Here is a 144,179-nt window from a genome sequence, read left to right on the forward strand (position 1 = left end):
CAACGATTTAGAATCAAATATGATATATAATCGCTGTATAGCCTTGGTTCGCAACTCAAATTAAATTAAACAAGAGCCATACTAAAATAAATACCAGACTTCCTTCCTTTAGTGATTTGCTTTCATTTTATTTATATTCTGTATATCTTTGTTGTCATGCCAACGGCGTGCCATAAATCTTATTATTTTAAACATTGGAATATCTATATTTTATAAACATTCACATTACATCTATTTTCTTTTTCTTCTTCTGCATATGTAAATCAGCAAGCTAGTATTAATATATAATGTAGCATGGTACCATACAAGGTACCGTTGTACTTGTACCGTTGTAATACCAACGTCTATTTCTGGAACTAAGAAACACTGTAATACTATAAATTATTATTTATAAGAATATGATGCGATAACTGTCCGGAGAAAGAAAATGAACCATTGTTAACCACTCCAAATTTCGATATGCATTCGAGGAAGGTAATGTTTTCCTGTGATGAGATTGAAAAGTACGTCGTATCATTAGTTTACGCCATCCCGTTAGGCATTCAACAATTGAAGCGCTTCGAGGATAAAGGTGCTATGTTACATTTTTCGAAATGTTGCATTCTGGCTGTTCATGCACGTGTTATATGCTACTCATGCTACCTAATACATTATTTGGTGAGTCATCGTCCTAGTGCAGATATTTAGAAACGATGAAGGTGGTATGTTAACGGACAAAGTTGTGAAAGTCAATTTTCCCATCATATTCAATTTGTTACATACCACCTTTATCCTCTGAGCGCTTCAATTATAATATATTGTTCTTAACACGACAGATTGAAGTTAAAAAAAAAAATACTAAATTTCCGAAATTACCGAATCCAAAGAGTGTCTTCTTTATGGGCATTTTGTCAACCAGACGTCTGGCTGCTAGAAATTGAAGTAATATTTCTCTGATTTACCTGCTTCATCCTTTATATTAATCTTACCTAGTATTGACAGATTGTCTCCTATTCCTGTCCCTACAAAATACCTTCATTGAAATAACATTTCGATAGAATGTTGCGTAGAAAACAGTGACAAATTACATGAATCTGTTCATCGTGGAGTCAAGTTCCGAGAGGATGGAAAGTGCAGGTGATGCACAGAGTAAGACACGCTGTGAAAGAAAACGGGTCATGTGACGGATAAGTCTTAAGTTAATTTTCTTTGTATCAATGTTGAGTTAGATGAGTTTCAATAATAATTATGATCAACTCAAGCTAAAAGTTAGGAAAATCAGTTAAATCTGAAAGTCATAGTTTGCAAAGAGGTCAAGCACAACTCAGTTTCATTTGATTTTGAGTTTAGCGTCCCTTTCAGCAGTGAGCCTATATGAGACGTGGACCTACAAATTGACGTAGGATATGAACCACTTGAGCTGCTGCTGCGAATCGAATTTGGGCCTTCCACGCCAAAGGCACGTACGCTAACCGCTTAGTCATGAGGGAGCTCAAGCACAACTTACTGTGAGGTTAAAAGTTAAAACATAAAGCGAGATCATGCTCAAACACATGCTTTGAAAGAAATGAAGCTTAAGCCATAATCAAAATAAAAAAAATAGATAAATTTACGTTCAAACTACTACTACTACTACTACTACTACTACTACTACTACTACTACTACTACTACTACTACTACTACTACTACTAATAATAATAATAATAATAATAATAATAATAATAATAATAATAATAATAATAATAACCCAACACAAGCTCAAAGTGAAAATAATTAGATGACATGCTCAATCCCATAAATTGAAAAGAAGTTAAGCTCAACCTGACAAAATGAGCTGGTTATACGCTCAAGTTCACAACTTTAAAAGAAACTAAGAAATACAAAGATTTGAATTCCGGTCCAAAGCCTAAGTTAAAACAAGTTTATTTTTTCGACTCTCGCCAGGACTGTGATTCAGTACCCAACTCTACAGTTACATAAATGTATTGTAATTTTCCGATTCCGCTATCGGAATTGAATTTGGAGAATTACTGTTTCCGGAAACTTTTAATTTGAAATTACATTTTAGCCAATACTTTAATAATTCTTTTATTGCCGGAGTTTCAATTTTTGAATCAAACTGTAGTATAATACCTCCTCCAGATAAACTCAGAGCTTCTTCTTTTCTTTCTTTCTTCTTCTTTTTGGTTCACAAGCGGGTGAGCAACCAAACACAAATTTGTTTATCTTTTCCTATTTGGTTGTATCGTCGTTTGCTAAAAAAATTATATATATATATATATATATATATATATATATATATATATATATATATATATATATATATATATATATATATATATATATATATATATAAAGGGTGGAGCAAGTATAAGTGGCCCGGACGAGTGGTTACGATTGAACGTGAATGTATGCGTGGAACTACACCACTTGTACGCACACCACCGGTTAATATCTTAGTGCAGGCTGTGTCTGTGAGTTGAGCAGCGCACGCGTGAAGATGGTACCAAATTTCACAAAATTAAATCCCCACGTTAAGCGGGTTTGCATATCCAGGCTCCTAACTATGAAAAATTTTACGCTCAGTCCAACCTCAATCATTTCACGAATTCAACCTGTTTTACGCATGTTATTAGGACATAATATCGATTGTGATTTATTCTAAAAATACTTTTATACATTGCAAGAGCTGTAACGTCCAAATATTTACTGAGAACTCATAGTCGTATAGGAATAAACAAAAGCGAGCATGAAACAGTAAACTGCTTTCACAAAAGGCAAAAGAACATGTGCAAAGGCATACAAAACGGTCGAGTGGTTTGGGTCGATACACTACTAATCACATGTTTGTGTGTTCGAACCTGGTAGCAAGTTGTTTCTTTTTTCAGTGTCTTCCTATTTTCATCCGGAGGCTGAAAATGTTTCTTTGAGTAACTCATTGAAAACTTCTTTCGTTTCAAATTCGATTAGAACGGAACATTATATGAATTGCGAATCTTAAATCCATAGCTAAAAAAAAAAAAAAGTATACTCACTACTCCATTATCGTCTAATTTGTAACGAAAAACTATTTATAAACAGTGGTGACTTCAGAAAATTATCCTCGGGGTGAATTTCAATATGCAGGTGGAGGGCAAACATTGGTAGTCCACATTGAGCACGATCGAATATATGGTCTTGAAGGCGGAAATTTCTTAGCTCGAGAGGAGTCTCAAATTCTCCCTCAGATCACGTCCTGAAAGCATCGTTGCTTAAAAGCTTTTCGTAACAAATATAATATTACACTTGTTTCTCGTTCTACATTTTGAATTGGTAAAATCATAACTTATAGAGGATTATAATAAAAGCATAAAAATTACAATACCAATCATGTATAAATTATCCTGTAAGTTACGAACTTTGGGTCAGATTAAAACTCAAATATTTGTTTTCGGATTGCACTTAGAAGTAAGTCCTCTCTATATAATCCTGATTGGAAAGCCATGTATAACTCTAATTAATTAATCAATATTTATACAAATATTTTTTTTATTTTACTATTTTTACTATTCAATATTATATACACTTCATTTCCAAAATCAAAATCTCGAAAATGTATATTGTACGAGTGCAGATTCACAAATAAATGCTTATTTATCATATATATTGGTCTCTATTCGAAATTCTATTTAATCGAATCCGACAAGAACACAGACAGAAACATCGAGAACAGGTGAAAAAAAAACAGAGAAAAAAGTTCTGTAGCCGGCGGAGATTCGAAGTTAGTTCGAATGGTGCTTTATAAGCCGAACGCCTTAGACCACTCGGCTATGGTAACAACTAGTGATTTTAGCAAAGGCTTCGAGTAGTAGTTCTTATTACAGTATAACATTTTCTATTGCCTAAAATTTAAACCTAATTTACTTTGATATAATATATGTATTAATTTGTTTCATGAACACGTTTTCGTTACTTTGATGAATGATGTATGTTGTTGATATAGATTCTATTACACGTTCTTTCGTAAATATTATAGAAAGTATCAGGGTTATTTATGATCTTTTATGGAAATTCACTGGCGCATGCGCAGTACACAGACAGTTTAATTGAAAGTCGAGGAAGGAAACGCTAACACACTGTTAGAATGTTTCATCGCTGTGAAGTATAAAGAAAAGCTAAAATGTATTTTACGCTTGTCATTGCGTAAAGAATCACCAGGTTTGATCAACTGGACTCATGAAAAATAATTAATATTGTCATTACTGCACAATATGAAGAATAAAAAACGTAAATTACACCACATTGTTCTCGAATTTGAACCTAGCTAAGGAAGGGACAATAAACAAAATGCGATTTATTCATTCGAATTGAGATAATTCAATGAAACTAGAAATTACACAATCAAAAGGAAAAACATCGTTAAAATGACAACAATACTTTTATCCGAGATGTGAAATAGTTATTAATTAAGTGAAATAAAAGTAATATTGGGCATGATATAGAGTAAGAAAAAAAGTAAATGTATTCTTAGAAACGTTCAAAGTAAATTCACAAATACTTTTTGAAGATATACTACTCTTCCTTAATGTTTTAACGAACTAATAAGTGAACAAGCAAAGGAAAAGAATGAAAAACGAAAGTATTGCTCTTGAAAAAATATAATAAATAAATGAAACTTAAATAAATGTTTACACAAAAAATGACACACTAGTACTTCGTGTAATCACCTCCAGAGTCAATAACTTCTTGAAGTCTGGAGGGTATACTAGATACAAGTCTCGAACAATACGATGGTGTGTCACGAAAATGTTGCCACAGTTCCATAACATGATTTTGAAGAAACGTTTGGTCTCTGTCTTCACGTCTTCCTTCCCATTCTTGCACCATGTAGGCCCACAGATGTTCAATTGGGTTCAAATCTGGTGATAGAGGGGGCCACTCAATACAAATTAACTCTGGATGTTCACTTAGCCACTCTCGTGTTTGCCGGGAAGTGTGAACAGCACTGTTGTCATGCATAAATATATATTCTTCCTGTTCGGGGAAGTTTCTTTCTAAGGACGGTAACAACGTATTTTCGAGGATATTAATGTAAACACTGCTGTACATTCTCTCAGGCACCGCAACCAAATCTCCAGGACCAGCAGCCGTCATGTATCCCCAAAAGTGTGCTGATATTCGCCCTGAACTAGAAGTTCTGATAATATTTTGTTCAGCATACCTGGTTCCGCGCGGTCTATACAATATAACTCTGCCTTGTTGGTTAGACTTGAAAACCTTCTCGTCGGTCCAGATGACTAAGTCCCAATATGACTGAGGTTGGGTTATGTTATTCTGTGCCCATTCCATTCGTCTGGCCTTATGAGTTTCAGTCAGGAGAGTCTTCCTAGCGGGTCTTGAACAGTGTAGACCAGCCCCCAATAAACTTCTTCTTATTGTTTCGTGAGAACAATTATATTCTCTGGCTTTGTCCAAGAGGATTGACGTGTGGCATAGAGGTCTGTTCATTACTTCTGTAACTAAAGCTTGATCTTGAGCTGCAGTTGTCACTTTTGGCCTTCCACTTCTTGACCGAGACCTGAACCATTCACCACCTTCTTCATGTCGCTGAACCCATTTCTTGTCACATCCCAGATCTCTAGCAATCTGAGGCACAGTTTGTCCCATTTTTGCTCGGTCTATGATTTCTCCTCTCAGAGCAACAGACAGTTCTCCACAACCTTTAGAGCGAGGCATTTTCAGAACCTGTTAGAAATTTGCGTTCTGGCGTGTATGACAAATGTCGGTAAAGTGCATCTTTCTGTGCATGCACCAGTCAATTTTCATGAAAGATCATAAATAATCCTGACAATTGTTGTAATATTTATGAACGAATACGTAATAGAACCTATATTAACAACATCATTCATCAAAGTAAAGAATAACGTAAACATAAAACAATTTCAACAGACTATTACATCAGGCCAAAATAGGCTTAAACTTCAGAAAATACAAAATAAATTTCATACTGTAACAAAAGATTGAACATGAAACACGCTTACTACGTTTTCAACTTGTCACATTAGCCGAGTGGACTAAGGCACTCGTCTAGAGATTCTGAAGCACCCTTCAAGAGTAGTTCGAATCCCACCCAGTGGTGGCGATTGAGCGTTAAAAGTGGGGGGGGGGGCAAGATATGATCTGAATATTTGTATATCAGTGTTAGTTTTTCTGGTTGTTTCTAACACTCTGTGTGACGAAAGGTTGTATAACTAATAGGATACTATCTTTTTCAGTTAAAATACCTTATATCGTGTTTCATATTTAATTAAGTAAATTGACAAGAGTAACGCACATTAGGTACTAACCCTTGATTCCTTGCTCATGAACATCATAAAATTCTGTCTGGAAAATTGTGTGATCAGATTATTTAATAACATATTTGCAAAACAAATAAATAGAAGTGATAATATTAATCATACTAATGAATAATGAGGCTTGTTTTGTAGAAGTTATATTGAAACTGGAGATTAATAAACAACTTACATTTTTAATTCCACACTTGCCATTAAATGTATGCCATTACTTTTAGAAAATGAAAGACAGTAAATACTACAAGCATATGCTACGACGCAATTGTAATACTAATTCCTTTGAACTGCAATTAAAACGCAATTCCTGTAGCTGTCTTAACTCCACGGCAAGACAAATAACCAATACCCACTTACGCAACGACAAATATTATATGGTACCATTTTTTTCTATAAACCAGTAATATATGCAAACACTTTACATTTCCAAATTAAACTATATACATTAACCATTTTAAATTATGGCTTTTTAAAGGTAAATTATTGAATTTCAGTCAATCAGCTATAGCATCATTCCTATTTATCCTAGGATCATGGTCAGTACCTCATTCTCTTCAGAATAGAACAACCTTTCAAACGGTTCCATTTACGTTTTCCTATCATGTCACTAAGGTGGGAAATTTTGAAGAAAATATGGATTTTTTCTGATTTTTCTCAAACTTTAATCCCCTCTGGACCCCCTATGTTAACGCACAGATCTCAAAATCAACTGGTCGATTCCCGGCGGGAGCTCATGTGGTTCGGATTCCACGTTAATCAGTAGGTCCACGTCTCATATAGCCTCGCTGCTGAACGGGACGTTAAAATCAATTCAACTCAACTCAAAATCAACTGGAAAATTCGAAGAGGTGTACTAAACATGTATAAAAAATTTCAAGCTTTTATCTTGAAAACTAAGTGCGGGAAAATGTTTACTAATGAGCTAAGAATATTCCCACAATGCCCCAGATGACCCAGATGTAATATAAAATTTTCCTGAGACATCCCTATTTATCCTAGGATCATTGTTCGTACATCATTCCCTTCAGAATAGAACATACTTTCAAACGGTACCACTCACATGTCTCCATCCTGTATCTGAGGTGGGAAAATAATGAAAAAATGGATTATTTGTTTAAAAGATATTCCTTCTTTGTACTTTTTGCCCCTCTGTACCCCTCTGTTTTAACGCAGAGATCTGAAACAAATCTGAAAAATACCAAAGGGTGTACTAAATGTGTGTGCAAAATTTCAATCTTCTAGGTGCAAAAGTAAGCTCTGCAAAAAGTAATAAAAAAAAAGTCATAACAAAAAATATTTTTAAGTTATGACGTCATCACACTACATCTCGACGCAGAAAAGCGTGAAAGGATATGTAACGTGTTCTACAATGCCTCCAGGATTGAGAAAAACAGAAGTAAAAGCTTTTTTGGTACTTTTTGAATCGAATAATGAAGATTCTAGCCTATCACAGAAAAATAGATGATATAATTTAAAAGTTAAGTGGTCACTTCAAAAAAGTGGGGGGGGCACCTGCCCCCTCTTGCCCCCCCTAATCGCCGCCCATGATCCCACCACAGTACAATTTGGTTTTACCTCTTTCTTGACGTTTCTGTTTGTGATCCTGGCGGATTCTATTAAATATAATTTCGTAATACGCTAAAATATACGTAATATTTGAAATTCTTAACCTCCCATTTTTACATTTTTCAAGCTCAGTTGAGAAGAAAGAGGGAAAATGAAAGTACAAAGATTTAAAATAATTACTTAGCATTTACTGTCATTGTAATTGTAGATATTTTATTTATGAAAATGTATAATGAACTAAAAATATATTTAGTAGGTCACATGTCTCCATTTTTCGATTCTAACTTGGAAGTTACAGTTTAGAGGGTGACATATCAAAGACCCAGGGGGTTGAGGGGGTTGTAACCCCTCCCATTGAAACTTTTATATTCTGCTGAAATAAAAAGTGTTTCAGTTTATAATCTTGGAAAAGCAACAATCACTGTGTGTGGAGGACGATTTATTTATACTACGATTTATCACTTCCAAATGTGTAGAAGATGTGGCTTGATATTGTGCATAATCATTCAAGAAATATAACAAAACGAAGGGACTTCGTAAACCCTTCACGCCACCCCAGGAGGAGGAAGTGCGTCCCGCCGTCCCCCGGTTGGGAACTACTGCTTGCGAGGGAAACATTCTAACAGTGTGTTAGCGTTGCCTTCCCTCGCCTTTCAATTAAACTGTCTGTGTACTGCGCATGCGCCAGTGAATTTCCATAAAAGATCATAAATAACCCTGATACTTTCTATAATATTTACGAAAGAACGTGTAATAGAATCTATATCAACAACATACATCATTCATCAAAGTAACGAAAACGTGTTCATGAAACAAATTAATAGATATATTATATCAAAGTAAATTAGGTTTAAATTTTAGGCAATAGAAAATGTTATACTGTAATAAGAACTACTACTCGAAGCCTTTGCTAAAATCACTAGTTGTTACCATAGCCGAGTGGTCTAAGGCGTTCGGCTTATAAAGCACCATTCGAACTAACTTCGAACCTCCGCCGGCTACAGAACTTTTTTCTCTGTTTTTTTTTTTCACCTGTTCTCGATGTTTCTGTCTGTGTTCTTGTCGGATTCGATTAAATAGAATTTCGAATAGAGACCAATATATATGATAAATAAGCATTTATTTGTGAATCTGCACTCGTACAATATACATTTTCGAGATTTTGATTTTGGAAATGAAGTGTATATAATATTGAATAGTAAAAATAGTAAAATAAAAAAAAATATTTGTATAAATATTGATTAATTAATTAGAGTTATACATGGCTTTCCAATCAGGATTATATAGAGAGGACTTACTTCTAAGTGCAATCCGAAAACAAATATTTGAGTTTTAATCTGACCCAAAGTTCGTAACTTACAGGATAATTTATACATGATTGGTATTGTAATTTTTATGCTTTTATTATAATCCTCTATAAGTTATGATTTTACCAATTCAAAATGTAGAACGAGAAACAAGTGTAATATTATATTTGTTACGAAAAGCTTTTAAGCAACGATGCTTTCAGGACGTGATCTGAGGGAGAATTTGAGACTCCTCTCGAGCTAAGAAATTTCCGCCTTCAAGATCATATATTCGATCGTGCTCAATGTGGACTACCAATGTTTGCCCTCCACCCGCACATTGAAATTCACCCCGAGGATAATTTTCTGAAGTCATCACTGTTTATAAATAATTTTTCGTTACAAATTAGACGATAATGGAGTAGTGAGTATACTTTTTTTTTTTTTAGCTATGGATTTAAGATTCGCAATTCATATAATGTTCCGTTCTAATCGAATTTGAAACAAAAGAAGGTTTTCAATGAGTTACTCAAAGAAATATTTTCAGCCTCCGGATGAAAATAGGAAGACAATTAAAAAAGAAACAACTTGCTACCGGGCTTGAACACACAAACATGTGATTGGCAGTATATCGGCCCAAACCACTCGACCGTTTTGTATGCCTTTGCACATCTTCTTTTGCCTTTTGTGAAAGCAGTTTACTGTTCCATACTCGCTTTTGTTTATTCCGATACGACTATGAGTTCTCAGTAAGTATTTGGACGTTACAGCTCTTGCAATGTATAAAAGTATTTTTAGAATAAATCACAATCGATATTATGTCCTAATAACATACGTAAAACAGGTTGAATTCGTGAAATGATTGAGGTTGGACTGAGCGTAAATTTTTTCATAGTTAGGAGCCTGGATATGCAAACCCGCTTCACGTGGGAATTTAATTTTGTGAAATTTGGTACTTACAGTGAAGCAGAGGGTGTTCACTGTGGAAAGTTACGTGAAAACAAATTCTTGGAAAGAGTGTGGTCACTTCTGTGCTCATGAATTTCATGGTGTCGAAGTGCCGGCAAGGAGTGCAATGCAACGATTAGTCAGAAAATAGCATCATATAGGATCTGTTTTGAACGAGGCAAAAAACATTCAGAAACGTGACCTGAAATTGTGGTCATTTTCATTCATGTGGTCACACAAAATATGAATGGTGGTCATTTTCAACAAACAATTTAGCGAACTAATTCCTTTCCTTTGCTGCGTTTCTTTGCATCCTTCAACTCTGTTCTCTGGGACACTTTTATTTGCCCCATCCTATATATATATATATATATATATATATATATATATATATATATATATATATATATATATATATATATATATATATATATATATATATATATATATATATATATAATTTACTGTTAATAAAATCTTCCCATGACTTCTTCATTATTTAATTTTTTAATTCTATATGTTGGTGGATTAGAAGGAATAATTTCATTAATAACAAATACTTCCGTTGACCAGTTGGGTACGGAGGTGCCCAAACATAACGTCAATAGCGTCATTAATTTTTTTTTTTTTTTTTTGGAGGGCGGGGATTTTTCACGGAAGAGGAAAAAGTTTATGGACTAGCTGTCACTTAATGAAGTTATAACTGAACCTTTACGAAAAATTAAAGTTTTTGTTTACTTTAAGATCCTTGACTCATTAACTTCCCAATTACTAGATGACTTTTCAAACCAGTCCTTGGCCTTAATGAGCCAAATGACTTTCTTTTCCCGTGATGGACTTAACAAACTGAAAGAAAGTCTCCGGTCAAATATAATACAAGAAAAGAATGACTTCTACCATTTTGATAGTGACGAAACAGTAGCTGAGCTAGAAAATTTTTCTTTCGTGTACAAGGCCTCACACCATAACATAGACATTTCTGATTTGTTACTCAAACCAAAAAACTCTAAGACTTCAAGACAAGAACAATAGTAGTAAATTAGACTCAGAAAATGCTCAAGAAGAAGCTTTAGATGGAGAATAAATTGATGATGAAGAGAAAGAAAGCATCGAAGTAACTGTCAAGCTCTGGATTAAACAAGGTTTTATTAAACTCTACAGGTATTTACAGCACCTCTTAGGATTTCCAAACTTAAATGGGCTCAACATAATTCTGCTTTTACTCTCTGTAACAGCCTGTTCAGCTAAGAGAATCATGAGTCGCATCAAAATTGTAAAAAATCGCCTCAGAATAAGCATGGGGGACTTTTGATTAAATAACACTAATTTTAAATAGCGAAACTGAAATTTTGAAAGAATTATCGTATGAGGATATTATTGATCAGCTTTCCTTAACCAGTAAACAAAGACAAAGATTGTTGTTAAAACGTTAGATTCATTAAGTTCATATTCACATTTACTTGTGTAACTTGATGTAATTTTTACACCTTACAATTTCTGGAATATGCCATTTTTTTCTGTATCTTTAAGCAAAATATGTCTTACTTTTTTATCATGTAGCCTTGCTTCTGGTTAAAAATTGTCAAAATAAATATAACAATAAACCTAAATAAAAGCTAATTTTAATATAAACATACGCGTAACGAAAGAACTACGTAAAATATTGATTATAAGTGAATATCGAAGTGTATAGGGAATTTTTGGGTCAGATAAAAAGTAAAATAAAAATAATTTTTAATTAAGTATACCAGAGAAAGAGGAATTGCTCTAATAAAAAAAAAATAAAAGTTTAAAATCAGTGGAAAAACAACAAAAATTCTTGTTGAGGATAGTCAAGCATCACAGAAAAGTCGTCACCAAGCGAACACAAGAAGAGATTGCATTAATCAAAGTTGATTAATATAACACATGTTTTGCCTATTGTACTATCTATTATTCATAGTGTCTAGTTTTAGTATTATTTTAAGTTTGTGATATTTAGTTTTAAAAATAAAAGTCATTAACACGGAAAAATCGTATTTTTGCCAACTGATCTAATGTGTAACCTCTAAGTATTATCCTATCTTCTTGAAGTTTGTTTTCTCTCTCTCTCTCTCTCTCTCTCTCTCTCTCTCTCTCTCTATATATATATATATATATATATATATATATATATATATATATATATATATATATATATATATAATTACATCACTGAGACTCAGGGCATAAGCAAAGTCTGCAAAAATTATATTTAATTTTTGCACTCTAAAGTATACAAAGATTAATTATCAATTTTCAGTCTTACGTTGAAATAAACTACATTTAAAGTTTGTGTGACTGCAATGTGAGTCCTGAGTCCCTATTTTTAATGATAGGAAGAGATATAAAATTAAATTTGAAGGGGATACTTTGTAATTTGGAGGGATTGGCACCCCTGGTTGGGTCTATGTCCTTTTTCAAAGAAATCTTTCGATTTGCTTATACGAATATAATCTGCAATTTTATACTTTAAATTAACGTTTATTCTTTCTTATACATTTTTATTATTATTATTATTTGTTCAGTTTTTAAATTAAGTATACATGCTTCATACCAATTGTTCTGTTTATGAATATTCTATGAATATTCATAAAAATATTGATGCGTTATTTTATATCTACACAGATAATTTCTTGTTGCTATGACACTTGATCGTCTTTTACAATGGACAAAGTGAGGCTTTAACATGTATAATTGGGACTTTATACCAAATGTTGGAATGGCGGACGTGAAAAAATATTAAAAACGTTCTCTTGGCACAAGAAGTCACTTACCGTTATGACTTGTTTAGCATGTCATATCATTGTAGTACTTAACCAACATGAACTTAAATATTTAAAATTATGACAATAACAAGACCATGGTTACAGTACGCGCTTTTGGCGCAGGAGATCCAGGTTCCATTCCTGGTGGGAACTCATGTGGTTTGGATACCACGTTAAGCTGTAGGTCCACGTCTCATATGGCCTCGCTGTTGAACTCACTGTCGCTGCACAGTACAAATATGTACAAGAAAGTAGAATTATAATAAACCATACTAAGTTCATTGGTTTCTAGCTTAAAGTCCATTTTCAATCCCGTAGCTATGAGATGTAGGGTACATCTCAATGTGACACCAAAAACAGCTCGCGCTGCGAATCAAAAAGGATCTGTTACACTCAAGGTGCGTTTGTTCTTCTACATCCAATAGAGACTTTCAGAGCTGAAGTAATGAATCACACTTGACTTCGTATTAGAAAGAATATTCACCTCTCAACAGAGTTTTCCCCCTAGAATTTACGTTATTAAACTCTTTGAGAAAGACAGAACTCCGATGTGTGCGTAAGAGAATCCTCTGCGGAATGAGGAAGAGATTCAAAAACAGGAAAACTGAAGTAGTATTTCTGGATTCTGAAAGTATGAAGATGAGGAAAATGTGTTTGGGTAATCTCTAACTAAATACGAATTAGGAAGTAAGGATATATAACTATGGTATAAACCATATTGGCTCGTGTGAGGCTTATGTCAAAGGGATATTCGAGCAAAATCACTGAGACATGTGATTCTATGATTTAGGGCAGTGATTGCCAAACCGTCGATAGCGAGCTAGTAGCAGCTCGCGGAGACATTTTCGGTAATCGCTTTAACGGTTCGGTTGGCTAACCTTGGTTCCTCCACTGAGCTGACGCTAACGACAGGGGGCGCTGACGACAAGAACTGCTTGTTTCCTGCGCAACTGCCATTGTCAGCCTCGTCTCACAGTTGATTGTATACGCGTGGAGGGTTTGGGTACAAAACCTCGCGGCCAGAACCTCGCGGCGACAACCTCGCGGACCAAAACCTCTCGGGACAAAATCTCGCCGGGCCAAAACCCCGCATGGCCAAAACCTCGCCGCCCAAGACGTCACGGGCCAAAATCTCGCGGGGCCAAAACCTCGCCTGGCCAAAACCTCGCGGGCCAAAATCTCGCCGGGCCAAAACCTCGCGCCCCAAAATATCGCCATACCCAAAATCTCGCCTGACCAAAATGTAAATGTTCCAACAGATGATAAGGATGACGGTATAAAAGACGCTGTTTCAGAAGAAGTATCACGGGTATTTGACCAAGTTCCGCGATACCATATGAAAATTCTGTTTCTGTATTAGAGGATTTCAATGTGAAGGTAGGGCGACAGGATGTTTTTAAACTGGTTATAGGGAAAGAAAGTCTGCATAAGGAAAGTAATGACAACTAACGAGGTTAGTTTCGTGAACTTTGGAACATCCAAAAACTTAAAATTTTAACAAAAATCTAATAATATTTATGAAAGTTTGAAATAATATATGAGTTTTTACGACGTCCTTTGATTATGTCCTATAGGTTAAAGGAGACGTAGATGACCATGATGAAGGAAATGATCGAATAAAGAAAGTGGGAGGAAATGGGAATAACCCGAGAAAGCCCACGCACACGATGTTTTGTATCTTATTATTATTATTATTATTATTATTATTATTATTATTATTATTATTATTATTATTATTATTATTTGTAATGTGGAATTGCATATTAAGAAACACATTGGGTAAATTTTAAAGAAAAGTTTCATTCGCGGCGAGGTTTTGGCCTGGCGAGATTTTGGGTGGCGAGGTTTTGGCCCGGCGAGATTTTGGGCGGCGAGGTTTTGGCCCGGCGAGATTTTGTCCGGCGAGGTTTTGGCCACGCGAGGTTTTGGCCGGGCGAGATTTTGTCCCGCGAGGTTTTGGGCGGCGAGGTTTTGGCCACGCGAGGTTTTGGCCCGGCGATATTTTGTCCCGCGAGGTTTTGGGCGGCGAGGTTTAGGCCACGCGAGGTTTTGGCCCGGCGAGATTTTGTCCCGCGAGGTTTTGGCCGGCGAGATTTTGGGCGGCGATGTTTCGGCCGCGCGATTTTTTCCGTATCCCCGCGTGGAGTTGTGAACGTTATGTTTTTCGTGTGTGTATTAGACATTTGCTAAACGTTATGTTTTTGTGTGTTTATTAGACATTTGCTAAACGTTATGTTTTTCGTGTGTATATTAGACATTTGCTAAACGTTATGTTTTTCGTGTGTATATTAGACATTTGCTAAACGTTATGTGTTTCGTGTGTTTATTAGATATTTGCTAAACGTTATGTTTTTCGTGTGTGTATTAGACATTTGCTAAACGTTATGTTTTTCGTGTGTGTATTAGACATTTGCTAACTTGGATAGTTCGATTTCATATTTATTAGAGATGTAAGTTTATAGGCAATAAACAAATGTAAGATTTTTCTTTAAAATGTTGGCAGTTCTTTTGGTTGGTAGCTCACAGTAGGATTTAAAAATGGTACAGTAGTTAAGAAACTTCATAACTTCGGCGACCACTGATTTTGGGAATGCCCGACTAAATAATGATAAGCAAATATTACAATCATTTTATTGGATTGTGTTCCAAACATGAAGGTAACTGAGATACACATTTGAATAGAATTATATAGTATTACAATATTTATTATTGAAAACAGATTAACAAACCATAACCTTGTACTTGATACATTTAAAGAAGTTAACAATATTGAAAACAGCCCAATAAACATTGAACTTAACTTCAAAATATGAAACTAATTTATAAATGCATCATTTGTTTCTTCTTTGCTTATTTTGAGATAAATTTGACTTCAGTATGTGAGTTAACATCTTCCCGTGCTTGAGTCATCTGCAATAATATTAGCGATTCAAAATATACTATGTGAACTTCAGATAATGGATGTGGTGTCCCATACGGGATGGATCTCTGAAACAAGTTAAGAATTACTTTCTGATGAAGATTCCACAGAAGGTTCCTTATCGGAGATGCCTCGGACGATGTCACCCAATGGCCAGCTGATTTGACAAGTGCTGAAACTAACAAACAATAATAGTAATATTATTATTATCATTAATAATAGTAATAAAATGTAACAGAGTAATGTGTAGGGTCTATATTAACACATAAAGGGCAGTCAAAAAGTTCCCGGTATTCTGTTGTAGTTCTTTTCTTTTTCTTTCTTTTTTTTTACCACAATATAAAGTTCACCACAGATGTTCAATTATGTTGAGATCTGGGGATTGGGCGGGCCAGGGGAGGTGTTGAACTTCATCCCCATGTTCCTCAAACCACGCTGCAACAACGCCAGCTGTGTGAATGGGTGCATTATCATCCTGGAAGATGGCGTCATTGTCCGGGAACAACATCCGGACCATAGGATGCAAGTAGTCTCCTAAAATTGCGACATAATCGTTGGCAGTGATTCGTCCGCTAAGTGTGACCACAGGACCCAACGAAAACCATGATATGGCGGCCCACAGCATCACCGAGCCGCCGCCATGTTTCACAGTTGGGCGGAGACACTGCAGATCATAAGCTTCTTTGGGCGTTCTCCACACATAAACATGGACCGTGGTTGGGAATAGGGTGAAGGATGACTCATCCGACCACATCACACGTTTCCAGTCCTCAACGGTCCAAGTTGCATGGTCGCGGCACCATTTGCGGCGTGCGAAAGCGTTATGGTCCCTGATGAGCGGTTTGGTCCGTGCAACACGACCCCGTAAGTTCATGTCATGTAATTCGCTGCGGACTGTGATTGTCGAAACAGGGTGGGGGAGGTGCTGATTGAGTTCCTCCGTCACTTGCTTCGCAGTGGCACGACGGTTCTGCGTGACAATGCGCTTTAATACCCGGCGTGACCTGTCACTTATGATTTTCTTCCACCCACTGTTCCGCTTCCCCGATGTGGTTTTCCCGTGTGTTCTGTAGGTCGTCATCACCTTCGACACTGTCTCACGCGACACACCTAACACAGTAGCCACTGCCGTCACACTCACTCCACATAACCGCGCACCAACAATTTGCCCTCTTTGAAAATCTGAGAGGTCTCCCATTTTACACTACCTCCGTCTGCTGCAGCCACTGGACACTGCTGTTCCACTGTGCCTGACGTAGTATGGAGACCGATCTAACACACCACCACCAGCGGTCCGGCGACACCACTTCCAACCCATACATCTGACGTGTTGCCAACTACATGTGTTTCCATTTTTCTGATCACCATCTGTACATACATACATACACTTGTTCCAAGACTCCTACCAGTAGTGGAAATATAATTTATGATAGTCCTCTTTCAGTACCTTCCGACGTTCAGGCGTCGCGTTGGTTTTGATCTCTTCTATGCTAGCGAAACGAAAAAGGCCCATTTTTAGCTTTGGGAAAAACCAAATATTCGATGGTGCCAAATTGTTTATAAGACTATCAAAGTCTCTGAAGTAGATTTTGCCCAATTTACACATGAATTTGATGTTTGCGCGTTGCTCGATCTGTGAAATCACGCCAACTGATCACTACACACTTCTACGTTCAGCTACACTTCTCGTATACTGCCTGTTATGACCTGTTCACACTTGTCAAATTCATAATTAGACAACCTAAGGACTGTAGTGTACAAGATTCATTGTGGTTGCATCATAAATACCAAAACTACAATAGCACTTCGGGAACTATTTGACTCCTACTCGTATATCTATAAAATTTTAATTTTACACTTAATGAAGAGACCCTTTACAAGTTTCTAGTTCTTTTCATGGTCTCTTAACATATAAGATTGTGGGGGAAGGGAGAGGTGTAAACAAATGTTTGATACAACTGAATACTTTTACTGTAGATCTCAGATTTTTGGAACATAATAAATAGCCCGTAGTCTGAAGGGGGAACAGCACTCATGTATCTAATTTCCTTATTAGTGAAACGTTCAAAGAAACAAGTATTTACAGCGCGTATTAATTTATTCCTCAAGTTGTACACATTTTGTTTATCTAAATGACTTTCCTGTTGTTTTTTTATTTGCTTTACCACGCTTATTTATTTTAGCTTGGGATATCCCAAAATGATACAGTAACATCTCCTGATTAATGTCTCTATCAAATAAACGGCATAACAAGATATGCTTATACTAAATTTATTTATTTACATATATTTCTGTGCTTTACCGGTATCTATGGCCTTAAGAGACTCCATCATGGTGAAATTAAAATACTGCTAATTTTGCAGTAATTATGTGATATCTTCAAATAGATTAAAAAGATAATCGAAAAGTGGAACAAGAGCTCTCTAAACATTATTATTTTACATGAGATACCGTTATCACGACTCACTTATCTGCTTTCGATTTCCAGCCATTTAGAAAATCGGCATTTATTTTCGCTTTAATAAATGGCTGCAGACAAAAGATACTAGGTGACTCGTGATAACGGTACCTCATGCAAAATAATATTATCTAGCGCGCTCTTGTTCCACATTTCGATTATCTTTTATGTATTTTAAGATATCACATAATTATTAAAAATTAGAGATATTTTAATTTCGCAGTGATTAGAAGTCCGTCACGTATGAGGAATGACGTTTCTTAGCGAGCACACTATTTGAGGAAAGGGTGAGGAAGAAAGGAGTGAGAAATTTAAAAAGCGTCCTGGAACCTGTATGTTAGGTACTATCCCGGCATTTGACTGGTGTGAATGAGGAACACCCTTGAAAATCTCAGTCAGAATGAAGCCTTGAAAAGCTATTAGTTTTCCGACCGAGTGTCTCCACTGGGAATCGAACCCGGGAATGCTCGCAACAAAGGCGTTTGCATTAACGACTAAGTTACACGGGACCACAGCCTACTAGGGTGGAGCAAAAAAATCAAATTTTCGAGTTTTGAATTCTAATAAAGCTCAAAAGTTGCGTATTTGCATGCTTATCAATGGGTAAATAACGAAAAAAATCACACTTTGGATCTTCAGTTCGTGAAAACGGCCTAATGTTTGAAAAAAGTTACCCCAAAAAAATACCAAAATTTACCTTTACACGAAATAATCAAATTTTTGAGTATCGAAATCTAATAGAGCTCAAAAGTTTCGTATTTGCGTGCTAATCATTGGAAAAAAACAACGAGAAAAATCACACTTTTTATTTTCAGTTCGCGCAAACGTCCTAAATTTTTAAAAATGACAAAAAAAAAAAAAAAAAAAAAAAAGAAAGGAAAAGAAAACACCAAAATTTACCTTTACGCAAGGAATATACATATTTTTTTTCATTTCTATAGCGTCTAAGTACTCTATTTTTGTTGTGAGGGAATGTTTGTTAATAATTCGTTAATGTGAGTGATTTCATACAATTTCATAATGATCTTGCAGCTCCTCGCCAATTTGTCAACTTTCTTTTTCTTTTTTTTTAAGAAATGGCCCGGAACTCACCAAGAGGAGGTAGCTGCAATTCGAGTTCTCCCTAGTAGTATGGGCTGCACTATAGGACACTTTTTGGCCCCTGGGTCCCTGCCTCAGGACCCATGGTCCCTGGCCGGGGTCAATGATCTAGGGGTACATAGGACCACCCCCTCTAAATTTTGGCAGGGGTACCATGGCCCACCCCCTAAATTTTGGCAGGGGTACATAGGACCACCCCCCTTAAATTTTGGAAATTGCCAAATCTAAAAATTTGGTATGGTAGGGTAGGACCATAGTATGTACCTCTATCAGTATTGGGGGTCTATGTTGTTCCCTTTCATGGGTAAAAAATTGCCAAAAAGTCAAATTTCGGGGGTTTTTGACCTAATTTATCCCCTTGGATGAGGTGTTATTACCCTATATGGTTATATGGGCGTATACAGGGGTCCATTCCCTTTCATAAGACATGGGTATATTAATGCACCCCTTGAAAAATTTGGGAGGGGTACCTTGGCCCACCCCTTAAATTTTGGAAATTGCCAAATCTAAAAATTTGGTATGGTAGCCTAGGACCACAGTATGTACCTCTATCAGTATTGGGGGTCAATGTCGTTCCCTTTCATGGGTAAAAAATTGCCAAAAATTCACATTTCGGAGGTTTTTGACCTAATTTATCCCCTTGGATGAGGTGTTATTACCCTATATAGTTATATGGGCGTATACAGGGGTCCATTACCTTTCATAAGACATGGGTATATTAATGCACCCATTGAAAAATTTGGGAGGGGTACCTTGGCCCACCCCTTAAATTTTGGAAATTGCCCAATTTAAACATTTGGTATAATAGTATAGAGCCCTAGTATGTATCACTATAAATTTGGGTGGTCCACCTTGTTCCCTTTCATGGGTACACAATTGCCAAATTTTAGTACAACCACGTGTTTGGTCTTTTGACCTAATTTATCACCTTGGATGAGGTCCTATTACCTTATATGTTTATATGAGCGTATACAGGAGTCTATTACCTTTCATAAGACATGGATATATTGGTGCACCCCCGGGAGGGGTACCTTGGCCCACCCCTTCAATTTTAGAAATTGCCCAATTTAAACATTTGGTATAATAGTATAGAGCCCTAGTATGTATCACTATAAATTTGGGTGGTCCACCTTGTTCCCTTTCATGGGTACACAATTGCCAAATTTTAGTACAACCACGTGTTTGGTCTTTTGACCTAATTTATCACCTTTGATGAGGTGTTATTATCCTATATCGTTATATGGGCGTATACAGGGGTTCATTACCTTTCATAAGATATGGGTATATTAATGCACCCCCAGGAGGGGTACCTTGGACCACCCTTTAATTTTGGAAATTGCCCAATTTAAACATTCGGTATAATAGTATAGGACCCTAATATATATTAATGTAATTTCGTTCCCTTTTAGGGGTACAAAATTGCCAAAATATAAATGTAAGCAATACGTTGTACCACGTGTTTCGTTTTTTTACCTAATCTATTCCATTGGACGAGGTCCTATTACCTTATACGTTATATGGTCACGTATGGGGATTCATTTCCTATCATAAGACATAGGTACATTTGTGCACCCGGGAGGGGTACTTTGACCCACCCCTTTAATTTTGGAAATTGTCCCTTTTATATGTTTGGTATTATAGTATAGGACCCTAATATAAATTACTATAAATTTTGGTGGTCCACCTCTTTCCCTTTCATGGGTACACAATTGCCAAATTTTAGTACAACCACGTGTTTGGTTTTGGCTCAATTTATCCCCTTGGATGAGGTCCTATTACCTTATATGGTTATATGGTCATGTATATATTGGTCTATTTCCTATTATAAGACATGGGTACATTGATGCACCCTTTAAATTTTTGGAAGGGGTACCATGGCCAACCCCTTAAATTTTGGAAATTTTCCAATTTGAGCATTCGGTATCATAGTACATGCCTCAACATGTATCATGATAAATTTGGGTGGTCCACCTCGTTCCCTTTTAGGGGTACAAAATTGCCAAAAATATAAACGTAAGCAATACGTTGTACCACGTGTTTGGTTTTTGGCCCAATTTCTCCCCTTTGATGAGGTCCTATTACCTTATATGGTTATATGGTCATGTATATATTGGTCCATTTCCTATTATAAGACATGGGTACATTGATGCACCCTAGGGGTATCTTGGCTCATCCACTCGGTTTTAGAAATTTTTTAATATAAGCATTTGGTATCATAGTACAGGACTTCAATATGTACCACTATAAATTTGGATGGTCCACATCGTTCCCTTTCATGGGTAAAGAACTACCAAAAAATCAAATTTCGGAGGTTATTGACACCTATTTAGCACGTTATATGGGTATGTACAGAGGTTTATTACCTTTATATGTTTATGTTCCCTTTTAAATTTGGGAATTATCAAAACAAAATTCGGTAAACGTTTTCTAGGACCCATTGGTGTTCCTCTTATGACCAAATATTCAAAATTTAAAGGTTATTGACCGGCTTTATTATTGAATAAGTACAGGATTTATTACTTTTTCATAAGACACAGGTGTATTTGTGTACCAATCTTAAATTTTGGGAGGAGGTACATTTCTTATTGTCATGTCAATAATTGGTAATTGGATAGTATCTCATTCATTGGGTAAATCATTGTCAAATATGAGTATGATCACGTGATCAGTTATTAACCTATGATGGGATTAGGAGTCCAGAACATTGGTACATTGAAACTTTGTAGGATAATTTGAGAATGCGTCATTGGTTTTGATTATTCCCGCCAAATATAAACGTAAGCAAGACGTTGTACCACGTGATTGTCCTTGATGAGGTAGTGTACAGGGATTCATTTCCTTTGTTGTGGTACTTCTTAAGTTTGAGTACACACACACTTCTAGAAAACAGTTGGTTCTACTCAGGTAAACAATTGACGGACATTATTGACCTTATTGAACATATAATGATATGATTAACTCTAAGACTTAGGTATATCAAGAGAAGTATTCTTTAAATTTGGGAATGGTGATAAACAGAATTTTAACATAAGGTGCGAAATTCGAAACAATACATTGAACTTTAGTCACAGCTCATAGTCTAAGATCATTGGTGGTGATTGATTTGAAATCTGATAGCTAACCTTATTGAATCTTATGACTCATAGACGAAAGGCAATACATGCTACAACAGTTTGAAATTTAATCATAAGGTGATGTAATCTGACACTAGCAAAGTTATTGTTAATGCAATTTGATTGGATGATCACTATCTTTCCTGCAATCTGATTGGTTGATCACTATCTTTCGTGCAATCTGATAGGTTGATGAGTTTTAAATCTTTTTCTGCATTCAGTTTTGTTTTAACATTTAAAAAGTTTTTGATTTTTTTTTGTTTGAAACTTTGGTTTGAAATTTTTCGTTTTAAAAATTTTTTGTTTGAAAATTTTCAAAATTTTGTTTGGGATTTTTTCGTTTGAAATTTTTGTTTGAAAATTTTTTTCGTTTGAAATTTTTTTTTGAAAATTTTTGTTCGAAAATTTTGTTTAAAATTTTTTGTTTGAAATTTTTCGTTTCCAAATTTTTTGTTTGAAATTTTTTGTTTCAAAATTTTGTTTGAAAATTTTTTCGCTTCAAAATTTTGTTTGAATTTTTTTCGTTTGAAATTTTTTGTTTGAATTTTTTTTCGTTTCAAAATTGTGTTTCAAAGATTTTTTGTTCTAAATTTTTGTTTCAAAGTTTGGTTTGACATTTTTAAAAGTTTGTGCACCCATTAGTAAAGAACCGGAACTGTTTAGAGCAAAAACCTTTGACAACATTGTGGTGCAATAGTACACGTCAGAACATGATAATGCAACGTCATCAGTTTTTCATCATATATAAGTATCGTTCGAGTTAGTATTCATGATAACATCATCATGGCTACTTGTCTGCAGTTTCTAAACACGCGTGATGTGATGAAATCATTTACCAAGATTACTGATTTACAACAGAATGTACCTTATAGAATCTTAGCTAGCCAAATGATCCCTACAAAGTTTGGATTAAGAATCGTAGTGAAGCTTGAAAATGATAAGAATATAATTTTACCAGCAACATATTTACTCATGGAAGCATCAAAACAAGAAGAACTGCTGCGTTTCTTAAATTCTGGATCTGTATCTTTATGTTACAAAGGATTCTTGGGTCGAAGTCATCAACTTGAATTTAGTACACAGCCAGATTCGTCAGCAATTGTGATGAAATCATGAATTCAAACGTCAGCACATTTCTTTCCAATGACGTCAGCCGTAGTTGTATGAATTTGGTTGGTCGGCATGACGTCAGCAACTGTGATGAAATCATGAATTCAAACGTCAGCACATTCCTTACCAATGACGTCAGCAATAACTATAAACCAGCAAATACAGTGTCATCCCACGAAATCATTTGAGCAAGTGCTTTTCAGGAGGAAAGATGTGTACTTCTAACGATAAAGAGTTCATCTTCGCAAGCTATTATCCAATAAATATATTTCAAACAAAACATGTGATGATTGGTATCAGTGCTAGAACATTTGAACCTGTGATTCGATTGGGCAAAGCAGAACAATTTGGTGTACAACTGACCTGTGAAGAATGGCAAATATTATGTTCACGAATCGACCAAATGAACGATTATTTTCATGGTGAGCTAAATATGACCATAGTCAAATCATTAGGCTCAAATCATGAAGTGGTGCTGCGTACAGTCCTCGAAGAGAAGATGGTGCTGTTACGTAAAAAGAGTACATTTCATGTCCCTCGCAATATGGTGTATCTAACACAAACGGAATGGAACAAATTCATCAGCGTATTTCAGTGTGTGAAACATGCAGTGGAAGTGTGCAACAAAACTAGTATATTCCTGAAAAAGTACTATTTTGAAAAATGTGTTATGCATATTGTACAAAATGTATCTAGATATTGTGATGGTTGTCAACATCGTTCGTGGGTGCATACCTGTATTGATAAACAGTTTATTTGTGATCAAATTGACATTGAGTTTCCACCAATTGATATTGCAATAGACCTTAAAAGACTTCAACTGGAATTAAAATTATATGCTAAAGACAAACTAGAGCAAGAAGTTCAAAATACATTGTAACGACAATATCCAGAACCACTATCTGGTATGGATGTATGTGGAGTGTAATAAAATGATCCATTTCAATGAATTGTGTTTTTTCATTTCAAGTACAACCCCAGGTTCTGACGTGTACTATTGCACCACAATGTTGTCAAAGGTTTTTGCTCTAAACAGTTCCGGTTCTTTACTAATGGGTGCACAAACTTTTAAAAATGTCAAACCAAACTTTGAAACAAAAATTTAGAACAAAAATCTTTGAAACAAAATTTTGAAACAAAAAAAAAATTCAAACAAAAAATTTCAAACGATAAAAATTCAAACAAAATTTTGAAGCGAAAAAAATTTCAAACAAAATTTTGAAACAAAAAATTTCAAACAAAAAATTTGGAAACGAAAAATTTCAAAAAAAAATTTTAAACAAAATTTTCGAACAAAAATTTTCAAACAAAAAATTTCAAACGAAAAAAAATTTTCAAACAAAAATTTCAAACGAAAAAATCCCAAACAAAATTTTGAAAATTTTCAAACAAAAAATTTTTAAAACGAAAAATTTCAAACCAAAGTTTCAAACAAAAAAAATCAAAAACTTTTTAAATGTTAAAACAAAACTAAATGCAGAAAAAGATTTAAAACTCATCAACCTATCAGATTGCACGAAAGATAGTGATCAACCAATCAGATTGCAGGAAAGATAGTGATCATCCAATCAAATTGCATTAACAATAACTTTGCTAGTGTCAGATTACATCACCTTATGATTAAATTTCAAACTGTTGTAGCATGTATTGCCTTTCGTCTATGAGTCATAAGATTCAATAAGGTTAGCTATCAGATTTCAAATCAATCACCACCAATGATCTTAGACTATGAGCTGTGACTAAAGTTCAATGTATTGTTTCGAATTTCGCACCTTATGTTAAAATTCTGTTTATCACCATTCCCAAATTTAAAGAATACTTCTCTTGATATACCTAAGTCTTAGAGTTAATCATATCATTATATGTTCAATAAGGTCAATAATGTCCGTCAATTGTTTACCTGAGTAGAACCAACTGTTTTCTAGAAGTGTGTGTGTACTCAAACTTAAGAAGTACCACAACAAAGGAAATGAATCCCTGTACACTACCTCATCAAGGACAATCACGTGGTACAACGTCTTGCTTACGTTTATATTTGGCGGGAATAATCAAAACCAATGACGCATTCTCAAATTATCCTACAAAGTTTCAATGTACCAATGTTCTGGACTCCTAATCCCATCATAGGTTAATAACTGATCACGTGATCATACTCATATTTGACAATGATTTACCCAATGAATGAGATACTATCCAATTACCAATTATTGATATGACAATAAGAAATGTACCTCCTCCCAAAATTTAAGATTGGTACACAAATACACCTGTGTCTTATGAAAAAGTAATAAATCCTGTACTTATTCAATAATAAAGCCGGTCAATAACCTTTAAATTTTGAATATTTGGTCATAAGAGGAACACCAATGGGTCCTAGAAAACGTTTACCGAATTTTGTTTTGATAATTCCCAAATTTAAAAGGGAACATAAACATATAAAGGTAATAAACCTCTGTACATACCCATATAACGTGCTAAATAGGTGTCAATAACCTCCGAAATTTGATTTTTTGGTAGTTCTTTACCCATGAAAGGGAACGATGTGGACCATCCAAATTTATAGTGGTACATATTGAAGTCCTGTACTATGATACCAAATGCTTATATTAAAAAATTTCTAAAACCGAGTGGATGAGCCAAGATACCCCTAGGGTGCATCAATGTACCCATGTCTTATAATAGGAAATGGACCAATATATACATGACCATATAACCATATAAGGTAATAGGACCTCATCAAAGGGGAGAAATTGGGCCAAAAACCAAACACGTGGTACAACGTATTGCTTACGTTTATATTTTTGGCAATTTTGTACCCCTAAAAGGGAACGAGGTGGACCACCCAAATTTATCATGATACATGTTGAGGCATGTACTATGATACCGAATGCTCAAATTGGAAAATTTCCAAAATTTAAGGGGTTGGCCATGGTACCCCTTCCAAAAATTTAAAGGGTGCATCAATGTACCCATGTCTTATAATAGGAAATAGACCAATATATACATGACCATATAACCATATAAGGTAATAGGACCTCATCCAAGGGGATAAATTGAGCCAAAACCAAACACGTGGTTGTACTAAAATTTGGCAATTGTGTACCCATGAAAGGGAAAGAGGTGGACCACCAAAATTTATAGTAATTTATATTAGGGTCCTATACTATAATACCAAACATATAAAAGGGACAATTTCCAAAATTAAAGGGGTGGGTCAAAGTACCCCTCCCGGGTGCACAAATGTACCTATGTCTTATGATAGGAAATGAATCCCCATACGTGACCATATAACGTATAAGGTAATAGGACCTCGTCCAATGGAATAGATTAGGTAAAAAAACGAAACACGTGGTACAACGTATTGCTTACATTTATATTTTGGCAATTTTGTACCCCTAAAAGGGAACGAAATTACATTAATATATATTAGGGTCCTATACTATTATACCGAATGTTTAAATTGGGCAATTTCCAAAATTAAAGGGTGGTCCAAGGTACCCCTCCTGGGGGTGCATTAATATACCCATATCTTATGAAAGGTAATGAACCCCTGTATACGCCCATATAACGATATAGGATAATAACACCTCATCAAAGGTGATAAATTAGGTCAAAAGACCAAACACGTGGTTGTACTAAAATTTGGCAATTGTGTACCCATGAAAGGGAACAAGGTGGACCACCCAAATTTATAGTGATACATACTAGGGCTCTATACTATTATACCAAATGTTTAAATTGGGCAATTTCTAAAATTGAAGGGGTGGGCCAAGGTACCCCTCCCGGGGGTGCACCAATATATCCATGTCTTATGAAAGGTAATAGACTCCTGTATACGCTCATATAAACATATAAGGTAATAGGACCTCATCCAAGGTGATAAATTAGGTCAAAAGACCAAACACGTGGTTGTACTAAAATTTGGCAATTGTGTACCCATGAAAGGGAACAAGGTGGACCACCCAAATTTATAGTGATACATACTAGGGCTCTATACTATTATACCAAATGTTTAAATTGGGCAATTTCCAAAATTTAAGGGGTGGGCCAAGGTACCCCTCCCAAATTTTTCAATGGGTGCATTAATATACCCATGTCTTATGAAAGGTAATGGACCCCTGTATACGCCCATATAACTATATAGGGTAATAACACCTCATCCAAGGGGATAAATTAGGTCAAAAACCTCCGAAATGTGAATTTTTGGCAATTTTTTACCCATGAAAGGGAACGACATTGACCCCCAATACTGATAGAGGTACATACTGTGGTCCTAGGCTACCATACCAAATTTTTAGATTTGGCAATTTCCAAAATTTAAGGGGTGGGCCAAGGTACCCCTCCCAAATTTTTCAAGGGGTGCATTAATATACCCATGTCTTATGAAAGGGAATGGACCCCTGTATACGCCCATATAACCATATAGGGTAATAACACCTCATCCAAGGGGATAAATTAGGTCAAAAACCCCCGAAATTTGACTTTTTGGCAATTTTTTACCCATGAAAGGGAACAACATAGACCCCCAATACTGATAGAGGTACATACTATGGTCCTACCCTACCATACCAAATTTTTAGATTTGGCAATTTCCAAAATTTAAGGGGGGTGGTCCTATGTACCCCTGCCAAAATTTAGGGGGTGGGCCATGGTACCCCTGCCAAAATTTAGAGGGGGTGGTCCTATGTACCCCTAGGTCATTGACCCCGGCCAGGGACCATGGGTCCTGAGGCAGGGACCCAGGGGCCAAAAAGTGTCCTATAGTGCAGCCCATACTACTTCCCTGCATCCTACTCAACTCTCCTACCAATTAGTGTGTTCTAAATTATTTTTATTTGGTCAAGGACGCTGTCTTAAATTCAGATTTGTGATCAAATTTTGGCATTGTGAATCTTGACAGCAAAGTTGCTCTAATGTAGCCATCTCTGTTTTGTTGTCCGTGCACTGTTTCTGCAGACTCTGTGATAAGTTTGACCCCTTTTAACTTCCTGAGTATGCCATATAAAATTTAAGAAGTCAAACTCATGACAGATTTGTCATGCATAAGTAATACGATAATTTCTGTTGTCAAGCTTTGATACGATGATTTCTGTTGTTGCATGGCAAATCTGTTCATGAGTTTGACTTCTTAAATTTTCCATGCCATAGTCAGGAAATCGAAAGGTGTCAAACGGTTGTTACGGAGTCTGCACGAAAATTGTGCGGACAAGAAAACAGAGATGGCTACATTAGAGCAACTTTGCTTCCAAGACTCACAATTCCACAATTTGAATTAAAAATCTGAATTTAAGACAACGTCCTTGACTAAATCAACATAATTTAGCACACCATAATTGGTAGGATGGTTGAGTAGGGTGTGGGTGAAATTCGAATTGCAGTCACCTCCTCGTAGTAAGTTCTGGGCCATTTCAAGGAGAAAAAACGTTGAGAAATGGGCGTAGAGCTGCAAAATCATTATGAAAATAAAATGTATAAAATTACTCACATTAACGAATTATTAACAAACATGACTTCACAGAACTACAATAAAGTAGTTAGACGCTATAGAAATGAAAAAAAAGTAATCTGTATTTTTCATGCGTAAAAGTAAATTTTGGTGTTTTCTGTCATTTTTCCAAAGGCGTTTGCTCGAACTGAAGATAAAAATTGTTATTAGTTTTGTTCTTTTCCTATTGATTAGCATGCAAATAAGTAACTTTTGAGCCCTTTTAGAATTCGATACTCAAAAATACTAAAGGTAAATTTTGGTGTCTTTTTGGTCATTTTTTTTTTCAAACTTTAGGCCGTTTGCACGAACTGAAGATCCAAATTGTGATTTTTCGTTATTTTTTCATAGATTAGCAAGCGAATACGCAACTCGATTAGAAGTCGATACTCGAAACTCTTGTTTTTTCGCTTCACCTTACTGCCTACATTAAAGAAGATGCAGTTAGATTACGTTTGTACAAGGGTGATTCAGAAAGTAATGCTTCCAAGCCAATAGTACTGCAAACATTCTGATCTGGCAATTATTAGTGCACTGATGTTTAAGCTATAGAACGTCACTTGTTTCACCTTTCTAATCTCTTCTTATTCCAGAGTAATGGAGCAATCCGTGGCATGCAGTGACGTCCGGTTGATACAGCGGGCTGTCATTAAATTTCTGACTGTAGGCATTCAGATATCTAAACCTGACATCTTAAAGCTACTATGGGCCAGATTAAGGATATAAGCTTGAGGATCACCTTAAAGACCAACGCTACAGTTACGACATGGATGTGGAAGAGCAGTTCGGCAATGGTATCACCAGCAGTCACCACAATTCTTCGCCGACTGTATGAAAAACCTTCTTTCGCGTTGGCTCAAGTGTGTTGCCCGTAATGGGGACTATGTTGAAAAATGATACCACCATTTGTAGCTGACGTTGCAAGCTTTCCAATGATACTTGTATCGGTGCTATATGTCAACAGAAATAAAGGTATCACTTTTGAGGAATTACTTTCTGAACCACTTCGTACTTTTAAAGTACGGTTACAAATATCCGAAAATTATAAGTAATAACAACAAAGAAAAGGGAGGAGAAAAAGATAGCAAATTAATTTTTATACATATTATACAACATTGTTCTGTAGCTTTATGACGAAGAATCTTAAGAGGTTGATAATCGTGGAATACATGAGTGTCTCATAAGTCTGGAGACATAAGGATATCATAGTGTTTCTTGTTTCATTGTAGATAACTATGGGTTTGAGCAAGGAGGAACGTATCCAAGTATTTTTTTCTTTCTTTCTTTTTGGTGGACGAAGTATGCACATGGTAGCTGGTGAATTCAAAGTTCATCGAAAAAAAATTAAGGCTCAGTCGACAATAGGCGACGAATGAATCGATAGAAGGATCAACAAATTGATCACTGTAGACGCTCATTTTCCCTACGTTCCTAGACTTATGCCGCATTCTGAATGGAAAATTTTGTATTTTACTGGATATCTTGTTTTAAGATCTTCCATAATGGCGCTTCACGAACGATATCTCTCGAAAGATGGCGATGCAATTCCAAAATGATAATGTTTCATTCACTTGTACGTAGCTGCACTCGAACATTATAATCAGATTCCTGAAATTTCAGCGTTCATAATAAGTGCCTATAATTACTCTGAGATTGTTCATTGAAACTATCCAATAACTTCTGAGATAAATAAACAAAACTTACGTATCTCTTGTACATGCCCTACCTATTATGTTTTCGATTAAAACTATACGGAATATTGATAAGTTTAGATTAATAAACATTGAGAGCAATTGTAAATAACCTGAATGCATGAATTCAAAACTGAATAGACCATACTTTTATGAGACAAATATTACGGTATTAATATTATAGGTCCATATATTCAATCTCTTAAGCAAGAAATAAGACCACTTATTTTAGTAACTCAATCTGAATGTGCTTCTTATATTTATTTTCATAATATATGAAATAATAAGTATGACAACAAAAACAACTACGAGGGGTCAATCAAAAAATTCCCGGAAATTCTGTTGTAGCTCTTGATTACCACAATATAATTACACCTTTACTTAATCAGCTTCAAAGTTGACATCTTCGGAACCCACACAGTTGTTCCACCTTTCCTGCGATTGGTGGAAACACAGACTAAAGGCCTCTTCTGGTATCTTTCGAAGTTCACTGATCGCGTTGGTTTTGATGTCTTCTGAGTTTGCGAAACGAAAAATACCCATTTTTGGCTTTAGGAAAAGCCAAACATCCGATGGTGCTAAACTGTTTTAAAGTCTATCAAAGTCTCTGAAGCAGAGTTTTCCCCAATTTGCACATGAACTTGATGTTTGCGTGTTGCTTGATCTGTTAAATTGCATCAACTGATCACCACACACTCTCCGTTCAGTTACATTACTCGTATATTGCCAAACTTGCCAAATTCATAATTAGGCAACCTAAGGACCGTAGTGAACAGGATTCATTGTGGTTGCATCACAAATGCCAAAACTACAATAGCACTTCGGGAACTTTTTGACTGCCCCTCGGGAATTTTTGACTGCCCCTCGGGAACTTTTTGACTGCCCCTGGTATTATATGGTAATTTAGGAAACGAGAAAACTTACCCGAGAATATCACTAACAAACTACCGTAAATCTAGTTGCTTTAATTTATTAATGCTTTCTTTACATTAACCACTATTACTCACTGAATCTGCCTCACTCTTAATTAAAAGATGATTTGAATCAGAACCACTCTAACCTTTCTTAAACCAGGTAAAATCCATATCCAAAGTATCCAACAATTCTGAAACAACTTCACCCCCATCTATTGTACAGTCTGTCTAGCTTTCGGATCAACCTTTAACTTAGTCATCTCTAACAACTCGGTGGTCTGTGATATCATAGTCTTGGCACGTCATCCTCATTAAACTACACGAACTGATATAAGAAGCAAACGAAGGAAGTTCACAGTGATTAAGACAGTGCTAACAATCAAGCATTGTTCTCGATAAACAGTTGATAATTCCGCAGGTTCATCACTCGTGGACCTTAGACTGCTTGCAAACTGCCAACACTTTTCTACGGCTTTACCGTGTCTTGATGTCTTTATTCATTGGCTCCTCCTTTTCTATGTCACAGCTTCGTGTGTGATAGAATCCTTTCCGATGTATCAATAGAGATGTCCAAACTTGCAAAGCCCAAAAAGTGAATAGCAAGGCCAATCTCGAATTTGAACGAACGATCTAAATCGTGGGCGTTGGAGAACATGAGCGACTGTGAGTCTAATCGAGAATAATAGATGGGAGATCAAGGGAACATCATCCTTATTTAACTAGCCCAGTCCGAGATCCAGACTAGCATGAGCCTTATTGAACTTAGTGAGCACGAGCATCATCAAAGATAGTGATCGGGACTTCGATCAAATTAGTGAAAAGAAAATCTAGGGAGCGAAGCTTTCATTTAAGATAGCTCTAGGAAGCGCACGCCTCACCTAACGTGGGCCTCATTATGTTTAGTGAGTGCGAGCTTCACTCAGTAAATAAGCTTGAGCCATGGCAAACTCAGATTGTAAAATTGACTATCTTCTAGTACCAATTGACAGCTATAAATTAATACAAAATCCTACGTCAGCTCCAGTATGCCGGTAATATAGGAGAAGCACGAGTACCAACAGAGCAGGAGAAGACCAATCAGTTCCATTCTGCTGATAAAACAAGAGAACGACGAGTATCGATAGACCAGGAGGAGACCAATCAGCTTCAGTCTGATTATAAAATAAGATAATGACGAGTTTCGATAGAGCAGGAGGAGACCAATCAGCTTCAGTCTGCTAATAAGATAAGAGAAGCACGAGAGTCAATAGAGCACAAGGAGACCAAGCAGATTTATTCTGCTGATAAGAGAAGCAGGAGTACTAATAGAGCAGGAGAAGACCAATCAGTTCCATTCTATTGAAAAGAGAAGGACGAGTGTCGATATAGCATGAGGAGTCCAATCAGCTTCAGACTGCTTATAAGATAATAGAAGGACGAGTATCGATAGAGCAAGAGGGGACCAATCACGCTCAGTCTACTTATAACATAAGAAAAGGACAAGTATCGATAGAGCAGCAAAAGACCAACCAGCTCTAGTCTGCTGATTACAGAAGCATGAGTATCAATAGACCAGGAGGAGAATAATTGGCTTCATTCTGATGATTAGATAAGAGAACGACAAGTATCGATAGAGCAGGACGAGACCAATCAGCTTCAGTCTGCTTATAAGATAAGGACGAGTATCAATAAGGCAGGACGAGACCAATCAGTTTCAGTCTGCTTATAAGAAAGAAGGACGAGTATCGATAGAGTAGGAGCACACCAATCAGCTTCAGTCTTCTGATAAGATAAGAGAAGCACGAGTGTCAATAGAGCAGGAAAAGATCAACCAGCTCTATTCTGCTGATAAAAGAACCACGAGTACCAATAGAGTAGGAAAAGGCCAATCAGTTCCATTCTGCTGATAAAACAAGAGAACGGCGAGTCTCGATAGAGCAGGAGAGGTCCAGCAGGTTCTATCTGCTTATAAGATGAGAGAAGGACGTGTACAAATAGAAAAGAAGGAGACGAAGCAGCTCTATTCTGCTAAGAAAAGCATTAGGGTCAATAGAGCAGGAGGAGACCAATTAGCTCTATTTTGCTCATAAGAGAAACAGGAGTACCAACAGAGCAAGAGAAGACCTATAAGTACATTCGGCTGGTAAAAGAAGGAAAAGTATCGTTAGAGCAGGAGGACAAAAACAGCTTCAGTCTGCTTAGATAAGATAAGACAAGGACGAGTATCGAAACTGCAGGAAGAGACCAATCATGTCAGTCTGCTTATAAGATAAAAGAAGAACAAGTATCGATAGATCAGGAGAAGATCAATCAGCTCTATTCTGCTGATAAGAGAATCGTAAGTGTTAATAGAGCATGAGAAGACCAACCAGTTCTATTTTTCTAAGAAGAGAAGGACGAGTATCAATAGAGCATTTGGATACAAATCAGTTCCATTCTGCAAATAAGATAAGAAAAGCACAAGTATCAACAGAAAAGGAGGAGACCAACCAGCTCTAATCTGCTGATAAGTTAAAAGAAGCACGAGTGCCGATAGAACAGAAGAGGACCAATCAGGTTGAGTCTGCTTATAAGATAAGAGAAAGACCAGTATCAATAGAGGAGAAGACCAATCACTTCTATTCTGCTAACCTAAGTGAAGCACAAGCAGGGAAGACCAATCAGCTCCATTTTGCTGATAAGAAAAGAAAGCGATGAGTGTCGATGGAAAAGAAGGAGATGAATCAGTTTCAATCTGCTTATAAGATAAGAGGACGGTGACTATTGATAGAGCAGGTTGAGACCAATCTCTTTCAGTCTTCTTATAACATAAGAGAAGGACGAGTATCGATAGAGCAGGAGGATACCAATCAGCTTCAGTCTGCTGATTAGATAAGAGAAGCACGAATATCAATAGATCAGCAGAAGATCAATCAGCTCTATTCTGCTGATAAGAGGAGCATGAGTGTTAATAGAGCAGGAGAAGACCAATCAGTTCTATTTTGCTGATAAGAGAAGCACAGTACAAATAGAGCAGGAGCAGACCAATCAGTTCAATTCTGCTGATATAATATAGAAACGACAAGTATCAATAGAGCAGTAGAGGACCAGCAGTTTCAGTCCTCTTATAAGAGAGGGACGAGTATCGATAGAGCAGGAAGACACCAATCAGCTTCAGTCTGCTGATTAGATGAGAGAAGCATGAATATCAATAGAGCAGCAGAAGATCAATCAGCTCTATTCTGCTGATAAGAGGAGCATGAGTGTTAATAGAGCAGGAGAAGACCAATCAGTTCTATTTTGCTGATAAGAGAAGCACAGTACAAATAGAGCAGGAGCAGACCAATCAGTTCAATTCTGCTGATATAATATAGAAACGACAAGTATCAATAGAGCAGTAGAGGACCAGCAGTTTCAGTCCTCTTATAAGAGAGGGACGAGTATCGATAGAGCAGGAAGACACCAATCAGCTTCAGTCTGCTGATTAGATGAGAGAAGCATGAATATCAATAGAGCAGCAGAAGATCAATCAGCTCTATTCTGCTGATAAGAGGAGCATGAGTGTTAATAGAGCAGGAGAAGATTAACGAGTTTTATTTTGCTGATAAGAGAAGCACAGTACAAATAGAGCAGGAGCAGACCAATCAGTTCAATTCTGCTGATATAATATAGAAACGACAAGTATCAATAGAGCAGTAGAGGACCAGCAGTTTCAGTCCTCTTATAAGAGAGGGACGAGTATCGATAGAGCAGGAAGACACCAATCAGCTTCAGTCTGCTGATTAGATGAGAGAAGCATGAATATCAATAGAGTAGCAGAAGATCAATCAGCTCTATTCTGCTGATAAGAGGAGCATGAGTGTTAATAGAGCAGGAGAAGACCAATCAGTTCTATTTTGCTGATAAGAGAAGCACAGTACAAATAGAGCAGGAGCAGACCAATCAGTTCAATTCTGCTGATATAATATAGAAACGACAAGTATCAATAGAGCAGTAGAGGACCAGCAGTTTCAGTCCTCTTATAAGAGAGGGACGAATATCGATAGAGCAGGAAGACACCAATCAGCTTCAGTCTGCTGATTAGATGAGAGAAGCACGAATATCAATAGAGCAGCAGAAGATCAATCAGCTCTATTCTGCTGATAAGAGGAGCATGAGTGTTAATAGAGCAGGAGAAGACCAATCAGTTCTATTTTGCTGATAAGAGAAGCACAGTACAAATAGAGCAGGAGCAGACCAATCAGTTTAATTCTGCTGATATAATATAGAAACGACAAGTATCAATAGAGCAGTAGAGAACCAGCAGTTTCAGTCCTCTTATAAGAGAGGGACGAGTATCGATAGAGCAGGAAGACACCAATCAGCTTCAGTCTGCTGATTAGATGAGAGAAGCATGAATATCAATAGAGTAGCAGAAGATCAATCAGTTCTATTTTGCTGATAAGAGAAGCACAGTACAAATAGAGCAGGAGCAGACCAATCAGTTCAATTCTGCTGATATAATATAGAAACGACAAGTATCAATAGAGCAGTAGAGAACCAGCAGTTTCAGTCCTCTTATAAGAGAGGGACGAATATCGATAGAGCAGGAAGACACCAATCAGCTTCAGTCTGCTGATTAGATGAGAGAAGCACGAATATCAATAGAGCAGCAGAAGATCAATCAGCTCTATTCTGCTGATAAGAGGAGCATGAGTGTTAATAGAGCAGGAGAAGACCAATCAGTTCTATTTTGCTGATAAGAGAAGCACAGTACAAATAGAGCAGGAGCAGACCAATCAGTTCAATTCTGCTGATATAATATAGAAACGACAAGTATCAATAGAGCAGTAGAGGACCAGCAGTTTCAGTCCTCTTATAAGAGAGGGACGAGTATCGATAGAGCAGGAAGACACCAATCAGCTTCAGTCTGCTGATTAGATGAGAGAAGCATGAATATCAATAGAGTAGCAGAAGATCAATCAGTTCTATTTTGCTGATAAGAGAAGCACAGTACAAATAGAGCAGGAGCAGACCAATCAGTTTAATTCTGCTGATATAATATAGAAACGACAAGTATCAATAGAGCAGTAGAGAACCAGCAGTTTCAGTCCTCTTATAAGAGAGGGACGAGTATCGATAGAGCAGGAAGACACCAATCAGCTTCAGTCTGCTGATTAGATGAGAGAAGCATGAATATCAATAGAGTAGCAGAAGATCAATCAGTTCTATTTTGCTGATAAGAGAAGCACAGTACAAATAGAGCAGGAGAAGACCAATCAGTTCTATTTTGCTGATAAGAGAAGCACAGTACAAATAGAGCAGGAGCAGACCAATCAGTTTAATTCTGCTGATATAATATAGAAACGACAAGTATCAATAGAGCAGTAGAGAACCAGCAGTTTCAGTCCTCTTATAAGAGAGGGACGAGTATCGATAGAGCAGGAAGACACCAATCAGCTTCAGTCTGCTGATTAGATGAGAGAAGCATGAATATCAATAGAGTAGCAGAAGATCAATCAGTTCTATTTTGCTGATAAGAGAAGCACAGTACAAATAGAGCAGGAGCAGACCAATCAGTTTAATTCTGCTGATATAATATAGAAACGACAAGTATCAATAGAGCAGTAGAGAACCAGCAGTTTCAGTCCTCTTATAAGAGAGGGACGAATATCGATAGAGCAGGAAGACACCAATCAGCTTCAGTCTGCTGATTAGATGAGAGAAGCACGAATATCAATAGAGCAGCAGAAGATCAATCAGCTCTATTCTGCTGATAAGAGGAGCATGAGTGTTAATAGAGCAGGAGAAGACCAATCAGTTCTATTTTGCTGATAAGAGAAGCACAGTACAAATAGAGCAGGAGCAGACCAATCAGTTCAATTCTGCTGATATAATATAGAAACGACAAGTATCAATAGAGCAGTAGAGGACCAGCAGTTTCAGTCCTCTTATAAGAGAGGGACGAGTATCGATAGAGCAGGAAGACACCAATCAGCTTCAGTCTGCTGATTAGATGAGAGAAGCATGAATATCAATAGAGCAGCAGAAGATCAATCAGCTCTATTCTGCTGATAAGAGGAGCATGAGTGTTAATAGAGCAGGAGAAGACCAATCAGTTCTATTTTGCTGATAAGAGAAGCACAGTACAAATAGAGCAGGAGCAGACCAATCAGTTCAATTCTGCTGATATAATATAGAAACGACAAGTATCAATAGAGCAGTAGAGGACCAGCAGTTTCAGTCCTCTTATAAGAGAGGGACGAGTATCGATAGAGCAGGAAGACACCAATCAGCTTCAGTCTGCTGATTAGATGAGAGAAGCATGAATATCAATAGAGTAGCAGAAGATCAATCAGCTCTATTCTGCTGATAAGAGGAGCATGAGTGTTAATAGAGCAGGAGAAGACCAATCAGTTCTATTTTGCTGATAAGAGAAGCACAGTACAAATAGAGCAGGAGCAGACCAATCAGTTCAATTCTGCTGATATAATATAGAAACGACAAGTATCAATAGAGCAGTAGAGGACCAGCAGTTTCAGTCCTCTTATAAGAGAGGGACGAATATCGATAGAGCAGGAAGACACCAATCAGCTTCAGTCTGCTGATTAGATGAGAGAAGCACGAATATCAATAGAGCAGCAGAAGATCAATCAGCTCTATTCTGCTGATAAGAGGAGCATGAGTGTTAATAGAGCAGGAGAAGACCAATCAGTTCTATTTTGCTGATAAGAGAAGCACAGTACAAATAGAGCAGGAGCAGACCAATCAGTTTAATTCTGCTGATATAATATAGAAACGACAAGTATCAATAGAGCAGTAGAGAACCAGCAGTTTCAGTCCTCTTATAAGAGAGGGACGAGTATCGATAGAGCAGGAAGACACCAATCAGCTTCAGTCTGCTGATTAGATGAGAGAAGCATGAATATCAATAGAGTAGCAGAAGATCAATCAGTTCTATTTTGCTGATAAGAGAAGCACAGTACAAATAGAGCAGGAGCAGACCAATCAGTTTAATTCTGCTGATATAATATAGAAACGACAAGTATCAATAGAGCAGTAGAGAACCAGCAGTTTCAGTCCTCTTATAAGAGAGGGACGAATATCGATAGAGCAGGAAGACACCAATCAGCTTCAGTCTGCTGATTAGATGAGAGAAGCACGAATATCAATAGAGCAGCAGAAGATCAATCAGCTCTATTCTGCTGATAAGAGGAGCATGAGTGTTAATAGAGCAGGAGAAGACCAATCAGTTCTATTTTGCTGATAAGAGAAGCACAGTACAAATAGAGCAGGAGCAGACCAATCAGTTCAATTCTGCTGATATAATATAGAAACGACAAGTATCAATAGAGCAGTAGAGAACCAGCAGTTTCAGTCCTCTTATAAGAGAGGGACGAGTATCGATAGAGCAGGAAGACACCAATCAGCTTCAGTCTGCTGATTAGATGAGAGAAGCATGAATATCAATAGAGTAGCAGAAGATCAATCAGCTCTATTCTGCTGATAAGAGGAGCATGAGTGTTAATAGAGCAGGAGAAGATTAACGAGTTTTATTTTGCTGATAAGAGAAGCACAGTACAAATAGAGCAGGAGCAGACCAATCAGTTCAATTCTGCTGATATAATATAGAAACGACAAGTATCAATAGAGCAGTAGAGGACCAGCAGTTTCAGTCCTCTTATAAGAGAGGGACGAGTATCGATAGAGCAGGAAGACACCAATCAGCTTCAGTCTGCTGATTAGATGAGAGAAGCATGAATATCAATAGAGTAGCAGAAGATCAATCAGTTCTATTTTGCTGATAAGAGAAGCACAGTACAAATAGAGCAGGAGCAGACCAATCAGTTCAATTCTGCTGATATAATATAGAAACGACAAGTATCAATAGAGCAGTAGAGAACCAGCAGTTTCAGTCCTCTTATAAGAGAGGGACGAGTATCGATAGAGCAGGAAGACACCAATCAGCTTCAGTCTGCTGATTAGATGAGAGAAGCATGAATATCAATAGAGTAGCAGAAGATCAATCAGTTCTATTTTGCTGATAAGAGAAGCACAGTACAAATAGAGCAGGAGAAGACCAATCAGTTCTATTTTGCTGATAAGAGAAGCACAGTACAAATAGAGCAGGAGCAGACCAATCAGTTTAATTCTGCTGATATAATATAGAAACGACAAGTATCAATAGAGCAGTAGAGAACCAGCAGTTTCAGTCCTCTTATAAGAGAGGGACGAGTATCGATAGAGCAGGAAGACACCAATCAGCTTCAGTCTGCTGATTAGATGAGAGAAGCATGAATATCAATAGAGTAGCAAAAGATCAATCAGCTCTATTCTGCTGATAAGAGGAGCATGAGTGTTAATAGAGCAGGAGAAGACTAACGAGTTTTATTTTCCTAATAAGAGAAGCACGAGTATCAAGAAAACATTAGAATGCAAATCAATTCCATTCGCAGATAAGATAAGAAAAGCATGAGTATCAATAGAGCAGGATGAGACTAACCAGCTCTATTCTGTTAATAAAATAGGCACGAGTATTAATAGAGGAAGAAGAGACTAACCAACTCTAATCTGCTGATAAGAAAAGCATGAGTATCAATAGAGCAGGATGAGACTAACCAGCTCTATTCTGTTAATAAAATAGGCACGAGTATTAATAGAGGAAGAAGAGACTAACCAACTCTAATCTGCTGATAAGAAAAGCATGAGTATCAATAGAGCAGGATGAGACTAACCAGCTCTATTCTGTTAATAAAATAGGCACGAGTATTAATAGAGGAAGAAGAGACTAACCAACTCTAATCTGCTGATAAGAAAAGCATGAGTATCAATAGAGCAGGATGAGACTAACCAGCTTTATTCTGTTAATAAAATAGGCACGAGTATTAATAGAGGAAGAAGAGACTAACCAACTCTAATCTGCTGATAAGAAAAGCATGAGTATCAATAGAGCAGGATGAGACTAACCAGCTTTATTCTGTTAATAAAATAGGCACGAGTATTAATAGAGGAAGAAGAGACTAACCAACTCTAATCTGCTGATAAGAAAAGCATGAGTATCAATAGAGCAGGATGAGACTAACCAGCTCTATTCTGTTAATAAAATAGGCACGAGTATTAATAGAGGAAGAAGAGACTAACCAACTCTAATCTGCTGATAAGAAAAGCATGAGTATCAATAGAGCAGGATGAGACTAACCAGCTCTATTCTGTTAATAAAATAGGCACGAGTATTAATAGAGGAAGAAGAGACTAACCAACTCTAATCTGCTGATAAGAAAAGCATGAGTATCAATAGAGCAGGATGAGACTAACCAGCTCTATTCTGTTAATAAAATAGGCACGAGTATTAATAGAGGAAGAAGAGACTAACCAACTCTAATCTGCTGATAAGAAAAGCATGAGTATCAATAGAGCAGGATGAGACTAACCAGCTTTATTCTGTTAATAAAATAGGCACGAGTATTAATAGAGGAAGAAGAGACTAACCAACTCTAATCTGCTGATAAGAAAAGCATGAGTATCAATAGAGCAGGATGAGACTAACCAGCTTTATTCTGTTAATAAAATAGGCACGAGTATTAATAGAGGAAGAAGAGACTAACCAACTCTAATCTGCTGATAAGAAAAGCATGAGTATCAATAGAGCAGGATGAGACTAACCAGCTCTATTCTGTTAATAAAATAGGCACGAGTATTAATAGAGGAAGAAGAGACTAACCAACTCTAATCTGCTGATAAGAAAAGCATGAGTATCAATAGAGCAGGATGAGACTAACCAGCTCTATTCTGTTAATAAAATAGGCACGAGTATTAATAGAGGAAGAAGAGACTAACCAACTCTAATCTGCTGATAAGAAAAGCATGAGTATCAATAGAGCAGGATGAGACTAACCAGCTTTATTCTGTTAATAAAATAGGCACGAGTATTAATAGAGGAAGAAGAGACTAACCAACTCTAATCTGCTGATAAGAAAAGTATGAGTATTAATAGAGCAGCAGAAGACAAATCACTTCTATTTCGCTAATAAGAGAAGCATGAGCATCAATAGAGCATTAGAATACAAATAAGTTACATTCTGCAGATAAGATAAGAAAAGCACGATTATCAATAGAGCAGGAGGAGATCAAGCAGCTCTATTCTACTGATAACAGAAGGACCAAGATCAATAGAGGAAGAAGAAACCAACCAGTTTCATTCTGCTGGTAAGACAAGAGAAGCACAAGTATGAATAGAGCAAGAGAAGACCAATCACTTCCATTCTGCTGTTAAGATAACAGGAGCACGGGTATCGATAGAGCGGGTGGATACTAATAAACTATATTCTGGTAATAAAATAAGAGAAGCAAGAGTATCAATAGAGCAGGAGGAGACCAACCATCACTATTCTGCTAATAAGAGAAGCACGAGTATCAGTGCAGAAGTTAAATCAGTGTCATTATGCTGATAATATAAGTGATGCACTATTATCAACGGAGCAGAAGGAGACCATTCAGCTTCAGTCTGCTTATAAGATAAGAGAAAAACGAGTTTCGATAGAGCAGGAGGGGACCAATCGGGTTCAGTCTTCTGATAAGATGAGAGAAGGACGAGTACCGAAAGAGCAGCAGAAGGCTAATCAGTTTCAGTCTGCTGATAAGATAAAAGATCCACAAGTGTCGATAGAGCATAAAGAGACCAATCAGTTTCATTCTGGTGATAAGAGAAGCACGAGTATCCGTAGAACAGGAGGAGACCAAGTAGTTCCATTATGCTGAGAAGAGAAGAGAAGCACGATATCGATAGAGCAGGAGGAGACCAATCAGCTTCAGTCTGCTTTTAAGATAAGGGAAGGACGAGTATTGATAGAGCAGGAGGAGACCAATCAGTTCCATTCTGACGATAAGACAAAAGAAGCACGAGTATCAACAGAGCAGAAGGGGACCAATGCAATGACTAGTGAATATAATGTTGAAAGAATGTCTATGCTACGTCAACCAGCCTTGCAGAGCATTTCGGTCGCTTTGCAAGCTGAGGAAATCAAAATAGTCGCAGTTTTCTCGAGTTAATTGTTAATGCTTAGAACACACAGACTACAGAACATGTGCTCTTCCGGCCTCCATCGAAGTGCCTTATACGCTAACACGGGGATTACTAGCACGACAACAGGAGTGTGACATCAAATATTCAACAACTCACTTTGTGACGGGTGCCGCGGTGGCTCATTGGTAGAGTGTTTACCTCTGGCGCATGGGGACGTTAGTTCGATCCCAGCTCCCACTAAGTAAGCTTTGTGATGGACAAACACCGTGTGCGTGAGTTTTCTCCCGTTTACTCTCATTTTTTTCATTCCACCTTTTCATTCATTTCTCATCATCACCGTCTCGTTGATCCTAGCCGACATAACTGTAGGACGTAAAAGTTAAAGATTTCATTTCATTTCACTTTGTGACGCTTGTTTTCTTTCTTTCTATTTTCCTTTCTTTCTTTTATTTTTTTCCTTGTCTTCTAACATCGGATATCTCTTTATGTTACAATACTAAACAAAGTAATATAATAATGATTTTGTCATTTTAGTACATACACTGGGGTTGGGATAATGTTAGAGTGGCATTTATCATTAATACGTCTTCTGCGACTTATTCCTGTCTTCTGTGAACTATCATATAGGTCAGTTACTTTTGGGTTGTAGAATCTGGTGTCAGATGTTGCATTAACAAAGAAGGAATATTTGCCTGCCTGTGCCTGGAAATCAAAGAAGAAATATGTATTTATTAATTTTCTAATCAATATGCATAACATTCACATTAATGCAAAATAGCTAGATATTATGCCAAAGTAAATTCTGTGACTTTCAATTATCATATACATATTTAAATGTGTCAGAAATATACAAATGACTGCCTTCTCTAGGGAATCTTCTTTGGGCCAATTTGTTTTTATTAGAAACTCTGACAGAGTTTTGGATAAAACGTGTCTTGAGAAATCCTGTTCACTCAAAAATATCGTCATATATTTATATCTTGTTTTCAATAACCATTTTACCTGCTTATATCCAGGGCCGGCACTAAGCAATTTGCCGCCATGTGCAATTTCTCTCCTTTCTCCAGAAAGAACAAGTCATAGAAGCCATGATTTTAAGAATGCTACTCAGGCCCGTATTTAAATATTTATATATTGTACGCCCCTGTGCTCTAAATAATTTGCCGCCCCCTCCCGCACAAACTTATGTCTCAAACAAGGAAACAAGTCGTGATTTTGCAAACATACCAGCTCTTGTTGAGTACTTTAGGTATCACAAGTTACAAAAGTTACAACATAATTTTAAATGACCTAATTCTCTCAATGATGATTTTGATGTGGTGTCCTGCCCGAAGATAGGTCTTTGACCCGAAGGTCCCAGAGCAAGGTGAACCCAAGATAGTTTGCCATTGCCTTTCATGGGATGATGATGACATACTAAGGAGGGGACCTACAGATTAACTTGGGATCCGAACAACTTGTGTCCCCACCGGGAATACAACCCGAAACCTCTTGATTACAAGGCAATGAGCTTAACCACTCATCTGTTGGGGACACTTTCTCCCAATATTGGATTTTAAAAATAATCGAAAACGATATATATTAGTATTGAATTCACAGTTTTCGTGATCGTTGAGTTTAACGGCATCAGTTTTAATGATGTTCAAGTTAATCCTCACCTCCTGAGGAAGGGGTGGGAGAGGATGACTTTTTAAAAATAATCATATAAAGCTAGCTAATTAATCTTCTTCTTCCTCCTCTTCTCAACCATAGGTTTGTGGGCAACATAGAAAGTTTAAAACGTTTCTTTTCTATAGGAGAGCTATTTTATACTTTGATAAGGTCTCTTCTTCGTAACTGCATCTAGATATTCTATCCTTGGTCTTCCTCTTCCTGGTTTTCCTTCTGCCTTTCCTTCTATAAATACGGTGATCCAATCGGAGTGCCGAATAAGGTGGCCAAGTATGCTGTTTCTTCTTTTTCCTATTATCTTCATGATCTGTTGTCCTTCATTAGCTTTCTGTAGTGCGTCTTCATTTCCTTTACTTTTGGCCCATGATTCTGCGCCAACACCACATTTCAAGTGCTTCTGGCTTGGATATTACAGGTTTCCTCAATATCCACGCCTCTGATCCGTAAAGCGCCACGCTCCGTACCAGGGTCTTAATAAATGGTTTTCGAACGTTCAACGACACATTTCTTGATGTTAGCAGTTCTCTTTTCCTATTGAATGCTTGTTTAGCCTGCGCTATTCTTGAACTTACGTCTTTTTCACGTCTTCCGTCCGAGGCCTTAATAAGGGAACGTCTTCGATTTTCTCTCCCTCTTGCCATAGGTTTGCTTCTTCCTGTCCTCCTCTTGTGCACTTTATCACGTTGGTTTTCTTCTTGTTTACCTTCATTTTGCATGTTTTTTTTTTTTTTTTCAGTTAGTCATTCAGGTTTGGAAGTGCTTCCTGTCAAGTCCTTTTCGTTCTCCGCTATCAGTGCTATGTCACCAGCAAATCTTATCGTGCTGAAAACCTGGCCACGCCTTTCTGGTTTTTATCAAAGAATTCTTTCATAACTTCTATATAGACGTTGAACAGGAGAGGTGAAAGTCCACATCCTTGCTTTACTCCTTCACTTATTCTTGCTTTCTTCTGATCTCTTCCTATAACAGCTATCTTGTTCCTGTAAAGTTGGCATATTATTCTTTTGTCTCTGTAATCCACCTTCAGATTCTTCAACGTTCTGAGCATGATATTCCAATCTACGTTGTCAAAAGCTTTTTCTATATGTACAGTCCGCAGAAAAAAAAAACAGCAATATGAGCATGTACGTTTATTGTGAAACTACGCCTAACAGCCCAGGGAATCAACATAACGTCTAAGTGGCAAGAATCACGCCAGGAGAAACCTCGGCGTCCTCCCCTGCACACTTATTTTGGAGCAAAAGATTTCGTCGTTTCACAATAAACTTATATGCTCATGTTGCAGGTTTTTTTGCTGCGGACTGTACAAATGTTATCAAAATTGGTTTATTTTGATGTGTTGTTCCATGATCAACCGTAGACTCAGTATTGCTTCCCTTGTTCCCCTTTTCTTCTGAATCTAAACTGGTCCTCCGATAGCATTCTTCGATTTTTCCTTCTATTCGTTGTGCGATAATTTTGCACGATAATTTTTATGCATGCAAAAGCAAACTTAACGTTCTGTGTTCTTCACATGTCTGTGCGCCTTTTCGTTTCGGAATATATAGACTAATATGCTTTTCTCTACGTCTCTTGGTATTTTTCCCAAGATGTACATTTCATTAATAAAATTAAATAGTTTCTTCTTTGTTGCTATTCCGAGACTTTTAATCACTTCCATTGGTATTTGGTCTATTCCTGTGGTGTTTCCATGTTGTATTTTCTTCAAAACATTGTCAAATTGGCACTGTAAAATTTTCATCTCATTTTTATCGACGTCTTCCTTCTCTATCTCTTCTTCGTTCACTTTGTCTCCTTTGTTGAGTTCTTCAATGTATTTCTTCCATCGTCTTGTTATCTGCTCCTCTTCTATTAGCATTGTTCCGTCCTTATCTATGATGTCTATACCTTTGTCTATGTCTCTTTTTTTCTCACCGAACTATTTTCTAACCTTTCTATATACCATTTGTGTATTGCCTTTGACAATATTTACCTCAATTTCTTTCCACAAGTTGTTTATCCAGTTTTCTCCGGCCTTCTTTATCTCTCTGTTAATGTGACTTCTGCACCTTCTGTATTCCTCTTCTTTGTTTATCTTGAACTGTCTTCTTTTCTCCATCATTTCCAATATTTCTGCTGCTCTCCAGGGTTTATATTGAGTTCTCGATTCTCTTCCTATTTGCTCGTCGGCTGCTTTTATAATCCCTGCTTTCATGGCTTCCCATTTCGAGATGATGTCATCACCTGCTAAAGCTACCTTAGACGTATCTTTGTCGCATTTGCAAATTTCCTTTTCATGTTTCCATGTCTTCTTAACTTGATTGTGTTCCATCTTTTACTTGGTACTACCACTCTTTTTTCTTTAGTCGGAGTTCGCTCTTCTTCAAAAATGAATTATGGTCTGAGAACATCTCCACCTGGGTAACTCTTATTGTCCTTTACTTGATTTCTAAATGCTTGTCGGACCAGTATATAGTCTACTTGGTATCTTTCTTTGTCTACTGGTCTTTTCCATGTGTATCCCTTAGTTAGTGGTTGTTCGAAGAGAGTGTTCGTTACAGTCGGATTATGGCTTTTGCAGAACTCAACTAATCGTGCACCTCTCGCATTCCTTTCTCCTAGGCCGAAATTCCCAGTTCCATTTTCTTCTTTGCTTTCGCAGACTACTGCGTTCCAGTCACCCATGATGATTAAATTGTCCTGGTCTTGAACTTTCATCAATACTTCTTCTTTTAGCTCATAGATTTCTTCTACTTCCTCATCTGTGTAGCTGGATGTAGGCATATATCGTCTTATTCCTCGGTTCGGTTGGTATCTTTAGCATTACTATCCTTTCATTGTATCTCCAGCTGCCTATAACTTTCTATCCTATATTTTTATTCAAGGCAAAACAGATTCGTGCTGTATCGTTTACAGCTTCTGAGTAAATCATTCTGAAGTCCCTGCTCCACATGTCTCCTTCATCAGGCCACCTAACTTCGCTGATTTCCAAGATATCTATCTTCATGCGTTCCATTTCTTTCTTTAAGATTTCCAATTTTTCACACTGCAACAGGGATCGCGCATTCCAGGTTCCTCTCCTGCAGGGGTTTCAACCAAGGAGGCCCTGCTTTGTTTCCCTCCACTGCTGGGGACGATCCTCTGTGAAACAATAGTGTCGTATTACCTAATATTACATTTTCTTATTTTTCTTTCCATGTTGTTTTCTAGGGACTGAGGAAGGTGATGGTGTCCCAAGTCCTTCCACCTCGCAGTGAAACGTCCATAGAAGACGTCCTATCCCTGCTTGTTTTGTCCACATCTGAGCCTTGCCGATGTCAATTGTCTTCAGCCTCAGAGTGGTAATGGTAGAGTTGCTGCCCACTACGATAATATTTCGCTTCGTCTGGCTCCTACCCTCAAAGACCTGTCTGGCATGGGAAGCCCTCTGATAGCGAAGCTATCTTCGGTATAGCTCTTGGGATTATTAGTGCACGCAAGCCCTCTCACTGTGGCAAGGTGGAGATATTATCGAGAGGGTGCTAATTAGGAATTCCTGTAATTAGAGCGAATTGAACACATTAACATATTTTCTCGCGTTTGAGCGGAACTCTGCGGGTTCCTAGTTTTAAATATTACTTTATTGTGAATCTTTGAAAAATTCCAAAATTTTGCCGCCTCCTAAATTCTGCCGCCCTGTGCTCGAGCACAGAATAGCACTTACCTAAATACGGGCCTGATGTTACTCCATCATGAACAACGAAGGAAAGGGAAACAACACTCGCACTTAGAAAGGTATAAACACTACAAATACAATGTATGTCTTGTTATGTATGTTTTCTTTCTTTAAATAATAATCTATTATGTTAGTGAAAGATAAAGCAAACACTCCTACAGACAAATCCTTTTTATAGAAGTCAATATCGAGCTTCAATCTCAGTATATCAGTTTGCATTTCCAGTGCAATCAGCTCTTTTATCTTTATTTCTTGATTCTCTTTCTACATCTGTTAAAAATAAATTTAAAAAGAAACTCTTTTCCATCTTCAATGATAAGGGAGTTGTTTCGGACAAAAACAAGACTAGTTTTGATATCTGATAACTAAGTAAATGGAACAGGTGTTCGAAACTGTTCGAGAATTGAGTTCTTGTATTTGACAACAATTAAGCAATTCATGCTGGGATTTGTTTCATTATTTGCTTTAGCACTGTCCATGTGTCCTTAAACTAATGCGACCTAAACATGATATATGAATATAGTATCCAAATAGAAGGTCAGTTTAGTAAATTTAATTACCATCATCATCAAGTCTGTTTCCAACAAGAAGTATTTATTTCAAATAATATAATTATCACAGATTCTGACGCCCCACGAAACCTACCACCCCGTGCAAATGCACGAGCTGCACATATGGTAGAGCTTATATCTGAAAATGTGGATGTTAAGCCCTATTACAAAATGCGTGCGAGCCATTAGCCTGACGATCATGAGGCTAGTGAAATCTATCCGAATTTCGATTACATCTGAAGAGAATGGACGGATTTTTAAACTGTCCTCGGTGTTTCTGTGCTCGTCTACCTCTTCAGTCTTCTATTCACGAAAAGTATGAGAAAGAGACAAATTAGGGCCGGGATGCGTTTTCCTTTTCTCTAAAAAAAAGAAAAGTAAAAGAAAAATTGGTACAGCGTTCTCCGGCACTAGGAGTACCTGTTTCTATTCTAGGCCATACGAGTTTGTGGTAAACAAAGTCATGTCCGTATACAGCAAATATATATAACTCAATTTTAACAGAGACCACTGGCCTCAGCATGATTTTCCCTTTAACGTATAAGGTCAACTTTTGGGATCCGGTTGTTGCGGTTAACACAGACCTGGTATTACTGGTTTCAAAGACAACCAGTAGGAGTGCGAAAATAACACCGCGGCGGTGTTCATGAACTATATGGTTTTCGAAAATGGGAACATTGCTACTATGTTATTTCAATACGCACCCTGTGTTTCTTACTGACATCCCAATAACCGTGATGACAGTAAAGCCGTGAAGTTACTACGATTCGCATCCAGAAATACTTTCCACGCGCCCCATAGCTAGGTAACCGTATGTTGCGCGAATCGACTGCTTGCACGTGAGAGGGTAAGGGCCTAGCATGGCGCATGCGCTAGCGGAACTTCCCAAGTGCTCCCAGTAGCGTTGTGGCAGTGGTTCAAGATAGACGTTCCTATTCAGCTCCCGCTGCCAAAATGTGTATGATGAGAAGCGCAGTGGGAGACCAACCATCATCACAGACGACCTTGTGGACCTTGTACGGAAACACATCATGCAGAATTGTCGCTTCAGAATAACGGAACTCAGCTGTCAGTTCAGTTGCACACCAAGTCACGGAGGGCTTGTTGTTCAAGAAGTTGTGTGCGAAGTGGGTGCCGAAGCAACTGACTTCAAGACACAAAGCAAGGCGCATTGACATGTTTGCAACGATACAACGATGAGGGAGAAGAATTTCTGGACCGGATCATCACAGGGAATGAAACTTGGGTTGCTTACGGGACTCATTATGCACATTTTGACGTCCTGCTGCAAATTGTGTACACCAGCAATTCACCATCTGCTTACTCATGACGTTAGACCCACAGACCTGTCAAAGCTGATAGCGGATTTCAATCGGTGCTATGCCCTGTACATTCAAAAACTTTATCACTGCTCGAACTTCACATGCGGCGGGAGCTGGAATATTAACGTCCATGTTCAACCATTTTCACAATGCTACTGAGAGCTCTAGGTAAGTTCCGCTGGCGTATGCGTCATGCTATGACCTTACTCTCTCAAGTGCATGCAGTCGCTTCGTGCAACATACGGTTTCCTAACTATGACACGCATGGGAAAGTTACTTTCTGGGTGCGGCTCGTAATATTGATAATTCTATTATTTGTCAGTAATCTGCCAAAACTTCTGGTTACAGAAACTATGACATCCCGCCTTGCACGTTTAATAAATGTCTAACTGTAATTAACACAAGATTTATTTTGTTTTCACCACAGGAATTTCTAGTATTATCGTTAACTACTATGACAAAATACACAGCTGCAGCCAACAGTACAAAACTGTTGCTTGGTTAACCAGCGTGGCCAGATACACATTTTTTAATTCGGGAACATGGGGGATAAAATTACTTTTGAAATTCTGGCCAGATAATAGTATGATATGTAATTTACATTTGTTTTGATATTCAAGTGAAATGGTTCCAGGTAGTCCTAAGGAAGGGTTCCTCGGTCCCACTACTCTATTTTCTAAGCTAGTTATGAACTATTTTTATATTACTGTCGTAAATGTGTAACTGCAAGAAACCGCAACTAGCAAATAACTAAAAACGAACAATTGGCTCATGTTATTTTGATAGAATTTTTTAAATAAAAACTATCTCGAAGGTTCGAAGAGCCCCTCTCTTGGGATCCCTAGGGTTATTTATCAAGAAATGCATTCATAAGCCTAACTGTACTTTGAATGCAAGTACTAGCTTAAGCGTACCTACTTTCTTTCGGGGTGCTCATCAATGTAAACTGAATACTTTCATAGTTATCTGAGCGGGCTAAGTAAATGAAATGTGTATATTAAGCTTATCTGAAGATAATTAGTCATGAAATATGATAGTAATATGTATAATGATTAATTGTGCATGATGAGGTCAACATGTATATATGATGATTGAGATGAATTTAAGATATGATGTTTTAACCAGGGGTAAAAGTGAGGGGAAACGCCGTTATATTACTTCCAAAAAATATCTATGGCGTCCTCCTACACCCTAAAAAAGTTACAATGGACAAAGATAAGTATGGGGGACGGCGTGACGTTATGTTTCTCCCTACCTTTTCAGATCCACTTTCACCCCGCAGAAATCCTACGACTAAATACTACCTCCTTATCCAAAGGCTGTGTATAAATCAGGCACGTAGCCAAGAAGGGGGGGGGGGTGTCCGGACCCCCCCACTTCGAGACTAGAAATGATAAAATATAAGGAAGGATAAAAAATAAAATGAGAAAAAGAACGATCGCGTTAAAAATTTTAAAAAATCAGGAAGCTTTTGGTTATTCATTCTTATGAGGAGATTTGTATTACTTGAAATACATGGTGGCGAGGTGAGCGAGGTATCTTGGAAGAGTCAGGGAATTTGAAATTTCTAGAAAAGTTAAGGAATTCTGAGAATTTCTAGAAGAGATACGGAATTCTCAGAATTTCTGCTACTAGTCAGAGGGATTTCAAGGGAGATTTCAAGCTTCCGAAAGTATAGTACCGTTGTGTAACAACGTGGACATTTTTTATCATAAATTTTCGTCATCGCATCCTTGCAGTATCAAACATGTTATTTCAAAAACAATTTTCTACTGCTCCTTTAACCTGTCATTGGAACAAACAGTAGTTGACGGAATAATAAAAACAAAAAAATTATGTGGAAAGAAAGTTCTGTTAATATTTGATTCAACAGAGAAAGGAACGCAGATATTGTAAAATATTTTACAAGACATTATTGAGTATGTACTTTTTTATAATAGTTGAGGTCATAATGAAAGGAAAATTGTTATATTTGAATGAACAGGGGAAGGATGTAAATAATCTAAAATCTTTTCAGCACGTATTATTATTATTTTACTCGAGATTTACGTTTATTATTAAAATACTTACCAACATATCCTCATTTTATTGTCCTAACAAACCAATGTTGATAGTAAAGTAGTTCACGAGCGCCTGGGCATTCAGAATTTCATGTCACCCCCCCCCCCCTTCGTTACGAAATCCTGGCTAAACGAACCAATATATGTTCCAGTAAAATAGTTTAGAATGATCGAGCCCGTGCTGTTTCCTTGCACTTGTGTACTATTTTTGAATATCTTAATTTTATTTATCATGAATCTGTAACATAATATTAAATAATACGTTGATCTTTTCGAACTCTATTTACTTTCAAATCGAATTGCACGAATAAATAAAATAGAACTTGGAATTAAAATTATAACTTGCTAGGAGTTATTTCTTAAAACATATGATAATTCGTCAAAGCGAGGGATGTTATCATTACACTAAGACTCAGCAGCATACTCAAATTTTACACTTATCCGTTTCGATGAAGAAACCAAATTATTCATCTGGTGGGTTCAACTTCGACACTGACATATATTCAGGATGTTGTCCAAATTGATTATGTTTCCCGGAACGGAGAGACTTACAAAAAGTTGTGGCTCACGTACGCTATCATTATTATAGGTATTCTGCCATTATTGACAGGTCATTTGCTCCAAGTCCATGCTCCACGATCTTCCGCTAACCTTTTCGTTTTCATGTACGATTTCTCTGTTTTGATATCATCCATTAATTGTAGTATCCTTCTCCGCTTCCCTCTTTTTCCTGCCACAATACCCTCTAAAACGTCCCTCATGATACAGTTTCTTCTTAGCCAATGACCCAACCAGTTTCTCTTCCTCTTCTTAACAATATCTAAAATTGTTCTTTTCTACCTCATTGTTTCTAACACCCTCTCATTCATTTTCCACTTGATCTAGCTAATTCTCTCCATTCTTCTCCACACCCACATTTCAAAAGCTTCCAGTTGTCTTTCATCATTTTTGCGTGATGTCCATGTTTCTCACCCGTACAGCAAAATACTCCACACGAAGCACTTTATGAGTCTTTTTCTCAACTCTTCCGCAAAATAGTATTTTCTTACTCCTAAAGCTTCTTTCACCATTCCTATCCTTGCTTTTATTTCAGCTTCACACTTCATATAATCACTAATAATACTACCCAGGTATCGAAAATTAGTCACCTGTTCTATTTTCTCCCCTCCTACTTCTTATATTTGACACAGACCCCTTTGTTCCAATCACCATGGATTTTGTCTTTTTAACAGCTACTTTTATTACATATACTTCACAGTCCTTCCCCAGGTTTTCTAACATGTTATCGATTTTCTCTTCAGATCCTGCAACAAGCATCATATCATCTGCAAAGCGTATACACCTAATCATTCTACCTCCAACTGCAATGCTGTGTTCATTTTGGAGATTCTTTTTCACCGTCTCTTCTAGATAGATATTAAATAATGTAGGCAAGAGACAACATTCCTGTCAAACTCTCCTTCCAATTGCATTCCCCTCTATCATTTCCTCCTCTATTCTAACACTTACTTGTTGGTTCATATATAAGTTTCTAATGAGTATTCGGTCTTTCCATTCCAATACAACCTTCTTTAGAACTCCCAACGTACGCTATTGCCATTGCAAAATCAAAGTACTTTTACTAAGGCACGACACTTCTTGTAAAGTACAGTTTCAAAAACCTCCCAACTTTCAGCTTAATCAGTTTTCACTTAAATTGAAGGAATGATTTAATAATTACCTTTACATAGTTTAAAAATCTGTATGAATATGTGGCACTTACTATTTGATGGATTTGATGCTTCTTTGGCTGGAGTAAATCTGTGGCATATCCGACAATGGTCTTCCAGGCGTAATCTGTGGATAAAACACTTAAGTACATTAAACATAAAATATTAATATTCAACAATTCTTGCTATCAACCTCGCGCTTATATATAGCAAGGATCCGTACACTCACACATACTATAAATCACATGCTTTTACTACAAGTATACCACGAACACGTGATTTTACGACTCATAAATACAGCAAATAGTGGCAGACGACAGAAGAAAGCCACACCAACAGGAAGAGACGAAGAAGCCCGAAGAACCGAAGTTTCACGAGGATGGGCCTTAAAAGGAGCGTTCACGGAAGAGAACGGCGTCAGTGCCTTGTACTGATCGTTTACCTGCAATGCCTACTCCTGAGCAGCGATGCAAATAGGCCACTTGTCACTCGGGTCAAGAACTCGACTTAGCGCCTCCCCCTCCGACCAACCAAATCAAAACTCTACCCTACTACCCCCCCCCCCAACAACCTGAATTGGCATCACACAGTAATTCTCCTATTCCATTTTTTTCCTCAAGTGGTAAAGCTTGATTTCAAAATTGCAATACATAATTTAATTTTAAGTACAAAATAAAACACCAAACTAATTAGTATTTGATTGCTAAATAATCTGAGAATAGCATGCTTGACATATTCTTATAGTCTTAATATAATAACTGCAAATCAGAATGTTTTTGGAATCATATCGGGATGTGTATACCTGTAGACTGAATCAACAGCTTGCTGCTTTAGAGTAGAATATTTAATTATGACAAACATTCAAGCTGTTGTCTAGAGTATTATACTCGGACATTTTACAAATTTCTTAAATCGACATAAGTTAAATGAAAACACAAAAAGCTGGAACTAAAATTTAACTTTGTGGATCTTTTGGCTGCAAAGGTTTTTACAATGTCCTCAAAAGATAGCTTTGAAGCTAACTTATGCTCTATGGATATGATCCTAAGGTTGATAAGTAGTTGTTGTCATGTTAAGTTTCTGAGGTATTTTTTTTAAATGATCTTTAGTTTGCTAAAACTTCCTTCCTTGCCTTATAGTGGAAATAAATATTTGTCCAGTTTTGCGGCCTCCAATTCGGCGGCCAGGACACAAGACCCGTTTCCCCTCTTAGTTACGTAATTGCTCCTGAGTCCGCTTTGGGCTAAGGAATCTTAACCTCCCCGAGGAAGCTTTGTGCAAGGGGACTCTGTCCTACTTCCTTTTAACAGCTTTGTGTTAGGAGACATCGATCCCGTCGAGACCGCTTATTGAGCGAACCTGTCAACCCGAGGCAGCATCTTGTGCCAAGGGGGGACATTTCTACCCAACACTGAAAACACTTATTTAAATTCGTGACAAACATAGAGAAAGATTTATTAGAACTTTGTATGAAAATTTTATGCAATATTTTATAATAAAAGGTGGAGGGCTAAATACATTGTACACTCATGTCCAAAATTATTGTCGCATGTCTATAAATATGTTGTAGGAATATAATTTGATAACGAATTCGTCCGGTATTTCTTATAATGTTAATATGTGTATAATCGGCAAAGACGTGTATGTGGCAAATTTCATGTCAAAAGAGCAGTAAATAAGAACAATAAAACTTTCTTGTCCATTTAGCAACATTTTGTTTTACTCATTCTAATTTTCGTATTTATAATTCTTTTCCTATGAAACTTACCTCAAATATACATTTCCCGATTATACATATAGTATCAGTATTAAAAGTACCCTCCAAAATCATTATCAAATTATATCTTACAAGAAGGCAATTATAGATATGCGACAATAATTTTGGACATGAGTGTACGTTATTGACTCTAGCTATTGAATTTTACAATATTGAAGAAAGCCGAAGGAACAATTATCACTAATACAGATAGCATCTTGAATAGATGGAAAGATTTCTTTGACGATTTACTTAACACGCAGCCAAAAGTTAATGTTCGTCGAGTAAGTGTGATATCGTGCCCTCACAATAAATTGTGTATAAGAATATCAAAAAATATTTATAAATTTTGGACGTAACGTATTGGACATAGATTCTGCGAAAATTATAAATATTATTTATTTGAAATTATGGAGAGAGAATTCTAATCATCAGATTAAAATCATGTTTTGATTTCTACTAGCAAACCCGCACGTTCTGCGCAAGCGTAAGAATGATTCAATATGATACAAAATTAAAAATATTTATGGCTAGCAAAGTAGTTTTAATAACATGTTAATAATATATTTAATTAAGAATTTCTCGATAATTACTCGAATTTAAGACATCCTCGAATCTAAGACACACCCCAATTTCGTTGGGTTAAATTGAGGAAAAATAGTAACATGTTCCGTTTTTACTATTACTAAACCACTCTTTAATATTGGTTATTTTCAGTGATTTTTATTTATCCCTCTCCCCTCCCCATGTTGCGGGGCACAGCATCGGAAGTATCATTGTTCATCTCAGCGACCCCAAACACTCTAGATTCGACACTAATATCGATCATTTTTTTATCACTTTCAAATGTCTCTTCAGCTTCCTTAAGTTGCACGTCAAAGTTATATGACAAAAAAAAAAAATCTCAGATTCGAAGTTCATCTAGGTTGATGAAAATTTGATCAAGATCGGTTAGATATGGTTGAAAATTTGATCATCTCCTCCTCCCCCACCCCTAGTTGCATCGTCAAAGTTAAATGATAAAAAATATCCCAGGCCCGAATGTCATGTATGTTGAAAATTTGATCCAGATCAGTTAAATGATAAAAATTATAACAGACCCGAATGTCATGTATGTTGAAAATTTGATCGAGATATGTTGGTTGGTTCAAGAGTTAAGTTCTATTTATTTTTATATATTAATCTCCCCTTCCCCTCCCCTAGATTCTACCGTCAAAATGAAAATATTTAAAAAAAACTTTCGAGGCTCGAACGTCATTTATGTTGAAAATTTGATCAAGATCGTCCAGGTAGTTCAAGAGTTATCAAGTTCTATTTATTTTTATATATCTCTCCCCTCCTCTCCTCCTCCCCTAAGTTCTACCGCCAAAGGGATATGATAAAAACCACCCTAGGTCCGAATCTCATCTATGTTGGTAATTTGATTAAGATCGGTTCGGTGGTTTAAGCGTGATGAAGTCACAAAGACAGTCACTTATATATATATACTTGGGGCGTTCAGAAATGATTGGCACTACAATTAATTTGTTTTCACAGAAACCATTTATTGAACAATCGATTACAGTTTGTTTTAGAGGTATTCCCGGCAAAGTCTACGCACCTTTGCCACCGTTCTGAAAGCTTCCTTATTTGTGTAGCAAACCATTCTTTGGGGGTATCTCTCTGCCACTGGCGGACAAATGCGTGGAGTTCTTTTGTATTGTGTCGAATAAAGCATAGTCACTAGGAGCCAGCTCCAGCGAATATGGAGGATGCGGCAGTATACTAAACCTTAGTTCATGAACTGTGGCAATTGTCTGGCGACTGAAGAACGCCACGGCCCCATTTTCCTTGTCGGCGTTGTTGGATGCGTCTGCGGAGTCTATGCAGTGAACTGCAGTAGCTCTCACTATCGATGAACGTATTGGGAGGGAGCCATTCCACCAGCAGTATTCCTTCCTCATCCCAGAAAACGGTCGCCATTTGTTTCCGCACGAATGGTCCCATCCGTGCCTTCTTGTGACGAGGGCTTCCAGTATGCCTCCATTCCATGGACTGACGTTTCTTTTCTGGAGTTTCGTAGAGGAACCAAGTTTCGTCGACGGTAACCAGACGCTCAAAGAACTCGGTCGGATTTTCACTGTACTGTTGCATCAACTGCTGGCAAATCTCTACACGCTTTTGTTTCTGCGCAACGGTGAGGTCATGAGGCACCCATTGTGCACACAGCTTGTGCAGCTTCAAATCCTCATGAATGATAGTGTAGAGGGAACCCCGTGATAGACCTGTTTCTTTCTCTAGTTCATCAAATGTGATTCTCCTGTGCTCCATTATCAAATCATTCACTCGCGCGGCATTGCTTGTTTTGCGTGCAGTTGCAGGACACCCAGTGCTTTTGTGTTTGCAGCACTGTCTTTGCCTTCTTTGAATTTGGATACCCAACGAAACACGGATCTCCGACTTGGTGCTGTGTCCCCACATACGGCTAATAATCTGTTGTGGATATATGAAGTATTCACTCCTTCCCTCCAGAGAAACCACACTGTCCACCGTTGCCCATGAGTGTCTGCTTCCATGCTGTCTTTTCGCTGTCCACCAGCGTCCTGGCAAGTTGGAACAACTGCTGCTACAATGTGCTACCTACGAAAGAAACAAAACCATTTAGTGGGGTTTGATAGTACTATAGTCTATCTTAATGCATACATCAACAAACATTTCAAACTGTACTTGGCACCAGTTACAGGGGGAGTGCCAATCATTATTGAACGAACTAAATATATATTCCCCTACCCTAAATATATATTCCCATATATATGTACCCCTTCCCCTCCCCTACATTGTGCCGTCAAAGTAAAATGATGAAAACATCCCAGGTCCGAACCTTATCTATGTTGAAAGTTTGATCAAGATCGGTGGAGTGGTTCAAGAGTTATTATTAAATTTTATTTATTTTTATATATTTACCCTCCTCCCCTCCCTTCCACTAAGTTCTACCATCAAAATGGAATAATAAAATAACTTTACAGGTTCGAACTTCATCTATATTGAAAATTTGATTGAGATCGATAGGGTAGTTCAAGAGTTATTAACTCAGGAACATGGTTACTTTTATTTCTATATTTATTGATTTTTGTATATCTCCCATTTCTCCCCATTCCCTACGTTATTCCGTCAAAGTGAAATGGTAAAATCCATCCCAGGTACGAACGTCATCTATGTTGAAAATTTTATCGAGTTTGGTCGTTTGGTTCAAGAGATTAAGAGTCACAAACATAGTCACTTTCAATTTGGATCTGAAGTTTTTTGTTCACAGACACCGCTTTAATATAAAGATTTCCTTTCAGTACTACTAAGAGTTCAGTTACTTTGCAGACATAAAAGAATTTCTATTTTCTGATAAGTTGTTTCTGAGTTCAGCATTAGAGATTTCTTTTAAAGTTTAAGTAGAAAAAGAGAGATAAGGATCGTGGCACTTCTGCATTTGGTGCTTCGGTGCTACTCTGATTGGTAGTTTTCTACGTATATTTTTCTACTGTATAAATTAAACTTATTATTAAATGTGTCACTACCATTTTGTTAACTTATAAGAGTTTTGTTTTCTCCGCTGTTATACTCTCTGCCAACTCCAGTCTTCTCATAAGCATCTACACTGACGAGGGAACCTATTCAAGTGTAACTCTGACTTTGAGTCGAGACTATGGTCGTTGGATACCTTGTCCCAAAAGAACATAACACGAAAAGGGATACATCCTCGATCGCAACTGTTGCGAACAGGGGTGGACTGGCTATGTAAAAAGGGCGCGGTCACATACTGGGAGGGCGCCGTCCATCCGAGGCTTTCGCTTGTGTGGAATACCCCCTCCTAATAAAAGGAAGCGCCGGAGGCTTCCCCTGGTAGTACACAAAAAACAACAAAAGATTAAGTAACTATTGCAGTTAATCACGATAGAATTATACAAATTCAATATTTTCGTAAACGAAGAGACTTTGAGTACTAAATATATTAGGCCTATATAAATCTGCACACTTTAACTGAGACTACAAAAATCACAGCAGTTGTTTAAATTCTTCGGCTACATTTGTTAACAGCCTAATTATAACTGAAGATTTGAGTTAAGTTTGGGGCTAATGCTATTTTTCATACTTTTGTCCTTTTAAAGCTATGTTCATCATAACATTAACTTATTTTTCATCTATTTTTAAAACCGTTGATAAAAAGTATACATGAAACATTTACTACAAATTAACAAAAGTAAATTTAGAATTATATACCTACCTATCAAAAAAAGAAATTCAAAAACAAAACTGGAAAATGAAAGTAAAGTCACTGCTTTAAGCTTGAAGGAGCTTTATCTAATTCGCACACTGAGAACAATGATTCCAGATGTTCATCTGTAAAATCTTGAACGGAGTCTTGTTTTTATGTATCTGAGCTTTGAAAATGCTCGCTCACAGGACACTTGTGTTGCCGGTAATGTAAGGAGATACTATAAACTTTGAATAATTCTGTGTAGAGTTTTGAGTACATATTGTACTGCAGAGTCACATCGAAGGCGCACTTAAAGCAAGAATGCACTTCACTCCATCACATTTTATAGACCTTAAATCCACAATATCGTCAGTCGGTCCCAAATATTCCTCCTCATCCTCCATGAAATCTTCAGAAAACTTGTCCTCTTCAATCAAATCTTCAATCGTACGAACCTCAACAGCTTCTTGATTCTTTTCTTGGTTCTCATAAAGGGATTTTGAAAACTCTTCCCACATTGATGAAAACGAAAGAAAGTCATCTTTAAGTTTTCCCTCTTCACAATCAGGAATTAATTCAGTGATTCTTTCCAGTGACAACGAAGCCAGACTTAAACTCTTGAACTTCTTAGGATCAAAACACTCTAAATCTAAGTATAAGCTTTGATTTTCAGCAAATCGTTCCTGTATGCTGTTAGAAATTTGTTCTAGAACACAGTTGAAAACGGTTACTTCAAATCTGTATTTATTTCTACTGTCTTCAATTACTTCATCAGAAGCTGATTCCCCTGCCATTTTCTTTCTTTTTCTACATCTTACCTCAGGCAATTCTGTTTCTATAGTAACTTGTTCTAGACTAGGAACATCTGTAATGAGTCCTTCAATACTATTTGACATTTCTGTTGCAAAGTGTTCTGCTGCTTTGTAGACTTTGTCAAACTGATCCCTTTTGAGTTGAGGATGTCATGCTTGGACATAGTTTTAGTTTTTTGTTTGCAAGTAGTCTGATAAGGTGTGGTATGCTGAAAAATCAATAAAAACATCATAGCCACAATAGTAGTCTCAAAGGAGCACAACTTTTGAATGAGAGACATTGCATCATGTCTGACTTTGGAATTGAATTCTTGCGAGTTGCCAATCACACTTAAAGATGCTACGAGTTCCACATATACTGGTTTTGATTTTCTTGGTCTGACATCCTTTGAGTCGGGTGCCCAGTAATGAAAGTGTCCAAATATTTTTACAGCAGCGTTGCTTTTACTTCTCCACCGAGTTATCCCAATAGCCTTAAGACGGACGCTTGGGTTTTGTTCCAAGTACACCTCAAGTTGTTTCTGGGATTCTTTCAAAAATATCTGAATTTCCTGGAGAAGCCCAAAGAAAGATATACAAACACACAAACTCTGGACGATGTCAGTTATCACCAAGTTCAACACATGTAAATGGCACTATATGTGAATGTGTTTCGGATTGATCTCTTTCAGCTTTGCTGTCACACCTTTATATAGTCCGCTCATATTTGACGCTCCATCAAAAGCGTCTGCCACACATTTTTCGATAGGTATTTTTACTTCAGCCAAATACTGTTCGAGGGTTTGAAAGAGGTTCTCTCCTATTGTTGAAATCACATGTTTGAGGGCAATAACTCTTTCCTGAACAAATCCATTGTACACATACCGAAGCACTATGGAGCACTGGTCATATGAGGAGACATCTAGGGTCGTGTCCATCATGACAGAAAAATCTCAAGCTTGGTTAACTTCTTTGGCAATTGCTGTTTTGATTGTAAGTGTATATTCTATATACATTATGTATTTGTGCATCATATAATTTTGTATATGTATACTTTTTCAATGTGCATATATACGTAAAATAATACTGTATATCTACTATATTATAAAAAATAATAGTATGTTTGTATGTATGTATGAGTATGTTCCACATCTCCTCCTAGACGGTTCAACCGATTTTGAGCAAACTTGGCATAAATATTCTTTGGAACCAGGTAATCAACACTGTCTGGGTTAGCCCCAACCCTTCCCTTTGCAGAGGGGGAGGGGGTGGAAACTTGAACCCAATGCTATTTAAATTAGGGTTATAACAGTAAGAATGGTTTTAATGGTATAACGTAAGAACGAGAAAAATAATTTTAACGAAATATTGGAAACATATAGGTTATAGTGTGACATAAAAGAGCCTTAGTATATAACACCACTAGCGCCCCTAACGGCGGGAGTGGGAGGGAGAGACATGTAAAAATGATCCAAAGTGACCGAGATTAGAGTCAAATCAATATATTTCGAAGTCGCTGAGATCATTAATGGTACCACCAAAGCCTAAAACAGAAAGGGCATGGCCGTAGGCCGAGTAAAGACTGGATCTGGGGGCGGAGCAGTGAGGGTGGGAGGGTTGATATATAAAAATCATCCAAAATGACCAATATTAGAGTCAAATCTATAAATTTCAGGGTCCCTAAGATCATTATAATGACATTCCCAAAGCCAAAGACAGAAAGAGCGAAGCCGCAGTCCGAGCAAATACTGGGATTTGGGGCGGAGCGTGGGGTTGGTAAGGGTTATATGTAAAAATCGTCCAAAATGACCGATATTAGAGTCAAATATATATATATATATATATATATTTAGGGGTAAATCTAATATCATTAATAGCATTCCCACGCCGAAAACAGAAAGAGCGAGGCCGCAGTCCGAGCAAATACCAGGGTCTGGGGTGGGGCCCTAGTTGGCCAAAGGCTAGCGAATTTATAAAATAATTATGTAGTTTTTTTTATGTGTTCAGAGAGGAAACTGTGTGCCTTCCCGAGGCTAAGACGGGTCTTAGTCCCTCCCGAGGAAGGCGCAAAGGCACTGATGTGAGGAGGGCGCAGCGGCCATCGGGCCGGTACTTGATTATGGCCAGTCCACCCCTGGTTGCGAATATAAGAGCGTGAAAAGTTAGAAATTGAGCTCCATACTATACATTAGAAACTCGGATTCCGGGTCAGATTTTTCGCGAACGGTCGGGTAAGGAAACTCAGCGAGTACATATTAAGTTAGTGTGGGGAGCCCAGCACCTTTTGAATGAAAAAATTGTGTCCCTGGGGCACTCGCAGGGTCCCAGGCGGGGTCCAACTCAAAATTTGCAAATGGAACCGGGGGTCAAGTAGCATATTGTATGAAAGCTAGTGTTAAATAAAAGAAGATAGAACAAATCTAAACTCTCTTCCATAACCCTGTGCTAGCGGGCAACTGGTCAAAATGTCAATACAACCTACATGAGAAAATCTATGGCCACGCTTCTCAATCCGTTAAGTTGCGACAATAACAAAACAGAAAAACACGTTCAAAACGTATACCCTACAATTCTAGCCACACGAAGACGGCATCTTCCAGGATGATAATGCACGGTGGCACCAAGCCAGAACTGTACTTATTTGGCATAAGAAACATTCTATGAGCTGTAGCATATGAATTGGCCCCCAAACGCAACGAATATGAATTCCATAGAACATTAATGGGATGTTATGGAAGGAGCTCTTCGCACCATAACTTCTGCACCGACATTTGTGGGCTCATTGTGGGATGCCATCAGGAATACTCATATATCTTATTAGCAACATAGAAATCATGCCACGCCATGTTCAGGCCGTCCTCTGAGCAAAAAAGGTGAAGCAATTAAATATTAGATAGGTGAGCACTCAACGTATTTATACGAAGAGAAATACCTTAAATTTTACAGACAGGAAGGGTTATTTACTCGTAGGTAAGGTACACTTTTTAAAAGTATTCATGTGTACGTAGCAATGCCATAAAATAGTAATTGAACAACTAGGTACAGTATATTGGAGTAGCTTCAGGGAGAGTAATGTAAAGACCTGAATTCAACCTTACCAGTCCAGCTGTTTGTTTTGTTTTTTTCCTTTACGTATCCGTTCATGTATACTCATTAACTCAGTCTGAACAGTGCTGTTCACTTGTTGAACTCAAAGGTATCACGTATTTTTTATAGTTCTTATTTTTAAACAGGTGCAAGTTATTTACTAAGAACTTAAAAATAGCACTAAATGATATTGTAATATCGAAATTTGCTTCTGCTTTATTCCCGAAAACTTTCTTTCGAAGATAAAGTATGTTGTGCGTAGTTGCATAACTCTAGAAAATAATATATACTGCTACGTGAAAGGGAAAAAGTTATATTGTTCATTTTTATTAGTGACAGAGAAATGAAATGATTTTTAAAGTAGCATATATTTGAATAGTTTAATTAATTCTGAATTGGTATTTAAAAGCATGTCCGCATACCCCGATTTCCTTTATACAACTCATTACTCCGTTATCGAAGGATCCTGAGACATGGATATTTAGAAAGAATGCATAGTAATTCCTGGGTGATTCCTTAAACCCCGTGCGATAGTTTCCATAGTTTTAACCCCTTCAGTGTGGGTGGCAAGTTAACTCGTGTCTTCAAAACGCACCTGCTGTGCGGATGGCGTATATATACGCTTTAATTTTGCTTTGGCTATTTTGTATTGCGTATGGCGAATATACTTGCCCATAGTATGAGTAATGTTATTCCCTACAATATTTAGCGAGTTTGCGCTCACCTAGGAACTCCAAGAGACCATACAGAAAAATTGGGCTTGATCTGTTGAGGCATTCCCAAATTTTGTGTAACCTAACCAGATGATGATGATGATGATAACCATAAATACGACAATGACAAGTTATAGTAGCTAATTAGAAGCAACAAAGATCACAATGCCGAAAATTTCATTGTGATATCTTGAGAGGTTCAAAAGTTATTAAAAGGTAACAAATTCCAAAGTTATAAAATAAAACTACTTTTTTTTTTACAGCGGTTCGCATCTGAAAATTACGCACTGAAGGGGTTAAATCTAGAGTATTTTCATAGCCCAAGCCAGAAGGAGGACGATGGTCGCTCTATCCACCTCATCTACATCCGTATCCACGTGGGTCTAGGGTGCGAGCCCCTTAAATATTTACTGCCCCCCTAAAATTTCCAAGGTAGGCTTGCAAACTATATGGTTGGATCGGCCCCACCCCTAACTTCTATCGCCCTCCCCTTATATTTTTGGGCTAGGTACGGGCCTGCCCCCACCCACTCAGCGACACAGGTACCAGTGCTGCAAGAGCCTGCTGAGAGATAAGCTCACCCCCAGGAGTCCATCCTGGATCCGCCCCTGGGTGTTTAAAATCTGGATTTTTAATATTTTCAACGGTTAGTAGCTCTGAAAGCAGACGTTTTTCGAGCCATCTTTATTACAGCTTTTTAAAATTTCGTTTGACAAAGAATCACCATCCGGAATTTGGTGGCGCTATTTTTCCATAGATTGTATATTCCAATATCACGTATGATTGTGTTTACAAACAACCGACATGTGCTCATATTTACAAACACCAACCATGTGCATCTTAGTATGGAATACTATAGCTGCAGACGACGTAAACAACTACGATGCCACTATTCATGTGACGACAAAAGAAAAAACAGCGAAACCGCCTCACCTGGAGCAGCTATATAGCCGTCAGGATTTCAACGACAAGCATCAGTAATCGACTGGTCAAATACCCTTCCTCAGCTTCCAGTAGAGCTTTGGAAGTACCTAAACCCAAGCCTTTTGCACGCAGTGGAGCTCTAATCCTCCTTTCCCTCCTGGTTTGCAATGGAGTCTTATGGGGACCTTTACCTCTCTCCCTCTGCTAGCAGTGGAGTATTGGGACATTCCTTATCAAAACACCCTCCTGGCTTGCAATGGAGCATTGGAAGATTCCTAACCACAACACCCTCCTGGCTTGCAATGGAGCATTGAGAGATTCCTTACCACAACACCCTCCTAGCTTGCAATGGAGCATTGGGAGATTCCTAACCACAACACCCTCCTGGCTTGCAATGGAGCATTGGGAGATTCCTTACCACAACACCCTCCTAGCTTGCAATGGAGCATTGGGACATTCCTTGTCAAAACATCCTCCTAGCTTGCAATGGAGCATTGGGAGATTGCTTACCACAACACCCTCCTGGCTTGCAATGGAGCATTGGGACATTCCTTATCAAAACACCCTCCTGGCTTGCAATGGAGCATTGGGACATTCCTTATCAAAACACCCTCCTAGCTTGCAATGGAGCATTGGGAGATTCCTTACCACAACACCCTCCTAGCTTGCAATAGAGCATTGGGACATTCCTTATCAAAACACCCTCCTAGCTTCCAATGGAGCATTGGGAGATTCCTTATCAAAACACCTCCCTAGCTTGCAATGGAACATTGGGACATTCCTTATCAAAACACCCTCCTAGCTTGCAATGGAGCATTGGGACATTCCTTATCAAAACACCCTCCTGGCTTGCAATGGAGCATTGGGAGATTCCTTATCAAAACACCCTCCTGGCTTGCAATGGAGCATTGGGACATTCCTTATCAAAACACCCTCCTAGCTTGCAAGAGAGCATTGGGAGATTCCTTACCACAACACCCTCCTAGCTTGCAATAGAGCATTGGGAGATTCCTTATCAAAACACCTCCCTAGCTTGCAATGGAGCATTGGGACATTCCTTATCAAAACACCCTCCTGGCTTGCAATGGAGCATTGGGAGATTCCTTACCACAACATCCTCCTAGCTTGCAATGGAGCATTGGGACATTCCTTATCAAAACACCCTCCTAGCTTGCAATTGGAGCATTGGGACATTCCTTATCAAAACACCCTCGTAGCTTGCAATGGAGCATTGGGACATTCCTTACCACAACACCCTCCTGGCTTGCAATGGAGCATTGGGACATTCCTTATCAAAACACCCTCCTGGCTTGCAATGGAGCATTGGGACATTCCTTATCAAAACACCCTCCTAGCTTGCAATGGAGCATTGGGAGATTCCTTACCACAACACCCTCCTAGCTTGCAATAGAGCATTGGGACATTCCTTATCAAAACACCCTCCTAGCTTCCAATGGAGCATTGGGAGATTCCTTATCAAAACACCTCCCTAGCTTGCAATGGAACATTGGGACATTCCTTATCAAAACACCCTCCTAGCTTGCAATGGAGCATTGGGATTCCTTATCAAAACACCCTCCTGGCTTGCAATGGAGCATTGGGAGATTCCTTATCAAAACACCCTCCTGGCTTGCAATGGAGCATTGGGACATTCCTTATCAAAACACCCTCCTAGCTTGCAATGGAGCATTGGGAGATTCCTTACCACAACACCCTCCTAGCTTGCAATGGAGCATTAGGACATTCCTTACCACAACACCCTTCTAGCTTGCAATGGAGCATTGGGACATTCCTTATCAAAACACCCTCCTGGCTTGCAATGGAGCATTGGGACATTCCTTACCACAACACCCTCCTAGCTTGCAATGGAGCATTGGGAGATTCCTTACCACAACACCCTCCTAGCTTGCAATAGAGCATTGGGACATTCCTTATCAAAACACCCTCCTAGCTTCCAATGGAGCATTGGGAGATTCCTTATCAAAACACCTCCCTAGCTTGCAATGGAGCATTGGGACATTCCTTATCAAAACACCCTCCTGGCTTGCAATTGAGCATTGGGAGATTCCTTACCACAACATCCTCCTAGCTTGCAATGGAGCATTGGGACATTCCTTATCAAAACACCCTCCTAGCTTGCAATTGGAGCATTGGGACATTCCTTATCAAAACACCCTCGTAGCTTGCAATGGAGCATTGGGACATTCCTTACCACAACACCCTCCTGGCTTGCAATGGAGCATTGGGACATTCCTTATCAAAACACCCTCCTAGCTTGCAATGGAGTATTGGGAGATTCCTTACCACAACACCCTCCTAGCTTGCAATGGAGCATTGGGACATTCCTTACCACAACACCCTCCTAGCTTGCAATGGAGCATTGGGAGATTCCTTACCACAACACCCTCCTAGCTTGCAATGGAGCATTGGGACATTCCTTACCACAACACCCTCCTAGCTTGCAATGGGGCATTGGGAGATTCCTTACCACAACACCCTCCTGGCTTGCAATGGAGCATTGGGACATTCCTTATCAAAACACCCTCCTAGCTTGCAATGGAGCATTGGGAGATTCCTTACCACAACACCCTCCTAGCTTGCAATGGAGCATTCGGAGATTCCTTACCACAACACCCTCCTGGCTTGCAGTGGAGCATTATGTGTCTTGCCCCTCCTCTGTGAGGAATCCTTTCCTAGACCGTCAGGTCGAAGTAACACCTATTTTACAAACATTAGAGAACGTGTATCTATTTTGTATTATAATGGACTTTTGTAATAAAATGTGGTACCGGGATAAAACGATTCCGCACTGTAATTTGCTCTGCCTATACCTGCACAAGCACAATAGAACTTTACAATACAAACGTCCTGCATATAAAATACAAATTCCCATTAAATTTTGTTTAATGCATATCTGTGTTTTGAATCTATTTTTATAATAAAAAATAAGGTAATGTAAATTAATTTTACCGATATCCATCTCTGTAGCATGTTCTGAATTAACACAAAATCTGATATAATATTTCCCATGAGCACTAGCTGGAACCATGTGCATCTTTCCTGACGCATTTATATTCGAAAGCAGCACCTTGTTAATATCGTCAGAATCTTTCAGCCGAAAAGCAACGAGGCCAAACTGCAAATGAAAATATCATAATTAAACGTACAGGAATACACTTATATAAATTGCAATTAAAGTAAGTAACTAATCAGAAAATATTTTTGTATAATGTATTACTATGTAGTGATTCATAGTTACAAGAAAACAGTTTTTGTCTGCGGAAAAGTAATACAATCTGTCTTTTGTAAGTTTACATCAATGATTCGTAATTACTTCAAATTTGTTCTCTCCTTTTTTTAAGTTACGGACCGCAAAACTTTAAATCTTGAAACAGGGTTTGTCATTACAATTAAATTCGTGAAAACGAAATCTCCAAAATGTCGTTATAAACTTTTTTTTTAATTACTCCTCTTGCGTATCCACACACTTTTGTCAGCGACTTTTCCGTCCACAGTATGCATCCTGGAAGGTTTGGACAGGAATCGAGTTTAGAGCCGTCATCATGACAGTTTGATCGCTTCAATAGTTCCAAAACGCATTACTTTGAGAATATTCTTGCTCCTCGGAACCAAAAAGAAGTCTACCGAAGCTACGTCAGGACTGTAGGAGATCTGGGGCAACGTTGACAAGCTGTGTTTGACCAGGAAATCCTGGACGCACCGATCAATGTGGCTGGGAGTGTTGTCGTGGTACAACATTCAGGTAATGGCTATCTCCGTTCAAGTACGGACGACCCTTTTCCTTAATCTGTTGAGCACTTCCGCATAGTACAGATAGATAGAGTTGACTGTCTGCCTTTAGCATACTAATTCTTTGTGGAGTACACCTTCGGCGTCGGAGAAAGCAATAAATATAGTTTACACTTTTGATTTGCTCATTCTTGGAACGAGGACCCTCCGAGGTCTGCCATTCAGTACTCTGACGTTTTGTCTCTGGCTCGTACTCGAATGACCATATTTCGTCACAGTAAAGACATTGTCCAAAAAATCTTCACACGTCCCAAAAGTCTCCCCACTTGCTCTTGTCATCGTCAGTCAACAATCTGGAGACCAATTTAACACAAAGTTTCCGTGCCCGCAAATTGTCCAAAACAATATCGTAGACAGTGATTTTTGGAATACTGAGAGTCTCTGCTATCATACGAACATTCACTCGACGATCGGCACTGAAAAGATCACGATCACGAGACAAATTTTCGTTACTTTTGCTGGTTGACGGCCGTCCAGAGCTGGAGTCATCCTCCATCTCTACCCAGTGATTTTTAAACAACTTCAATCATCTGAAGACTTGAAAATAAGAAGGAGCAGATTTCCCGTAGCTTTCTGAACCATTTAGTGGGTGTCAACGAGGCTTTTGTTCAGTTTAATGGAATTACCCATGTTTCCAATTAGAATTATTTTACGTTACTAAATGCAACAGTATACGTTTGTTATAATTATGTACTGTAAATCCTGAATTTCGCATATGTTACTATCCTCATTAATATCTTAATATATTTGTTCTCTCTCTGTCTCTAAAATCTGGCAACAATATTGGGGTCTCTTGTCCAGATTATTTTAGTTCGAGTTTAATTTTACGTCGTAATCTTAAATGAAGACTTTTTACAATAACTTTGTAGGCAATAAAAAGTTTAAGAGAACACTATACACATTATTAGAATAGTAATTAAAGAGGAAATACGAGGAGCAGTCAAAAAGATTTCGGAATTCGGGGGGCGGATCCAGGACCGACTTCTGGGGGGGCGGCGGGTTGTCATACTGCTTCTTAGAGCTAGTTTTAAGAGCTTTAAACTCTGGGATGGGTTTTATTTATATATATAAAATAAGAAAGTTTTCTCTTCTGAGGGGGGCAATCGCCCCGATCGCCCCCCCTGGATCCGCCACTGCCGGAATTCTGTTGTAGATCTTTATTACCACAATATACAACACATTTAATGAATCACCTTCAAAGTTGGAACCTTTGGAACACACACACACACACGTGTTCTACCGCTCCTGAAATTGATGGAAACGGCGACGAAAGGCATCTTTTGGTATCTTCCGAAGTTCAGGCGTCACGTTGGTTTTGTTCATTTCTACGTTAGCGAAATGGAAAAGGTCCATTTTTAGCTTTGGGAAAAGCCAAGCATCCGATGGTGCTAAACTGTTTATCAAGCTCTCTGAATCAGATTTTCCTCAATTTGCACATGAACTTCATGTTTGAGCATTACTCGATCTGTGATATTCCACCCTCTGATCACTACACATTTCTCCGTTTAGCTACACTAGTGGTGCACTACCTGTTATGACCTGTTCACTTGTCAGTTTCATAATTAGGCAACTTAAGGACTGTAGTGTACAAGTTTCATTGTGACTGAATCACAAATTCCAAAACTACAGCAGCATTCCGGGAACATTTTGATTGCCCCTCGTATGAATGTCATAAGCAGGGCCCGGATCTTGTTGACCTAAAATTTTCTAAAAAGTGACCTATAAAATGACACTAAAATTCCACTAAAATGACCCTAAAATTGACCTTAAAATTTGTTTTTTAAAACGTTTATTTCGTTAAACATTGTCATTTTTAAATATCTATTAGATTTTAATTACAGTTTCTGACTCATTCTCAAGTTTTGTTTCAGTTAGTTGCAGTCTATTGATCAGTCCATTGTACGGCATTGTACGTACTGAAAGCATCAATTCACTCCCGAATTGAAACTAGGAAACACACTTAAAGGATAGAAGTTCGCAAGTGTAGACTGTATACATGAGAATAATAGATAAAAACTCCGTTTAAAATCTTTGTACGTCTTCTAATCCATTGTTAGTTATTCACGTGATCACATCCTTTGTGGTCAATGATCTAAAATCATCTGTTTGGCCACCTACCAACCCCTACCCCTACTCAACCAGCTACAGCTTAGTGTTCATTAGCTTCTTAGGAATGCAGTTTTCTACCCCAATAATCAGGAAGCATAAAAAACATAAGTGACCTGAAAGTTACCTTAAAATATTAAAAAATGACCTGAAACTTCAAGACGGCAAAAAGTAACCAAAAGTTGACCCTAAAACAATATACTTTTAGAATCTTGAGTTGACGGCTAACGTTTTTACTTGAAGTTGCCTAGTCCTATGCGTAAGAGAAAAAAGTTGACTTGTCAACAAGATCCGGGCCCTGGTCATAAGTAAAACTAAAACAACGCACCTTCAATAAATTCTCCATGAGATATGGTGCCTATAATAACGTGATTGGAAATCTTAATAGAAATTCAATATGTGTGCATAAGTGTGAAACTTACCTTCACTTCATTTATCAGTTCAAATCTACTGTCATTCCGGACAAGTTCTCCGAACTTTTTTGCCAACTGGCAGTGGCGACGAATATAGTTCTGGAGACCCTCAATGCCATACATCCTTATAGTGAACCAGAATTTCAATGCCCGAAATCTTCTACTCAAATGAACACCCCAGTGGCGATAGTCAACGGTCTTGCTAGATTTCTCATGTCGTAAGTACAGAGGATCCACGAGAAAGGCTTCAATTAGCTTCTTTCGATCTTTCACCCACATTGCATTGAAATCATAGGCCACTAGAAACCATTTATTGGCGTTAACGTTGAAAGAGTTGGCGTATTCGATACCTTTCATCAGCGGCCTAAATTCAGGGCAAACAAAGCAATTCCCTCCATACGCTCCATCTACATGTAACCAAATATCGAACTCTTTACACACTGGGCCAATTTCCTCCAAATTATCGAATGCACCACACCCTGTTGTCCCTATAGTCGTTGATACAAAGAAAGGGAAAAACCCCATGGCCAAATCATCTTGGATTGCCTGTAATGAAAAAAAAATTCATTAAAATTATCCACTCAACTTAACAACTAATTAATTGTGAAATTTCCAGTAGTCTTCGAGAGAAGTTACCTTCCTAAAAAATTTCTGAACTATCATGAGAATTCATATCTGAGTTAGTGTATACCTCCAGTGTGTTATTTTAGCATCAGTACTTCTGTCAATAATTTGAGTCAGTTTAATGAATGAAAACAAGCATAACATGTTACTTACATCAATAATCTCCTTAAGTTATTACTTCATATATAACGTTATTAACGCGTTATAGAATCTCTATCCCTCTCATCCCAGGACGTTGAACAATTGCACAAGTAGATTTGAATAATTGTATTGTGATCTTTAATATGAACCAGTTTTTGAGGACATTCATTATGTTTTGTTCAATGGACTTAGAGAAGTGCATTTCATTTCATTTTTGCGTTTTCTTTCACTCTATGTTACAATGGACACTTTATTCACGTTTCCACCTCATCCGTGGGAACTACTGTAATAACGTACTCTCATAGACCTTGCTTAATGCGTCATGATAATGCTCTAGCCAATGAGATTACATGTGCAGACACAATGAGTAAAAATTCATGTGAGATGAGGGTTCTGAGCAAGGATGTTATAAAATAGAGGATCTGCCCATACAACAAAATCGTGAAGCCATACGTCACAGCTTCGCCACATCTACTCTGCCCACTCCGCGCCACTAAGATCGCAATGTTTCGAGCCAACAATCATGGCGGAAACGAGAGTAGCCAATCAGACGTACCGGCTCAGACGATGCTCGATTGTTTTTGGCTTCATTGAGTGCATATGATGAAGATACGTATGGGCAGATCCTCTATTTTATAACATCCTTGGTTCCGAGAGTATATTTTACGCCTGGGTTCTAGACCCGTGGGCGGGACTTCGTGAACGAAGCGGGAAGAACGACATCCCAATGGGCATAATGGAAGCTTGAAATTCAGACGTGTTTGTTAGATTATCCAATTTTTGGTAGTGATTATGTATACCGTCATGTAAGCAGGCCTATGTAAATAAGCTTTGAAACATATATAAAGAAATATATAATGAATTAGATCGTATGTGTAATTAATTCAAAATTTTCCCTTAGTGCTTATTATGTGCATAAGCCGCCTATACTAGGTTTTATACTGTGTTCTTTAGAACGAGATCGAATTGCTGAAGTATATTGCTTTTAACATAACTTCTAATACTGTAGTTCATTGAAGTTGGAACAAAACTTCCCTTTTGTTTGAATCACATCACAATTTGCATGGTAACAGCGTTTGTGTGCGAATAGCTTTGTATACATTTAGGTTGTTATTGGCGAAGCTGTCAATGCACGGGCGCTGGACGGATTCCAAGTTCGATTCCCGAGCTTCGTTATTACGTTGGTATCTGCAATAATCATAATAATTGCAATCGTCTAAGAAGCTAGGGAAAAGAGATTTTTAAAGAAAAGTGATTTTGAATGCACTACAATTTATTCATATTTGGCGACCTGCCAAATTGCATCATCAGCTGAATGTATGGCAAGGGCCGGATTAAGGGAAGGGCGTAGGGGGTCTATAGCCCCGGGTCTCCAGGTGGATTGGGGCTCCACTCTGATCAAAATCTCAGCTGACTGTCTAGAAAGAATCATATAAGATAGATTCATCATCATAAGGTAAAATATACCAAAAATATGAAACATAGTCTCTTAATGTTCCTACTGTACTTTCACAGAAATGTATTGGTCGAAGTCAGCAGAGGCCACATAATTTTTCTAGCCCTGGGTCTTCAGATGGGTTAATCCGGCCCTGGGATGTATGGAATTAGATAAAGAAAGTTTCCAACTTTTTTAAAGGAACGAAACCCTGTTATGTGATCTAATAAGTGGCAAGCACGATTTTTCAGATCATTACATAATTCAATAAGTGATTTGCAATAAGAGATTAGGGTCATTCCATATCAAATCACACAATACTATGCATGACCATTTTTTAACCCCTTGCTCTCCAGGTGTCGTTTTCTTATATGAGTGCTGTAATACTAGGTTTTCATTTACTGTTAAAGGACTGTCTAGACCGTTATATAAGGTATACTTATTGTGCACGTGCGAGGAGAGCATCCACATTACCGATATATATATATATATATATATATATATATATATATATATATATATATATATACATTGTGGAACATTTGGACTGAAAAAGGGACATTTTGATATTCTAAAGGGATTTTATGCTGTTTCAGGTTGGCAATACTGATCAGAGGACAAAGACAAAGTTCCTTTTTTTTTTCCGATCTCGAATTTTATAATTGTTCATTGTCAAAACAAACACACGTGTGTCGTAATTGAATGCTCCCTTAGGCCTGCCTTTCGGAGGCAAAACTATTTTTGCCTTTTTGTCAGTAAGGTGATGTCACCTAAGAAGAAAAATGAAAATGAAATGAAATCTTTGAGTTTTACGTCCCACGGTTATGCCGGCTAGACTAAAGGAGACGGTGATGATGAGTGATGAATGAAATGGTGGAATGAAGAAAGTGGGAGGAAACGGGAGAACCCCGAGAAATCCCACGCACACGGTGTTTGTCCACCACAAAGTTCACTTGGCGGGGGCTGGGATCGAACCCGGGACCCCAAGATCACCTAAGAAGAAATAGTAGAAGTAGCTCATTCTTGCATCCACTAAAAAATTTCGTCATCCCCAGGATTAATACGACCCTCCCCATGGATGTCAGTGGAACGCAACAGGTTAATTTTCCTATTTTTTCAATATTGAAATTTGTATATCTTAAGAGTTCATTTTTTTTGTATCAGCTAGATTAAATCTTAATATGCACGTTTTTTTTTTGTTTGTTTATTTTTACAGTTGCGTTTTTTGTAATATCTCATAAACTACTTTCAAGTGTATTCTACAGAAAATCATTACATATTATGTTGTATACCTAATTTTTGTATCTTTTACTTTAACATCGTAAAATTGACTTAAAATTCGAGCATTAAAACTAACAAAACTTCAATTTTCGTACCAATATTTCTTTTGGAATGGAAGAAACAATTCTAATATTAATATTCCTGCTTTACATGGTTCTAGGGAGCCAGAAGCGTCATTTCAGATTTTGCTTTGGGGGGGGGGGGGCAAGACCCCTTGATATTAGTAAAATTTCGCGTTTTTCACTGATTTACTACTATTCTGTTGTTAAAATCTATATACATCTCAAATTCAGGGAGGGGCAAATGCCCCTCTCTGCTCCCACTAAATGACGCCCCTGTAGGGAGCTTCTATGAATTTTGTAACCTGATGTTCTTTGCCTTTATTTTTTATTTTTTATGCTATAAGAAAAGGACAAGTTGGTTTCCTTTTGCAAAATTATGATTCTTGATTTCTTAGGAGGAATGGGGAAGGTAATAAAGACTCAGAAAGACTGCGGCCAGTAAAGTATTAGCCTGGGGCCCAATTTAATCTCTCCATGAATTTGCCCGAACTTGAGTGCAAGCGATAGCTTGCGATGCGTTGAATATACCTGTGAAGGAACCAGAGTGGTCAAATGCACGGTTCCTGCGATATCGCATTCCAAAGGTGTGGGATGCCACGAGATGGCGCTAGTATCGAGACTCAGCTGTGAGATCGCCTCTTCATGCCCCGAGGGTATTTGTATAAAGTGTGAAGCTAACACGTTATAGTGGTCACACAGACATAACTCCGTATCGTATTAGACTCGTTTATCAAGCTCGTTGTTTCTAACTTTTCTTCTCTCAACTTGTTCACACGTGGCCACCATTATTTGTCACTTCTCATACGACCACAACCATGAGTTCGTTGTGCCCGGTCATCGATTGTCCAACGTTTCTCTTAGCATTAAAAATGCTTTCGATGATAAGGATCTTTCTGATTGAATTTCATAAACTAAAGTGCCACGACGATCTTAACAACCTCGATGCTGGCGCCATCTTGAGGCATCCCACACGTTTGAAACGCGATATCTCAGGAACGGTGCATCTAACCCAAGGATGTTATAAATAGAGGATCTGCCAGTCTTGGGAAGTAACGTAACGCAAGTAACACGTTACTTTTTAAGTAACGTTTCCTAGTAACGCGTTACATTTTTTTCCAAAGTAACTGTAACGGTAACGCGTTACAAATTTTTAAGTTACGTACCTAGTTTGCGTTGCATTTTTCGCGTTACATTTCGGATGAGTAACTACAATATATGTATATTTTTTCGGAAACAAATATTTCTTTCCTGTAAGTGAATTTCTCAGAATGAAACAATCGAGCATGAACTACGTATGTCAGTGACCGACAGTCACCAACACACAGAGAAACAGATAAGTTCATAGTGCCACTTGCTGTTTTTGGAAGATGAGGACTGCCTTAGGGAAATCACGTGTACTGATTGCAAGCACCTGGAAGATTTTGTCGTAGATTTTGAAAGCTCCAAATCAATACATTCAGTGAGTGAACTAGGAGTGCAATGATACCGGTAGTCTATTTTACTTTGATTGGTGTTGTTTTTATAGTTCATGTGTTCCCATTTTAGTAGTTGTAGTGTAATGCTTCTCTATATTCTGTATTTTTAATTTTACATAACAACATTGTTATTATTATATAATTAGTTTAGCAGAATAATAATAAGGAACCATTTTTTCTAACGCATAGAAATGAGCACGAGTCAAGCTAAAACTCGACTCGACTCGAATTCAAGTGGAGTTTCGAGTCAAGTAAAAGGTAATATTATCGAGTCGAGTTCCGAGATGATTCAGCTTTTCGCATCGAGTCCAGTCGAGTTTGAAAAATGGCTCGTTCGTTTTAACCCGTCTTGAAATCATGGCCTGATTACACTGGAAAGCGAAAGCCATGAGAAATATAAGGTAAACAGTAATATGGAATACTTTTTGTGTTGCTCACAAGGGGGGACACTGCTCGCATCTCATCTCGTCTCGATAGCAAGACCACAAGAGATTTTTTTAATAACAAGCTCAGCTCGGCTTGGCTCAACTGAGAAGATGGCTCGAGCCGGCTCGATTGGGGTGATACATCGGCTCGAGCTGGCTTGGTAGGGATTAGCCATTTGATCAGTTCGGCTCAACTGAGCCGAGGGCTCTAGTCGAGTCGGTTGGGTGAGCTGTTGGCTCGGCTCACTTCTTGGTTCGGGTCGATAGTGAATGAGCTGTGAACCGAGCTGCTCGAGTCGTTGACAATTCTAAAGCCGAGCAGTTTTGAAGATATTTGGCCAGTGCTCTATAACTTTTAACACTGTTTGGCTCGAGCCCAAATACTCAACCTAGACCCTCAACCCAAATTCAGAAGCTCGTTAACAATGTCCTTGACTCCTAGACTTCACGACTACCGAGATTGGCAATCAACTAGTTTTTCAGTCTTGAAATACAAACCGCCTATCTTTCATGTTTATATAGTGTTGTTATAATAATAATAATAATAATAATAATAATAATAATAATAATAATAATAATAATAATAATAATAATAATAATAATAATAATAATAAGTTATAGTAATAGTAGTGTGATTGATAATAATTATATTGTATATGTAATATACTTGAAGAATATACTCGAAACTACACACCGGATTTAGCTCGACTCGACACAAAACTCGACCCCAATTCAAGTCGAGTTGGAGGAAATTTTTCGAACCGAGTTCTCGGGTCGAGCTCAAAGATGTTTGTTTCTAGTCGAATCGGGTTTCAAAGAAAACTCGCTCGTGCACATCCCTACGAGTAATGCAGTATGGCATTTTCTCAATGTTACATTATATAAAAATGTTCATATATCAAGTAAAAGTTTGTCCTTGTATTTACATAAAGCAATTCAGAACGTGAAATAATAATAATAATAATAATAATAATAATAATAATAATAATAATAATAATAATAATAATAATAATAATAATAATAATAATAATAATAACGGTAGTAATAGTGGTACGGAAAATTGAAGTTATAATTTTTTTCACATATTGAAAGTTTCGAACCTAAAAGTAACGCGTTACTTTCGAAGTGAAGTAACAGTTACTCTTTTGGGGCAAGTAACGCGTTACATTTTAGGAGAAAGTAAAGTAACCTGTAACGCGTTACATTTTTGCAAGTAACTTACCCAACACTGGAATCTGCCCATATGTATCTTCATCCTATTAAATCAATGAAGCCCCCCCCCCCCCCAAAATAAAACGAGCATCGGCATGTCTGATTGGCCACTCACGTTTCTGCCATCGTCTGATTAGCTACTTTCGTTTCCGCCATGATTGTTGGCTCAAAACATTGCGATCCTATTGGGTGGAGTGGGCAGAGTAGGGGTGGCGAAACTGTGACGTATGGCTTCAAGATTTTGTTATAAGGGCAGATCCTCTATTTTATAAGATCCTTGATCTGACCACTCTGATTCTTTCATAGGTGTATTTTACGCATCGAAAGTTATCGATTGCAATCACGATCGAGCAAATTCATGATGAGATTAAATTGGGGCTAAATTTTGACGCATTCTTTCATTGTTTAAAGAGTCATAGGGGAAGAACAAGCAGGAAAATTCACAACACTGACTTTCAACTGGAAAATCGATTCATATTGTTTAATGCTTTTTGGTGAGAGTGTTTAGGCCTTTCGCTATATCAAATCTGTTTACATGGTTGTCTTGCTTGACTTCTGGCAGAATATCGCCCATTTTTGCTGTGATTAGTGTCCCACTGCGAGGAGCATCTTGAACAATGGCATTTCCAGAACGAAACCAACTGAACCATCTTTGGTTATTGCTTTTGATATCTTCCCCGTAAACAGCTCATATATCTTCACGGGCCTTCACAGCATTTGTACCTTAATCAAAATAAAATTACAAAATGTGGCGACCTAGACTTCTTTCCCATTGGCATTTTAAAATTGCGCGGGGATCAATATTTCTGACGATTCATTCTCATTTTGCTTGTCATCATCTTTGTATTGATATCTTCTCTTTCAAATCCTTATTCATACAATCAAAGTATTTTGTTTTTAATCTTTCCCTTTCTCGTGTATCTTCCACTCCAATCTTCTTAAGAGCTTCTCCGTGGCTAAGCGGATAGTGCACCCGCTTTTGGCGTGTAAAATCCAGGTTCGATTTCCGGTGGAGCTCATGTGGTTTGCATTCCCCGTTAATCAGTAGGTCCCGTCTCATATATCCTCGCTGCTGAAAGGAACGTTAAAAGCAAAAGTAACTTCAGTTTTCTTAACTTTCTTGCCTACTTAATTCTCTTTGCTTCTGATGATGTGATCGCTGTACTGTAATCTTCATTCATGTATTTTGTTTAAATCTCAATTACCTTAAAACACTGTTTCTTAATCCAACCAGTTAAAGGTGTAATTTTCTTATGTGTATGCTGTAATATCATTTTTTCATTTACTGTTAGAAGACTGTTCTGACCGTTATATAGGGCATAGTTATTCTGCACGCATGAGGAGAGCATTTATGTTACTGATAAAAAAAACAAAAAAATTACTTGCATTGTGGTATATTTGAACTGGAAAAGGGAAATTTTGATGTTCCGAAGGGATTTCATACTTCTTCAGGTTGACAACACTGACCGGATACGAAATACAGTGTTTTTTTTCTTTTTTCTGATCTAAAAGTTGCTAATTATTTATTGTCAAAACAAACACATGAGTGTTGTAATTGAATGCTTCCTTAGGCTTGCCATCTACTGAGACAACACATTTTTTGGTCTTTCCTGTCAGTAAGGTGCTGTCATCTAAGGAGAAATAGTAGAACTAAGTCTTGCTTTGCATCCACTAACAAATGTTATCATCTCCAGGATTATTACAAGCCTTAATAAGGAATACGTTTTCATAACATACCCATGGATGTCACTAGTATTTTGTAACAGAATATTTTGACATCCATGTGGATGTCACTGGTGCGCAATGGGGTTAGTCTTTCGTTACTAATCTTATCTATCCTGGCGACACCACACATTAATTTTAGAATTATCATATTAGTCACACCTAGTTTCATCTCTTTCCTCCTTGATTTCTCATTTTGCTACTTCTGTGGGTCTCACGATCTTGTAAACTTGTCTGTTTACTCGAGATACTTAACTTAAAAATCATTTACCCAGAACTAAACCACACATAATGTAGCTAAAGGCCGAATCCGGTTTTTTTTCTAAATGAAAGACCTACCACCAAGCTACCATATAACTGATGTGATTATGCTAATGAATTTACTTGTCAAACACGTACCTGTTTTAGTGTCGCAGCTGGGAGTCGAAAGTGTTCGTCAGAGGGCAAAATTCGAAGTTTCACAAAGGCAATCATGGCATCCTTTTCCACGCAGGAATGTGCTTCTGTTGAACAATAGGCCATCAATCTAGAGAGAAGCACTCCTTCGTCAACACTAGGTTGCATCTTTTTTAACTTTTTCAGGGCTTCAACCCGTGCTGTCAACATGTTTACAAGGATACACTCGCTGGCAGACTCCTAAATTAGATGTGAGAAAATTAAATATAGTTCAAGTAGGTTTGGATTACCTTTTTATTTTCTTGATTATTTAGTCATGTTTTAAAAAATGATATTCTCTTAAATTTACATTTGTATATCAGAAAAATATACAGTTCAGAGTGCATATATTTTAATCATCCTAGCCATAGGAGCTAAATACACTGTTCTGATTGGTTGAAGTTATCCGTTTTTCGCCACGTAGCATACATATACCACAAATTAAACGCCAACTGCTGTCGGTTCTCGGGGCCGAGTACGCCTGCGCATGGTTCAGTAATGAAAACCGCTTTTGGCGTTTGATCAATGGATTTTTTTTCATTTTTAAAAAAATTTTAATAACACTTTTATGAATAAAATAAAATAAAAAATACTCATTGCCCTTGTACATGCATAAAAAGTTATTTATTTACGTTACGAAACAGCTGAGCGAGCGTCAACGGGCGAAGGGAGGTAAAAGCCCTGCAGACCTCGTTTCGTTACACCTTGATCCCATAAAAATACCACGTCACACTAGGGTGGTGCAATTCCTATGTAACTTTATCCTTACCCACTTCCTTGTGACCAACTTAAAACAGCTAGGGCAAAGCGTGAAAAAAAAAATATGCGTTCAGTGTCATTTGCAGGACTAGCTCAGGAGAGTAATGCTCCCGGAAGTAGGAACGAAAAACACAGTTCTGATTGGTTGGTGTTATCTATTTCTTGCCACGCTGCATTCAAATAGCAGAAATCAAACGATTCTTGTCATCGGTCTTCGTGGCCGAGCATAATCACTTCAATGTAATTGATTCTTGAGTACAATAAATTTTCTTAAAACAAAAAAAAAGTGGGCTAACGCTATTTGCTTGTAACGAAAATCTATTTTGGCGTGAGTTCAAACCCGGCCCGAGGAAAGTTTTTTTTACATTTTTATAACACTTTTTAAATTAAAATAATATGAAAATAATACTCAAAAAAGTCATTTACTTACTTCTGTGCAGATAAGTAGTAGTAGTACTAGGAACGGGTTAGAAGCCCCGCAGGGATCGTTTTGTTCCCCTTGTACTCCATGATATAAATTTTGTGACCAACTTAAAACAACTGGCTAGGATAGCGCGTAAAACAGCTGGCTAGAGTAGCACGCGAAAAAAAACGTACTTCTGGAAGCATTACTCTCCCGAGCCGGTCGTTCATTTGCAGCCATGGAGGAAGTTCCTGTTCAAGCAGTGTTGCCAGATTGACCTACAAGTATTGGTTTGGGAGATTTTTTAAAGTACCTCGCTACCAAAATTTCAAAATGACCGACACGCTAGTTTTGGAGCTACTTTTGATTATCTGCACGCTATAGCTCCTAAGAATGCGCTACTATTTAATTTTTACATATAAAATCACAACTCATTAGTTTTATATAATAAGTAAAAGTTTTGTTTGTTGAGTATTCTATTCACAATGAACAATAGTTTTGAGTTTGATACTAGTTCAATTCTTGTTTTAGTACTTTTTCACATTTAGAACTGACAACTAAACTTTTGTTAAGTTTGAACTGTTGCAGTATCACTGACCCTGTTGTTATCTCAGTTAATACATCGGTCCTAATAGTTTTGGGGAGCTGTGTAAAGATGAACATCGCCAATTTAATTGTGTTACTTTATTGCCCATATTCACATAATCCATAAGTAATGTTACAATAACTCTTCGAAAATTCATGCCTCTCAGATAAAGAATTGACCAAATGAATTGAAGTGAGGAATAACAATAGTGAATAAACATAGAGTAAACGTTGTAAAATGTATTTGAGAGTCCACAAACCTGACTTAAGCAAACATGTCTCCTTGAAAATCAGAAAAGTCATCCATTTTAAACTATCACCGCCAGTGACGTATTTAGGATTTTGTTTCGGGAGGAGCTATGCACAACACGTGAATAAGAACTTATATTTTTCCTTTTGGGTGCCGACAAACTTTAATGAAGTTTTACATATAACAAATTTATTTGGGGGGGGCTTGAGCCCGATAGCCACCCCCTAAATACGCCACTGATCACCACCTTCCTAGTTCATTGTACAATTCTACTACAGCTGACGTGGTATAGAGTTTGCCCAAACGCACCACCATCAACAGTAAGAAACTGCGATTGCCGCCTGACCATTGCCAACCCGAACGTCTGACGTTTGAGATCTGACATTTTTATATCTGAGCTACAAATAGTTCAAATACGCTACTTTTGGAGCATAACCTCGCTACTTTTTAATCTTCAGATCTGACAACACTGTGTTCAAGTTCGTCAGATGTGATTATTCAAGAGATAATCTTATTTGTATAAACACCTAAGATAAACGCACTATTTCAGGTCATATGGAACATTTAATTTCAATTTGGTTTTATTCAATTCATTATGAATATACCTGAGTTGGATGCAAGTTTTATTATCTTAATGACTGCCATGAGCATTATATGTGGTGCTCACCTTATTTCTCTGTGGGGCCATGAGCACCATATATGATGCACATGCTTCATATCACAAATTACTAACCTATTCAGGTTCTTGAGCATCATATATGATGCTCAATATCACAAATTACTGTGAGATCATGAGCATGACATATGGTGCTCGGCTCCCATTGGTACATTTTCGGGAGAAGCAAAATATCGCGACAAAAATGTGACATGACTATCCATAATCGAGCCAAAGGTAAGAAGAAATTTATGGCCTCCTGGGACCAGTACCTTCAAATCACCTTGGCAGTCAACCTGTTAAAAGGCAACTTAATGGGAGTTTTAAAATATCGAATTCGATGAACTAATTTATTGTCATTTCCAGCTCTAATATAAAATACGGTATTTAGTGGCTTACTGCTTAATTTATGTATAAAGTTTCCTTGAAAAACAGTCGCGAAACTCTTTAATATAACATTAGTGTTGCAGTAGAAGCAATTCTAATGAGTTTTACACTATAGTGCACTTTGAGTGTAAGAACAGAAATGTAGACTTTCTGGTTTTCAAATGCTTCTATACGCAGGCCCGTATCCACAGAAGGTCAAGGAGGCCGCCCCCTCCTAAAATTTTGCTGCCCTCCTACAATTTTCATGGTAGGCTTGCAAATGAACTATAGTATGGTTGGATCGCCCCCCCCCCCTACATTTTGGGGCTGGCTACCTGCCTGTCTATACGTATTTTGCGTCAACTCATTTATAGTAAGATTTTTTTTTCGTACGGCTTATTTCTTTCATGTCACTCGTTTTGTGTAATACAATACACACGTATTTTGATGTATAATATTACCAAGAGAAAAAGTGCAAATTATTTGAAACAAAAATAAGTTTACATGTCCATTTCCATTGTCATTTTCCAATTGCGCGAAAAATCAAGATTTCTGATGGTTCGTTCCATACCTTGCACGCTCCCCTTTTGCACGCACCTAGCTCGCTGTATACACTTTTCTTTGAATCAAGTCCGTGTTCACACAATCTAACCATTTTTTTAATTTCTCTTCCCCTCGTGCCTCTTACAACCATTTCTTCCACTCTCTTGCCTACAAAATCCTAATTTCTTCTGATGATATGAGAATTCTACAGTAATCTTCTTTCCTGTACTTTCTTAGAAATATCAGATATCTGAACATCATTTATTAGTGCAAAGCTATTTAGAAAATTATACGTATATAACAATTCCGATGAAATTATATGGAGAAATGCTTGACCAATTGGAAACAAGAATTCGTTGACATTATCCAATCTTTGGCAATCAAAACAAATATTTGTTGAGGTTTTGATGAGGAACTGCTATCTTGTAGCATTTCATATCTATATACAAAAGGTCGTTTCAAGTTTATAGTAGACTAACGATTTCGAACACCAGGAAGCAACACGTATTCACAGCAAAGAACAGCAAGAACTGGTAGTGCTGAAATATTGTGTTTGCTTGCAAAGGCGACGGATAGTGTATGCGTGAGTGGTTAAATGGCATCGAAAATCCCAGTCTTCTGGGAAGGGAACATCTGTTTCCTTTGCAACACTGCTTATAGTTATAGCCAGGGGTAAAAGTGAGGGGAAACGTGGAGGACGCCGTACCCTACTTCCTTAAAATATCCGTTGCGTCCCCCCACTTTCTAAAAAAAATAAAATGAGCAAAGAGAGATACGGGGGACGGCATGACGTCATGTGTTCCCCTACCTTTGCAGATACACTTTTACCCCTGGTTTATAAGCGTGTGTCCTCCTCACTCCCACTCCATTTAAATTTTTCCCAGTTACTTTTGTCTGAAGTGGAATAAGGCTCCATGCACTATACGTTGACGCAAACTTTATGTTATGGTTTTATCTTTTTCAATGTGTTGGCAACGCTGTGAGTGGTGACTTGTACTTCTTGTCCATCGCACAAAGGAACGAGATGCGGTTGTGACTTTATAAAAAATAGTTCTGTTAAACCCAGCGTAATCGATGAATATTTTTTACTATTTTTAATATTCTAATTATATTACTCTAATGGTAAATACATATAACACCCTTCGATATATATATTCCCTGCAAAGAATACTTCGTATAGATATTCTTAAAATTTTTCTCCGTCATCACAAGCGCAAGCATACAGACGCTTAGTAGAAAAAAGGCGGGAGCTGTGCTATGCCGATGGAAGCCACAGAAGAGAAGAGGTGAACAACTAACCATGCAAATCAATAAATAAGTTGGCCATCGTTTATGTTCTTGTGCTAAAAAGTGAATCAGCGTATTGTGGAACTCACATTGTTTCGTTACCTACGTAAGTTGATGTGAATTTTAGCGAAAAACATCGAAATAACTTGACTTATCTGAGATCAAGGATAAGCACATTGTCGCAATTCATTGTAAATGTTACTAATCAAGAACAAAAACTAAATTTAGTAGTGAATTTTACCCATATTCGTGACAAAATGATGTAGGTAAGACAAGGGATAAATTTGCTTCTTGAATCATTAATTTGTGGCACAGTAAGCAGGTTCATGGTCGACTACCCGATTGGACGATGGAAATTGAAGTTATTCAGTAAGAGCATAAAATCCACTCAGAAATGAGAAGAGAAATCTAAAAGGATTGCCCTCCAAAAATTCAATGATTCCCCCTTCTTCTTTTGAAATCTCCAAAATCGAAGTGTTGTGCGAATTAGTGTTCAGTGAGTAATATGTGCAAAATAATCGTATATCTCCAATTACGCACTGAGCCGGCTTCGTCGACATATATTATTTTGAGTTAATCTTTCGTAATTCTTTTTTATTTTCCTATAAATAAATAAATGGGCTTAAACGTGATATACTAAAATGATGAAAGGAAAGTGTTAAACACAAAAACATCGAAAGGTATTAATAAAATTTATACTGATAAAATACAGAAGTAAGTATATATGTGACATGTATAATATTTTTGCTTGAGTAAAATTAATTTCATGTAATTACTTTGTTTTCAGTTGTTTCATCCAAGTTTCTCACACGAATCACTACAGGAACGGTTAGAATTAAGTAGTTGGAATTGTAGAAATTGTGCAGATGCGAAGTGGGCGTGTCACCGATGGTGGGTACGCGCGTATCTTACCTTGGTTCTAATCCATCTTGACTTGTGATCTGGTGCGATCCCTCCCACGATTTCTAACCACTATTATACAGAAAGTGAATTACTCGTTCCTTTTTAACCACTAGACCCACTATAAATGAAAATCTTTAGTGCCCGAACGAGAGAATCGAACCCAGTTGGGTCACAAGAAAGGCGTACCGGGCAAGACACGAACCCAGGCGGGTTACAGGTTATAGCCTGATAATTAAACAGTGCACGAGGAAAGCCTTTCATATGTCAAAGAAGGGCATCAACGTAGTGTCGAATCGCCGAAAAGCTTCACTGCACCTGTTGCTGGAATCAGTCATAGTTGACCTCCAACATGTCGGAAACCTAAGAGTCCACCCGCTGTTATGCGGAAAGTGAGCTCTCTGATACGACGTGAAAACCAGGTAACACAAAAAGCGAATGCACTGTTCCTACGCAACGGTAAATCGCATCATAGGCGAAGATTTGTAAGTCATGCAGAAGCAAATGGCTCAAGTTCATAAGCTGCGTGCTTCCCTGTCCAGGAGAGGAAGACGTACAGCTGAAATCTCCAGAACGCCATCTTGCTGGTGACCACTGGAAGTATGTAGTGTCACTGAATAAAGCATGGTTGTATCTGTCGGGATGTGACAAAAAGGGTCATCTATTATTGTCCACCTGATTCCAGAAGTCGATCTGACTGGGTACGTGAATGTGCTGAAAATTTTCCATATGGTTCATGGTTGTAGGTGGTTACTGCAATAACCGCAAAAACTTCAATTGCGCAGAGTGGACAAAAAGGCTAAAAACAATGCTGCCTATTACTAGAAGAACATTTTGGAGCCACTCTACACACATGATATTCTTTCTCTCTGTGGTAGCGACACATCTCGTGTTGTCATCCACCAATACAAGGCAAAGTTCACGCAGGCATTCATGGATTAGATGTAACTGAAACGGACATTAATGCAATACCCTTTATAGATATCCTTGTTAAATCCCCCGATGCCTCTTCCATGGATTTTTGTGGGTTTCCATTGTGGAAGCGGGTCTTTTGAAGCAAACGTGCCCGCAGAATTAGGAGTTGTTGTGTGATTAAATTTATTTGTTCAGAAAAAAAAAGTAAAGAAGTTCCAACAGAAGTAAGCCTTTGAGATAGGTAACTATCCCAGAAGCTTACGAGTTGGCTATCCTGTCTCATGACTGTTTTGTGGAAGGTGGTGCCCTCTACGAGTTTTCGTGGTTGTGCATCTAACCTCCCCTCGGAGTTCCGTGGAGATAGTGAAAGTGTTAACATCGCAGATAGTGAGCTGATGAAGAGGAAGTGGATAAAGTGAAAAAATATTTATCATACATCATTTACACTCATCACATTTTAACACGAAAACATTTTTACACAGTTACAATTACTTTACACACATTCATTTCATCTATATTTCACTTTATTCAATATTTTCACCCCGATCAACTGGGTAACTAGCCCTCTTCCTCCTACTGGAACTCCTTCCCGATTTGGACTACATTAAAACCAAATTAAGACATTTCAATTATTACCTGGATTTGACATAATATCTCCTCACATACCTCAACATACTTGACGAACAATTAATAATTAAATAATACAAAATACCATATGTTACAGGAAATACGACTTGGAAGTCGACCAGAAAAAATGCAAATGGCGGCACACGCCATTTGCAAAAATAGTTACAATTGAAGGATAAACATTTCAATTTTCATACATTTATAGCATACTTGGCGAATAATGCTGATGCTTCTATTTAAAACACCGATAGTTGGTGAAAGAAGACAAGACAAGACAACCTCCCCTCTTCACTTATGAAGACAGGGTACGTATCGAAACACCTACTTTTCTTATGTAGGCAAAATTTTTCTTTTTTTTAAGCATGTTATACTTTATATTAGTATTATATTTGGCATTCAGTGAAAATCTAAAAGTGAAAAGAAAATTCTATTAGTTATGTGGGAATTGCATTCATGTTGAGTTGTGAGAAAAGTGAATATAAAAAAGAAAATTGTGTCGTAAACCAGTTTGACGAAAGAAAAGTTACTTTGAATTGGACTATTAGATGTTAATACAAGAAGACTTTTGGTATGTATGTCTTTTTCTATATTTGGCATGCCGACTGGAAAGGAACATTAATTTGAAACTTAATTTGTACATTCAGATAACATGCTATCTAGTAAACTTTTTCTTAAATTGCTATTTTGTGCAGTTCGCGGATAGTCGATATTACTTGACATTTCGTTTACATTCATTTGAATTAAATATTTCTTTTTTAAGAAGTTATTTTTACATTTGTTTCCGCATTTGGCTTATTAATAAAATTTGTTATATTTGTTTAGTTGAAATCAAAATCTTTAATTCTATATTTAACCTGAGAAAACACCACAAAACGTTCTATCCGAGCGGTTTAGTATTAATTTACTTAGATACCGCAACAAGACAAAAATACCCTGTCTTCATAAGTCAGGTGTTTCTCATTAAGCCAGAGCTTTATGCTCAAGAGAAAATTTATATTTGTTTGGATTGTAAACCAATTAGGAAAATTTGTAACCTGATAAATTCAACCTGTAAATTGAAGTTTAGATTTGTAACAGAGAAACACGTTAAACTATACATAAGTCAATATGAATTTCATGTACGCTGCAGAGGCATATGATAATTATAACCAATTTAATAGGGGGAATTACATTCCTAACCGCTATCAAGAAACCTCCCATTTAAATAGCAGTGGTTATAATGCTAACATGGGAAATTTGTGTTCGTCTGGGCATGTGGAACCGGGCAGAAGCAGTCGGATGCGACCCGTAGAGGATCTGATTGATTTTGCGGAAGCTACAATCCCTCACGACACCGTAAGTCATGCTCCTAATATAGGACAAAATTCAGGTATTAGATGTGATTTCAGTAAATTTAAAAATTTAAGTGCATATAAAGCAGTAGAAAGTTTGGTTAATGATATACCCATATTAAATTCCGTAGATGGCTACCATATTTGTCATTTCTTATTGCAGGCTAACAGTTTGATAAAACAGAATGTAGCACCTTCAGATATCATATTAGTGCTTTTATTAGGTAGAATTACAGGTCCATTATTTCTGGATTTCCAACAATTTATAAATGAAAACGCAAATTGGCCTATAGTACGTAATAGAATCGTAGAAAAATATGTAAGCAGTATTATCAAAACAGAAATTATAAAGGGAAAGTTGTACCGAGTAATGCGTCCCGAGGAAACATTTAAGGAATTTATTTTAGAAAAAGAGAACATTTTAGAAATATTTAACATGTATATGGGTGACGTAGAATTTTGTAACATGATAGTAAATCTTATCACTCCTGAGATTCGTAACATATTTCTGTTAACTTCAACTCCCAATCAAAAGCATGTATTATTGTCCTTTGCTGAAACATACGATTCCAACCGGAAGTATAATGTAGATTATGCTAATGCGACCTTGCAGTCACAAGTACCTAGTGGTTTAAATATACCTAATATTAGAGTCAATCAGAGTCAAAATAGAGAGTGTTATTCTTGTGGAATGAAAAATCATTTTTGGCGTCAGTGTGGTTTGAGAAAAGAAAAAAGAAAAGAAAATTTGGTAGAAAATAGAAAGTGTTATAATATTTCGGACAAAAGGGAAGATTATATGGTACAAATCATGGTTTCCGTGTGTCACATTCCTGTGCGTTGTTATATAGATACGGGCAGTAGTACAAACTATATTGGTAAAACCTTACTTGAACAGATAAAGTTAAAGTGTACCCCTAAAAGAATGACAGTAAATCATGTAGTTACTTCCATGAGTCAAGAACCTATTACAGTCAAAGAAGCAGTGGAAATTCATTTCTTTATTAACAATAGGAAATTTACCGACTGGTTTCTTGTGATAGACTCTCCGGACATTTCGTTGTTAATTGGAGGACAATTTTTACAAAAACATGAAGCGTGTATTCAGTATAAAGAACAAAAATTATTATTGGGTAAGGATGGTATTACTGTGAACTTTAAACTGGAAGAAAATAGTGTTTCAACAACGGAAAACTACTCGTTTCAGAATTCTCGTTCCAGGGTTGCCAATCCAACAGCCATGTCGACAGGCGCACTAGGCATTGCTGGGGAGAGGACAAACAACCTTGGACCTTTGAACCAACAACCATCTACCAGTCGAACTAATCTTCAGCGTCCACAGTCGAGGAAAGGTGGCATAGGAGAGCGAAAAATGGAGGCTACCGATTTTTCCCCTGCTGCGGGACAGCCCGTGTTCAATCCAGTATACCACACAATTCATGACAATGAGTTGGATGAAGTCATGAATGAAACCCAAGGTAATAACAATATTCAAACTGATATTTTTGATGAAAGTTTATGTGATTATGTCAAAGAAATATTAACGAAGTATAATGACGTAATATCAGATCAATTAGGTACAATAAAAAATTTTAAGTATGAAATTTTGTTAAAAGATGATAAGCCTAGCATTCAGCAGCCTTATGCTTTACCTAAACATAAGATGAAAGAATTGAATAATTACATAGACGAATTATTAAAACATGGAGTTGTAGAAGAGATTAGGAGTTCACCCTATATCTCACCGTGCTTTTTAGTCAATAACCGTGACAATAGTAAGAGACTCGTAGTCAACTACTCTTCTGTGAATGCAAAAGTAATTATGCAGGCTTTTCCAGCTCCTAATTGTGAAACTATCATAGGAAACATAGGTAAACACCGTATATTTAGTGTCCTGGACGGGAAATCCGCTTTTTACCAGTGCCTGTTAGATGAAAAATCTAAATTGTATACTGCTTTTGCTACTCCTAATAGACTTCTAGCTTTTCGCCGACTTCCTATGGGACTCTGTGTTTCACCTTTTGTATTAGCAAATCTGTTTAATAATATATTTAAAGATCTATTGGGTGACCAGTTAGATATTTTATGGGATGACTTTATTATACACAGTCCAGATATAGAGTCACATAAAAGAACTTTAGAAAAATTCTTAGAAAGATGTAGAGAATGGGGAATAACTGTCTCTCCCAAGAAAAGTAAACTGTGTAAGAAAAAGGTAAAATTCATGGGTTATGAATTTAGTGATGGTAACATGTGTATAGATGAAAATAGAGTAAGGGTGTTAAGAAATTTACCTGCGCCGAAGAACAGGCGTGGTTTACATAAACTTATAGGATTTTTAGGATATTACTTGCGATATCTACCTAATTACTCAGAATTACTTGGACCTTTACATAAATTAAGATCCGAAAAAACACCATTCAAGTGGGGTGAAGCAGAAAATCAAATTTTGGATAAAATCAAAGAAGAAATAGAAAGACATGTAATTTTGAAAGTGCCAGACTTTGATTCACCTTTTGTAATTCATGTAGATGCCAGCACAAAAAACTACAGCGGTATATTAAGTCAATATGACGAAAATGGTAATCTTAGACCAGTTTATTTTTATTCTAAAGTTGTACCAGAAACTGACTGGAGTAAGAATGTGTTTGAATTAGAATTAAAATCATTAGCTTTAGCCCTTTCAAAATTCGAGCCTTATTTACATAGAAAGTTCACAATCTTTACAGATTCAAAAGCCTTAAGCTGGATATTAAAAAATCATGGTAGACAGAGGAAGTATGGTACTCTTATAGAAAAAATCAGTAGATTTCAGTTTGATATAGTGCATTTAAAGGGATCCCACAATAGCCAGGCAGATTTTATCAGTAGATTATACGATACTACTTATTTTCATTCTCCTTCCCCTGAAATAGAAGAAATTTCAGAATATAAAGGAAAAACAGTAACTCTTTCATTTATTAATTTTTGGAAGCTTCCTTCTTTAAACATTTCTTTACAGGAATTACAGCGCCAAGATCCTGAATTGAAAGGCATAATTTCACAAATAGAGGAAGGTAAAACAGTACCGAATTATTTAATTAAGAATAGTGTATTACTAAAAGAAACGAAGGGTAAAATAAACAAAGGTTACAGAGCAGTCGTTCCGAAAAATATGATTAATACTATTTTGCAGTATCATCATGATTTTCTAGGATCAGGATCTCATCAAGGGATTAAAAGAACAATAGGGCGTATAGCAGGAAAATTTACATGGTCAGGAATGTTTAAAGATATCAGAGATTACGTACAGAGTTGTAAAATTTTCCAAGAAAATAAACCGAAAAATACAAAAATGGTAGGAACTTACTATTCTAAAACTGTTACTATGCCTAATCATACTTTTTATATTGACGTACAAGGACCTCTTCCTAGTAGTTCTGGTTTTAAGTATATTCTAATACTTACAGATAGTGCAAGTAGATATTCATTTTTAGAACCTTTACGTCAGTTAAATTCCAGAGTAATAATAAGTAAATTAGAGAAAATCTTGTGTCATTATGGGTGGATAAATAACTTAGTATCGGATCGAGCTTCTTATTTCGTAAGCGATGCCTTTGAAACATACTTATTTAGCCAAGGAATAAAACATATTACTACTAGTCCTTATAATCCTTCACCTAATTTAGTGGAAAAAGTGAATGCTATAGTCAAACAAATTTTACGTTGTTACGTCAATAATAATCAGAGTAGCTGGTCAAAACTTCTCGACAAAATTCAATTCACTTTAAATTCTAGCATTATAAGCGAACTTGGTGTTTCTCCAGCAGAAGTTTATTTTGGGAGAAAACTTTTTAGTCCTTTAGACTGTAAATGGTCTTTAAATGTAAATCTTTTTGAAAATGGTAATAATAAAGAGCAAATGTTAGAAATAATATCAGATAACATAAGTAAGTCATGGAAAAGGAAAGAACAAAACTATAAAAGAAAAAGAATTCCTTCTGAGTTTGCTGTAGGACAAAAAGTACTTATTAAGAATATAACCAAAGCATCGTTGCTTAAGAAATACAATCCTAAGCTAGATAAAATCTATAAAGGCCCATATGAAATTCTGGATTTACCGACAAAGAACACAGTCTGGGCTAGATTAGTAGAAAATCCCGATATCAAGGTTAAAAGACATGTAAACTTCCTTAAGAAATATTATGAAAGAAGAAACTCTGTAAATGCCAATGCAGCAGCAGTAACATCAAATAGTAATAACAGTTAAAAATGTAATCATTTCTTTAGTTTATTTTAGAATTTTTGTACATATTGTAAATATTGTAAAAAAAAAAAAAAAAAAAAAAGGCATGTCATAAATAGAAATATTTCGAGGTAACATTGTCAGATATACATCTTCATAGCTTTAAGGAAATGTTTATATAAGAAAGATACTGTTTTGTGTTTATTATTTCACAGCTTTTGTAACCTGGGGTGTCGCCAAACAAAAATGAGAGACTTTCGATCCAGATTTAGGAGGAAGTGGTACCACCTTCTAAATGTGTCATCTAGATTTTTTTGGATGGAGGACTTTCTTCAAACGAACAGCTTAGTATTTCTACGTGAAAAGGGCCCTTGGAATACACATGGAATACAGATTGGAACTGTCCAAGAATCTGAACTCAGTGGTGACGAAGAAGATCTAGTGGAAGTGTTTGGTGAACAAATAAATTTTTCAGTGAAGTGATCAGGATTAGTTTGTGCGCCCCCCGAGATATTTTGTTGTGTGATTAAATTTATTTGTTCAGAAAAAAAAAAAAGTAAAGAAGTTCCAACAGAAGTAAGCCTCTGAGATAGGTAACTATCCCAGAAGCTTACGAGTTGGCTATCCTGTCTCATGACTGTTTTGTGGAAGGTGGTGCCCTCTACGAGTTTTCGTGGTTGTGCATCTAACCTCCCCTCTTCACTTATGAAGACAGGGTACGTATCGAAACACCTACTTTTCTTATGTAGGCAAAATTTTTCTTTTTTTTAAGCATGTTATACTTTATATTAGTATTATATTTGGCATTCAGTGAAAATCTAAAAGTGAAAAGAAAATTCTATTAGTTATGTGGGAATTGCATTCATGTTGAGTTGTGAGAAAAGTGAATATAAAAAAGAAAATTGTGTCGTAAACCAGTTTGACGAAAGAAAAGTTACTTTGAATTGGACTATTAGATGTTAATACAAGAAGACTTTTGGTATGTATGTCTTTTTCTATATTTGGCATGCCGACTGGAAAGGAACATTAATTTGAAACTTAATTTGTACATTCAGATAACATGCTATCTAGTAAACTTTTTCTTAAATTGCTATTTTGTGCAGTTCGCGGATAGTCGATATTACTTGACATTTCGTTTACATTCATTTGAATTAAATATTTCTTTTTTAAGAAGTTATTTTTACATTTGTTTCCGCATTTGGCTTATTAATAAAATTTGTTATATTTGTTTAGTTGAAATCCAAATCTTTAATTCTATATTTAACCTGAGAAAACACCACAAAACGTTCTATCCGAGCGGTTTAGTATTAATTTACTTAGATACCGCAACAGAGTCTTTGGAAAACTTGTCAGGAGTGATGGGATCGTTTGGACCAAAGTGTTCTTCAACATAATCTCCTGCAATGGAAACTCTGCTGCAGGACTATTGCTGTAAGACAGGAGTATCACGTGGAATGCAATTGCTGGTGGCGTCACAGTTTTTCTTAACGTGTGGTGAATTCATGCTTCGTTATCATGGAGGTAAAACAATCTTCTGTAGCACCAAAGCTATACGAAACGTGGATCTACAGTTTAAGTGGAATCCAAACCACCGTAATGTGTTCAATGCTCTCTCCAATCGGGAATCGAACACAGAACCACCAAGCAACCAGAATCACATATATTCTTTGCAATCTTTCTGAAATCACACAGTTTGAATTTGATTTGAGTTTAGCAATTCATTCAGCAGCGAGAACATATGAGACGTGAATCCAAAATTTAACTCGGAATTAGAATTACACGAACTCCCACCCAGGACAATCCAACGCCAAAAGCGCATATGCTAACCTTATAGTCGAGATCACTGTTTCAACTACATCGAAACGTTTTTTCTATTCTCACTAAGCGAATTATCTTTTTTGAGCTTAAAGGCTGCATACTTAGCAACTTCTCCATGAAAATCATTATCTAGATACAGTTATAGTGTTCTTCTACTTCACATGGTATTTCCGTGTACAGCTCACCTTGCACTTAAAATCGTTATAAAGCCTCATTTCAAAATTAGAAATAAGCAAACGGTCAGTCTTAGATATTGTAAATGACCAAATAACCATTTATCATTAGAAACATGTTAATTATAGGTTTGAAAAAATGATAAATTATACAATACCTGTAAGACTCCACCTCCTTTGCTTCCCTCTGAGTGAAACAAAAAGTTTGATGGTATTCCAAGAGCTTTCCCTACAAAAAAAGTTATAGAAATTTATTTTAAAGAAATATAATTAATAATATTCACATCCATACCTCTATCATATGTTCTTCTAGCTAGGGAAGGTCGCGGGGAGTCACTCTGACTTCATATCGACTCATTCTACTCTCTTTTTTTTCATGTGAAACAATTAGGCAACCGGAAAAAAATCCTCGATCGCATGTAAGCATTGAAAGTTCAAAATTGAACAGTTTTTGCAGAAAGTTTGAAGTAAGCATTTTTTTAAGATAGGAGCTTTATTTTTATTTTATTTTATTTATTTATTTTAGTATCGGAGGGTTTCCTTAGGTGCCCAACAGAGTGATGAGATCAAAACGTACGCATTTTGCAAGCTGATGGCACTTATTAGGGAGGGGGTAAAGGGTAATGCCGTTTTACAATTGTCTCCTTTGTGATACACCGAGTCGTTAGACTGATAAAATATATTGGCCACCATAAGGCTGCCTAATCATTTCTTATGTTAAAAAAGAGTCGAATGAGCATAGTATCGATATGAAGTCAGAGTAATATCCTGCGACCTTCCCTAGTAAGAGAGGAAAAGCTTACCTAATGTACTACCAATTCTTGAACAAACTTTTCTGGTGTATATATATATATAGTTTTATTTCTTTAGCTTGTCGAGATAAAATTTATAGGACAAAAAACTCGTATTTCTAAAGTTACCTTGCCGAAAATATGTGTTAACAGATTCCCATCAATTCACCTTTAACAACTTGGAACTTAGGCTATTGGGTGATTAGAGACAATGGAATCAAACAGTAGCGGATCCGGGGGGGAGGCGATCGGGACGATCGCCCTCCCCAGAAGAGGAAACTTTCTTATTTTTTATATATAAATAAAACCCATCCTAGAGTTTGGAGCTCTTAAAAGTAGCTCTAAGTAGCAGTATTACAACCCATCGCCCCCCATAAGTCCGTCCTGGATCCGTCCCTGGAATCAAGCCATATTAACAAATTTGTGAGCTAAAGAGATATAAAGTTATGCCAGAGAGAAGCCAACTTACTGTGTTTCATTAGAAGAGATATTGTGCAGTTGTTATATTGCTGATGCATTCCAAGCGAAACCAATCAATTTTGAAAAATGTTGTAGTTTCACCGTCTTCGATTTTCCTCGTGTTTTGGTATGTTATGAGGTATCACAAGAGGTGTTGAAATGCAATATGGCAGATGCTGATGGTTCACGGTTTCCAAGATAGAGGGCACTGAACACATGAAAAATGCTTCAAACATGCATATATTAAAATTTTTGTAGTTACAGTTTGGTGAATGTGAGGAGCATGAAACTTTGTAACAGTACACATAGAAATTCAGAGGAACATAAAAAAAGTAAGAACCCCCCTCCGAAATCTTACTTACTATAGTAAAATATATGAAATATCTTGCAGAATTTTCACATTTTCAGGCAAAGCCCCCCCCCCCCGAAAGTTAGCAAAGCCCTCCCCGAAACAAAATCGTAAATACGCCACTGCTCATAACATACCAAAACACGAGGAAAATCGAAGATGGTTACACCCGTGTGCTCATTTCGCTTGGAATGCATTTGTTGTAAAATTTGCCAAATGAAATAAGAAGTAGAGAGGCAAATAGTCTCGTATTATTTCTAATAGTTTCGCTTGATACAAAGAACAAACTTATATGAAACTTTAGCAGACAATGTTTTAAAATTACGAAAATAATGTACTTACCATACCAATCTAGTACTATTGTTTCGAGTTCTGTACATGCTGGGGAAGAGGCCTGAAAAGTGTAATATATAATTATGTTCGCCCAGTATGATATAAATCCTTGTAACACATTTTATTATAAAAGTTTGAATGAAATGTAAAGGAGTTAGAAGGAGTTAAAAAATAGTTAAAATTCTAATCCACACCTCTCTTTTTGAAAATATGTTTTCTTCTCTAAAAATAAATTCAATCCATATAACAAGAGCTGATCTTCTTTGTCCCATTACCATTGAGAGATTTATTTCAGATTAAAGGATTAAAATTTCCTACATATTATTGCGAAAATATATTTTACAGGAGGCAGATGCCAAAATGTTTGTTGAAAAAGCTGTATCTCTACAGGATAATGTCTAAGTGGTTTTATTTTTGGAAGAAACATTAGAATCGACAATCAAATAGTTTTACAAAGTTTGAAATAGCTATCAATCATTCTTTGAAGAAAAATATACGTAGAATATGTGCAACTCAAAATTATCTTTCATCAAAGAATTCTCATTCAATAAAAAGTAAAAGAGTTTTTCTTTACATGATGATCGCTTGACCTTGAACGTTGTATAGCTTGAATTTTCCATCACTTTTTTTTTTCTGTTTTGTCACCGTAGCTCTCTTGTGCAGAAAGCTCACGGATTGTTACTCATCTATCCACTCTAATCAATACTCTCTTCTGGTGAAAATTTTTATCAGTTTTTTGTCGTTCAAGGCCTCCCATTGTGGCCTTCAAAAATAATATGCACTTAAAAATATTTCTATTTCAATTGTATTCACATTTTTCTTTTAATTTTTTTTATTGAGTAGTAAAATATTTAATTCTTAAACAAAAACATGTTTGTTCATGAAGAAGTGATTTAATTTTTACAACTGTATTTTATTGTATGATGTATGCTGTTGACTTGTAAAGTAAGACAACTTTTCTATAAAAAAAAAATTTGAACAATGTGTGCTACATTTATACAGATTGCATGTTGAGTGTCGAAAAAATTATCACTATAAATTCTTACCCATTAATTAATAAATATTACAGATTGAAATATAATCATATTGTAAATACTAGTCTATTCAAGAAGCATTAAATGAACAATACGTGTGAGACAGAAATATGTGTTCTTAAACAAAGTAAGTATCAGTTCGAACATTTCCAGCATGTTTGTAACATAAAAGTAGAAATAGAGTACTAATTCACAGTTCTAAATGTTTGGTATTTCTGATCCCAAATTTGCATACAAAGTAAAATAAAACTGGAGTGTGATGTAACCAGAAAATATGAGGTAAACTAAAAATGTATGTATCGTTTGAAAATTTCTACTTACAATTTCTTTTAGGTGTTAAAATAACTTCGTTTTGCAGTGATACAAAAACTTTGTTGAAAAATTTTTTATTTGCAAAAAATAACTTGTTGAAAATTGTTTTGAAACCAAGATATCAAGTGGCCTAACTCCAAAACCGAAAAAGAGGACTAATGTTTTCATTCACTTCTATAGGTCGGCACTTATTTTAAAATATTTTTTGTAAACAGTAAATTTTTTATAAAACCATAAAATACATAGTTTTAATTTTGGTTGCCACCATAACAGAAATATGGATTATTCATGAGATATTGAAATTTAAATTTCACACCTGTAAAATTTTAATTTTGGAGTTAGGCCATGAGCATCAAGAGGTCCGTGTGATACATCATTTAAGGTTAAATGTTAATTAAACTAAAAATACTAAATCCAAGTGTTATGTTCAAAAAATGTTGTTTCATCTCAATCTCATTTTGTTTCATCAAAACGAGTCATAAACACAGATCAATGAAACATGATATGTTCTTTCAAAATACAATGTATTAATACAAGTGTCAACTAAGAATATTCTTTCCTTCACTCCTAAAGGTTATTTACTGCAATTTCTCAGTTGTCTTTTCCCCTTCACACATTGTACTTTTATGGAGATATGGAAGTCTAAACTAAAATTATAACGTAGTATTTTCCCTTTAAGGGAATCTCTAACAAATATATTTGCTTACCAAGATGACAATTGTAATGTTCGCGGTATACGTATCTATACATAAATACATTTCTGAAAATAGAACACTATTTATATCTATAAATATTGTTTTACTTAAATTTTAGTCAAATGTGATGCACTACTTCATTCAAGGTTATATCAACAAGATGTAAACTTGTGACGTCATTTTCAAGGTAAACAAGAACACAGAACTCCTAGAAAATAAAACAAGTTATATAGTGCAAATTCTTTTCTCCTAAGTATACCAGGTATACAGTTCTAGCAAAAGAATAATTGTGACGTCATATAAACATAAGTATATTGTGTTACTGAACTTTGTCCAGTTTCCATATAAATGTTCACAGAGGCTCAATATGGTTCCATCGTTCACAATGGTATCCAAAAATAAGAGGTCCTTAAGAATAAGGGCTATGGTCCAAGGCACCATCTGAACTCTTGACACTCTAGAAACTTACATGGTCACAAAGGTTCAATAGACAAAATTATGTTATGAAAAGTGATAGCCCGAGGTCCAACATAGTTCATCGTGAAAAATAAAATAAAAGGTCATTCTTGATACTATCTTGTTACCAATGAGATGTTTAATTTGACAGGGGTATAGGACACGTAGCTTGGTTCCTTAATATCTAATTCAATACGGACCAACGTAAAGTGTGTATTATTGGCAAAAACATGTACTCATTTTACAACGATAACGTTGTATGTTGTACAGTATATTTTGTTCGTTGTATATTTCGATAGTAATCAGGGCAGCAGTGCTCAATCACTAGCCACAAGTTAGAAGAAAAAAGGAAAGAAATATTTTGTAGATTGATTCATATATTTCTGTTTTATGTTGCTATGGTGATATTAATTAGACTTTGTCAAGAAAATGTTTATAAGATATAATTGTGTTAATCGCCATAATAGTTAGACATATCATTTTGAATTGTGATGTTAAACAAGCTCTTCTCGTCAAATAAAGTGTTCTGTGCATTCTAAACTGGTGTATGTTTCTTCAAGCTATATTTAATATGTGTAATAACTTTAAAAAAATGAAAATATATATACGAATTGAGGGAATAGCATAGTTATACTTTGGGCAAAATGGAAGATTCCACTTCTACGTCCGATGGTTATATATGGTATTCTAAAGGAGACGGAGGAGTAATTCAAGTCATTATTATGAAGGATTTCATTGCCTGACAATCTGTAAGCAAATGGGACAATGCAATGAAAACACGCGGACACAATGTTGTCACAACAAATTTACATGGCCTGGGGTCAAGTCAGTGGCCTTTCGCAACAGAGGTGAACACCCTAGCACTGAGACAATATACCCGTTCCATTTCCAGGCTTCTAGTACCATTACCAAATTTAAAAAAGTGTGTATCCCTAAAATACCTTCAATCAGGTCATGGTCAGAGGTCATCAAAGACTAAGAGCGCCTAAAGTTAAAGGTTAATAGTGTTTAAGTATAAAGGTAACCAAGGAAGTTCTGTCGCTTTTCGAACACTATCTTCGAACATCGGTATGCCACCTAAGACGTGCCAGGAAGATCAAAAATAATTCCCATCAGCATCGACGACCTTCTGCCAACTTTCTGGAAGGCCATGGATTCCATCACGGTGGAACTTGGTGGGCCATGAAGCGAAGAAGGTATCAAGTGCATTTTGCACCTCTGCTGGGGATTTGAAATGGTGTCCTCGAAGGTGATTGTCCAAGGAATGGAACAGGTGATAATGTCCATTGAACAGGAGATATAGGACGGTACAATGTCCGGGAAGTATGGAAGATTCAATAGTGTTTTCCATCCAAGGCGTAGAATGGTGTCCTGGGTCATCCTAGGCACGTAAGGCTTAGCATTGTCCTGTAACAGGAAGACCCCTTGCGAATATGAAGTGCTGGCTCCAGAGTTTTGAGTTTTCCTTGAACACGGCTCAACTGCTGACAGTACACAATTGCATTGATGCTCTGATCAGCTGGTCGCAGTTCCCGATTACGATATCTCGAGTAGTTCACCAAACACACAGAAGGACCTTCTTCTGGTGCAGTGCTGGTTTCTGCTGTTTTGGAACCGATTCATGGGATGCTAACCTATTGTTGAGGAATATGGGCCTTCAGTTCGAATCTCACTGGAATCAGCATTGAAGAAAATCTTTATTTTTTAAAAAATTATGACCATGTAGCATCAAGGCTCATATAGCATTCTGTAATATTCTTTCTTTTTTCTTTCTCTTATTCATTAAATGCTACACATAAGGCAAACATCCTCCAAGTCCTTCATCTTTTCTTTATTTCCGCTTATGTTTTCATTATGCTGTTTATTCGTAAACTCATTAAGCAATGCTGAATGCTGTGTTTAAGTGATTGCTTCCATGTTCTACAACAAAAAGATGAAAATCACTGAAGTTTCTATCTTCCGTGTTTTTCCTTGAAAAGTCTGACGAGGGAAGGGTCCAAATGGGGCACTCCAGTTGTCGAACGACATGTATCAGATATGAAAGAGGGAGTGAAACTATGTACATATGCAAATTTATAGCAACTGAGGGCAACATGGAAAAGCAGGAGAGCCGGAAGAAATATGGCCGACAGTAGAGCTCACCAGCAACAGAGAAAGCTATGGAATCACTTGTTCCGCGCGTGAATGGCCACAGATATGAAGCTAAATGTTTAGTAGTAGATGCATAAAATCTACTATATGTAATTAATAACATGGCCGCCATATTGAAAGTGGCCATCTTGCATTTGGATTCGCAGTATAAAAGAGAAAGTGGGTCATGTGGCACATGAAATAGAACTGAAATATTACCAGGAATACATCGGTGTTAACCATTCTGTAGTGACTGTTGTGAGTGGAGAAGTAACATGCAAGAAGGACACATTAAGTGTGATATAGACTCACTAGTACGACGCAAAAGCTAGAGCTTGGAGAACTTTGGTTTGTATACAGACCAAAGGAAATATTTGTTTACATGCAGAATAGTTACAAGTAAGGGAAAGATAGTCATTGACGACAGAGAAAGAAGAGACCAAAGGTGAGTCCGTGTTACCTACTGTGTGTCCAGTTTGCAGACAGAAAATAAGGAAGCTCATAATTAGTATCTGCGTTATCAGTAAAGTAGTCAAGTAAGATAGAGTGGTTGGTAAGAAGGTAAATGTGCCCTTGGTCGGTGAGCCACTGTTGAAGTGCTAGAAAATGAAAAGGTATATTCTAATTCATCATATGAAAAAGTTATTTCTTCTTGTGTGCATGAATATGAAACTCCAGGTAGTTGTGTCATTATTAGTTTGTGACATGCAACAATAATCCTTGTGAAGATCAGAAATGTAGTTATTAGTGAATATTGATACAGTGGTCGAAAATCTTTGAGTTTTACGTCCCACAGTTATGCCGGTTAGACTAAAGGAGACGGTGATGAGTAATGAATGAAATGGTGGAATGAAGAAAGTGGGAGGAAACGGAAGAACCCCGAGGAAACCCACGCACACGGTGTTTGTCCACCACAAAGTCCACTTGGCCCAGTGGTCGAAAAATATTAAACGTTAGAGATAGATGATAACGTGTCAGGTGAGAACAGCTCTTTGTTTTTCATCACAATCTTATAGATACTGTTCACATCAACTGTCCTTCATAGATTGGTATGTACCTTTATGACTATACTTGCTTATGTGATGATATGTGTTATTTTCTTTGAGAAGAACGAAGAATCACGTTGTAATTGTACCTATAATTCCCAGCCCTCCTTTGTGTCGGGTGTTTCAACATGACAACAACTATCCACCTTTTACACTGAAATATTACCAGCTCTTTGCACGTGCAAATGCTCTTTGTAATATTTTTCTAGATGTGCATCCTGTGTCAACATTATTCCAACAGGTTATTCCGCAGTTTGTTTAAACATCCTTTCACGACTTTCTTGCATGTTACTTCTCAATTCACAATAAAGTTACTACAAAATGGTTAATACCAATGAACTCCTGGTAAAATTTCAGTGCTATTTCATATGCCACCTTATCATGCATCTACTACTAAACACTTGGCCTTAATTTCTGTAGCCATTTACGCGTAGAACAAATATATTCTTAGCTTTCTGTGTTATTGGATCCTACAGTCGGCCATATTTCTTCCGGCTCTCCTGCTTTTCCATGTTGCCCTCAGCCGCTATAAATTTGCATATGTACATAGTTTCACACCCTCTTTCATGCCTGATACATGTTGTTCGGCAACTTGAGTGCCCCATTCGGATCCTTCCCTGAGGTTGTTTTTTTTCCCTGCTGCAACATCGAATTTTTGCCGGGTTCAATTTTCTCAAGTGAGTCTCTTGAGGACATCGCCTCGGAGGTGGATAACCTGCATAGAAGACGTCGTGTGTGACGTCAAGTAGCATACGTAAGTCATGGGAGGTGTCTTGTTGGACGTCGATTACCATATTTGGAGAAATATGGTGAGGGATGGAACCCGAAAAAAGAAGCGTGAAACAAAACTGGACTGCAGGCTCTTCTTGGGATTGAAGAAGAGAATTACTTTGGGGAGGACAAACCTCGGATCTCGCTCTTGATCGATTGGAACATGAAATTGAGTCAACATCTGAAGGTAACGTATCTTTCTGGCAAAACCGAACCTGTACACCAAACAGCTTAAGCTCTCCCCTGATTCTATCTTTTATCTCTACCTATCTTTTACTTAAGTTTGCCGTGCCGTTTAAAATTAAAATGTTTGTGTTTTATTTTTAATTGAAATTTTATTAAACTCACAGATCTTTGGTTAATCCATATGTTTACATAATTGTTTTAGTTCAGACTTCGAGGAGAAATTTATCTTGACATGTAAATATTACAGACTTCGAATGCTTTCAATTATATAAACATATGGAAGTAGTCATGTCACGGCATTCATCCCTTGAAACAATTAGTAGATTTGAAATCACCAATCAAAGCTGGAAACTTCAAGAATTCCAGTCACGTTTCACTATGATGATAGCGCATGGAGCTTCGTACATGACCCACTTCTCATCACATGTCAACACCCTGTCCAGAAATGGCTCCTTCTTCACAGCAAAGAAACACAAGGGTCTGCTCGCGTTGCCTCCTGACCCGAAGGCAAATCATGTGGGATCCATCGACCGAACTTATAGTGCTTCCCAAGTTGATGGAGGTGCTGCCGAATGGTTTCTACACTCACACTGAATTGTTGCCCCAGTTCCTTACATTCTGGCCACTGTCCACCTAAATTGCTGCCTGAAGATCTTCATTTTGTACATGTGTTGGTCTTCCGACAGGTGGTGTGTCTTCGAGTGTTTCGTCACCGTGCTTAAACTTGTTAATCCACTGCTGCACTGTCCGCGTAGTCACGACACCCTCACCAAAGGCCTGGCATATTTTCTGCCCGCTGCTGCGGCATTTGACTCAGTTTGAACTAGTACAGCATACACGCCATTATGACACTCTGTGGAGGTCCCATGTTCCTCTGTCCTTACGCAAATTCACTTTGTAACTGAACTGCCACACTCAGCTAGTATGTTAGATATACCCACACCAACACCTGGCCTTCGCCTTATCTCCATTCCCATTCAACTCACGGTGTGAGGGCCAATGGAACACAGTCTTACACAAAAAGCGATAGAAGTTTCTTGGTTACCTTTATAATATGATATAGGTCAATGTCATTATCATAGGGCAATGACGGTTCAACGTCATTTTCGTCAAAATTAGGAATTGCTACTATGGATTCGTAAACTAATGAAATTTTACATATTCTCAACGAAATCGTCACCAGCGTTCGTTACATAGCAATGGAGTGTGAATGTGGTGCACTATGAATTCCATGACTTTAAGGATCTAACTTATCTTGAAACTAGTGATGGCTCGACATCAACTTAACATGATACCACAATGTGAACAAATTTTGTACTTTAACTACATAACTTCACATAAAAAATTGACACTTCCTGCTTTTAACAAGCCTGAGTAAAATCACACACACGACCAGAATGACAACCATTGTTGTAAGACAATTACCGACTTTGTTTCTTTGAAGCAAAGTTACATTATAGTCTCCAAGATCGTACTTGCCACAGTGCTATTTCTTCTCGCGATCACTAAGTCTAAGGTATAGTATTGTCAAGTGCCACGTTTGAAGAACTAAACTAACATCTGAGAATAAGAGACTTTATTTTCTCTTCAAGTATTACGCAATGTCCCTAGGGATTATAAGAATATCTGGAGAGAGGTATTCACACAGGACGTCATCTTTAATGTATAACTTTGGTTTGGCAATTCATCAATAATATACGTTGTATTGTTCATAGATAACATGAACACATGTGCTGAAATTATTCATTCTCTTCCATAAAATAGTTGCAAAATTCATCATTCTCTTGAGATATTCTAACTCAAGACTAATTCATCGAATTGAAGTAATAGGTTTCATGAAAGAACTAGCATTTTGGAGATATGCAGTATCTTCTATGAAAGTCGTCACCTTCCACAATTTTATGTATATTTTTAAATAAAAACTTGCACTTTATTTTTCTATTTTTGTTTCACATAATATGTATTTTTTTTTCTTGTCTTGGAGTTTGGACAGAGAGAATGACTTTTAAGAACCAGAGCAGTGGTCATCTCTTGCTCGACGTCCAACAAGGACCCTCGCTGTTACCATGGTAATTTATCGCTCTCGGGTGTCGAAAAAAAGCCTAGCCATTTTATACTGCACTTTTCTTGTCAATCCTCTTCTAAATTCTCAAAATTAAAGGTCATGACCCCTACAATCTTAAATTTTCATTAAGGAAGATTTTTATCTCATATTCTCTATCACTTTCCTGAAAGTTTTCTTTTCTTTTCTTTTCTTTCTTTCTTTCTTTCTTTTTTTAAGTAACTTTCTTTTTTTTAAGTAATTAAACAGTTTCTCCATATATTCAATATCTGGTATTGTCAATGCAAGTAATTTGTATACAGTAGGAAAACTGTTCAAAATTTATCAGATAAAATAATGGCAATTAACTTATAATTTGAAAATTTGTTACAATCTTGAGCTTAAAGTAAACAATCGTTATTTGGTTTAAAATGCCGTTTGTATTAATATTTCATATCAGTATTATGTAATTTTGCAGTCATTCAAATTTAGAGTCCCATTTCAACATAAATGTATCACATTCATTTCTTTTTATTAATAACCTTTACAGTAGAACTTGAAAAGGAGGAGGATGTTACTTTTTTAGTGCAAATGTTTTCATCAGATGTTACACGTTGCTAGTTTCTTGATCTAAATTAAAAATTCTATCAGTGTTATCCAAATTCAGTGTTATCCTTTCTATTAAATCATGTTTAGATTATCTCTCATCTTAATTTAGACAAAAGAAAAAATCTTTGATCATTGCTACATAGGGATCTAGCTGAGCTGACTCTCATTTAGATATTAAGATTTTTAATGAGTAACTTGGCAATATTTTTCGTTAATTAATTTCTAATTATTTTTCTGGCTACCCACTTTCCTCTTTATACTAATTATACAGAAGAATGAAAGTCAGTGCAGCTATTCCCTAAAAGTCAAAATTAGAGAAACATTTTCCTTTTCCAGCTATGCAGCGTGTGTTGTATGAAAGAAGATCGGGAAGAAAGCATCTCGTTTAGTGCTCGTAACATTTTATTTTTTTTAAAAAAAATTCCATTTTCAAGACTTTCCTTTCTTTAGAGCCCTGGAATCCGTTCGGAGAGGGGTTGATCTAGGAATGAAGTAGAAGGGGGAGTAATATTCAGGCGGAACAGCGGACGAATCCTCGCGTCGGTAGCATTTTCAGCTGAACCAAGGTTTGACTCCAGTCGGACTCAAACTCCGGTAAAGTATAGCGTGAAACTTCCAAAGTTCCAAAAATTAAAATACTGTACTTTATAGACAAAACTTAAGTCGATAGTTAAATTATACGTACCCATGAGAAACCAATGCAGCCAATCGCATCAGAAAGCATATCTCCTAAAATGGATGAGAAAGAGTTGGCACTAGGAAAGTAGGCGTGGAAATGTGGGTGGTTCCAATGAGTAACGCCTGGCATTATTTTATCCTCAATATCTTGTAAAATATCACTCCATTTATCTGGCTTCTGTGGTGCCTCTTGTGGAAGAAGGTCTTTGAGGTAACCAGGTTCAACAGTTGGAGTGACTCTTCTGGAATTTAAGGTTTCTAAATAATGACAGATTAAGTCCACCATATCTTTGCTTCTTTTGCGAAACTCTTTAATGTCCATTGTTGCAGAAAAAAGATTGTAGCTGAAAATTAAAAAGAATAATTATTTAGATTGCACTATTCTGAAACCAAGTTGCTTTACATGAACTCAATATATTTAAAACTAGTTGAGTTTAGTGTTTGTATAGCATAATCGTTCACATAATTTAGTATCATAAATTACAGTACAGTTGATACTACTTGTCCCTTGTGACAGCTCGCTGCACGCACGTGGTTCTCAATGCTGTGTTGCCAATTTTTACGTCAGGTATTCAAACCATACGAGTAGTATACACAAAACACGAAGTTATTCACTGTAAATAAATGTTTTATAAAATCAAATGACACAAAAGAGAACTAAAAACAATGCTCTCAATAACCAGCAGGTCCACTACTCAAGTTGATATTCGACTAAAACAATGTGCATTTGCTTATATTCAAACTGGCAACGCGCGGAGAGGGTGGAATGTTTACCACTGCAGAGCGAGAGAAATGAGCCACTATAATTGGCTGAACGTGTTGTTGCCATATAAACAGTCCTTTTTGGCTGATTGTTATGACCATGTGCAGGAGGGAAAAAACAGAAGAAAGCAACTGTCACAAGGCACAAGTTGTATCAATTGAATTATATGTTAATTTATAATGAGAAATTTCTGACACGGAAGTTCTATACGCAATACAACATTTCATATTATAGTACTTACGGTAGAGCACTGTGCGATATATATGAAAACAGATGAAAGCTTTGCAACCTTTGTCTATCCAAAGTATGGAATGAGAGTCCGTACTGGCAGAATTGTATAAGTGTTGAGTCTGATCAGTGAACATTGTTAATGGCAGAAAATTTATTTATACCATGCAACAAAGATTTGTACAGCAATTTTTAGCTGTAGAGATACAATACCATATTGTCATTTTGATAGCAGAATTTCACGAAATGATTAGTTTTACAGATCTACGTGGAACAGATAAGTAATAAACCTCAGAAGCTAATGCCTCCTGAACATGGTGAAATCCAAAGTAGTTTTTAATGAGGTTATAAATGTGTTGAGGAAAATATTGTTATTTTAGATTTTGCTTAACAGCAAGATTCGCCACAGTTGTAAGGAATCTCACGTAGATAAAGAATATGGGCCTTATGCAGAGTCGTTTTAACGTATGATTAGCGTCATACTAATGGCCTACTACCGCAGGAAACATATGTTAGTCGAACTCTTTAGTATGGCACTAATCACGCGTCAGAACGACTCTGCATAAGGCAATCTAATCCCCTATATATTTTAAACTCAGAAGGCAATCTAAAATGGTGCTTCTGGCCAGAGTACAATGGAATCTTTCCATACTGGGCATCTGTTGCACTAAAGTTAAAAAGTATGTATGTGCTATTCTCCAGTGGTGAACAATGGTTTATTAAGTTGAATGCCTCACGATTATTCTCTGAGCCTAAAGAAGGTGGTGATGATAATAACGAAGGAAATAATGCGATGAACAAAGTAGGAAGACACAGGAGGACCCCGAGAAAACAAGCATAGTGTTTGTTGAACACAAAGCCTATTTGCCGGGAGCTAGAATTGAACTTGAGACTCTATGCACCAGAAGTGAGAGTTCTAGCACTGATTACCGCACCTCCATAGTTCATTTGTTTACACCTTTGGGAATTTACGTCCACATTTCATTCATTGTAGTTTGAAGCCAGTGTTGTTCATTGCGCCATGGACAAACACTTCTTCAGTATCATATACATGTAAATAATTGATCTTTCTGTATCAGTTTATGCGTATGTTATGCTGTAGGTATGTATGATGTGTTGGTATGTAATGATTAAACTTGGGATTTTTGTATATTTTCATGTTTTTCTTTTAAAGTGATATCGACATGCTGTCCTTTAAAGTGATATCGACATACTGTCCTAATATACAGGGTGGTAAAAAATTAGGTATATACACCCCTGCATTGATCAAGTATAAAATTCTAGTTAATTGGTTTATTTGCTTTGACTCTTCCGAGCTTAAGATGTAAGTAAAAACACATTAAGAACAAATATTAAAGAAACTAAGTTTACCTGATGGATAACAATAAGAAATCATATAAATGCAAGAGCTGATGAGTATGGTACTGTATACCTACTTTTGGGCTACCCTGTACATACATCCATTACACCTGATTTCCAAATGAAAGAACCAAGCTTCATAGTGCATATACCTAGGTAATGCATGTCTGGATATTACTTCATATTTATACCCAGCGCCTAACTTAGATTTTTTTCTGGGGGGCAAGTATTAATACGCGTATTTCGGCCCCCTTGAAAAGTTGTTTTGCTAATTCTTGGGACCCCTATTTCTATCTTGCTCTTATTCTTTATGGAACCCCCGGAGCCCCTGAGCTCTCCCGCACAGTAAGGTCTGCGGAACCGTTAGTTGCGCCCCTGGGCCCGTTTCATGCAAGACAAATTAATTAAGGGGACAATATTGACAAATCTCAAAGCCATACGAATAAATATTATTTCTAGGGCCCCTAATAGTAGACATTTTTTACTGAAATGGGTCCAAGACTCATTTTTGTTTTATTTACCTTTTGTGTTATGTTTTGTTTATGTAAAGTAATGAAACAGTTTGATGCTTCATTTATAATTTCATGTTTGAATCGTATACGGAGTAAGAAAATTTTGTCTTAAAACAGACTCCCTCGAACGGCGGGAAGCTTCCTTAGGGCAGCAGTTGCCCCCTGCCCCCCACAAGTTACGGCTCTGTTTATACCATCACTGCGCATGAATGCATAATTCGTAGAACGTCATTACGTTTGGCCATTTTTAAAACTGCATTCACTAAATAAGTTCATGCAAGGAATAACTTCGAGTTCGTAGATAGTTAATAGCCTGGTTTAGAAGTTTAAATTAAGAGGTTCTTTATTAATTGAAATATCATATATATATTTATGGATGGATTCAACGCTCGTAGAATAGGTTCTCTCTATTCAAACCGAGTGGTAAAAAAAACTTAACTCTTTCCGGTTTCAACAAACCAGTTGACAAAATTGTCCGTTGTGTGTCAATCATGTTTTAAATCGTGATGTGAAAACATATATCTTGCAAACCATTCCCTTTCTAGCAGTAGGTTGCTGGACAAGAAACCTGAACAATTGATGCGGGAAACGTATTCTGTAAAACATGTGCTGTTACATACATACACTCAGCGCCAAGGCGTATACAAGTACCCCTTGCTAATAAGGCGAGTCTTCTGCTGAGAACAAAAGTGTAACATTGCGAGAGGGATGTTTTCCGTTCTAAACGGTATGGCTTCTAACAAGTACGTAAAGAAAACAAAGCCGGTGCAAGTCGAGTTGTCCAATATATGTTGGTAAATTGTAGGAATCTTATTTTTATTTTTTTCTACAGTGTTAATTTTTTATAATATTGTAACAAATTTCTTTACAAATTTTGGGTATTAATAATATTTATTCAATCTTTTTAGTTTTCCGTTTATGTAAATTAGTTAGTCAGATCTTGATTTCCCCAACTTTAATGTAAATGTAGGGTTACTAGGATCAATTTTGTTACAGGAGAATTCTTCTAAATTATCAAAATTGACTTCATTTTAGTATTATCATTTTCTAAATATTCGATTTCTTTAATTGGGATAAATATTTTCAACCAGAAAATCAGTTGATTATTTAAAAAAAAAAATGGCAGGTTATGTTCATAGTCTTGTATATGTTTACATTTCATATCTTTTAATGTAAGCCTTCCCATGGAAAGAGGCTTGTAAACTCCTGCGTTGAGAAACATCTGGCGTCGAGATTAGTTAGTTGATGGTGATTGCAAATGGAAGCCAATCGTTTCTGATGTTCGTTCTGCAATATATTTAATAGTTTTGCTAATTTTATCAGAAGTGAGGTGTGTTTGACAACTGAAATGTAATTAATAAAGCTCATAAAGAAGTATTGTACTAAATTTGCTGCAGAAAATCTATTAAATAAACCGATTTGGAAAAATATCTTAGGTAAAAGAAAAAAAGTACTATCAAATGATTTTTAAAACGTATTTAATCTGCTTGCTGGTAGTTAAATCTTGATCATTACCGTGAACTGAACACTTATTTTGGCTGAAAACTAAGTTAAACTAAATATAACAATTTGAAAGTTTTAATTTTGCTTTTATTGGCAGAAGTTGGAATTTTGGAAGCATGGAAAAGGCAACTAACATGATTTGTGGCTAGTGTTGTTTCAATCCCTCCTTCCAAAGAGTAAAATGATTGTATTTTACTGTTTAACTAAATATTTTGGTAGACTCAAAAGGCCTTATGCAGAGTCGTTTTGACGCGTAATTAGTGTCATACTAAAGAGTTCGACTAACATATGTTTCGTGCAGTAGTCAGGCCTTTAGTATGACGCTAATCATATGTCAAAACGACTCTGCATAAGGCGGAAAGTCTTGGAGAACGAAAATGTAATTTTGGTTTTTAATTCAATGGCTTTAAATTCATAGTAACGACAAAATTATTCAAACCAGTCTTGTGCTGTAGAATAGTACTCATAATTGCACATATAGTCACAGAGAATTAATACCTACCATAGTATTAATACTTAGGCCTAATGTGATCTGGAGATTTTCATTATGTTGTAACACCGTGTGCGTGGGTTTTCTCGGAGTTCTCCCGTTTCCTCCCACTTTCTTCATTCCACCATTTCATTCATTTCTCATCATAATCACCGTCTCCTTTAGCCTAACCGGCATAAACGTGGGACGTAAAACTCAAAGATTTCATTTCATTTTTTCATTATGTTGTGTAACTAGTCTATTTCTTTTTTAAAAAAAATTTTACTTTGACATCTTAAGAAAATACTGGGAATATATAAATAAATACAGAGAGTTAAATATTTTAATTTGGAATTATGCAAATAGAACATGCGTGGTTTACAATGATTGTTTAAATCGAAAAATTATACAGTAGAACCTCTTCATTTCTGATTTCAAGGAGAATATCACAGAATTCAATAGAGAGAATAAGAGTTTTATCAAAATTTTCATTCTTTATACTCTCTTCAGCAAAGTTTATATCAAATATTATGTAAATAAAACGTAAATGTAAAAGTTCTTATGTAAATAAAATGTACAACTGAAAATTTTCTTTTAAGCAGAAATGGGAAATCCAACCCTGTAATTTTATGTAGTCAAGAATACAGTAAGGTTTACAAAGTGTTTGATAAACTGAAAGTACACAAAATAGCAGTACATGAAATTTTCTCAGTTCTATAATAAAAGATTACAGCTGTGAAAGATCCAGAGGTTTCTTAACACAGCCGGAAACAGAAACAACCGAATTCTGAAGTAAAATTTATTCTTTTAGTTTCTTTTTCAAAATTCTCAGTTTGGATTTTCTTTTTTAAATTTTCTGTTGCACTAAAATTCTGTTTGGAAGTTATTGTGGATATTTTTCCTGGAAAAGTGCCAGTACAAAAAAATTTCAGTTTCAGTAGTCATCATTGCCAATTCAACTTTGAGGTCGGTGGTCGGTGGTTTGTGGTTCGCAAACTTTCTCATGACGGGTAGTGGATAACAGACTGCAGGCCTGGATGTTGGGCTTCGAGTTGTGATGAAAGATGCACTGGGAAAATCTTCTTTGGGCAAAATTTGAGTTCCATTTTCCGGGGACAACTGGCCTGGTGAATGGATTAGTGATTGTTGGTAGCATACCTGCCCTGGGCGCAGTATGTGTCACGACCACCTGTCAGTGATACATTTACAAAATTCATAGTCCTAAGGAACGTGAACATCATACACTAATACAAATACACACACACAATCAATTTTATTTCGATTTCATTTTATTTATTTGTTTATTTTATTTTTTTTCTAAAAAGGTTGACGGAGGTCCATTACGAGCTTCGTCATTGACCTCTTGGCCTTTTGAACCATTGAACAAGTTTCCGCTGCAGATCTGCCGAATTTCACATAGAACTTGATCGCGTACCTTTGTTCCAGTGAGTGGTGTATCGCGACTTGTACAAGAGACGAAACAGAGGTTTACAAAATTACCCGTCGTTTACCTCCGAGGTCTCGGAGCCCACTGAGCAAGCACTCACTTGGTAGTTGAGTTATACCACCATCGATAGCAGCGGATAGAGGGCGCTGCAACCTGCAGTTGCTTTACAATAAACTGTAGGACATTATTTTCCGGACATACCTTTAAGATTAACAAATTACCCTACGTGTTAATAAGGACAGTATTTTGCGTTCTTCTATCCGTACCTTTCACATAGAATTCGTCTAAATTCCAAGTCTCGCACGAAATTCTAACTGTTCGTATGGGCATCTTAGAGAATCCCAACCCATTTTTCTTCAATTCTACGAGGGCCGTTCGGAAAGTAACCTCCGATTGGTTAAAAAAAAGAAACACCAAAGTACATAAGAAGAATTTATTATATACATCTGAAACTACTCCTTTGCTCTATTTTGCAATGTAGTTTCCATAAACATTCAAGCATTTATCATATTTTTGCACTAGTTTGGAAATTCCATCAGCATAAAAAATTCTCCGTGTGTGCCTGTGACCGCATCTTAAACGACGTCATATAACACAGTCCTGGAAATTTTTGGAAATTCATCGGAAAGCTCCCAGATTGTGAAACGTCGATTTTCACGAACTTTTCCATCAATTTTCTGAGCGAGTTCATCAGTGACCACTGATGACTTCCCACTCCTCTCTTCGACATGAATGTTTTTGTTCGTCCACATTTATATGAACGAACCCATTCGCGAACAACTCCTTCAGTCATCACACTTGGTTCATACACGGCACAAAGTTCCCGATGAATAGCTGTTGTCGAATGTTGTTTTGCCATAAGAGAAAACATAAAACAGTTCGCACCTCGCACTTAGCGGCCTTTTCTATTGCAGCACACATTTTGAGACTCTACAAAAGTGGAACTAGTGATCAGATAACCTTCACTCTTCCACGGCTGGATGCAGACTGAGCCACCGCGCACCTCTGTGCAAACATGGTAGTGTTGCCCCCATTACTTCACGCACAGTGACCAATCGGAGGTTACTTTCCAAACGCGCCCCGTAGGTCAAGTATCTAAAAACGCTAAAACATATGTTTAATTAGTATAAATGAGAAATCCAAATATCAAATTTTATATGTCCCTAACCTTAAGATGTTCTGAGATATGGACTCAGTAATTGGATTCTTTATTTCCCTCTTTCACATTGAATGTCCAAAAAATCCTTCCTTACTGGTACCTTAAGTCATAAATTCTATCTAATTCGGGACACGGTGTTTCAGTGGTAGAGCGCTTACCTCTGGTACGTGCGGTCCTTGGTTCGATACCCGGCCAAGTAAGTTTGTGGTGGTCAACATTATGTTCGTAGGGTTGTCTTGAGATACTCCCGTTTCCTTCCACATTCTCATTCCACCACACAGAGAAAAACTATGTGGAGTATGTGAAAATGTATGTTACATGCGTAAATCATGTAGCTTTTGGACTGCATGATGTTTATCATGCAGCAAACACATAACTGAAAACGTGTGTTTTATAATACTTTCCGTATAAGTGTTCTATTTATACGTATTTTCCATATGAAAGAAAGAACTGTATACCTAGGTATAAACGGTCAGGATCTTAAATACAGATGGAAGTATGTGACATATAGCTAACCTATGTAATATACGGAAGACTGTCAGATATCCTGCAGCGGTATGATGTAACATGTAAGTGTAAAAAGGGTAGTACGTGTATTGCATATGGATAATGTATGCTCCTTATAGCTTTCCATAGTAAACATACGGAATCCGTATATTTGTACAATGTACGCTGTCCGGATAATGGATTTTTCTCTGTGCAATTCTTCCATGTCTACTTTAGCCTAAAGGGCATTAACGTGGGACGTTAAACTAAAAGATTTCATTTTTAGAAATTCTATATACTGACAAAATTTCAAGATTCTGTTTTAAGGGGTTTGCTCTAGGGGCTGATCAGTCAGTCGGAAATTCTTCTTTCATATATATACAGAAACTAAGAGGCCCCATCACTTAAATTAAAATACCGCTAAATTTACAGTAATTAAGTGCTTTCTTCAAACAGATAAAAGATAATCGAAATTTGAACAAGAGTTCCCTGGACAATATTATTTTACATGAGATACCGTTATCACGACTCATTTATCTGCTTTCGTTTTCCAGTTATTTCGAAAATTGGCATTTATTTTCGCGTTTAGGAATAGCTTTAAACAGAAAGCTACTAAGTAGCTCGTGATAACAGTACCTCATGCAAAATAATATTGTCTAGATCTTTCTTGCTCCACATTTCGATTATCTTTTATCTATTTGAAGATATCACATAATTACTGTAAAATTAGCGGTATTTTAATTTTGCAGTGATTAAGCTTTTTAAAGTCTTACAAGTAAACCTTACGTTTGGGTGAATCGAGTTGCTGACTGAGACACATATGAAAAAGTAGTACTAAATGTGGTCAGTATTTCAGTGAAGTTTTAGGTGCGAAGCTCCAGGGGTTTAGGAGATACAGCTACCAGAACATCACATAGAAGAACAGAATAGTCTTCATACAGTTGGAGGTAAAAGCTCTGTAAGACCTCTTGTAACGACAAAAGATGAATAACAAATATATGGGTACATATTAGGACTAGGGGGAAGTCATATAGTAAGGGTATACCTGACGGCGGCCATCTTGAAATCCGCCATTTTGAATTAAGGTTAAGTTTTTAAAATAGGAATAGGGTCATGTGATACATGATTTAAGGCGCAAATTTAATCAGAAGAACAATGGTGACGTTAATTTTGATTTACGCGCAATTGGTAGAAAGTTACAGGGAAATTAAATATTGTTGCATCATATGTATTAGTCCTTTACCCTACCTTGTAAATTTTGTGTTAATGATAATAATTAAATAAAAAGCAGATGGATAAATATTAGGTCTATGGTAAGAGTTGCCTTGATGGCGGCCATGTTCAAATCCGCCATTTTGAATCAGACAAAAGTTTTAAACAAAACGCATAACAGTGACACCTTATTAATAGCAAATTTTACCATAAATCCAACGGTATAACCATTTTTGCTTTATCATTAACCAGCACAAAATTAAATGGATCGCTCCTTACGACTACTGCTTTGACGGAATTGTTAACGACAAATGTGTCAAGTGTAACTCGATTGCCTTTGTCAGGTGTGCTCACTGTGAGCAGAGCATTTGTGCAAGTCATGCACTCTTTTCTGAACTACATATTGATTGTACTAATTGAGGACTTTTCTGGAAGAAAGACCCAAGTTCAATTATGACTCAATTCCACTTTGGTCATTTTTCCTTAAATTAGCAACTTGTTTATGCGATAACAAGTGCTGGTTAATGATAAAGCAAAAATGATTATACCGTTGGATTTATGGTAAAAATTGCTATTAATAAGGTGTCACTGTTATGCGTTTTGTTTAAAACTTTTGTCTGATACAAAATGTCGGATTTGAACAGGGCCGCCATCAAGGCAACTCTTACCATAGACCTAATATTTATCCATCTGCTTTTTATTTAATTATTATCATTAACACAAAATTTACAAGGTGGGGTAAAGGACTAATACATATGCTGCAACAATATTTAATTTCCCTGTAACTTTTTACCAATTGCGCGTAAATCAAAATTAACGTCACCATTGTTCTTCTGATTAAATTTGCGCCTTAAATCATGTATCACATGACCCTATTCCTATTTTAAAAACTTAACCTTAATTCAAAATGGCGGATTTCAAGATGGCCGCCGTCAGGTATACCCTTACTATATGACTTCCCCCTAGTCCTAATATGTACCCATATATTTGTTATTCATCTTTTGTCGTTATTAGAGGTCTTACAGAGCGTTTACCTCCAACTGTATGAAGACTATTCTGTACTTCTATGTGATGTTCTGGTAGCTGTATCTCCTAAACCCCTGGAGCTTCGCACCTAAAACTTCACTGAAATACTGGCTACATTTAGTACTACTGTTTCATATGTGTCTCAGTCAGCAACTCGATTCACCCAAACGTAAGGTTTACTTGTTAGAAACAAAAAAGTTAATAAATAAAAAATAAATAATTGTTACTTATAGCTATAGTAAAATTGTCCGCACTGTTTGTCATAATTACTAAAGTTCGCAAGTACTATGTAAATAAGTTACTAATTAACTCACCTGATGATTTTTTAAACACTTTCTGCCACTTGCTTTATAATATAGCTGTTTGTTGTAAAACTACTTGAGTACAGTTATTTATATACTTATATACGTTGGGAGACAGAAAAAAAGATATTATTACCAACGGCTATACGGCTATATTAATAACCAATATGATGGAACACGTAAAGTATCTGAGCTTACTATACTTTCAGTAATTAAGTAAAAACATATATTCCGAATTCTATACACATAGTCTAATTGTATTATTTACAAAACGAATGCTGACGTTTTCGTTAAAATTTCATTTCACTTCCCGTTTAACGTTGCCTTTACAAACTTAACATTTCTACTAGGAATACTAAACATTAAATAAGTTCGTCTTTGGATAAAGGATGTCTCATAATCACAATATTATCTGAGCTATTGTTTTATTTGTTTAGTTCTCACAGTTTAGTATTTTATCAGCGGAAAGTGTAGAAAATTTTCATCAAATATGTAACGGATAGCTTTGTTTGTCATAGATATTGAAGCTATGGTCATGTTTATTGTTCATTTTTGTATGTGAAGTAAATCAAATCTACACCAGCTATTCAATTCTATATATATTACTTTTATGGCATTATATTCAAAGCGTTGCAACTCCTGCTAATGCCAATATACCTCTTATTATTATCTTTCCTGAGGATAAATTAATTATTTATGGCAAACTCACAAAACGCACTAGCAATGATAAAAATTAATTATATAATATCGAATAACACAGCGTGACACTTTTTACTGTGTATTTAACTATTAATCAATGTTACAAGAAATACTATCAATGCGAAACTCATTTCAAGAGAACATCGTCTATTACAAGCTATATTCCACAAATTCCATTTCCACTTCCACTTCTCCTAACAATAGGTGTTAAAAATTGAAGAATGCAGACTTAAGTCTGTTTCACCCACATCCTTAATATAGAAAACGATGTAAAATTATGATTGTTAGTTGAAAGGTGTGCTATTAGGCCTTTTCCGGTGGAATTGAAAAATTGAATTTGAGTAACAGTTCAGTTTGGTAATAAGATCTGATATTATGTTTGTAAGAATATAGGTCTATGTAAAGTGTAATTAAGCAATTATTTTTTTTCACCGGAAGAAAAGATGCTTAATATATATAAAGTATAATATTTACTATTAGATTCCGGATAATAATGCTATACTTCTTCAGAGTGCAAGACCGTTATCTTGAAAAAAGGTAATGATGTAGTTAGTGCAAAATGTCTAAACCTATCAATTGTCAAAAGTTGTTTAATTGAAAATGGGCCGTAGTCATAACGTTGATGTAAAACTTTCATAACTATTGTCCTATGTTTAGATAAGAGAGAGGAAAGAGAAGATGATCCAAAGTGCCTACCTGTTCATCACACTAACATAAAGGTGAAGTATTCCTGCGAATTTTGTACAAGAGGTAAGGTGTGATTGCTGAATTGAACCTAAGTCTATAATATAGAATAATTTTGGATCTAGACCAAGAACACAGGGCATTCCATGTGGTAAAGCGAGCGGAGTTTATTTCCCAATAATAAGTTCCAGAACCTGTTCGTTTTTTTGTTTTTCCATATGACAGATTACTCAGAAATCATCTGATCAATGTAATATTTAAAATTTAGAGGGAGAAGTTTGATATTGGCGATAATTCCTGGGTCTCTTGCTTTTTTTAGATAGGTTATCAGCGATTTTATTTGATTTTATGTTGATATGGCTGAGGGCGTGAATGAAATCTATTGTATGACCCATGGCTAGTAATTTGCGATAAATAGGTTTGATGTTAAGTAAGGTCCAAGTAGATTTGATATTCCAATGAATAGATGAAAGTGCCTTCAAGACTATAGGAATCCGTACATATACATGCGTGCTGGATATTGTGACGTTGTATTAATAATAATGCATGCCGTATACCAAAGGCTTCGCCCTCAAAGATGGTTGTAGAAACTGGAAGTTTTGATTAATAATTTTGAGTTGTGGAATAAAAACTGCCACACCAACAAGTTTATGTTCGACTTTTGATGCATCAGTGTAGAGAAAAATAATGTTTGATGAAAAACGATCTATAAAACTATACCAAATACTTTTATTTATATTTTGAGAGAGTTTTTTTGTTTGTTTGTTTGTTTGTTTTAGTATCAAAATAAGGCGGAAAAATAGGTTTGATAGTAGTCGTATTGGTTTCATATGCAAAACTGAAGCACGGTAGATTCGGAAGCTTGATAATTTTTGAATGCAAGACTTTTAAAAATAGAAAAGCTTTGTAGAGCCATGGTAGCCTAGAACTATATGGTAGCTTGTTATGTCTATTCTGTATTTCTAATTTGTCCAATTTTTTGAAGAGCGGAGAATTAGTAATAGTGAGTCTGAGTAAAAGATATTTACAGGCCAGTTTATACATTTTTATAGGTAAAGGGAGCGTGCTTGTTTCTTCCAAGATGACATTGTTTGGACAGAATCGAGGCTGTGCAAGTATGAGTTTTAATGTGGAATGCTGCAGTTTTGCTAGAGCTATATAGAACTGTGGTGATGTAGTGGAGTAAAGAATAATTCCGTAGAGAATCTTAGCTTCAATACATTGTTGAAAAATGGTGTATAATGTATGAGGATGAATGCCCCATTTTTTAGAGCTTAAGCTGCGAAGAATGTCTCAACATTCCATTCTTTTTTCTACTTCATTTTATAACAACAACATGTGCACAAATTCATAACATATTCTGCCTCTAACATTCTTCTCCACTCTAAGGAATGTTTACTCATATCCCCATAATAAATGTGTAATCTACCAAAACATATATGAATGGGACAATACAGATACCAGATATGATTTTATATGCATAGATAATAACTTGTGAATAAACGACTTCTGCAAACAAGCATATCAAAAGTATCTTCATAGAAAGACACGTTTAACTTAATTTTAAAAAAAGCATTCCAAACCCACAGTATATACAACATACTCGAAGCTACTTTCTATTTTAAAAGCATTTTCTTTCAACTACTCACCCCCTTTAATTAAAAACTTACCAAATAAATTGTCAAAATTAAATCTTGAGTCGCAAACATAACCTAACTGGTAATAATATATTCATATGTAACCTAACCTAACAAGTCAGTTAAAGTCCGCCCGCATAAATCCTCCTGAACAATGTCAAGACTCATCGCCAGCGATACAAGATATTTTCTACTAAAATAATGCATAAATTGTCCATCATGCCTCAAGCGATACAGGAACTCTCCATGACGCCAGGCAATACAAGACTCCACCATGCCTCAAGAAATACAGGAACTCTCCACCACGCCAGGCAATACAGGACTTTCCACCATGCCTCAAGCGATACAGGAACTCTCCACCACGCCAGGCAATACAGAACTCTCCACCATTCTTCAAGCGATACAGGTACTCTCCACCACGCCAGGCAATACAGAACTCTCCACCATGCTTCAAGCGATACAGGTACTCTCCACCACGCCAGGCAATACAGAACTTTCATTCAATCATTTCGCACAAAGCAATACAAGAAACATCCACCCCACCCTATGCGCTACAGGACATCCATTTTTCATCGACCATGCTAAGGTGAACTTGATTATTATGCTAATTTCTTTAGACTGCAAACATTGTGATCGATTTACCGAGCTCAACCGGCTTGTTTTTTCTTCCTATTTGAAATAAGAAAGACATGTGTTTTTCACTTGCTTTCCCTACCGTCGGTCAGGAACGTAAATTCTTGTATGAGACTGGCCAAAATGTTAACTACAGCAATGCTAAAATTTCATTATATAATATCGAAAAACACAGTGTGACAATTTTTTACTGTATATTTAACTATTAAGCATTGTTACAAGAAATATTATCAGTATAAAATTCATTTCAAAAGCACATCATCTATTACAAGCTATATTCCACAACTTCTAGAATGTCTCAACATTCTACTTTCCTTTATAACAACAGCATGTGCACAAATTCATAACAGATTATGCCCTTAACAGTTTTAAACTTTCTTATCGTCTAATTTTCTCTTTCGAGCCACGACAGAAGAACAGAAAGTATGATGATCGTGGAGAAAACAAATAATTCGAGATTTCAATGAATTTACACAGTACACAACCTCCAAGAAGGGGCGTCATTTATGGGGGCAGGAGGGGGCAATTGCTAGTCGCCATGAGTTTGATTAATACATATACTTTAATCGTTTGTACGCTAACATACTAGTACAAAGCGCGAAAGTCTTATGTCGGTAGTGCTCTTGCCACCCACCCCGCTCAAGCGAAGACTAAAATGATGCCTGTGCCTCTAAGGTCTGTCGACTAGCGTCGATGGACCTTATATACCTAAAAAGTTATTTTTCGATGTCCTTCCACATATTTGTCGTGATAAACACTAGCCTAGAGGCCATACGGTTCAAGACAAAATTTTAAACTTTTTTTTTTTTAATTTGGTTCTCCAACAGTGTTTCACGAATTTTCTTCCTACCTCCAAGAATAAAGGTAAAAATTTAAAGAAGTGATTTTCTCGAAAACAACTCTAACGATTTTGTTTACAATGTATTATCCATTCTTTAATATTTTATTAATAACCCTATTATATAGTATGATATTTTTCTGAGAAAGATCCAAAAGAGATAGTTAACTGTTGAAGGTGACTTTTTTCGAGCGATTTTATCAAACAAAATTTGGTATTCTATAGGGTGATTTTGTTTGAGCGATTTTCTCACAGACAACTTAGGCAAATTTGTTCATATTTCATTAATCTTCATTAAGAAACCCTACAATGTGGTATAAATCGAATTTCATTTTTTAAAAATCACAAGCATTAGTTTGTTCTCTGAGATTTTTTTTTCTTCGGAGGAAATTTTGTTCATATTTCATAAATAATGGCTCCATTAAGAAACCATATGGTACAAATCATTTTACATTGAAATCATGACGTTAAAAGGGGTTTACAGTTATTGAGTTATTTTTCGGGCAATTCATTTGTTAAGTTGATTTGATCTTGCTGCATACATAAATACTTTAATATCAATTCCATTATTTATATATATATATATATATATATATATATATATATATATATATATATATATATATATATATATATATATATATTTGGTCTAGGAATTAATTCGTGCGGTTGGTACGCACACATTGAAGCTGTAGTACAAACACAAAATACATAAATACCTTAAGAAAAATATTGTCCATCGCTAGCCACCACTTTCGCCCATCTGTCAGGCAATGTACGGATTCCGTGGCGAAAGAAGTCCTCATCCTTGGAAGCGATCCAGTCAGAGACCCATGTTTCGATATCTTCTGAAGAAGTAAACCGCTGTCCAATCAAATCGTTGTTCATGCAATCGAACAAGTAGTAGTCCGAAGGAGCAACGTCTGGTGAATACGGCGGGTGGGGTAAAACTTCCCATCCGACATTTTCTAAATAGGTTTTGACCGGTTTTGCGACATGTGGGCGAGCGTTATCATGTTGAACAATAAGTTTATCATGTCTGTTCTCCCATTCTGGTCGTGTTCTGGCCAGAGCTTGCTTCAAACGCATTAATTGTCGTCGATAACGTTCTCCATTCATAGTTTCACCCGGTTGCAGCAGCTCATAGTACACCACACCTTTCATATCCCACCATATGCACAGCATAACCTTTGCACAGTGAATATCTCGTTTTGGTTGTGATGGACCTGGTTCACCTGGTTTCACCCAGGCCTTTTTTCGTTTAGGGTTCTCGTAATGGATCCACTTCTCATCACCCGTAATAATTCGATGCAGAAACCCCTTTCTGCTCTGTCGTTGAAGCAGCAATTCGCAAATGGTTTTTCGTCTTTCAACGTCTCTGTCTTTCAATTCATGTGGAACCCAATGTGACATCTTTTGAATCATTCCCATGGCTTTCAAGCGTTTGGAGACTGTTGTTTGATCAACGCCTAATGCTGCTGCAAGTTGTTCCTGCGTTTGACACGAATCCTGCTCGAGCAATGCTGTCAATTCTTCGTCTTGAAATTTGTTTGGCTGTCCAGCTCGCTCTTGGTCTGCCAAGCCGAAATCACCACTTCTAAACCGTGCAAACCACTTCTGACACGTTCGCTCAGCTAGAGCATGGTCACCATACACTTCCACCAAAATACGATGACTTTCAGTCGCACTTTTCTGCATGTTAAAGTAATGCAGCAGGACACCCCGCAAAAACACTTTATCAGGCACAAATTGCGCCATGTTCACTTAACTACAAACTGGTGTTGTTAACGCTTTAATCCACTGCCCTATACTACGAACGATGGACGCTCCGTTCGTTGCGCCATCTCTTGTCCACCCGCACGAATTAATTCCTAGACCAAATATATATATATATATATATATATATATATATATATATATATATATATATATATATATATATATATATATATATATATATAATGGACAATTTATCTGCTAATGACAGTTTCTCGTAGGATTCGTTATTAGCAGAGCGGAGGAGAACGATCCTTTTTATAGAGCAAAACAGAGTTATGTGTAACGTTAATATGCAAACTGCAAAACATCGAAGAGTTTCGGGTTGCATTAAGATCTAGGCGAAAATAGATATTCTTAATCCAGATATTCTTAATCCTTGTTATGAACACAAGACCTCTTAGTCTGTCAGTCACGCTAATTTCTAATAGTTCACAGTTAGGATAATAATTGTCGCTAGCTGCACTGCTTCCTGCCTGGCGCCAAGAGATGTCCCTTGAGTGCAATGATTTGAAGTCATTCAGTTTTACGTCCCATGCTTATGTCGGCTAGGCTAAAAGAGACGGTGATGATGAAAAATGAATGGAATAAAGAAAATGGGAAGAAACGGGAGAACCTCGAGAAAACCCTCGAATACGGTGTTTGTCCACCACAAAATTCACTTAGCGCGATCTGGAATCGAACCAGGGACCTCATACACCAGAGTTGAACACTTTATCATTGAGACACCACGGACCCTTGATTGTGTGCAGATAACTTGCAGACGAGCTGAAGACTTAGTGGAGGAGTCGGCTAATACAGTGGTTCTCAACCGACGTGTCGCGACACACTAGTGTGTCACGCAATCCCAGGTGTGTCGCGAAATTTTAGAATTTAAAAATAACAAAGAATTTAATAATAACAATTAGTTAAAATCGAAACAGACTGTGCCAGTCAACACCTCCAGTGGTAGCAATAATGTTCAGTGCTATATAGAGTCATTATAAAAACTAATTGGTTTCACTATTATAATAGATATTATTATTATTTATAATAAAAATATCAAACAAGTGCGTCGTGATGCCCCGGACGTTCAGTATATATATATATATATATATATATATATATATATATATATATATATATATATATATATATATATATATATATATATATATATAAAATCCTTCACATGACAGCATGTGAAGAGCTCTTGCCGAGTCAAATATAGTGAATACCTTGTTTTCTATCATTATTATTCTGGTTTTCTAGAAAACAGTTTGTTACCTTTTACTTGAGGCAGTTAACCAACTGCTTTGAGAGCTCCTCCTTGGCTAAGCGGTTAGCGTACGCGCCTTTGGCGTGGGAGACTCGGGTTCGATTCCCGGCGGGAGCTCATGGGGTTCGGATTCCACGTTAATCAGTAGGTCCACGTCTCATATAGCCTCGCTAATGACCGAGACGTTAAACTCAAAACACAACAACACCAACTGCTTTGAAATAAACATCGAAAAATTGTCAGTCAAACCCAAAATATTTCCCCTAAAACCTACAATGAAGATTTGTTTACTTAAATTCAGAAGATTCATTTTAATGACAAATAATTCATTGTGTAGTTTCGGGAAGTTTCACATTATTTCTTAAATTCTGAAGGTTTTTGGAAATGTTAATGAAAGAAAATAATTATTTTACTACCTTCTAAACAGAAGAGTATCAATACCCGATTAGCAAGCAGAGAATGAGGGTAATAAAGTTGAATGGAAATACGAATCATCTGTTAAATTAATAAAATCATATGAGTGCAGGGACACATCTAGAGAGACGATTTGGAAGTTATTTTTTATTATTATTATTATTATTATTATTATTATTATTATTATTATTATTATTATTATTATTATTATTATTATTATTATTATTATTATTATTATTATTATTATTATTATTATTATTATAGAAATTAGCAGCTGCACCATATTAAGAAGCAATTTCATCCCATTTGTATTGTATTAGTTATAATTATTCGTAAAATAAAGAAATAGAAATGAACAGCTGGTTCAGTGATTTATTCTGTTCAGATGATATGAGTCCATTCAAAGAACCAGTCACCGTTTGATCACAAACTCGTTTTATTTTTCGTTACACAATAGTCTTCTCATCATGTAAATGAAAGTTAGTCGCTACCAAGGATGTTATAAATAGAGGATCTGCCCATATGTGTCTTCATCCTATTAAATCTATGAAGCCAAAAAACAACCGAGCATCGGCACGTCTGATTGGCTACTTACGTTTCTGCCATCGTCTGATTGGCTACTTTCGTTTCCGCCATGATTGTTGGCTCAAAACATTGCGATCCTATTGGGCGGAGTGGGCAGAGTAGGGGGTGGTGAAACTGTGACGTATGGCTTCAAGATTTTGTTGTACGGGCATATCCTCTATTTTGTAAGATCCTTGGTCGCTACATGGACTAAAATGTGTTTTGCTTGCAAACGGAGCTAATCGCAAAAGCAAAACAACAAAGAATACATCTAACGACTACAGGCTTATACTTGTAGATCTGAACAAATGACTATTTACATCAACTTACAGACGAGCTACAGCAATGGACTGTTTGACAATGAATTGGTCTTTACGGTAGAAAATGAAATTACATGAAATCTTTAAGTTTTATGGTGCATGAGGTTCCTGCTTCGATCCCAGTTAGCGCCAAGTGAACTTTGTGGTGGACAAACATCGTGTGCGTTGGTTTTCTCGGGGTTCTGTCGTTTACTCCCACTTTATTCATAACACCATTGCATTCATTCCTCATCATTACCGTCTCCTTTAATCTAGCCGGCATAACCATCGAACGTAAAACTTTAAGATTTCATTTCATTTTTCCATTTTGATGTGTTCCTCTTTATTTTGAGGTCTCATTTTCGTGTTTTTACTTAGTGCTGTCATTAAATACATTACTCGCATAAAATTGTAGAGAAATCAATATGATCACACAGTTAATGTGCTAGACGAAAAGAATTTAATTCAATATTATTTCATCACAAATTCACAAAGTCAGTCTCTCTTAATACGATAGATAATATTATTTTGTACATATTATGTGTTTCAAGATTACATACACTTATATCAATTTTACAGCGTAAAACAAGTTACCTAGGTACTTCATTCATTTGTGCATTGGGAGCCTCCACATATTACGTAACGCTATTTTGACCAATTTTTACCCCCTTGTCCCATTTCGTAACGCAAGACGAACCCTTCCCTTTTCGTTACGTAACATTTTTTAATTTTTGTTTTTTCGCCGATTTTGCAAATTTTTTGGGTTATTACAATAAAAAAAATAATGGTAGAACTTTTTATTACAAAATGTGTGTATTCTGAATATATTTGTAGTATTATTTTTTCCGACAACAAATCAAAGTATTAGAAAATGGTAGTACCGTATTAATATTTTAACTCCATAAGGTTTTATCATTTATCAGTCTTAATTCTTTCGAATTCCATACTATCGTTTTCCCAAAGAGATCCCATTCTTTTAGGCACGATGATTTGCAAGGAGGAAATACTGCCGAATGGTGAAAGTGAAATATTATCTAAAGAACAGACATCAACCTTCTTCTTCTTCTTCTTTTATTTCGGGATCCTGGATGCTTTGTGTATTTTAAGATCGCTAGTGTCGACGATGCAAAGGAGTTCTCTTCCTCGTCAACCACACATTCGAAGTGGCTCCATACGTGAAGGAAGAGGTCCAAAATGATTGTCGCATATCTATAACTACCTTCTTGTAAGAATATAATTTGATAATGATTTTGCAGTGTACTTTTAATACCTATACTATGTGTATTATCAGGAAATGTATATTTCTGGCAAATTTCATAGGAAAAGAACTATAAATACGAAAATTAGAATGAGTAAAACAAAATGTTGCTAAATGGACAAGGAAGTTTTATTTTCGTTTTATTGTTCTTATTTACTGCTCTTTTGATATGAAATTTTCCACATACATGTCTTTGCCGCTTATACACATGCTAACATTATAAGAAATACCGGGCGAATTCGTTATCAAATTATATTTCTAGAACAACATATTTATAGGCATGCGACAAATAATTTTGGACATGAGTGTACATCTCGTTTGTGAACAGGCTCCCGAGCATCTTCTTTGGACTTAGGACTTCAGTTTACCTCTTTCCAAATTATTATTGTCCTAAATCAGCGAATAAACACAATTTCTCCAGAAATATTCAAATGCAAAAATAAAAAGATGCAGTACGAGATGAATATCCCCATTAGGCTTTTATATCTTATTTTGCTCTGCAAATGGTTCCGTCGCGGAAAAATTATTTCACGATAAAGTGTTTATTCTGTTTCACCTACGAAACACCTTAGAAAAATAGAGTGGGTAATGATTCAAATCGAAAAGGATTTTTAGTAATATTCTCAGAAATAGTGATACGAGTAGCCACAAAACGGAGTTTTATTGTAATACACGCAGGGTTCATCACCTGTCACGCTGGTGTCTAGTAGCGCCTTCGAATCCCTTCACCATGATTCAATTTATATAGGCCATAGTTCACTAATAAAATTATTTGTTTAAAAGATTGTATATAAACCTGTGAATAATTATAAAAACGAAAAAAAACATGCGTTACGTAACGAAGTCTTAAACCTCCTCCCCCCTTGTCACACTTCGCAACACAAGGCCGAACCCCTTTGCCGCGTTATGTAATATGTGGACGACCCCTTGAACATTTAACATTTAATTTAATTCTATAAGTCACATTAAACTTGCATTTATATTCATCTTCAGGCATGATTATACTTTTATTCTAACACAATACTAAGGATATTTTCTTAATACACGAACAAAAAAAAAAAAAAAAAAATCATTCTACTTCTACTACAGTAAAAACTTTATAATCGTATAGATGTAATATCTATAGTCGCACAGTACTATAGAACAGAAGAAAAGACAATTTATATCAAGAACTGAATTGCAGATTAAGTGTTATATTCAACAAACGGACTGGCCTTATCAATACATTTGGCAGTGTCTAGAAGGAACTAAGAGAAATAGGAACCTAAAAGTTAAAAATGAACTACATACAACAAGCAAAGATTTAACAATTGCCTGTTTTTACATGTTGTTTTAACATGTTACAAGTTACAATGCTTCAATCCTGTCCTCAAGTCTCGCAACCTTCATTTCACTCTTTTCCAGACATGATACGAGGGTGATTCAGAAAGTAGTGCATTCAAGCCCACTACTTTTCAAATAATACTACTAACATTCTGAACTGTTTATCATTAATGTACTGGTGTTTAAGCTACAGAATGTCACTTGTTTCACCTTCCTGTCTCTTCTTGCTGCAAAGTAATTGGCCAATCCATGGCATCCAGTGATGACGTCCGGTTGAAACAGTGGCCTGTCATTAAATTTCTAACTGCGGAAGGTTTGCGCTGAGGAATATTCGTCGCTGGCTACAAGTTGTGGATAGACCATTGCGGTCCGTAAACGAAGCGTCAGTCGATGGAGTACCGCCATACGTCCTCTCCGAAAAAAAAATTCAAAGTTGTCCAATCTGCTAGTAAAGTGTTGTTGACATTCTGCCTAATCTTGTCTATAGTCCGGATCTTGCGCCATGCGACTTTTGCCTCTGCCTCAAACTTAAGGATTAACTTAAGGGCCAACGTTACAGTTGTGACGCGAAGATTGAAGCAGCAGTTCGACACTGGTGTTGCCAAAAGCCACAACAATTCTTTGCCAATGGTATGAAAAGCCTTGTTTCGCGTTGGAGCAAGATTATTGAACAAAAGGGGTTATGTTGAAAAATGATGCCACCACCTGTAGTTGACATTGCAAGCTTTCTACTGATACCTGTATTGGTGCTATCTGCGAAGCACAAATAAAAGTATCACCTTGGAGGCATTACTTTCTGAATCGCCCTCGTACAATGATGAATTTTTTCCACAGCGTCATAATTAGATATCTTGTTTGATTTTAAAGATTGATGTCTGCCTTTTTGTATGCAATTAGCTTATTTCTTAAGTAAAGCGGGCTTATCTAATACACAGGAGGTAATTTTTTCACAAGTTTGAGCAATATTTCAGATTTTCACGATTTTTCGTAACATATTTGAGAAAAAAGAAAAATCTTAGCATGCTTTCTTTAAAAATAGTTAACAAAAAATAAATCACAAAGAAGAACATACTTTCTTTTAAAATATTAACAAACAAAACAAAACAAATCATACTGAAAAATACAATATAATAATGTTTTCAATAAACTTATTTTTTTTTTAAATAATCCGTTTTTGCATGACTAAAATGAAAAGAATGGGGAGCGCTCTCATATACTTTCATTTGATTTATATGAAAATCGAAGAATTTGTAAATTGATTTATATAAGAATGCTCCCCACTCTTTTCATTTAGTCATGCATAAATTGAATTTCTTGTTATTCTCAGTAATTTCTTCAAGTAATTTTCTTGAAAACATATTTCTTCAAGTAATTTCCTTGAAAACAGATTTTTTTTAGCACGATTTGATTTATTTTGTTTATTATTTTTTTAGAAAAAAAGAGAAAGCATATTTTTAATTAAAAGTACTGTATGTTTATTTTATTTTACTTTTTGTTCTGTTGCTCAAGTCTGATAATTTTTTTTTGCTGCAGTCGCAGAAACGATGAATTTTATTATAACACTAGCTGAACCTGCGCTCTCTACACAGCGCATCATTCGCATATAAGCATAAATCTCCTTATCATTCCTTACAACATCTGTAAATGTTCCCTTACAGACACAAGTGAAAGACGTATTGATTAAAAAAAGCCTAGGGGTATCATAAAGGGGGGACTTTTTTCGATTATTTTTCTCAATATCTCTCATCGTTTGCAAGATTTGAGCCAGCTTCCGGTTGGAGTTTCTAATTCATGTATGACCAGTGTTTTATTTCTTCTTGCATGCAGTATGTAATAAGCAAATACATTACATACACAATTAATTATAATGTCAATTATATATAGTGTTCATTGGGCAAAACACTCCCCCCCCCAAAAAAAAAAAAAAACAAAAAGGTTCATCTTAGACTGGAGAAGTGCTTATTCTTCCTTTTCCATTATTATTTGGCCATGAAACAAACGACTGAGACATATACAACCCCTATATACAACAGTGTGGTGTTGGAATGTATAATGCTTAGGATGTGATACTTTATTTTTTTTTTTAATTTCAACACTTCCAATGTACCGTAAAAATGTAATAAAGAAATAGTGCCCATGTTTTTTAAATATTCAATTAGAACTGGACAATCTACATGAAATTTGCAATCGATCAGTGAAAACGTCATCTTTCTAGAGCCTGTAGTTTCCGAGATCTCATTGTCGAAAGAATTGGCCACATACATATACGCGTACTTTAAAAGAGCTCCAAAGATGGCAGCACAATTCATGTGCATTTATTTCGGAGAAGGCTTATTAGAGGCAAAGGCCTTCGAACATTAATTTAAAAGGATAAAAATTTTCTTAAAAATATTTCTTTACGTAATTTATTTAAAACACACTCTTTTAAAAATAATTGTCTTTGTTATAAACGTAAAATCACAAATAACCGTAAATCAAAGGGTTGAAAGCTAAGGTTATAGGTTAGAGCTCGGTCACTGTAGCATTTTAATATATAGATTTTTGCAGCAACTAAACACGGTAAGTTTTTTTAAACTGGAGAACCCAGAAACTGGTAATCAGATAAAAGTTAATCCCACATTAAACATATTTTTCTTTGATAATGTTTTTGGTTGACTGAGCACACACTTTTATACAAAAAAAAGAAGAAGAAGAAGATACACTGAAATACCATGCACTTATCACTCATTGTAAAGAAGTTCCATTGCTGCTTTAACTACAGCCATAGTATTCCCCACCAGTGGATAACAAAGAAGCAACACAGTTTGGCTTATTTCCACACACCCCACAGAACATGCTAATTTCCTTTTATGTTTGTTTAATAGACTAAATAGTATGTTTCTTCACAACAAACAAAACGAAAAAGAAAATATAATGTACGGGTCATTCCATATCAACTCAACACACTGTTTTATACTGACCCCTTCAGATTTTGATGATTTTTACGTCACATGAAAATATCATAGCAAGACTAAAAAGTACCAAATTTCAATCTTCTATGTTGATTAGTTTTCGAAATTTTACGATTCGAAATTTCCAATGTTGGTCCAAAAATTGCATATATTACCTATTTTTTTTAATTTGATATATCTCGACCCCTAATTAACGTGCCGATCTAAGACTTACATAATTGCAAAAAAAATTGTTTTAAGCTTTTATTAGATATATAAATTAATTGGGGTGTACTAAAATAATTTTCGAAAATTAGAATTTGAATTTTCAAATTCGAATTTCTCAAAAAACAGCAATTTTAAATTTGTAAAAAAAATCTTACGTGTAGGTTAGGCCTTTATAAAGATACAGTCAAAATGTAATTTTGGAATCGTTATGAGATCGTAAGATACAGACTTCGAAGGAAATTATGCGAATAAAGAAAAAATGTCTTACATGATTTGCATGGTATTCACTGAACTTTCCTTGCGCTGTAACATTTGGTAATCATTCAAACTACTCAACTGTAGTGCAGGATGCTGGATGTTGAAGAAAAGGAGAACGGCTTAGTCACTATATACGTTCTATCACGGGGTACAAAGGCATGGAGTCCCTAGACTTTCGTGAATATCTTCGGAACGTTTTTTAAAGAAATTCATCAGTAGCAGCATATTCTGAGTGAGTAACAAATGAACTCAATCCCTGAGATACTCTTCTTTGCTCAATTATAAAGTTGTAATGGTTCCAAAATTTGATCAGAGAATGTGGCGCTGGAAGCTTGCTTTTCTTGCCAGTCTCTTCACAGTGCCTCCTATACCATCGCAGGGCCTTTACCATGGGCTGTTGCAAAAAATGTGCCAATGAACCATCTAAAAAGTAGAAAATTTTCTCAGGGGCATCACTGTGTTTGCTTCGAAGGAATTCCACAAGCTTCTTCTGAAAAGAGTAGAATGCCACAGTATTCTGCTCAAGACAGTCAGATATTATGATCAAGTCATTTTTGTTACCTTTTCGGTGATAAATTACGAAGGAGTGGATTGTAGCTTAGTTGGTATTCCAGTGAAATGATTGTGCCTCATCTTGTACAACAAAGTGATAATTTTCCACGGTCATCACAAACAACACCAAATTCACTTCCAGAAATTTTTCCTTTAACATGGTTGAAAAATAAACGATGTTGCTTTGCTATGAAATCAGGATAAAGTTCATTTAAATTTTGACAAAATAGCTCAATAAATTCTTATGATGGCTTCTGAAGAGTTTCTAATGTACATCTTTCAACAGACAACCATTAACGGAAAGTCATAGTTTCGATTAAGTTTTCCTCTAGGGCGTCTTCCAGCAGAGTTTTGATGACGCCAGTTCTTGGGCAAGAAGAGCAAGTTCTTATAGAACAGTCCTCAGGAGTCATGAGGTGTAGGCAGTCCTTGTAAGTTATGGAACGACTCAGTTGATTTTGAGTTTAACGTCCCGTTCAGCAGCGAGGCTATATGAGACCTGAACCTACTGATTAACGTGGAATCTGAACAACATGAGCTCCCACCAGGGATCGAACCCATTATGGAACCATTGGTGAGAGTTTGTAACTTGGCATTTTCTTACGTTTTGATGTGTCGTACAAACGCAAACAGCGTGCTCTATCTAACACAACATTTTTTGGGCTAAGCTCTGCAAATGTGGAAAACCTTTTGCTCATATAATGAAACTGTTATCTAAATAACTGATGTACCTTCCGCAAATTACACAAAAGACGTTTGGAAACTTTTAACTTTCTTTCCACTACTCTCTCTTACTGAAAGACAGTCTTTTATGCCTGGAATAATCCTAGAAATGTCGGCAATTTGGTAGAATTCCTTAACGGCCTGGGTGGTTTCTAGTTTAAGAACTTCACCCGGTTCTTTCTATTATTTGTATCTCACGATCCCGAAATTATATTTTGACCTATCTTCATAAAGGCTCTCACTTACATGTAAGAGTTTTTAAACAAATTTAAAATTGCCCTTTTTTCGAGAAATTCGAATTTGAAATTTCGAATTCGAATTTTCGAAAATTTTTAGTACACCCCCATTGTATTGATTTATATATCCGAAAAAAAACTTAAGACAACGGTTTTGCAGTGACGTAAGTCTTAGTACGGTACATTATTAGGAGCCGATTATATATCTATCTATCTACATATATATATATATATATATATATATATATATATATATATATATATATATATATATATATATATATATATAATTAAAAAGCTAATATATGCAATTCTGGATCAAAATTGGAAATTTCAAACCGTAAAATTTCGAAAACTAATCAACCTAGAAAGTTGAAATTTGGTATTTTTCAATCTTCCTATGATATTTTCATGTGACGTAAAAATAATCAAAATCCGAAAATGTGAGGGAAAAAGTTTGTGTGTGTGTGTGTGTTGATTTCATATGGAATGACTCGTACACCTTGACAACTTTGATAGTAATTCTACCTATTTGTTCAACTTTTAATAGCGCATCCTTTTTGTTCTTTTTCTTGCCCACTACGTAGGGTTACCAACTGTTCGGTATTTTACCGGACAATTCGGTTTCTGACCTCCTTGTCTGATGTCTGGTATGACTTCAAAACCGGACGTTAAATGTCCGATAATTTTTCCTTTAGTAGTTCTATTTTCTGTTCTGATTATTTTGTAGTGACGAAAGGAATCGTTTGTCTTTGAACATGGTTAAAGCAGAGCTTATAATTCGCTTTGATATCAATGCGGACTTTGCTGATGGCTTAAGAGTCCCTAATACTGCGGAATTAAAATACCGCTAATTTTATATTAATTATATGATATCTTCAAGTAGGTAAACGAGGATCGAAAAGTGGATCAAGACCTCCATAGACGATGTTATTTTGCATGAGGTAGCGTTATCACGAGTCACCTAGTAGCTTTCTTTTGCAGTTATTTAGAAACGCGAAAATAAATGCCGATTTTCAATATGGCTGGAAATCGAAAGCAGATAAATGAGTCATGATAACGGTATCTCACGCAAAATAATATTGTCTAGGGAGGTCTTGTTCCACTTTTCGATTATCTTTTATCTATTTCAAGATATCACATAATTACTATAAAATTCGCGGTATTTTAATTTCGCAGTGGTGAGGCCTCTTAAAGGCAGGAAAACTTACTGAACTTATCAAAATTGCTAAAAGTCAACAAAAGTTCATTTTCAAGAGCGCAGCAAGCACTGGTTCATCTTCAGTTACATCTACCAATTAAATAATGCATCCAGATCTAGTAAGAGTATGTAGACATTATGAAACATTACCAGCCTCGGTGAAGCTGGTAAGACTTATTTTTCAAGTATATTTTTGCATCTTATATTCCCAATTATTATATTTACTTTTCTGTTTTAACCCACAAATACCCCAGTGTATCACAGGTGTCACATTGATTTCCTGTTGACCTTACAATGTTAGTTTCAAACGTTTTACACAAATGCCCATTGCACTTTATAAGCCACACATAAACCTTTGTAGCAAGCTTTGTTTCGTTCCTTTTCTTCAGGTTTTAGCAATTTTATTCAACTTTTCTTGTCATTAGCTGCATGTGGCTTATAAAGTTCTCGCCTTTCAGCTCCCGGATTTATTTTATTTATTCCTGTGATAAGTAAGTATTTAACTCCCTAATAATTTACTTTTCCTGTATCTAATAGGGTCAACAATTACTCTGGTAAAATAGTAATTGTTCAAGTACTAAATTAAAGTTGTAAACTACGTCTGTTCCTCGCTGAGTCACAGGTATCACATTGGGTTTCCAATTCATTCAAAAACACTTTTTTTGGACATTTATGTTATCTAAGACTCTCATTTAGTGAACCATGAAAGTTTTGTTCAAAAATTCTTACTTGAACAATGTTTGGGTTTTTGTGGATTAAGGATTGATGATAGACTACAAAAATTACATGTGCCGACTCAATCGAAACTAAAATAAATAACTTTAATAAATGCTTCAAAAGTAAATAAAGTTATTAAATTCGAACACCGAATCGCTCAATTTTATGTGAAGTGACCACCTTCAGGTTGATCACATTTTTGACGAACGATGATGTCACAATCTTAAGACTATACGTACCTCAGGAGGGTGTTCAGTATTTCCATTTTTCAAAAGTTGGCAACCCTACTACTATGAAATCTACATTTTCTTTTTAACTAACGTAGGTCTGTGAAAATATGCTTGAATAGCTCGTTGTGATGCACAAACACAACCCACTGATACTTTCTCATTCGTGACAACTTGATCTCTCACCACCTTCACGTCTGTCTTCACTGTGACACAATAGAAAGCCCCATAGTCGCTGCAACGACTTTTCTCACACAGACAATCAACATGCACTATGGAATGAGGCCACCGTTTATGATCAGTATGAACTCGGAACTGTACTGGACATTTACCCACCAATAGGCCCATGACCCATCCTGGGAAAAGTTCTGCGTTTGGGGTTAGTTTATGAGTCAGCGGGACATTTAACTTGCTACAAATGTGAGGTCCATCTCCAACGCTGGGGAAAAGTCCAAGTTGAAAGACTTCGAATGGAATATACACAAAGTGATTGTCCATGATGTCTTCTGCAGATTTGGATCCAGCACTTCGTTTCAACGTCTTAGACAACTGCCTTTTCGAAACCAAGCTTATTCGGGGGAATAGTTTATTGAAACGAGATTTTGATAGTCCTAATATACGCCTATACTTCAAAAATTCATTGTTCGATTGAATCTCCTTTGCTAAATATTTTAATAAATCCTTGAGTGGGTATTTCTTTAGATGAAATTCAACACCTTTAGGAAGTTTACTTCTTTTATTTCCGAAAACTTTCTTAGGAACCACTTTTTTTATTATCATGAACACTTTAGGGTGCAGATTTATTGACGAAAGAATGCCACGCTTATAATTTGTGAGAAATTCAACCGCAATTATTTGACGACGTGTTTTTGGCATTGTTTGATTCCAAATTACACTACCGTTTATTGACAAACTTGTAATATTTTGTGCCTGAATAGTATGATAGACTATGGCAACTACAGCTAGTTGAGTAGAATTATAAGTAAATATTTTGATTTGTGTTACGGAAGAGTTTTTCCTGCAATACCGTTCTTTTTCTCTTGGTATTTCACTCACTATCACTTGCACCGTATTGTTAATATAGTAATTTATGTACGTCACTAACATTACACTGTTTCGTTTTAGTAGCACTTCGTATAACGTTGTAGATGAAAAATGTTTACTATTAAGATTTACTTTACGCTGGGTTAATGAAGAAGTGTGCCTAGGAATACGTAATTCACTTTTCAAACCACTATGATTATGGATTACTTGTAACAGACGAATGAAACGAGAATACGTGATTGGAAAAATAGCGCTATTTGAAGACACTGGATGATAATGTTTATATTTTAACCACAACAGTGGAGGGATAGATTTTCCGACCCCTGGAATCGATAATGCTTGTAAAAGATTGTTCATTTTAAGTGATGATTTCGAGGTCTTTTTAACTTTATGATAACTGTATAATATGTTCAAGCGAAGCCATTTTCTTTGTAAATATCTTCTGAATTCACTTGTTTTCTTAGCGAATATATAAGGGTGGAATTTAACTTGGTCTATGACATTCCATGCTGACACTTTATTTAAAGACACAACTCTTGCATCTTGTTGAGCTGATTCTCTAAATTTTTGCGACTTGAATTGAACTGAAGACGAAGTTTGGGCTTTAGGACACAGAGGAGGGAACACAAACGAGTATAAACACGCATTTCGCGAACTGATATCAGATGTTTGTTTTGATGCATCAGAATTGCTACTATGGTATAGAGTCCCCTGATACGAAATGTTCTTGGCGTTACTTCGTGTAGCTTTTGCCTTGTAGTGAAATAAGTGTATGCGGTTTGTTAGTAACTTCTTAAAGAAGCTATATCTTCCACTACTTCCTTTCAAAAGCTGGTCCAAAGTTGACAGATCAATAGATGCGAATAATAGTAAATTGATAACCAAAACTGGACGTAATAACTCCATGGAAAGTTGTCTACTCAACGGTCTTCTTACTCCAATAACGACTGGCGAAATCATGAAATTATGCTAGTTTCAGAGCTTTTATTCAGTTTTAAATCTGATTTGGCATAAAGGCATTTCAGAAGAGAAAAAAAGACGCAAAAATCCGCCTAGACGTGTTAACATCTTTGGGACACCTACGGCTGAACAGATTTATCTCGTGTTGGATTACGATATTTATTCATTGACAGAAGTTGCTGTTAATCTGTAGAGAAAAGAAGGTTACACTTGAGGCGTCTTTGAGAGTTTTAAAGCCTTGTAGGTTTCAATCTGAGCATACGTGTTACGATATTTCTGTAATCCCTTTCTTCCTTTGTGTGGATGACCAAAGGACTTAGTCGTCAGTTGTATCGTAGGCGGTTTTGACCTACCTTCATGTTTGTTTCTAGGAAATAAGATTTTCTTAGAAATATTATCATCTTAAGATCAAAGAAGACCGAATACTTAACAATAAATCTACAGACAACGACCAACAGCTTTAGAAGATTAATTTTAGAAAAATATTTTCTGTTTCTTTCTCTTGATAAATATAGTCAAAGTAACAGGTGTAGTTACCAGGTGTTCAGTTTGAAGAAGTAAAGATGAAAAAATTCGCAGTTGAGAAATTTATTATTGTAAGGTTTCGTCTAGTTTACAAAGTGTCTAGATTTACAAAGAATTAGTTCTTTCTTTTATGATTTTGACATCTAAAACGGTGTTTCTTAAACTGTTTTCAAGTGATGACCATTTTTATTAATCAGAATGTTCTATAGACCACTCTCCTCTCGCCTCCTTCTACAAAGCATATATATATATATATATATATATATATATATATATATATATATATATATATATATATATATATATATATATATACTCATGTTTTGACCATATACATATTTACCAGTTTACTTATTTATTACTTCTTGTATAAATATTGAAATAGTTGAAATTCTCTTACCAAGGAAATTAAAAAGTTTGTTACTGAATTCTTTGTACTGAATTCTTTGTCTGTCTCTCTCTCTGTGTGTGTGTGTGTGTGTGTGTGTGTGTGTGTGTGTGTCTGTCTGTCTGTCTGTCTTAGGTAATGATCAACACCAATATCATCTCTCTATGGCTTATCGTTCCCGAGATATTGGCCAAAAAAGTTCCGATTTCGGGAGATTTAAGGAGCTATACCTCGCGAACCGTAAGTCATAGAGAGATCATAGTAGTGTTGATCAATATCTAAGAGGATGATGAACATTTTGGTACATATTAGTAACCGGTGACCACTGGACAACTGGCGATCGTTCCCCAGATATTGGTCAAAAAAGTCCGGATTTCTGAAGATTTAAGGAGCCATATTTGGGAACCGTAAGTAATAGAGAGATTATATTTTGCGAAGACTTAAATTTGAACCGTTCATTTTGAGCATCTGTCTTCGTAAAACAACATATCGTAGAATGTTTTGGCAGGTTTCCTCCTTCGTCTAAATTAAACACTTTCTCATCACTCCCGATTACACGGTTCCAGAAGTCTTGTGGCTTGTTGATGTGCGTCCTTGCGAACTCTAAGTGAGCTTGTTCCAGTATATGTGCATCCGTTAGCTTGATGAATACTGTGTCTGCACTGCATTCCAAAAATAAAGTTTTCACGTTTATTGCAGCAGCGAACAGGTTTGCCGCGTTAGCTTCAATAATCGAAACTTTTTTGTCCTCCGTTGTTACTTGCAATCTACTCAGTTTCGCTTTAGTTTGTAATCCCTGTCCTCATTCTGCTTCAAATCGTTCAATTCAATATCTTGCTGTTTTAATATCCAGGCTCATGGCTCGAGCAACTCGCTTTTTAGGCATTTCAGCTCCCCATATGCAATTATTCTTCCTTTAGTTATAAGAGACAAATGGCCTACCATCTTTGGTTTGTTTTCTTTCTGTAAAAGCAATTTGCCGTAGACAACAAACAGTTTTTTAAAGTTCGGTCTGGCAATGCTCTTAGAGCATTCTCAACTGGTTTTTATCTTGATATTAGTAGAAGAAAATACCCAGATGTTAGGTTTTTTTTCTTTCAATTGAAAGTTATCCACTAAATTGTATAATAAGCCTGCATAGATGTTTGAGGTTCTCACTTCAGCTATAGTGTATGGCAGCGGCGGTTTCTCTTAATGTTTGCATGTTTGTACAAACCTCCTTCCAATATTTTCAATTTTTATTTGTGCTAAATCACTTTTCGTTTTATTGTCAACATCATCTCTTTTTAAACAAGTGCGTTTGAAACGGGGCTCGGTAGTTGCTTTCTGCTTGAGAGTTTGCCAAACTCCCCAGCTTAACAGCTTCTGGGTCACAGCGGGGGTTGCGCAGTAAGAGAGGGTTATCACGTCGTGTACTGCCTCATAATGCTCCATATGCTTGCAGATCTTTTGCAAACAAATCTACCAAACAAAAACAGCTTTTCCAAAACATAACGCTTTGGAACTGGAACTTCTCCACCGTCCCTCCCCCTGTAGTATTGGTTGACACGGTTCTCGCCTGAAGGGGAATAGTCTGTTCCTTTGTGACAATGTTGTGTACCGTAACCAAGTCGCTACAGAGAGAGAGAAAAACTTGCGCCATGCCTAAATGAGAGATTGCCAAGTGGTCATAACTATTAGTTCTGTCAACCAAGTAAGATCAAGGTAGGTAAGGAGATACTAAAGGCGACCCCGTGAAGAGTGAAAACAAATTGAGGGTGTCGATATTTAATACACTCGTATCTGAAGGAGTAGAAATTTGGCATCATTGATACAATGTTTTCCTTTTCATGTGTGTATGGGTGAATAAGAAAATTGGAGGGCAATTTTTAGAAAAAGAGCGTTAATTGGGGAAGGGGTGAGATTTTAAAGCGGGTAGTGGACTTTGTAGTGTTGTATGTTTGTGTGTGTGTGTGTATGTCTGCCGGTCTTTGTTGTTCATTGGAATATTGTTGCTGTAATTGCATAATTACGTGTCTGTCCCTGATATACATGAACTATTCTAGCAATGAATTCTGTATCGTCTCTGTTGAATTAGCCGTTTTCGAAAAGAACTTCAGAAGCAAACCTACTTGTAAAAGACATCGGAAGACCGATTCCGACTCTCAATATAACGCAAGTAATTAGAAGTCAGAAACAAACATTTACAAGGAATTTTAATCTCAACTTGTATGAACAACATAAGTGGTTATGTGAATGTGAAATTAAAAATGCTTTGTTTTGTTTTCCCTGTTTGTTGTTCGGGGCGGGGGAAGATGCATGGAGTAGAAAAAGGTGCGGATATCCAGCATCTGCACGACAAAATAAATAAATAAAAAACATGAAAATTCGTCAGCTCCTATAAGACACGTTCTAATCTCACTGTCTTGGGGCTTGCTATGTTGGGAAGTGTGAATATTGCTGCTCAACTAGATGCTGGTTATAGGCGGTCCATTGAGAATCAAAATCAGAAAGTGACGCAAAACAGGTATATAATCATCAATTGCATTTCGTTTCATGGCACCTTCGAATTGGCTTCAAGAGGACATGATGAAAAACAGACTCTTCTTCATATCTAGGCGTATTTCGTAGATTAATTCATTTCGGTGCAGAACTTGACAGCGCTCTCAAGAGTCATTTAGAAAGCACAACAATTTTCAACAGTACAACAAAAATCATACAAAATGAGCTTCTCCATTGCATGCTTGAAGCATGCCATGATGAAATCGCTATTATTATTTATACCAGTGGCGGAGCCAGGGGCAGGGGCGGATTAAAGGAGGAGGCGATCGCCCCCCCCCAAGAGCCCTCTAAAATATTAAAATTACACACACTGCCGCTTGTAGCTTACCGCCACAAGAACGAAAGTTTGGGATCGTTCTTGCGTTATTTCAAAATAGGGTCAATTCTTTAAATTCTATTTTAAAATAGTCTCTATCCGGCATGACGCGTTTACGCTAACGATAACTCGAGTCATAATATCAGATAAATTTCAGGAAGAAGGACGGTGTTACTTGAGGCTAGAATATCTGGAAAACTATCCATGGCTGGTTCTTTCCCATAAGGAGAGGGATCTTTTTTTGTAAATATTGCTCACTTTTTGCAACGGGTTTTTTTGGGGGCTATCGAAGAAACGTACCCCTCCAAACTGTTGGGACTAAACCCTTGAAGAAATTTGCTACTTTCTATGGTATTTTAGAAACTCACAACATGGCACAATATCACATGAACGCTCTTGAGGTCGGAAAAGCGTTTCTAAAAAACTACTGGGAACCAGTGAAATCAGTCGAGAATCAAATCAACTCGTCAAGAAGACAAGTCATCCAAAATCGCGACAAACTGAAATTAATGTTGCGTAATGTGACATTCCTTGGAAGGCAAGGCATTGCTTTTCAAGGCCACAGGGACGATTCTTGTGCGGATAATTGGACCTCAGATGGTAATGGTGCAGAAACTAAGTTCAACGAGAGCAATTTTACAGAATTCCTCAAATTTAGAATGTCTTGTAGTGACGATCTCTTAAAGAATCACTGGAAGAAAGCATCGAAAAGGACCATTTTTGCCAATAAAACCACACAAAATGCCCTCATTGAGGGTTGTGAATGAGGAGAAATCATGTCTGTAAAATTGTCAATCGAGTGCGAGATAATCCGTTTTATTCTATTATGTTTGATGACACTACAGTCGTTTCGCACACATCCCAGCAGTCTTTGATTCTAAGGTACGAAAACATGGGTGAAATAAGAGAAAACTGCTTCGGTTTCATTGATCCTCCACCAGCAGAGCTGAAAAGTGAGGACATTGGTTCGAGCTCGGAATCCGAAGACGCAGAACCGCCAGAACTCTCACTGACTGGAGGGAAAATTGGAGAAATTGTTCTATATTTGCTACGAGATTTCTCACTCGACCCGAAAAACTGCGTTGGTATTGGTACAGATCGTTGCGCCGTCACGACCTCTCAAAAACGCCGGGCAGTGCAGGAGATCCATAAGGAGGCTTCAAACGCGCTGCACTGTTCATATTGTAGTCACAGCCTCAACTTGTCCATCTTCAGGTCGTCGTCAGTACAGTGCGTGAGGAACTGTCCGGGAACAACGGAAGAGATCATTGCGTTTTTCACTGCATCTCAAAACGAATACTGTCCTTAAGCTTACCGTTAGTGGCCAGTTGGGGACATTGTGTGAAACGAGATGGGTTGAACGGAACGACGCGGTATTACAATTTCACATGAAATTTCAATAAATAAGTGAGGCTCTACAGTGTGTTCCAAGTGGTCCGGGTTAGATACAGCAGCCAAAGCATGGGAACTTTCTTCTGCCATGCACGACAGCGAGTTTATCGTAACTATTACTTGTCTTCAAGGTGTTCTCACGATAACCCTCGCCTCAATCGACTTTTGCAGAAGACAAATTTAGACATGAACGCAACGTCAGATGCCATTCAGGATACTATCGCAGCATTAAACAAGAAGCGTTCAAACAGCAAAGAATTCAAGGCAACTTTCGAAGCGATATCCAGAATGGCTGCTAGTGTCGACGTGCAGATTCAAACTCCTCATCTCACTCAAAGACAAACACATCGGGCATCGTACGAAGTTCAGGGCAGATGACACGACATCTTACTACTGAAGAACTGTTTACATTCCGTTGATAGAGTCGGTTGTAGAAGACCTCAAAACTCGTCTTGCGCAGGAAGTTTTAAATGTATACGGACTCAACATTCTATTGCCAACACGCGCAAGACTAAACTCTGGGCAACAACTTCCGCGTTCTAGCAGAAAGATCTTACAAAACTATCGGAAATCAAGAAAAAATTCTGTTTTCCCTTCTTAGTTCTTAATTTGCAATCTGTACTTCTAAATGGAAGAGAATTAAAGAAAAAGGTGGAACTCTATCACGGACTGCGTTGGAGGCCTTGACCACCAGCGACGAAGATCTTCACGTGACTATTCGAAAACTGCTCCGCATACTTGTAACCCTGTGGTATGGATTCCACGTTAATCAGTAGGTCTCATATAGCCTCGCTGCTGAAAGGGACGTTTAACTCAACATCAACTCAACTTGTAACCCTGCGTTCGAGCGTGGCCAGTGCAGAGCGATCTTAATCCACATTGCACCGACTGAAAACGTGGTTGCGATCTCGTTTTGGCGAAAAACAGCTGAAGGGACTAGCACTTTTAAATGTCATAGGGACATTGTCGTAGATCGCGACAATATTATATCGACAGATACGCCTTGGATGGTATTCGCCGAAAAGCGTGTTTTGAGTGTAACTTCTCAGTTCTTTTGTCCTTTTGTTTAAT

The 144,179-nt window shown here is 36.7% G+C and overlaps 1 protein-coding gene across 1 annotated transcript; it reads right to left on the reverse strand.

Moving 5' to 3' along the window:
* Positions 1–15,697: 15,697 nt before the first annotated feature.
* LOC145670792 (aromatic-L-amino-acid decarboxylase-like) lies at positions 15,698–117,584 on the reverse strand. The gene is made up of 10 exons (XM_081739537.1): positions 117,500–117,584; positions 107,029–107,365; positions 97,073–97,124; positions 95,290–95,360; positions 80,259–80,495; positions 71,492–72,028; positions 68,124–68,289; positions 53,708–53,781; positions 43,189–43,349; positions 15,698–15,993 (listed from the first exon to the last, which is right to left on the reverse strand). Exons 2-10 carry the CDS (start codon positions 107,341–107,343, stop codon positions 15,894–15,896), a joined length of 1,713 nt encoding a protein of 570 aa, XP_081595663.1. The 5' UTR covers positions 107,344–107,365; positions 117,500–117,584; the 3' UTR covers positions 15,698–15,893.
* Between the last annotated feature and the right edge of the window lie 26,595 nt (positions 117,585–144,179).

Source organism: Thermobia domestica, chromosome 2, assembly GCF_964235325.1.
Source record: "Thermobia domestica chromosome 2, izTheDome1.hap1.1, whole genome shotgun sequence".
Lineage (NCBI taxonomy): Eukaryota > Metazoa > Arthropoda > Insecta > Zygentoma > Lepismatidae > Thermobia > Thermobia domestica.

Bases quoted from the DNA above. Each gene is read 5' to 3' on its own strand.
- LOC145670792 (XM_081739537.1), bottom strand. From the start codon at position 107,343: ATGGACATTAAAGAGTTTCGCAAAAGAAGCAAAGATATGGTGGACTTA. The intron at 68,290-71,491 runs GTAAGTTTCACA...TTTCATTTGCAG, and splicing joins AACTGATAAATGAAGTGAAG to TTTGGCCTCGTTGCTTTTCG. The intron at 43,350-53,707 runs GTAAGTGCCACA...TTTGATTTCCAG, and splicing joins AGCATCAAATCCATCAAATA to GCACAGGCAGGCAAATATTC.